The sequence below is a fragment of the Colias croceus genome, chromosome 21 (assembly GCF_905220415.1).
Source record: "Colias croceus chromosome 21, ilColCroc2.1".
Classification (NCBI taxonomy): Eukaryota; Metazoa; Arthropoda; class Insecta; order Lepidoptera; family Pieridae; genus Colias; species Colias croceus.
The window spans coordinates 190,058-325,631 of record NC_059557.1 but is presented as its reverse complement, the minus strand read 5'-3'; the positions used below and the strand labels follow the sequence as shown (position 1 = coordinate 325,631).

General features: G+C 32.3%; 6 protein-coding genes and 1 long non-coding RNA gene across 9 annotated transcripts; 4 read left to right on the top strand and 3 right to left on the bottom strand.

Annotated features, from left to right (window-relative positions):
* The first annotated feature begins 2,837 nt into the window (after positions 1 to 2,837).
* Positions 2,838 to 4,725, top strand: LOC123701523. The gene is made up of 2 exons (XM_045649028.1): positions 2,838 to 3,170; positions 3,455 to 4,725. The coding sequence occupies exons 1-2, from the start codon at positions 2,948 to 2,950 to the stop codon at positions 4,723 to 4,725; spliced, it is 1,494 nt and encodes a 497-aa protein (XP_045504984.1). The 5' UTR covers positions 2,838 to 2,947.
* Positions 4,726 to 5,886: 1,161 nt separating this feature from the next.
* On the top strand, positions 5,887 to 6,736 carry LOC123701458. The gene is made up of 2 exons (XM_045648948.1): positions 5,887 to 6,098; positions 6,183 to 6,736. The coding sequence occupies exons 1-2, from the start codon at positions 5,889 to 5,891 to the stop codon at positions 6,474 to 6,476; spliced, it is 504 nt and encodes a 167-aa protein (XP_045504904.1). The 5' UTR covers positions 5,887 to 5,888; the 3' UTR covers positions 6,477 to 6,736.
* Positions 6,737 to 28,574: 21,838 nt separating this feature from the next.
* LOC123701465 lies at positions 28,575 to 29,380 on the bottom strand. The gene is made up of 2 exons (XR_006752739.1): positions 29,276 to 29,380; positions 28,575 to 28,776 (listed from the first exon to the last, which is right to left on the bottom strand). It is a non-coding gene; the product is annotated as an uncharacterized LOC123701465 (long non-coding RNA).
* A 2,203-nt stretch (positions 29,381 to 31,583) lies between these two features.
* On the top strand, positions 31,584 to 36,002 carry LOC123701439 (host cell factor 1-like). Its single transcript, XM_045648920.1, has one exon. The coding sequence runs from the start codon at positions 31,775 to 31,777 to the stop codon at positions 34,265 to 34,267; it is 2,493 nt and encodes an 830-aa protein (XP_045504876.1). The 5' UTR covers positions 31,584 to 31,774; the 3' UTR covers positions 34,268 to 36,002.
* A 6,296-nt stretch (positions 36,003 to 42,298) lies between these two features.
* LOC123701460 (cytochrome b5-like) lies at positions 42,299 to 49,377 on the bottom strand. The gene is made up of 4 exons (XM_045648951.1): positions 49,088 to 49,377; positions 47,825 to 47,948; positions 46,241 to 46,369; positions 42,299 to 42,526 (listed from the first exon to the last, which is right to left on the bottom strand). The coding sequence occupies exons 2-4, from the start codon at positions 47,942 to 47,944 to the stop codon at positions 42,413 to 42,415; spliced, it is 363 nt and encodes a 120-aa protein (XP_045504907.1). The 5' UTR covers positions 47,945 to 47,948; positions 49,088 to 49,377; the 3' UTR covers positions 42,299 to 42,412.
* A 2,174-nt stretch (positions 49,378 to 51,551) lies between these two features.
* On the bottom strand, positions 51,552 to 95,607 carry LOC123701459. 2 transcript variants are annotated; one of them, XM_045648949.1, is made up of 6 exons: positions 95,573 to 95,607; positions 89,961 to 90,020; positions 54,942 to 55,054; positions 53,858 to 53,971; positions 52,187 to 52,291; positions 51,552 to 51,676 (listed from the first exon to the last, which is right to left on the bottom strand). In XM_045648949.1, exons 2-6 carry the CDS (start codon positions 90,001 to 90,003, stop codon positions 51,668 to 51,670), a joined length of 384 nt encoding a protein of 127 aa, XP_045504905.1. In that variant the 5' UTR covers positions 90,004 to 90,020; positions 95,573 to 95,607; the 3' UTR covers positions 51,552 to 51,667. The 2 variants fall into 2 exon arrangements, with proteins under 2 accessions (XP_045504905.1, XP_045504906.1); XM_045648950.1 differs by lacking the exon at positions 95,573 to 95,607 and adding an exon at positions 90,101 to 90,288.
* LOC123701452 (prothoracicostatic peptides) lies at positions 60,072 to 115,939 on the top strand. 2 transcript variants are annotated; one of them, XM_045648937.1, is made up of 7 exons: positions 60,072 to 60,125; positions 101,694 to 101,783; positions 106,574 to 107,023; positions 107,231 to 107,332; positions 107,584 to 107,689; positions 109,118 to 109,204; positions 115,607 to 115,939. In XM_045648937.1, the coding sequence occupies exons 2-7, from the start codon at positions 101,694 to 101,696 to the stop codon at positions 115,630 to 115,632; spliced, it is 861 nt and encodes a 286-aa protein (XP_045504893.1). In that variant the 5' UTR covers positions 60,072 to 60,125; the 3' UTR covers positions 115,633 to 115,939. The 2 variants fall into 2 exon arrangements, with proteins under 2 accessions (XP_045504893.1, XP_045504894.1); XM_045648938.1 differs by lacking the exon at positions 109,118 to 109,204.
* Positions 115,940 to 135,574: the final 19,635 nt, after the last annotated feature.

Below are 135,574 nucleotides of genomic sequence, written 5' to 3'. Positions count from 1 at the left end.
TCCTGTAGTCATTAATTTTTATTACATATCTACCTATCTATCTTATACTTTCATTAACAAATGATTAGGTTAGGATTATTAATTATATTTATTTCCTAACTTCTTTAACTAATATTAAGTTGACTGGTATCAAAATATAATCTAGAACATTAACATGGCCTACCCAAAATCAGAGTGGGTTTATTTATCAATGTCACGGAAAATTAGCGCCAAAACTAACTCGCCACAGATTATATAAAGGTTAAAAGCATGTCGATAATATGTCAATGTCATAAATTCCTGATTGGCCCACATCAAACTAAAGTACCTAGTTCTTTTTTTTAAGAAAATGTGAATATTAAAATGTTGACCATTATAGGAATAAAAATAAAAAGTAGCCTAGGTATCTAATTTTTATTTATTCCTATATTGGTGTTTTAATTATTATTTTAACGATCTAAGATGCATTAATCCTTTAACGAAACTGTATATATTTTATTGTTGTACCTATTTATATCATTTATTAATATTAAATTAAGCAAAATGTGTATTTTAGGATAAACCGAATTCACCGATTTCAGCTGAGTCAGAAGGAGTGGTTGATAGTAAGTACTTATTAACGTTTTGTTTTGCTCCAGCTCCCACGACACACGTTCTCTATAGTGCGGTACTTATATCCGTGTAAGTACAGCCACAGTGTACAGCCACAGTGTACAGCCAATTCTCATAATATTAAATTTGTATTGCTATTGTGTTTTTGCTAAAATAAATATTTTTTCATTTTTTTCTTTGGAGAAATAAGAACTATAACACTTTATAAATATCTCTATTTTCATCAAGTCACGGAAATAACTAACCATGATTCTATAGAGAAATTAAAACGTCCCTCCTAACTGCTGGGGATACGAAATCTGTCAAATACTGAAAAAGGAAAGCCCACAGGGATTTTTGTGACGTCACTTTGTGGTTGAATGAAAAAACCTTTGTTTTTTTTTATCTCATTTTCTTCTTGGGTAAGTATATTGTAATAGATATATAAGGTTGAACCGTTGAGTAGTAATAGATATTTAGAAACAAACAATTGGCATCAGATAATTTTAATACTATCGAAAGCAGACAAAACTTAAACAAAACTTAAATAATATTAATATTATAAATGCGAAAGTTTGTGAGGATGTGTGTGTGTGTGTGTTTGTTACTCTTTCACGCAAATACTAGGTACTGAACCAATGAACCGATTACAATGAAATTTAGCACACATATAGCGGGTAACTTGGATTAACACATAGGGGTTATCCCGGAAATCCCACGGGAACGGGAACTATGCGGGTTTTCCTTTTAAAACGCGGGCGAAGCCGCGGGAATCTAGTAGATAATAAAAGTCAATCAAATATTTACCAAAATAGAACACAATTATTAGAACTATGAATATAAACTTATTGGAGATACTATAATTTGTATTATAGGTATATACTATTCATTCTTCTTTAATCTGGGGTTAAATAATTGTATACATCCCTTGTAATCAACAAGTTTGTAATTACCCACCGATTAACTCTATCTATCTATCTAATTATTAAACCAATAAGATTTCTTAAGAAGCGACGCACTATAATATTAATTCCTGGTAAAGTCTTAAATTACTTTACGAGTTTATACTAGAAATCAAAATTTTCTTCATTCATTCCTTTTCACATATCGTCAGTGAAAATCCAAAACTACTAAAGCGCCACTTTGGCCAAAATGAGTTATATATATCGATGGATTGGATTTTTTATTCCGCGTCTAATGGTCTAGGTTTCATGGCGATCTGAGGACTTTTGTGGCGTTTTAGCACCTCAAATGTCGGACGTTTTTCATAACTTTGCTTTTTTGAGAAATGCTTACATAAGTAATACAATTTATCTTTGAATTTTAAAATTTGTCGTTTAAGTATTTATATTACCGGACATTAGCCACACTGAGCTCGTTCAGCAACTCAAAATACGCTATTTTATTCATTGATGTCGCTTTAGCACTTTACAATACAAATCGTTACGGTGGTTAAGTAAATTTGCTTTACGTAGAAACAGATGTGGTGGCGCGTTAGTATATTTTGTTTACACAGTTTTTTAATAGATAATAGTGTAAGTATATTTGCTTTACTTAAATATTTGTTTGAGTCTTTAGTCTTTAGTAGTTTAGTCTTTAGTAAGAATATTTGCAATCAGTGAAATTGAAGAGAATTGTACTTTTAGTATGGATTATTTTACAAAAAAAAAAATTACATTAGTCGTTTAGTATTAAGAAGTTCGTAAACTTATCATAAAGATTAACCTTAGTCTTTTGAAATTCAAATAAGTTCTGGTTACATCTTTTAAGTATTTAGAATACCTACATTGCGCGGGATTTGACGGCGGTTCAGTTGACCGTTGTTAGTCGGTTTCGAGCAGCGGTGACTGAGTGACGCATTTTTGCTTGTTCCGCCTACGCGGCGGCCGAGTTAGTTGTTCGTATAATTAAAACTAGGTAAGTAAATATTATTCCTGCATTTTACAAAACTATTTCTGTATGGTTATTGATCTATTATTCGCATATTATTATCTGGCTTTGTTTGCGTTGTCGTAATTGTCGTTACCTATCTATCTAAGAATAAGTAGGTATTCATTGGTATTATTGCCCATTTATATTTTTGGGAAAGGTAATTAATTAAAGAGATTATTCTTGCAAGACAAGATAGGTAACGAGAATGTGTGTACAAATTACGGAAGTTTAATAATATTGATAACATACTAGTAACCTACACAAATAATACATAGATATGTATAGGTACAATGTTTTCTGTTATTTCTATTTCATCATTCTTGAAATAGTGCGTATTCTACCTATACTAGTTATCGTCAGATATTTGTATTAGGTATTCATAATTATTGTATTATTATTATTAGGCACTTACAATCTAAATTTTCAGAATCATAGAAAACGGAGCATGGACAGTCGACGATCCTCATTTTTTAGAAAATTTACAAACATGCGTACTGTAAACGCAAATTCAAAAGAATCATCGCCTAAGCCAAATGTTGTTCGTAGACTATTTGCCAAAGACGAAAGCGATATTGGGTCAGACTCCGAACAGGATAGTTTCGTCACAAATTTACGGCATCCACGCAATGAAGAATATAAAATTTTGGAGATACTCCCAACAAAAGACGGTGAAGTTTCAGTTACTTATTTTAACTTTAAATTTTAACTAGCACTAAGCTATCAATACTATTCTTTTAGCTAAGATAACTCTGCCTGTCTGACGATGTGGGTGAATGTCATGTCGTGTGTATAAATGTGTGAATAAACAACATTTAATAATTATACTTATTTACAAGAAATATAATTATAATATTTTTTTCTACAATATTAAAAAATATAAATATGGAAAAGTAAAAACAAAAAAAAAATGGGGCATTAAATCACTTATTAATAATACTTGTCGTTTAAACAGGTATGATGAAAGAAGCTGGTTTTTCACAACAAGGATTGGATTTATCGCAATTTATACATCCGAATTCATCAGAAATAGAAGACTGTACTTTTCAAGAAGGGGTATCCTTAGTCCAAAAAAACTATCCCACTCAAATAACGAACTCACAAACAAGGGATTTAGAACGGGCAGAAATATTCAATCATAAAGATTATCCTCTTGAAACAGGAGAACACGCTCAGAAAGGAAGATCCTTCACCCAAGACATACATTCTACACAGCCATTATTCTCACAAACAGGCGATTTAGCACAGGCAGAAATATGCATCGATCCGAATAATCCACTAGAAGACCACACTCATAAAGAAACATTTTTTGCTCAAGACATACATTCAACACAGGCATCAATCTCACAAACTGGCGATTTGATACAGGCAGAAACATACTTACATCAAGATAATCTAATACCGATACAAGTACATGCTCAGGAAGAAATATCCTTCGTCCATAACATACATTTTACACAGGCATCAATCTCACAAACATGCGATTTGATACAGGCAGAAACATACATACATCAAGATAATCTACTACCAATAGAAGATCATGCTCAGGAAGGAACATCCTTCGTCAATAACATACATTCTAAACAGGCACCAATCCCATTCAAAAGTCATTTCATACAGTCAAACACGTTCATAGAGCCGACCATAAATCATTCATTAACAGTAATTTCGCGATTCGACGACAATTTGGAAGAAGAAGAAGCTGGTAAAAGAAAAGTATATGAAGATAATCAACAAGCAAGCACATCTTTTGGATCTCCATCTTCTGAACTATGTTTGAAGCAACCATATAAAAAACGAAGATTATACGAGCATCTTAAGGAAATGGACATTTGTATACAGCAAATTAGGGATGAAACTGCTTCTACTGAAAACTTAAACAACGCAACTATAGTTATTAATATTGAACCAGAAGAAAACAAAAATGAGTATGAAGAAGAGATTGAAAATATTAATACAACAATAAACAAAGAAAATGTAAAGAATAATCGAATTTATAAGCATATTGATTTCTTGTCAGACAGTGACGAATTTGTTTATAGTTCGAGCACTGGACAGGATTCAACAGAATCAAATGATACAGACCGTGTTAATGAAAAAAAGAAGCGTTTAAAGAAGAAACGTAAAACAAAGAAGTTGAATAATTTTGACGATACAAAAGAAAATTCAGAGCCGAAAAAAAAAGAGCGAAAGATTAATAAAAACGTAAAGTTAGAAAACAATTAAGAAATAGTGGAAAGCAGTATGTATCTCTAACTGGCAAAGTTGTTGCAGAGAAGAGTATGAAGGATAACTTATGTACACCTGAAAATTGCCATAATGAATGCTATAAGATTGGTTCCGAAAAAAGACAAGCTATTTTTAATTATTATTGGAGTCTAAGCACTGAAAGACGAAGAGATTGGTTAGTGGGAAATGCCAAGAGGACGACGATTAAGAGGAAGCGTATCAAAGAAGACCAAAGTCGTAGACAATACACTTTTGATTATTTTATTAATGAAGGCGAAGGAAAAAGAAAAGTTTGTTTGAAGTTTTTATTGAACACATTAGATATAAAACAAAAATATTTATATAACATTATTACAGAAGCTGCATACGGCTCATCTAAAGACGATTTACGGGGAAAGCATGTTCCAGCAAATAAAACACCAGAGATCATTGTAGAGGAAACAAGGAATTACATTAAAAGTTTACCATATTTACCGTCTCATTATTGCCGCAAAAACTCAAAACGATTTTATCTGCCTCAAGAATTTCGAAATATGAGTAATTTGTATAAAATTTACAAAGAATCTATGATACGCGAAGATAAAAGATTAATAGGAGAAAGAGTTTTTCAGAAGATATTTCAAGAATATAATATTGGTTTTCATATACCTCGTAAAGACAAATGTGCTAAGTGTGTGCGTTTCGAAAAAGAAAAAGGAGAAAAAGAAGAAGAGAAATTGGCTCATCTGAAAGACAAAGAGGAGACTTATGAAAGATTTCAAGCGCATCAGAAAATTCAAAATGGAAACATACTTTGCGTATCTTTTGATTTACAGAAAGTTCTGAATACGCCGTATGGCCAAAGTATGTTACTGTATTACAGTCGCAAATTGGCTGTATATAATCTAACTTTTTACGAATCTGGAACTAGAGAAGGCTACTGTTACACTTGGACGGAAACAGAAGGAAAACGCGGAGCTAACGAAGTGTGCACTGTCTTAGAAAAATACATCAAGATGGTGGACGGTCGTGGCTCTATCAAACATCTTCTGTTTTACAGTGATGCCTGCCCCGGACAAAATAAAAACAAAATCGTCCTTGCTTGTATCCATATTTGTCTACAAAAATGCAAGAATATAACTAGCATCCAAATGAATTATCTCTTGCCCGGATACACTTATATGCCAGTGGACTCAATGCATTCTGTTATAGAAAAAAGTGTTACAAACACAATTGTTTGGGCACCATCTCAATGGCCGACAGTGTTTAATTTAGCCCGAAAGAATCCTAAGCCCTATCATGTGAATGTCTTAACATTTAAGGATTTTTGCGGCTGGGATATTGTCGCAGATAAATACTTTAAGGGAAATCTGACGGGAAAAATATCGAAAGTAGGTAACTCAATCGTTGTCTTTTCATAATTACACTTAGGAGACTATTTTGATATAAATATTCTAACTTTAAAAATATTACAGGTGCGTACAGCGACATTTAAAAAAGCTGAACCACAGAAGATGACAGTTAAATATACAATGGCGACGGATGAAGCAAAGGAAAACATTGAAATAATTAATAAAAACAAAAATCTACAACCGAAAAATATTTACAAGAGTCGCCTACCTATATCAAAAAAGAAATACGAAGATTTATGGAAACTTTGTACAACAAAAATAATTCCTGAAAACTACCATCAAGAATATGCAAATTTTCCAAATGCCATGAATATCCAGGACAGCCTTCAAGAAACGGATGTCGAAGACAACGTTTAATTACAAAAAATGGCAACAAATTAAAATTCTAATTATTATTAAGTTAAATAATATTTTTTATACCTAAAATTTTATAACTATGATTATTTCAAAATACTACATAAATACATATTCTTCATACGGGTATGAAGGATCTAATTATGCATCCTAATTGATTGATCTTTTCGTAAATGATACCAAATAAAGCTAACATTTGTGATTATTATATTTTACTTTAAATGACATTGTTTAAGTTTTTTTTTTATCAAGTAATAATTATTTAATAAGAAGTTTAAGACAAGACTGATTAAAATAACGTTTTTTTTTTCAATAAAGATTATTACAAAACTGTGTACATTTTGTTTTAAAACCATTATATTTTTTTGCGATATTATGTGATTAACCTATTATGGTTTTTTTAGCGTAGATATACCTAGAACTACCTGGATGAGACCTCGCGCGACTGCTAATAAACAGGATTGAGTTATTTTGTTGCCACTTGTCTAATTTACTTAATGTCAACTGCGCCATAAGTAAAATAGATTTAAATTTAAATCATATTTTCATACATCAGTTTTTTTTTATGACACAATAGTACTAACTTACTATAATATAAATCGTTTTAACGTACGGTATAAGTGACATATTAGAACGTTCAGTAATAATACCCTCAGACATTATTAATCCGCAATGCACGTTAGTAATATTTGCGTTAGTACAATTTAACAAACCTGCGCTGTTAGTATTTTTTGACACCGCACCCCAAATATATTTCACAGATTAAGTACTTTCTGTTTACTAACTTCATAAAGTAAAAGTACTAAAGCGACAGCTATTTCCTGAATTAAAATAAGTATGCAGAAGGTTTTATTTTTATTAGATGCGTAATAATGTCACAAAACTTTTTCTCCTTAAGCATTTTTCGATGCATAAATCAGAAAAAAAGTTATGTCTGGTTTTGTGGAAAAAAAAACTTTGAATTGATCTACTGTAAAAAGGCCTTTTGGCGCTTCAGTAGTATTGGCTTTCCAGTGACGATATAATCTTTACCTAATTTAATTATTTGATATTTACTGGAAAATACCGGGAATCGAACCCACTGCACCGAGAGTCAAATGATTGAAGGCGGAATACATTTATTTGTAACAAAATTGATTTTATTCAACATGTATTTATGTATGTATGCTACATACACTTAACTGCTCAACACGGGAAGGGCGGCCTCATGGCGTCACACACAAACAACTAAAACTAACACTTTATGTTCATGCGTGTTCATGGTTTTATACTTTTAACATAATGAAAATATATTGTGTCCGTTAAACAAGTCCATATAATTGTCAATAATATATAGTTACATAATATTATGTAATTATTAAAAAATAAAAAAATGTGCGCGTGTATTAGTGTTCACACGGAAGAAATGAAACTTCTTTATGACCTTATTTTTCAAAAAATAATTTACTATATTTGCAACTTTACAGAAATACGTCGAATCACGCGTAGTAGGGATAAGAAAATGACACGCGTAACGAAAAAATATTACACTAAATTTTTTTCCAACCCCGATAAAGAAGTTTCACTTCAAAAACCGCGTAAAAATGTTCACAATTTTTTATAGTAATAACCTTGTAACAACAAAATAAAGGCATCAAACTGTTAAAGCTACATAACGAGCCTAATAAATAGGCATTCCATACAAAAATACTCGTAAAAAACAGAGATCACTAAAGATAATACCTATTTTTTCTTTTTATGTTCTTTCTATGTTCCTATACTTTGCACGTAAGTAATAAAGTATTCTCTACATTTTAAAACAAGTATCCTTGCGTTATCGGTTAAATATTTCAAACTCAAAATCAAGCATTTTCAATTTCGTTATTCTATATTCGAATTGTCATAATATAACGTTTACCTCCATTTCTATTTTATGCCAAATAATGAATTTGTGAACACTTTAATAAAAACTGAATATAAGGGAAAAAAGACCCACGCAAAAGCTTTTAATGTACCATATCGGATTTCGTTCCAGGCTAACCGACATGTACACAAACACGGTCGTGGTTTACTTGCATATTTTACGAGATATACGAGAACTGTATACACTGGTATATTAACTAGCTTTGCCCTGCGGTTTCAGCCAGTAATTAACGATACGTGAATCCGGTGCATATAATATCATCTTCTATTTTATTTTCAAGGTCTTCAAGATCTATTGTATATATCAGATCGATTCAGTATTCTGTTTTATTTTTTATCAAAAAAATATACTGCCTCTAAATTCTCGGAATAAAATCAACTTTAAATAGAACCACATGGGAGCTTTCAAAAAAGAAATATCTAATTGTGTTCATCCTTTTTTTGTACATAGCCTATATAGTATACACCCTTCCCAAAGTAATAAAAATATAAACTAGGTACATATCATTGTGCTAAATTGTATTAAAATCAATTCGAAGGTTCAAGTTGTAAAAACATAACAAAACGAATGAAATACAAAGTTTCTTTCTGATTTATAGCATTAGCACACCCCGGACACTCCATACAAAATTATCGTTTTGACAGTCACACTGTAGAGACTGTAAATGTGTGTGTTAACGCTTTATGGTTGGCACATTTGTGACTAGCGTAAAAAAAATTTCGCGTTTTTCTGATGAAATACATCCGTAAACAGCACAATATCTAACCATTTTCTACGAAAAACGATAATCACAAATCCAAAATAATAAAATTACTTTAAGTCAATTTGATTAATGTTGTCAATCTTCGTTGCGTATCGTCCTTGCAGAAAAATACGGACCATTTTTAGGCTGATCGTGCGGGGTGAGGTAAGTGTTTAATTTTGGCGGGAGGCGGAGAGTGTCCGTTCTGTAGCGTTTAGCTACTATGTGCTACTATTATGTATTCTGTGGCATTAGTAGAGTTTTATATAGGGTAAGAGGTACAATGATTGGCACCTAAAGCAATTTACTGACTTTTAACGCTTGTGTAAAATCAACCGTTTATACTAGTGACCTACACTTTATGGCATTTGATTGTAAAATATATTAGGAACCATTTCGAATCAAAATTTAGCTGTATTAATAAGACTTTACATGATAAAATTAAACAAATATTGAAAAAGTCCCCAAAAAAAATAGAACTTTTAATGCACGTCATAAAAAGTCCAAAATCTAACATGGATAATTGTTAAACCGTTATCTATTCATTGGCCCCCGTGCCAAAAAACTGTACTCTCATACAAAACATGGCTCATAGTCATTGGCACCCCAAGAACTCAATAATCAACTGATTTTTATGACAAATTTTGCTTTAAAACTGTAATATAATAACTCATTAACAAGTACAAACAACACACCAATCATTTATTAATCTAGTAACAAAGAAAAACAACTTACAAACTTACCCAGTATTAGCAAAATTTGTTAAAAAATCACGATAACGTTGTTGCGCTCGGAACCATGACAGAAAATATTTTTTTTCTCCGTGTTACGAGTTATTAAAATTCATAACTACCATTTAGTGTTGCCCATAAATAATGGGGGCATTATTTGGTAAATTTTATTTTTGGTAATTAGTCAGCGAACCATAATAATTGCATGTTAAACCTCAAAGTGCCAATCACTGGGGGGGTGCCAAGGTTAGTACCCGTTACCCTAACTGCTATAAATTACCAAATCGCCAAACGGTTTTACGTCACAAATATCATTATATTCGCATTAATAATATAAGCCATGAGTCATTGTCACGGCTGTATAACTTTTACAATAGCCAGGTGGTTCCAGAAAACTTTACGAGTTCTTCAGTTACTTCTAAGGTTCTTTTTAGAAGTTTTTTCTCTCTTTAGTGAATAAGGTTTCGCGTTAATAAAGTTGTATTAAATCAAGGTTTTTCTCTAATGAAATTGTATTAAGACGATGATTTATCCCTTGTTTCATCATCTACATTATTTGGATAGTGACATTATTTATACCCAACATAATATAGAAATAATTGTATTTAGAAATTTAAACGCGATTTATTCATTATATTATTTACTTTACAGCGAGCGTGGTCACGGGGAGACTCAGACCACGCTCGCTGTAAAGTGTTCGAAACGTCGGGAAAATAATATTATAATGAATAAATCGCGTTTAAAATCCGTTAAAAAGTCTTTAATTTCTAAATGTATAATACTCGCGTTAAACCAAACCCCAGAAATAATTGTGTTTATAAGTGATAATTAGAACTACCTCGCGATTAATCAAATGACTCTACCTTCAATCTATATGTATCTGGATGAATCCCAATCGATGGGTAGAATGTATTAGACACATAATATTGTAATTAAAAAATCTATAATTTGTAACTACATTCTTGCAAGTAAATATAATTTGAATTTAAAAATATATAGACAAAATGTAACTGTAGTAAATTCTTCTTATAACTAAAACACGTGTTAAATAGTTATAACAGCTACTTAAATCACTACATAGTATAAAACAAAGTCGCTTTCTCTGTCCATATGTATGCTTAAATCTTTAAAACTACACAACGGATTTTTATGCAGTTTTTTTTAATAGATAGAGTGATTCAAGAGGAAGGTTTTGGTATATAATTTATTATGTTTTAGACAAAGCGGGCGAAACCGCGGGCGGAAAGCTAGTAATAATATATACCTATGTGGGAATAGGATAAATAATTAAGATTGTATTTCATAACCACTTTTATTTTTAGTCTGTGCTTTTCTATTATTTAATCTGTGGATATGTTATCTGTAGACTGTAGAACGATCTATGTTGTCTATGACTTGACGGTGTGTTTTTTTGGTACGATGTTATTGTAATGGAGGATTGTTGAAATGTATTTTTGATATGTAACCGGTGTCTGGGAAATAAATCGATTGGGCGATTTTGGCTTTTTATTTACACCATCCCCACATATAACTAATATGTTGCAAATGTATCATCCAATCATGGGTATATAATAGTTATAGGATAGTATAATAAATTGAAACATTCGTATATACATATAATATTAAAGAAATAGGGCTTTTACATCCCAAGCAATTGGATTCGCTTCTTGATTATTGGATTTTGACGAAAGCTTTGTAGCATAACATGTCAAAATTCAATATTCAGGAAGCAAAACGAATTATTCATTGATATGCATAAACTCCAATTCACTTATTGTATACTATATGTATACAATATGTGAAAAATAGAATCGGCTTTATTCATCTTGTCTATATAGACAAGACGAATAAAGCCGATTAGATTTTTTCTGAATATTATTTTATTCGAATGTTGCTGTCTGATATCAAATAATAATCTGTCTATCTATACCAACATTTTTCGAGTATTAAATCATAAAAATGGCACATTTATATATATTTTTACTCGCACATTACAAACTTTGCCACCCACGTAAATTAGGCATCCAAAGTTTACATTAGTACCCAAGATACGGCTAGAGTCTAGGCTTTCATATCTTAATTAGCATAATCCTTTTGACGTTATTGCGATTTTACGACTTCGTTCTCATAAATATTAACTTGATAAGCCACTAAATCATATTCCAGACTTCATGTCAACCATTTAATGTTCAGTTATATAACACATAGGTACTTAGTAGCAACTTGCCAAAATTCCGCATAAATCGCTTAGAATAAACAAATAAGCCTGTAGCCTTAGGAATAGGGCATGCACCCGGGTTTACCCGGTTCCGAAAAACCCGGGTAAACCCGGGTTTTTTGATGATCTTGAGAACCGGGTCTGAATAGTATGAAACCCTGTTCTCCCGGTTCCGACCAAAATATTAAAATATAAAGTATTATTTATATTTTGCTGCATTATTTTAACAAATTTATTCTATCTGGCAACGTCAGACTAACATGCATCGCGAATTTTCGGTCCACGCCTCAAGCGTGGCTCTGATTGGTTATTTAACCTTAAATGCTATAAGTTTCCTACGGGTGTATTACCAAAAAAAAAATTGGCTTCGAAAATGTCAAAAATTAGGCTACTGAAATATTTTTATTAGATTTGTCGTGAATTTGAAAAGCTGTTGATTTTACTGTTTCATATAATGATCCAGTCATGTTTTTGTTTTTGGTATCATGCTGAAATTTATATCGAATATTCAAGTCTTCGGTCCCTTGATGCTGTGAAAAAGTCAAACTCACAAGCCAACGCATCAAAAGATACAGCCGTAAATGCTGAAAATTTTCGCAAATTTCGACATTCGCAACGGACTCAAAACCTACAGGGTACTTCCATGAACACAGAGCCTTTAAATTTGGTAAAAGTAACGTTTTATAACACAGATAAAGGAAAAATTGCTAGAAACATAAATTTTAAAATTACAACATTATTAAAAATAGGTTTGTTCGGAGCCCTCGGAGCGCGAGTCCGACTCGCACTTGGCCGGTTTTTTGCTTTACAGTTTACAGTTAATGAATAAGGTTTAAGTTTATATGTGATATTACGATAACAAGGTACTTTTATAAGACTGATATTTATCAGTCTTATAAAAAAAAAGAGAAGTATTGAAATTTTGTTTCTTTATTAATTTAATAAAAAAAGACACAAGCCGCGTAAAATAAAAGGCCCATCAGGTACTTTTACAGTAACTTTTGTTTAATTTCGTTTTTTTTCCGAAGTATTATAAAAGAACCGGGTAACCCGGTTCTACCCGGTTCTGAGCTCGATTTGGAACCGGGTTTCAGAAACTTGGAACCGGACTCGGTTCTGCATGCCCTACTTAGGAATAATGTAGCTTAGAATTTTCAAAATCGATTTAGCACTTTCAGATCTTATTTCGTACAAATTATCAAATCTTCCTTTTTAATTTATTTGTATCTAGTTATTATATTTCGCTACAATTTTGTTCATTCGCTTCAAATTAGAATTTATAAGACATATTAAATAAAAATCACATTTATCACACTATACATGACATTTATTTTTCCCAGCTTCAAAAAAGGCTATATTTTTCGAATACTTGTAAATAACAGTCTATTTTAGCGCGCTCTATCATAGACGATTATTTGATACTAAACTATACCTATCTATAAATAACAGTAACAATGCTGGAAATAAACCCACGACTAGTTTACATTGTAGCACGTAATCTCGGACCCAATAGCTATGCAAATTGCCTACTCGAATCCTCTACTACTGTATTTAATTGACAATTACTCGACCATCCATTATATCTCTTGTTAAGCCTAAAGGGTCAATAAAATTTAGAATTGAATACTAGAGTATTCAATTCTAAATTTTATTAGATTTATTATATGAATTTGCTGACTGAAACTATGTAGGGAAACTCCAATTTTTGAAAAATTCTCATAAGTTCGTTGTACCGTTATGTTTTACAGCCTTCCTCAATATATGAATTACATATTTGACACAAAATCATCTTTGTAAAACGACTTCTGAAGTCAGCACGTACTTCCGAACATACAAAGTAATAAGGAATAATAATAAATATAGGGTTTTAAGATTATTAAAACATAATATTAGGACCAAATTACAGGAAAATATGTAATATACATACTTAAGCCACATATAGGATTCATTAACGATTATATTAAAAAAAAATCTACCACACATTTTGCAAAGATGCTGTGATGTTTTTTGTAAAGTCTTGTCCCCATCAATCGTGTTGAAGTCGTTTTATTTTAATAAGATTAATGAGTTCGTTCGAGAAACTTTTATACTACAAGCTGTGCTACAAGTACAGGATATGCTTGTCTTATGTATGAGATATTATTTCTTTGTCAAACCATTTAGTATAATCACCTAAGAACGTTCGTGTGGGACCCATTTTACAACAAGTACGCTGATATTATTGAAAAAGTTCAAAAAAGGTTTTTCAATACCATGAACTACAGATGTCATAAAAAATATATCCCATATTCAGACGTTTTGCATAAATACAAATTTTTGACTCTTAAAAATAGGCGTTTGCTCCTTCAGACCATGTTCTTGTACGGACTTTGTAATAACAAATTTGACTGTCAGTATCTTGTGAGTAAATTATTTTACACCGTGCCACGAACTGCATACCGGCGAAAGCTACGCACTTATCATCTATTCGCTACTGAGGCATGTCGTTCGAATGCTGGCTTGCGCTCGCCTTTACGTCATGTTGTTGACAATTTTAATAAAAATTTCTCTGACCTTGACATCTTTTCGAATTCAAAATTTAAGTTTCGAAGAAGTTTAGTTGATCTGCTCCTAAACATGCAATAACCTAGGTATCTTATTTTGCGTCCCTCTACCTTTATCTCTAATTTTTGATTTATTTTATTTTTGTTGCCATGGCTAAGTGCACATTTATATTTATTTTTTCTTATTCGCATTTGTTGCACGTATAAAAATGTATGTATCCAAACTGTGGATAATGTTGTTGGTTGGACAGTTATACCTGTATTTAGACTAAGTTTTATTGTACAATTAACCACTGTTCTGCTGTTTATTATCCCTAATAAAGAAAAATAAAATAAAAAAAAGAACAAAATTAACTCTAATTTTAACATATTGCACGCAGTTAAGCCGCTTGAAATTAGCATAAGTGCCTTTTACTAGAAGACTTGACGTAAATTATAACTCTATCTACCAATTATGACTCTATAACGTTATTTAGAGGGTAAGGTTGTATATTTAAAGTACCTAAGTATTAGGTAAGTGACGTTATGTTTTACAAATTATAATATTTCTAAGCCTAGTAACAACCATCGTGTTCAATTCCAAAATTCGGTCACTACTAGTGAGTGCCATAGTGATGGCAGTTCAAAAGAGGTCTAATTAAATAAAAAAATATCTATTTTGTTTTTATTTTCCATAGTCTTAGCTTACTATCATTAGTTTACGTCGAGAATCAAACCCAGAACCTACATACTAACATTATACAGAAAACATCACGAGCATCAGTACATTTCATTCCTTATTAAATAGGTTTTAACTAAACAAATTAACTCGAAACATAAACTAAACTACTGTTAAACTTTGAATGGCGTATAAAATTACCAAGATAATTTATTTTCACACCATGTGATTCTTGTGTCTGAAAACAGAAAACTCTAGAGTCTCAGGCTAATCCTAACTTTAACATTACTTAGCTGCGAACTTTGGTTGTACTTTGAAAGACTTTATCTCGGTGAATACACTATTAGTTCTAAATGTTTTAAGCCTATTCTAGTACCTAAATATAGTTAAAATTCTACTCGATAACGTAAAAACTTAAAAATTTCTGAACATTTTTTAATGAAATTATCGCTTAGAAATGTTCTCCTTCAAGAAGCCTTACTTTTAGTAGGTTTTCTTTTCGGTAAATGGTTCCGGTAAACCCAGATTGAGCTGGGTGAAGAAACTAGTATTACTACAATTTTAAAAATAAAAGTTAAAAACGAGCCTCAATAAGATAAAAACAGCTAATCAGATCTAAGTGAAATTAACCACATAAATAGATTGAAGTCCAAATTAGCAAATCGACGTGAATGCAGCCACGAGGCAAAGCTAGTTATAAATAACTGAAACGTACCGCAATAATAGCTCTACCACATTATTCATTACGAATGCGAAACTAAGAGGCATGTGAAACGGAATACAAAATCATTTGGTCATTTCAATCAAAGCATAAAACTGAGGATATTTATATATCTGTGAGTATATAGATTATTGCTAATGATTGATTGGTGAGGCTTTTTAATTTTGATAGAGTTTAAACTTTCAAAAAAATTATGCTGCAAAATGGCTGCAAATCGTGCTTTCGTGTCGCACATATTATTTAATTCCTACTACATTGAAAAGTATTTATGACGGAGAAAACAAATATAATAAAAAAATCTGGCTATTTTTTTGTTCTGTCGACAGTGCTAGACGGTCAAACAAAATGGCACGTGGCATTGTATTTGTTCATATGACCTGTTCAGAAGATAAACCTAGGTTAAGAAGTTTTACATATTCGTTTGCTTCAAATTTAAACATTAAAATGCCTACTAAAGTAAAAACAAATTACTGTCTACCATAGATGGACAATTTGATGACAAAAATAATAAGATCTTATTTACAAACAAGGCAAACAGACCCTTTCTAAAAAAAGTAAAATGTAACAGAATCCCTCATTATTCGATTAGACCCAAACTTTGTTCGGATTTATCTTTACATTGAATGGTAATAAACTAACGAACTATGAAGGCCGGTACACGTTCCTGGCTCAAACAAACCCTGGTATTTATTTCCTAAAAAATATTTGGACCCACTACAATAGCTCTTAATCTGCGGTATGATATATGTAGATAAAAAATTTATGTTGATGTGCCTTTTGTAGGAATTTATATAAGGTTTCATCCATTATTGTTTATTATCTATTGCTTTTATATTAATTATCTTATTTACTGCAATAAACTGTTTTTATTTCTGTTATTTAAGTACACAATACATTTGGGTACATTATAATCAATACCGAACCCGTAAAGTGGAAATGACACTTATATTTTTAGTAAGAGGAAATCAGTGTTCAATTACACAGTACTTATATGAGTATACCTACGTCTATTGCAACTTATGAGAGCAAACACAAGAGCACTCAGCCCTCACACTCCGTACAGACGAGATGACCTGAGAGATTAGAACAAAGCTATGACAAGCCATGAAATGGCTTTGCAAACTTCAGGAGTAAAGCACAAAATATTCGCAATGGACTGTTTTCAAAAGATATTGGCTTGATTGAAACTGAACCAAAACTGCAGCAATTGAATTCTAAATAAAAGTTACATTTATATTAAAAAAATATATAGCTAAATATTTCAATAGTAAATTTTTATATAGAACTTTTAAAAATATAATATTAATCTGACCAATGTTATTTCCTGTTAAAAAGTCAACATTACACCAGCAATATACCAGTCTGGAGATCATACTCGAAACCGTAGAGACACGAAAAAAAATAATGCACACAAATTAATTTCTTACTGATACCTACATAACAGACGCAGTCGAGCAAATATATCATAGGGTTCCGTTTCTCCTCCCTGCACCAATACGCAAGTTTGTATAAATTAGAAATAATAAAAATGTACCTAAGTTCAGTCGAATTCAGTGAACTTGTATTTACATTTAACGTTGCAGTTCACTTTGCTGTTTTATTTTAGCTTGCTTTTTATGCAAATCCAACTTGTTGAAATAAACTGTTTAGGTTGGTTACACACTTGCGACTAACTTTATTTTCCCAGAATCGTTTGTGCATAATAATACTTGTATTACATACATGTAGAGCAGAATCACAAGTCTTAACAAATGTTTTTATTTCTAGAATATAATTGAATAGCCTCCATAGCCGTTAAATTAGGTACATAGAAGTGGCTATGTACCTAATTTAAAAGCTATGGCTATGAATCTAATTCTTCCTCACACATATTATATTGCCTGTGCTTATGAATAATTATTGAGATTTTACTTTGGTAAAAATAGCCTGTATCCCTTATATTTTCCAGTCTATCTCCTTAAAATTGATGCCATTAGATTGTCGATTGATTCGCTGTGTTGCAACTTGAAATAGGACAAATAAAAAACATTGAGAGAATAAGGATAAACAGTTTAATAAAATAAAAAAATAAATCGGACGTTTTAATCGGACGACGTAAAAAAAACGATTTTCACTTCGAGAAAGTTTCTTGGTTATTAAACCCGACAAAATAACTGTTTTGTGGAATAAAGCGTTTGTTTAGTGTAAAGGTAAATGGAGCTGAAAAGTGTTTACGTCTCTCGCAATGTCAAGGTGTACTTAGCGATTTTGTTTTCTCTGAAATATCCTTCAGTAAATAACTCTTTAATAATTATGAAATATTTTACTGAGCTTTAAAATAGATAACATTTTTAATAGACAATATTTTTCATGCTAACTTTAAATTCTACATTATTCACTTTATTTCACTCTCATTAAGTTATTAAGTTGTCTAAATTTCTACTTAACAACCTGCTTATTTTTATTGCTGATTTTTCAATCAGTAATAGGTTCAGACGGTGAAAGTCCTATCAAAATTTGTACATTAGGTGGGTATCGTTATAATCTATACTAATATTGTAAAGCTGAAGCGTTTGTTTGTTTGAACGCGCTAATCTCAGGAACTTCTCAGGAACTACGGGTCCGATTGGAAAAATTCTTTCGGTGTTAGATAGCCCATTCATCAAGGAAGGCTATAGGCTATATATCATCACGCGAAGACAAACAGGAGCGGAGACACGCGAGTGAAACCGTGAAGCGTAGCTAGTACATAATAATATGAACATATTATAATGTTAACCATACTTGTCCTTGTATTCCTATTACAATACAGTTTTAGGTGGAATGTATCTATCATCGATACCTGCCGGTTGCCATGGAATGCAGGTGAGAGGCGTTAGAATGAGATTGAATTTCAACTAGCAGCTGATTTATAATCGATTGATAGGAATTAGGCTCATTTGGATCAGCTATTACTTAAAAAAAGCATCCTAGATATCTTAAATAAAAAGTCTTAGGTACTCTATTAACACAAGCTAAGTAATCGAAATTCATAAAAAACAAACATGAAAATTAAAATGCATTTCTTGTTGTTACTTGTTTTTTAGACTTGTCACTTTTATCTGAATGAAATGCTTGTGCAGAATATATCTATACTAATATTTTAAATGCGAAAGTAACTCTGTCTGTCTGTCTGTTACTCAATCACGCGTAAACTACTGAACCAATTTGCATGAAATTTGGTATGGAGATATTTTGATACGAAAAGTACCTACTACTTTTTATTGCGAAATATGTACCACAGGCGAAGCCGGGGCGGACCGCTAGTATTATAATATGTGAATAATATAGAAAGTTCCGATTTGTTTCAATTTTCACAAATAACAATGTTTATAAATACTTTTAACTGACGATAAACAAAGTGAAAAAAGTAAATACAACTCAATTGAAATGAAATTAATAACTTTCTATTTTATTAAAATATTCCACTTGCATCACGCATTTATAAATATGAAACAAAATCCCAATAAAGCGTCATAGTCTAAATAAATATTTCATCACAAAATATGAAAACGATAATATTATTTTGGGTGCGCATCGCTTAGATTTTTTTCATGCGCCTACAACAAAAGAGTTTTGTCATGGTCGAGTGCAGTTGTTTCGTTTGTACGGAGATAAAACAAAAAAATGCCGAATACAGGAGCGTTTGTCGCGAGGTTTAAATACTTGCGATTTTTCGACATATTCTCAAAAAGTGGGACTTTTCTATAAAATAATAGCTTATAGTTTGATCTATTGTTTCTGAATAATTTTTCATTTTCGTAAAGAATTTATTTAAATTATCAGAATGGTTTCAAATGTCATTCTATTGTAGTAGGTAGGTACTATATAAAATTTAGAAACGCCTTGACCGATTTTTATGACTTTTTACGTGTTTAATAGGTCGTAAACAGATTTTATACCTTTGAGTGATAAGGCAGAACAATGTTTGCCAAGTCAGCAAGTTAGTATTTAATAAAAGTCTGTTTTGTATAAGAATTATTTCAAAAAGCATATAAAATGAACATAATTAAGGCAGTTATAACATACCTAAGTATATGTTAAGACTTGAAGTTAATAAGTCATAATTATGGCAACACTGTGCTGTGACATTAGCAGCTTGCAAGTGGCAGGCATTAAGTAATATCTCACAGTAATCTCAACTTAAGTGTAGCATAAGTCACTTGAAGCACTGTAGTATTGTAATGCTTGTTACAGTATACTAAGTTAAGACTTATAAATAGTCTAATATAATAGATCTTTATTTCAGACACAATATCCATATTACATAATTACAATTTGGTACACATCCTATGTACTACGTTGTTTAGGAGATTTAACAATGACTGTATGCCTAGGCATGATCATGTACCTACATGTTTATATATACGAATTAATTCATTATATATTTATTTCAGAAAATTCATCATCGTCATCATCATCATGAGCCTACTGCTGGAACACAGACCTCCAATGAAGATTCAGGCCATAATCCGCCAAGCTGGCCAACTTGTATATATTTTTTCTGTTAAATATATTACATAAACATCAGATAGACAGAAACCATATCACTCGAAAGAAAACTCAAAAACACTTCTCAGCTTAGCATCAAGCTAAAAATGGAAGCTGAAGTATGAAGTCAAAACTGTAATAAAAAACAAACAAAAAGTTATTAAATTGAAGTTTGGACTTAATTTTATCAAAGCCAAATGCGTATAATGTACTTATTTAAATTATTGTATTACAAAAAAAAGCCCACATATTGTACATTTAGCTGATAAAATAATTGAATGCCTTTTATAGTAATAAAAACCCGAAGCATAAAAATTTTTGTTCGTTTTAATATCAGAAAATTAACATAGAATATTTCTGAAAGGTACCTATAGAGAAAGTGTTCATTTTTATTAGCGTTAATGTTTGATACGGGTAAAATATGCGCAATACTAACGTTGGATAAAATTTTTCCATTTAATTTTAAAGTGTATGCTATGAATTTTCTCATAATAGAAAATGTGTTATGCCTGCTGAATATGTAAAGATGATTAAAATATAAAAATGTAATATCAATGGAAAAGCCTGTGGATTAAATATAAAACACAAACTTTTAAATTTTAAAGGCTGTAAAAACACTTACATCTAAAATTCAGTTTAACATGTGATATAGAGCCGAATTATAACTTTATTAGTAGGTAGATAGATACCTAATATTTTACTATTTTTCTATGTTCGACTGTGATAACATCTACACTAATATTATAAAGAGGAAAACTTTTTTTGTTTGTTTGTATGATTGTAACGAATAGGCTCATAAACTACTGGACCGATTTTGATGAAATTTGGCACAGACAATCTTTAGACCCTGAGAAAGAACATAGGCTACTTTTTATTGCGAAATATGTACCACGGGCGAAGCCGGGGCGGACCGCTAGTATTATATACAGAGTTTTAATACTGATTTGATTAACATAAAATAATAGCACAACCTCTATGCCTAAATAAAGTAGAGTCAATCAAGGTTGCTTCAACATTTTATAGATTTATTGGAAGTTGTTTCCAATCACCCCTGCTCACAATAAACCTGATTGACAATAATATCGTCATATAAATTAATATAACCTCACTATTTCAAATATTAATAAAACTAAACTTAAGACTCTATATCTCTATACTTACACACACCCAGACACACACACACACACACACACAATCACTCACATTCATCTAGATACACCGTAGATACACAAATGCGCTTACGTAATAATTTAACTTACCTCTTCATTAATTTTGTTATTTTAGAGCTTTTAGTTTAGTTTATAGACATAATATTATGATCAATATTGGGAGAAGCCTCTGGCTCTTGAGACACACTTTAAAACTAGTTCGGGAGCCAAAGGATTCATTATTTAGACCTGTGTAATTATGTCAATAAAGAATTTTATTATTTTTTTTTTTTCTATAATATCTAAAGTTATTGCCGATTTTAGCGTAATGAAGCAATTTACCAGGAAATTGCTTTAAACAAAAGCGTTTTGATACCAGATAGTGTCCAGTAACATAATAGACCTTATGGTCCCTCCCTCGTCAACGTCCATCGCTGCTTTTGAAGTCCTTATAAATCATTGGCAAATACGTTGATGTGAGATATTGAACACAACGCGAATGAGAATGTGTCTTGGTATTATAATCTTATGGATTATCCAGAAAGAGTATGCCGAGTGCAGGTAGGTCAGTATTGACGTGGATTTTTATTAAAATAGATATATAGTGGGATAACGAAATAAGGTGATAACAAAAAATATAGTCACGCAAACAATCATTTAACAAAAGTTTGAATGGCCAAATAATAAAACCTTATACACTCGCTAGCTTTCGGGCCGCAGCTTCGCCCGCTTTATCTAAAATTATAATAAACTAAAACCTCCCTGTAGAACCACTCTATCTATTAAAATAAACCGCATCAAAATCCGTTGCGTAGTTTTAAAGATTTAAGCACATATATGGACAGAGAAAGCGACTTTATTATATACTATGTATGTAGTGAAATGTTTACACATTTTATCGCGTGTCCAACCCCATCGAATGAAAGTGGCTAGTGTTTAAATTTAAAACACATTAGAACTACCACAAGTATTACGAATAATATGTTCATTGTTATATTTGAAAAAGCTAAAAGGCTCGTAGAATTCATTACTTATTTGGGCAAAGGTAATGGTTATGTACCTTTAACAATAAACTTCTTCAAACACGTTACTTTTGTAACCTTTTCTCAAATTAAAAGTTTTATGATAGCAATTCCTGAAAAAATACCTATGGATACAAATCACATAATAATATACATTCACAAATACTAAGTATACATACCTACACTTCAATTTTCGTTTTCATTGCTATCAAGTGCTTTAGTCACATGATTACATTTATACAAATAGGGGAAATTGAAATGTATGTTTGTTATGCCTAAATATTTGAACTCATACTTACTCGTTTATAAATAATAATTTATTTGCAGAAAATTGTTACATATTATTATATAGATAATATTAGCACAATAATCTCGTAAATGCATGTATTATAATAAATTTAAATAAACAAAATTTATCAAAACTTTTTTTGTGATTAGTAACTTGCTCCATTTTATCTCAAAAATGAGCATTATTCTGGCTCTACATACTATATTAAATTCTTATGGAATAGTTTTAACTACATATTAGGTATGTACTTGTAATCCTCATAATATTAATATCATAAAATATTATATGGGAATTTAAATTGAACATGATGATTATAATTTATAGGTTCTTTTATAATACTCATAATTTAAGATCACAATGCTAGGTATTATTTTTAATCTCGCCAATCATTAACTAACGTTAAAGATATATTATTACACATCATCATCACTACATAGTATAAAACAAAGTCGCTTTCTCTGTCCCTATTTCCCTTTGTATATCTTAAATATGCTTAAACTACGCAACGGATTTTGATGCGGTTTTTAAAGTGAAACTTTTATTACATCGTCTCAAACTTTTTGGTCTGTGTAGCGCATGTCGCGTGACGCATGATACGTACGATAATTATCGTAGATACAAATACGATAATTTTTGGTTAAATGTCTATAGAGTGAAAAAAAGTTTCACTTTTACCGTGGTTTCATAAAACCACACAATTTTTTTTTTTAATAGATAGAGTGATATCTACAAGAGGAAGGTTTTAGTTTATAATTTATTGGGTTTTTGTCAAAGCGGGCGGTAAGCTAGTATTGTATAATACGAATTGGAGACACTTTTATTAGAATTCAAAATAGTCGAAATGCAAAAATTTAAAGTTGATGTGTTAAATTCACGAAGTACTTACCTACTTAGGTAACTGAAAGACAGATTAAAAAAAATACAGCATGTCAACCAGGCCAAGGCCTTTCATAATCTAGTTGTAACTTCATAATAAACAACTTTTATATGTAGGTATGTTCGGCATTGTAAGTTTTGGTGTGTACCCTAGTAGCTAGGTATTAATTAAAAGTTAGTTCGCTGCAAAACAAGTCCTAATTTAACAAGTCGCACTGTACTGCTTTACTGCAGGTTTTAGCTTCCTTGTTTTATTATGTTAATACGAGAAATTAATGAGGAGACTTTTAAATTAGGTGACTGTGAGCAATATCTGCATTTTTAACAAAAATATAATTAAATTTTGCATATTGTTTCAGATGATTTTAATTTTCTTCCTTTGATTGATTAGGTATTAAATGATGGTATACATATAACCCATTGAGCCCCGAGCGGTCCGATCGGTCGACGACACAATAGATTTTCTATTGTGTCTGTGATTCCGTGGCCTGAGTTATTAAATACTAGATTTCCGCCCGCGGCTTCGCCCGCGTTTGCAAAGGAAAACCCGCATAGTTCCCGTTCGCGTGGGATTTCCGGGATAAAAACTATCCTATGTGTTAATCCAAGTTACCCTCTATATGTGTGCTAAATTTCATTGTTATCGGTTCAGTAGTTTTTACGTGAAAGAGTAACAAACATCCATACATCCATACAAACTTTCGCCTTTATAATATATATTAGATAGATACTTGCGTGCAAAAAAGCGACCCATATCAGCATGTTAGGTTTGAACCGCTATATTTATAAAAAAATATAAATTAAACAAGGCTTCACGAGCTTTAACGGCTGTGGCTTTAACGAGGAAACGAGAATAACATTTTTCAGCGCGATAAAGTAGCCTATATCCATCCTGCAGGCTGAAGCCTTCCGGCTTCCTATCATATTATATCATACCTAGGTACACCAATATCATAACATAAAACCGCTCCGTTACGACTTAATAAATCAAATACCTTCACTTTCGTTACTTTATAAATGTAAATTGTAACGCCTATTTTACGTGAGGAAAGGTTCTATTATCTCCCTCTCCATCAAACATTCTACACTAAATAAAAACTCTATACCAACCTGATTATTTTAATATACAGCTCTTTAAATACATATATGTATAGGTCTTAAAAGCTTTTAGGTCATATATTTAACGTGTTATTTTTTATAAAAAAGATTTATGTCCTAACACAAGGATACATCCATCAAACTTAATGAGTAGGTACCTACCTAAGCACTGAAAGGATAACCTACTTTTAAAAACATAAACCTATATTTTAAATAAAAATTCATGACTTGGATATATATTTTTTCATCTTTGAACCTCCAGTGAATTACCTACATAATGGAGCAGTTAATTTCACATCTTTTCTGCTGATCTTTTGAAGAAATATAAAATACTAGCTGTGCTCCGCGGTTTTACCCGCAGTGCTCTACTCCTGTTGGTCTTAGCGTATGATGATAATTATATAGCCTATCTCTAGCCTAGTCTCCTCGATAAATGGGCTATCTAACACCGAATGAATTTTTCAACTCGGACCAGTAGTTCCCGAGAGTAGCCCGTTCAAAGAAACAAACTCTTCAGCTTTGTAATATTAGTATAGATATAAGTGTTCATTAAATACATTTCATGTTAATTAAAAAAAAACAGGTTGAACCTAAAAAATAAAAACAACCCACACATTGTTACCTACACACAAACTATCACATTCTGATGCACTCACTTTAATTATATATTAAAACAAATCAAAGTTCACGATACTGCGGGGAATCACTTACAAGTTGGCAACATTGTTGCCGCGTAAATACTAACTTTGCCAACTTATAATTAGGTCTATTTTTAGCTTAGGTTCTGTGTAACCGAGAAAGGTCGTGAGTTCACTTGCAGAAGACACTGTATTTCCTAATGATGTTTTACAATAAATTACCTAAAATCGGCGTAGTTCTACCGCCATATAAAATAAAAAAGACGTGTAGGTATTGCTAGTTAAAACTATATTTTTAGGTATATAGACAGCGTTAACTACTATTAAGTATTCTGATTCTATACTAATATTATAAAGCTGAAGAGTTTGTTTGTTTGTTTGTTTGTTTGAACGCGCTAATCTCGGGAACTACTGGTCCGATTTGAAAAATTCTTTCGGTGTTAGATAGCTCATTTATCGAGGAAGGTTATAGGCTATAATATGTCATCACGCTACGACCAACAGGAGTGGACCCACGGGGGTGAAACCGCGCGCAGCAGCTAGTTCTGTGATATAGAGAGAGCAAAATTGAAATTGATTTATTTTCCGCCTACGAGCAGGACAGGACACCGCTCGCTTCTCAGGTCTATAACTTAATTTTTTATCAGCGTTATTCAGTGTTCTCTTTGTTATCCTTGAAAACTAGTAAGTATATGAAAGTAGCTTCCTGTCGGAGTCAAAGGAAATTTCCATGAGAATGCGATGTTTCACCGCCTATTTGCTTTTCATAATCATATCACAAAATGCTATGCGATGTGAAAGAAAGACAAACAACCAAACAAACACATTTTCGCAATTAGAATATTAGTAAGGCTAACCGCAGTCACGCTAAGCTAACGACACGCAAAATTTTAACCACCTTTTGGTGCCTATAGGTATGAAAGCTTTGGCTGGGACAGTAACGATACCTATATACTGTCTAATGTATTTAGATAGAAGTAATAATAGTGACGTATTTCAAGCTTAATTCACCGAAACTGTTGTAAATTACAACCACAGAATAGACCCTATTTTGTGTAAAAGCTCTGTTTCTGAACATAGTGAATTTCAAAATAAAGGGGATTATGAAGTACCTACCCAAGTTTGTTTTCCGAACGTTCCTCAGACCTCAGTCGGTTATTGCTCTAATGTAGCTTGATAAAAATATAGGTACGCTTAATTTCTAGGAATAAATAATTTACTTAGAGTCGGTTTAACATCTAATGCACATCATAATTTAATACAAGAATGAATTCCGAGATGATTAATGAACACTAATTTGTTTACCTTCACTCGAGAAATGAAATGCAAATAAAAGTTATTCAATGTCGGCTGAAGGCTGGAACAATCCGCTTACAAACTCCATTAATTAACACTGTCATCGTTAACACAAGACACTGTAATTACAATGTTTTTCTTGTAACTTTCTTTGATATAATAGTGATATTTCATGAAAAAACATAGCGACTATAATCTCGATATAGTTCTGTGCTATTGTGTGCTATAATCGTTTGCTCCGACTTATGAAACTTAATATTTAATAATATTTTATTGTATGTAACTAAGTAGGTACTTAATACCTAAATGTTATTTAATTTTTATTTCAAAACCAACATTTTTATAGTGATATTATATAGGTGAGAGCATCCAGCAAGAGTTTTCTGTACCTAATTGATTATTACTCTTCTTTTTGAGTAGAATAATCTGTATTTTGTTATGTGTGCGTCTGTTATGTTTATGCTATTGATTGATTTACTTGGAAAATTCTATACTTAGAACTATTAAAGTGTCTTATTGAATCTGGCGTAATGATGGATGTATGAATTAAAATAAGACAAAGTTTATATTTAAAAAAATGATTTTCAAACACTGGTTTACATTTAAATTGTGAAATCTAATCTTTAAAATCTTCAAGTCCAAAGGATTTACAGAATCAGGGATTATCTCTATTTCTGATATCGTAGAATGATCAGAACTTTCATTATGCTCTTATTAATTTTCACTTTCCCCACTGCTATCTGCTACCTGTGTAAATAATCATTTTACCGGAAAATTCAACTTTGAAACAAAACTGAAGGGTATGTAACAGCAGCTCTATATAATTCCATACAGAGATAATACGTGCGTGCGGTCACCACCAATATATAAAGACGACTGACTGATTTTTGAATTTTTTGACTGACAGGCTACCGTCACCTATCGCCCGAATTGTTTTCGATTGTGTATGACCCTATTTCTTTCAAACAAGGTGCAAGATGCAAGTGCATTGTTTAGGCACTTACGATTCAATGATTCGGGTGTTTCTGGAAATACGATAATTAGCGAAGATCTGCATGCGCATTATTAATTTTGCATTACCAAACTGTCTCTACATCCTCATTAAAAAATGTAATACACTGCCATCTAGTATTAGACCTTGAAACTACAATTTATGAGCAAACTAAAAACTTTGTATTAGTTCCATCATTTACCATAGCGTACAGTGTTTCCTTTTCTTTCTTTTTTCTGCTTACAGACCCATTGGGTCATTTATTGGAATCCTGTGAAAATCCTATATTAGCCAACTTCCAAGAAAATCATTATGTATTCTCTGGCCTCTGCTGTATGTTTGTTTGTAAGATTTATCATTTTTCAAATCATCAAAAGGTCAGAATTGGTTTCAACATTATAAGATATTATTTATGATTGATCTCTCTATTGGTCTACAAAGTCTATAACTTACTAGAATACCAGGCAATATTTGATCTACACAAACACATTAATCTATGCTAATATTTTAAAGCTGAAGAGTTTGTTTGTTTGAACACGCTAATCTCAGGAACTACTAAAAAATTCCAACGGTGCTAGATAGCCCATTTATCAAGGAAGGCTATAGTGTATAATATATCATTACGCTAAGACCAACAGGAGCAAAGCAACACGGGTGAAACCGCTAAGGGCATTTATTAACATATTCATTGCTCTGACTTAAAATAAAAAGGCATACAGGCATTAAATCTTTATAATATGTATTCCTCTTCCTACTCAAGATTCCATTAGAACAATATTGATAATAATTTATTATTTATTCACATACTCAACAACAACTCTTTGAATATCTCAATATATATACAACACAATTTAATTGTAGTTACATGGAATACATAAAATCAACATTAATTTTACATCCATTATCTTCATCAAAGGAATCTGAAAACAATTTTTTAAGTGACATTAGTACCTATTTCATGATAATACAAAATGTAATACCTACTGCTTAAATTAACATTAGAAACAAAACATATATTGTTTTTTAATTTTGAGTTTCTCTTACCTATATATTTTTATTAAATAAGTACAACTTGATGTTTCAAATGATGGTTATTATATGTACATTAGAGTAATGATTTCATAAACACCAGTTTGGCAAATTTATTCAAATTCCATTAATCTAATTGTAACAAGCATAATATTATGTATATTTTGAAACGTATTAAGTATTTGATTGATAAAGTTGGATTATATCGCTGTAAAGTGCTTGACAATGAGCACTAGAGTGTTATCGTTTCACTAATTGGACATAGGTCATTGAACATATTTTCTTAAATAAACAATAATTTATAACTATCTATTGTGGAATAATTGAACCTTCAATTTAGATTGGACTCTTTTAGAGGACAAACCAGGATAAATATAAATATACACTTACTTCTGCTTTTCTAATTCGTTTTTCTAAATACAATTTAAAGTTATTAAATTATTTCAATTTTCCTGAGCAATTTTCACTTATCACTATTGACATCAGACATGTCAGTTTTGACAATCTGTGACCTAAACTCAGTGCCACAGATACCTAACTATATATTATTAGGCTCAGTGCTACGCTCCTACACAAGCTCCTACAACACGCTCTAGTGTAAAAAATATATTTTTTGTGTGGACCACATGTGGATCTTTGCGTGGACCACTTAAAATTTAAATAAATACATATCATTACTTAACTTAGTCTTTTAAAACATAGTGAAGAGCATAAAGATTAGTAAATAATTGCAACAAATACTAAATTAATATATAAAATTGGGCTATTATAAGAAGTATGTATGTGATTTAAGTTAGTACCAAGGTGGTACCAAGGTTACTACATGCGATTGCACTATTGATTGCACCTTCTAATTAAGTTTATGATTCAGTCAGTCAGAAACCATCCTGTCTTTTGAATTAAGGATGCTAACTTTCTAAATACGATGATGACGACTAAATCTATACATTGTAGTGTGAAGCCCATTCCCATAGGTCAAAAGTCATCAATTCATATATTAGTATAAAAAATTTACTCATATTTTTTACCATAATAAATATTATTATATTCCTAGTCCAAACGGTGACAAATCCAACAAACCTTTATCTTCCCTAACATAATAATATCTAAACCTCATCATCCATTCATCTTAGATCATCAATAATTGAAATAAAGTTAAGTTAAAGAAGTTATTATTACCTGTTAGTTTATTTTGTAAAATTTGATCACAAAATTAGGAATCCGCCTTGATTGCGACGTGATTGCGACACTTAAAAGTAAAAATATGATAAATTTAATAATTGATACGTAAGTACATTGTATTAAAAATTAATTGATAAAAGTATCTAGAGAGTCTTACTTAGATCACCTAAAAAAGGTAAAGACTCATGAAACCTATTTATTAAACTATACTCTCGATTCCAATCGTGAAATTTCATCCTATCATAAATTTATAAAATAAGTGTGGTAGATTTGTATAGTTTGACTTCTCATCCCATATTTTCACCTGGAAAAGATTTCCGTAAAATTTTAAATTTTTTTGCTAAGTATAAAATATAATCCATACTAATATTATAAATGCGAAAGTAACTCTGTCTGTCTGTTACTCAATCACGCCTAAACTACTGAACCAATTTGCATGTAATTTGGTATGGAGATATTTTGATGCCCGAGAAAGGACATAGGCTACTTTTTATTGCGAAATACCACGGGCGAAGCCGGGGCGGACCTCTAGTAGGTTATAATTTTACGCGATCAATCTCCTTCAAATTCACTTGTTTATAGGTCTTTAAACACACACTATTGTAATCGCGTCTTTGATTATTTTATTATTAATATAATAAATTGTATTTTATACCGTACCTATCAAGCTTAAAGTATATATTACAGTAGTAGATATTAAGTATATACATATATTATATATAATATTTTATCCTTGATTTTATCAATATTCTTAGGTACCCACCGTACTAGCTAATTTGATTTAGAGTGAAAACTGAAAAATTTAAATCATACATTTATGATTCTGTGTTGCCTTTGTCTTATATAATCTGTTGTGATATAAAAATAAATAAACAAAAATTAAAGAGGTTATACGAATGCCCTAATCTTACATATTTTAGAATTATGTACATTTCGATTCTAGTAAATCTTAATATATTTCATCATTAGGATAAATTGTTACTGTTATAAATATTCTATGTAAATAATCGTCATATTTTTAGAATTTAGTTTTACCGCGCTTTGCGTAATATCAATTCTACCAACATTGACCAAAATAATGATGTGTTTATAGCAGCAAAAATAGGAATATCATAGACTATATACAAAATGTACTTTAATTTTAAATAATTTATATACGAAATATAAACGTGTATTTAATTAAAAAAATAGTTTTATTAATATAAATAATACATAATAATACATTTATACCGTGCTCTAGCTATAAAAGACTTTCTTCTTGACGGAAACTTTAAAAGTTACTTTGAATAAAATAAAATGTAAAATAAAAAATGTTTAAATGCTAACTATAAATAAATTATTATTTTAAGAAATTACATTATTACGAAAAATTTAGTACCTGGCTGATAAATTTATTATCTATATTAAATCATAGACAAGATCTTGACGTCCGACGCCGTTCTTTCTCCTTTTGTAAAGTTGCTATTGCTGTTGCTAACGCCATTTTTGTTAAACACTCGAAGCTGCATAAGGTGATTTTTTGTTACTCATAGGGAAGACGCGTGAGTGTGAAAGAGAGAGTTGAATTGGATTGCCGTACGTAGCTTCAACTTAGCCGAATATTTTCTACAAAGCTTATTTACGACGTTTCTCATTGTCTATGCTATAGATACGCATCCCGAGCGATACATACGGTATTAAGCATTTACTGACAAATGTATAGTAAAAATGAAGGAAAACGCTGTACTTAAGTGGCAAAAAGTGTACAATCCTAGTGGCCCCCAACCACGACCTCGACATGGCCATCGCGCGGTCGCCATAAAGGATTTGATGATAGTTTTCGGCGGCGGAAATGAAGGGATAGTTCACGAGCTTCACGTCTTCAATACCACCACAAACCAATGGTTCGTACCCGTCACCAAAGGCGAAGTACCTCCAGGATGCGCAGCCTACGGTTTCGTTGTCGACGGAACGCGTCTTCTAGTTTTTGGCGGCATGGTAGAGTACGGCAAGTATTCGAACGACCTCTATGAACTACAGGCTTCCCGTTGGGAATGGAAGCATTTGAAGCCCTTGCCTCCAAAGCAGGGCCTCCCTCCTTGTCCTAGACTCGGTCACAGCTTCACTCTCCTCAATGGTAAGGTATACCTATTTGGCGGTCTGGCCAATAAGAGCGATGACCCAAAGAACAATATACCGAGTTATCTTAATGATTTGTATACTCTCGAACTGTATCCCAATTCATCTATGACAGTATGGGACATCCCATTGACGTATGGTCAATCGCCACCCCCCCGCGAATCCCACAGTGGAGTTGCTTATACAGACAAAAATACTGGAAAATCTTCACTGATCATTTATGGAGGTATGAGTGGTTCACGCTTGGGTGACCTTTGGGTTCTAGACGTTGATAGCATGTCATGGTCTAAACCAGAACTGGGTGGTGCTCCACCACTGCCCCGCTCTCTTCACACTGCTACTGTCATAGGCCACCACATGTATGTTTATGGTGGCTGGGTACCTCTTGTACCAGATGAATCAAAATTAGCAACCCATGAGAAGGAATGGAAATGTACTAATACACTTGCTTCACTTAACTTGGAAACTATGACTTGGGATGACATATCCCTAGATAACTTCGTAGAGAGTGTACCAAGAGCTCGGGCTGGTCACAGTGCAGTCGCTATACAAACCAGACTGTACATTTGGTCAGGCCGTGATGGCTACAGAAAAACATGGAACAACCAGATTTGTTGTAAAGATTTGTGGTATTTGGAGGTGGGAGTGCCCCCACAAGCTGGTCGTGTGGCCCTGGTTCGCGCTGGAACAACTTCATTAGAGCTATGCTGGCCGGCTATGAATACAATAACTACTTATCTACTGCAAGTTCAGAAATGTGGTAAGGTGACTCCAGCTCGATTCCCAACTGCAGCTGAACCGGTTGCTGCTCCACCCCCACAATCTCCTGTTGCTTCCCAACCAGATGCAGCTAAGGCTTTTGGTCTTTCTTCTCCAATTGCAAGTCTACCACCGCCTCCAGCCGAAGTGCCTGCTCGAGCCACGGTGGCAGTTGCATCAGCCGCTCCTACGACAAGCACACCTCAAAAAGTTGTTGCAGGTCCTATAAAAGTACCAGGACAAGCTGCAGTCAAGATTTCGCCGAGCACACCTACCATTAAGCAAGCATACCCTGGCAAAACTGTAGTTAAATCTCCTGCAGCTGGCTCATCACAGCAAATAAAGGTAGCAGCTGTGACTCCACAGGGTGTTACAAGGATAGTGAGCGGTGTAGGCACTCCTGCAACAGTTCGCGTTTCAACACCACAATCGAATGCACAGATAGTTCTAGGTTCACCCGCAGGATCCAGCACACCTAGATTTGTGCAAGTCAAAACTGGTACTAGTGGAGGAGTGCCCGTGAAACTTGGAGCAGGCAATGCAGTGAAGTTAGCTGGCAACGCTGTACCTCTCAAGATTGGCGCGGCAAACATTCAAGGAAAGTTGGCCAACAGCGTACAAAAAGTCGGAACCGCAAATATGCCGTTGAAATTAAGCGCCGGAAATGTGAAAATCGGTACTAGCAATGTTTTGGTTAAAACAGCAGGTGGAGTTCCAATACAAGCTGGTGTTCAGACGAAAGTAGCGGCGGGCGTGCCCGTAAAGCTTGGGGCTGGTAATTTGCCCGTTATTGGTAGCAGTGGAGGAACGATACAGATAGCTAGTGGAGCTCTATCTGGCCAACAAGTGAAAGCCCCAGTATACAAAATTGTGACAGCTAAATCGGGCGAAGCGACAGTCGTCACGTCATCAGCAGCTGGGACGGCCACGGCGACGGGCGCTACGGTGTTGAGACAAGCTGGAGGCAACGCTGGCATTCCAGTCATCATCAAAAAGACGCCGGGTTCCAATGCTCAATCTGGCTCAGCACCTCAATATGTAACGCTGGTTAAAACCTCCACTGGTATGACTGTAGCCACAGTACCCAAGATGGCAATGGTACAGAACAGAGCAGCGGTCGCCTCGAGCGGCGGACAAGCACAAGGAATGCCCCCTGGGGCGACAATTGTTAAGCTAGTGTCGGCCAACACAGTAGGTGGTAATAAGATTATCACTCTTCCATCGAATGTTTTGCAGTTAGGCAAAGCTGGAGCAGGGAATAAGCAGACGATAGTGATTACGAAGTCGGCGAATCAGACGACGCAACCTGGTCAACAACAGTGAGGGCCCTTCCGTGCTGAGCCTCCATGTGAAGTGTTTCCGAGTGTCTTATCCGGCCGTCGCGCCGAGTGAATGTTGTGGTCACGTCTGCTCTTTAGTAATGTAAATTTTACAAAACTATAGTGAATCATTTGAACTAATAGTTTTAAATCATATGAGTTTTGTATGTTATGAAGGTTGTAGAGATGTCCTCGTATAGTTGTATCTGAAATATTTTATTTACTTTTAATGTTATTTTTTAAATTTCTATTTGTGCTTTGTAATGGACTTGTGATGATCTGGACGCTGCTGTTGCATTATCACTGGAAATGTTTGGTTTCATGCTCTGTCACAACTGACTGCTTTGTGACCTACATTTGGTAGACGTAAAAGTGCCTACAAAGCAGCTCATTTCAAACTACTTTAAAAACAAAATTGGCCAATTAATAAGTGTATTTAGATCTTGTAACATGAAAAAGTATGAAAACTTAAATTTTAAAACATGACTGCAAATATTTAAATGATCATATCAACTGAAAATTTTAATTGTATTGATTATATTTACAATTATATGAAGTAACTGTGGACGCAGGCACTGCTTAACTCAACAATTTGATTTAAAATTTTTAGTCTTCATTGCAGTGTTGTATTGGAAACATATTTTTGCATAATTTTTAAACAAGAATATTGTATTGTACTTGTCATAGATACAATGGTCATATTTTAATTACTAATAGTTCACAAAGTGCTCTATTTTCATAAGTAGCGATGGTTAGTTTCAATCACAATATGATAATAATAATAATATATAATGCACTATTTAAGTTTTATATGACAAGCCATTGTTAATGTTGTGGTGTTTTGTTTAAATTTATTTTGGGTCCGTGGTGAGTCTCGTGTGTGATCTTGCAGATGTTAATCACTTCAGTCTGAGGCTATTTTATGTTGACACTCCACTGATCTGAATATATAGCATATTCTAGTTACTGACTATGATGGGTTGTAAAGTCTGCATCCCTATTGATATCCCTTACATATACATTCAAAATCTTAATGAAATTATAGCAAAATTATGCTATTCATGCCAAATTGAATTTGTAATTGTGTAACAAAATCATTGTTCTTGACTCTATATATTTTACTTTACTTCTCATCATAGTCATAAACCTATATTTTATAGGTGCAATGATTTCTGTGTGCACATAATATTTCTGTATTAAATTATAGAGGGTGCCTATTTGGCGAGGGGCACTTCAAATTTGTATCATGCATGTACTCCTTAAAGTCTTAACTGCAATAAAACAAATGTAATTTTAAAAACCTAACTTCATTTGCATATTGTTGGAGCAAAGCGCCCTTACGTATAAATAATTGAAGTATTTAATTATGTTTGTTCTTTTTGCAGTAACCCGAGACTTGTGGGGAACTTCCAAATGGTTTGATATAATTTATCAATTATTTTTTATTATGTAAGATAAGCAATTGACATAATATATAAAGAGATGCAGAGTATATTTTCATAATTACAAAATCTCAATTATGTAAGGTAGATGGCAGTGTGTCAAATTAATTGGATTTTTTATTTTTCTATTTGAAGCAAATGAAAACATATTCTGCATAGGATTAGGATAAGTGTTTAGTTGTATGTTAGTTTAGCGTTGAGTTAAGTGAGGAATGGAATGTAAATATCATTAAGTAGGTAATGTTATAGTTTGTTCATAATATTATGTTCATTTGCTTGAATAAACGATTTGGATAAGTGTGAATTTCATTTTCCCTGATATACTTATCCTTAAAAATAATTAGAATATAAAATTAGTACTAAGTGCTCGTAAGTTGCTACAAATGTATGTACTTTTACTTTTTTTATTATGAAATTGATGCATAGCTGCAGCACAAACCTTAATTCAAAGAATAATAATATTTATTTTATCATATATCAAAGTCCAGTTATAAATAGTAATAGCCCATTCATTAATTTAAATAAATCATTCATGTTATGTTCAGACACGAGTAGTAACAATTTTTGGTATATAGATCGTTCAACTTATATTTTCTAGGTAGATAGCATAGACCGTATGTAAGTTGACTAAACCTATTGAAGTTAATTTTAGCGCCATCTATATACCGTAGTTCGAACTAAGATGTGTACAGATATTACCGTTGCTACTCTAACTGTGTAGGGTTCCACTAGATGTCGTTTTTCGCAAAAAGTTTTGATTTATATTATAAAACGATAGTCTAGTATACAGGGTGTAATCGTTAAGTGTGCACAGGCGATTATTCCGTAACTATTACAGATATCAAAAAACTTTAAACTGATATCGAAAGTACTTAACCTAATGAGTAAAATGGCCATAATAAATTTTTAAAAATAAAACGAGAAATATCTAAAAAATTAACTTGAAACCCTCCCATACATTTAGTATGAGATACGAATATCCCATGTACACGGGTTGATCCAAAAGTAATGATAATCAATATTAAACAAGGTCATTACAGTTATAATAATTATGTAGTTCTCTAGATAGTCTTCTAACTAGAAAATATACTTCAATATTTTTTTCCTAAACTTAATAAAAAAAACTTTGACGTCTTCATCCACAAAAACCCCTCCACGCGGCCATCACTTCGCTGTTGTCTTAAAATAATTTATTGCTAAGAAAGTGTTTCTTGTGCCGAGGAAAGAGATAAAAGTAAATAAGAGCTAGATCAAAAAATAGGATAGGTGTTCAAGCATTTGGAATGCCGATTTTTGAATGGCAGCCATCGCAATTGACGCTTTGTGATCTGGTGCGTTGTCTTGGTGAAACAGCGTTCAGGTCCGCAGTTTGCCATGTCTCTTTTCCTTACTAACCTACCGCAATCTTTTAATTTGGTCTGTTTAGTAAGAGCCCAATAAAGTGGCTACCTTTTTAAAATATTCCACCATAATTATTCCTTCAGCGTCCCAAAAAACTACCGCTTTAATCTAACCTACTGATTTTCACTTTGAATTTCTTCATCGTCACTTTGGAAGCTCGCATCCAGGACATTGATTGTTTTTTGGTTTCACCATAAACATGGTGAACTCGGGTAACGTCCATGATCACAAAACGTGACAAAAAATTATCCTGATATCATTAAAAATTTAGAAATTTACCCTCTACATGTCGAATCGTTGTTTCTTCTTTTCGTCGGGAAACATTCTGGCACGCACTGTTCACATTCAAATTAATGTAAATAATTGGAAACGTGGCCTGTTGATATAATTTTTTTGTGATTACTTAGTGAATACATGAGCAAGCAAAAAACATTTATTTTATATTTTTATGTGCACATGAAATACCCAATTATCATTACTTTTGGATCAACCTAGAACATTTAATATGAAATATTTTAGCTTTTTCTTTCTTTTTTTTGTTTTCTGCTTTAATTACTTCGCAAATTTGAAGGGAAGTTCATTTAGAAACTGTAAATAGAGCTCCTCATTGTATTGCACAATGAGGACATAACTTCGAAAATCTGCTATGAATACAAAATGTATGGGAAATAAAATGTATGGGAGCGTTTAATGTAACATTTTTGGATATTTCTCGTTTTATTTTTAAAAATTTATTATGGCCATTTTACTCATTAGGTTAAGTACTTTCGATATCAGTTTAAAGTTTTTTGGTATCTGCAATACTTACGGAATAATCGCTTGTGCACACTTAACGATTACACCCTGTATATATATTGCTGTTGTACAATGCACAAGTTACTTTATTTCTTCATTAATTTATATGTACATTATTTAAATACTATGCACAGGCACGAAATAAAATATATAGTTAATATAAAATATTGGGATCATCATTCATTGCTCTTTTAATGCGTGCTTTGAAGCATTTTAAAGTATCATCACTATCGTTTTATGCATTTTCATTAATTTATAAATTCATTCGGTAGGTATAGACCTATTTATAAAATAGCGTAGTTGGTCCGGGCATAATATACAATAAATAAAAAACCGGGTATAATACAGTACAGGTCATAATTAATTATATTAACTTATATTAACGAAAAATAAAAAGATTCTATTGATTATTATATTTTAAAAGCGAAATAAAATATGTAGATATAATAGCTTAGGAACTAATCTCAGAAGGTCGAATTCAGTGCTGGTAACAAATAGGTAGATATAATATTATATTCAAAATCATTTAATTTATTTTATTAAAATAGTCATAATAGAACATATTGTTATATCTAATTAAACGCTACCTTATAACCTTCAACAAGATTATTTTGAAAATAAAAATAGGGTTATATTTAAAATAATTTATTACAAAATAATACAAAAAAAAGGTTATATTCATTTTTTAAAAATTCCAAATACCACCAACAATATTATATAGATTACAAAAACAAAATAGGTACTGGTTTTTAATAATTTAAACTTACACCTATTACACGATAATTTATCATTTAAAACTACAAACATGTACAGTGTTACATAATCTAATCTTTTACCTGTATTGAGTATAACAGTAAATAACATAATTAATTGCAATTAATAATTGAATATTAAAAAAATACAGGTACACAATTCTGTCTGGATACACTCATGGGCGTAGCTAGCCATGGGCTCAGGGTGGGGCAACAATAATAAAAAAAATTTAACTAGCAACTTTATCCGAGGTATAATCCCGTTTAATTTTTAGGGCTTCGAGCCTCTAAAAGAAAAAAAACGAAGCTCATATTGGATCACTTTGTTGTCCGTCTGTCTGTCTATCTAAAAATATTTTTTTCTCAGGAACGCGTCGCGGTATCAAGCTGAAATTAATATTGAACACTAAAATCTACCGTCTCTTGAAGCTGTAAAAAAAATCAAACTTATATACCAACGCAATCAAAAAGATACAGCCGTTTATGTTGCAAATTTTCACATATTTTGACATTTGCAAGGGAATCAAAACCTAAACGGTTCGCACTTCGTCCTTTATCTGCGCTATAAGCAGTGCCGGATTAGCCACGTAGCAAGAGTAGCAAATGCTACGGGCCCCGCGACTCGGGGGGCCCCGCGGTCTAATACCTCTGACCGTAAAAAAATATTAATTTATAATACACGTACCGTAAAAAAAATACACGTACCTACCACGAGAAACGTTGGTATCAAAATCTACAACAATAATTTAAAATTTTACCACGTTTCTACAATTGAGCGCTGGCTACACCAAAAGTTGTGTTGTACTGCTTGCACTGCGCTACACGCAAGTTGGTAGCACGGCAAAACTAACAGGGGAATCCCCTGATATTGTCATCGAACGAGCTAGTCGTAACAACCCGATCAAATAAAATAGGATTCTATCGACTATCAAACCTTAGATTACAAAATAAAAGGCAGATGGAGCATGACAATCATCCATCGCCCTTGTCAAAGAAAATACGAAATCAAAAACGAATACGAACCTTTTTTTTTTTTATAGTGGGGAAATCTTCCAAAGATACCCACGGCCCCCGGGGAAGGAGCCGTGGGTTATGTCGGATTCTTACCGACTAAAACCCCACTGTGTTCCGTCGAACCGCTTTAATGAGGGGGCCGCGGGTATTTGTTAGAATTCTTCCACAACCCCCTCGGCGGAACGAATACGAACCTCCGCCAGTGCTATAGCGATTATAGTGTCATGCAATACGTCAAAAGGGGTTTGCTATTTTAGTAAAAAAATGCTGTCTTGTGATATTAAAACGCTGAAAAATTTGTTCCCGAAAACAAACAAAAAGATAAAACATCGTTTTACAGGTTCTCTGTAGATTATTTGGCTTATTTAATTTTGTATACAAATAATAATTTTACATATACGAATAACGAAGGAATACAAAAAAAACTTCAAAGTTCAACGTATGCTGCCAGTATTTTGAAAATGAATTTGCCATTTTTATGGGTAAAACGGTAAAATTAGATTGCAATGTCACCTCATAAATCAAAATCGGTTCATACTGCAGGGCGTGCCAAAGAAATATTATACATAGATACACTCGAAAAACAACCCTCTTTCTTCCGTCGTCGGGGAAAAATTTGGGAAAATTTTCAATATCTGGTAACATAACAGTTAACACCCACACAGAAGCACCGTGTACGTACAGTTTTATTTAATACCCTTTAACTTGAGAAACTATAGCAAACGAAGGGCCTCTTGACAGAATTTGCTACAGGCCCCGCGCTGGCTTAATCCGGCACTGGCTATAAGACGTTATTTCATTGAAAATTTCAAAATTCTGGGTACCTACACGAAGAAACCTGTTCCTTGCGATCCTTGCGGATGTCGAAAATTTTCAGCAAAAACGGCTGTATCTTTTTGATTGGGTTGACTAGTAGTTTGATTTTTTCATAATTTCAGCATGATACCTCCATGCGTTTCAGAGAAAAATGGTCTTGACAGACAGACGGACAACAAAGTGATCCTATAAGGGATCCGGTTTTTCTTTTTGTGGTTTGGAACCCTAAAAATATGGTTTGGCTACTATATTATATAGTTTATCTTTCTATAGATACATTAATGTGATGTATTAATTTCTTTTTACCATGAAATAAATAAACATGTCTATATAAATGGTAAATTAAACCATTTTAAATGGTAAACATATCCCAGTAATTAAATCATATTTTAACCTCGCACTAAATTTCCGATGCAATTTCGTTTTTGTTTTAAAGTTTAGGGTCACTTACTGACCATAAAAACACAAATTGCTGATAGATCCAGGTGGTGCTTCGCTCGCAATCTTAAAGAAAAATTTTTGGGCGATATTTCGGAGACTATCCACTTTAGAGCCAAAGTTATTTTGCCTTTTTTATAGGAAGTAAAATTTCGCATCTTTTATACCCTGTAAACTTTTTTGTAAAACTTACCGTGTACGATTTATGGCCCATTTAATGAACCGGTTTATCGTTTTGGCTAATAACTTTTAAAATATTGGATTAATCAATAAAATGCATTTATCAATTTTTTAAGATCACTTCATTCTCTACAACTTTTGTTCAACTACTAAATACTTAAACTTTTCTAGTGCCCATACTTTTTGAGTTTGTCGGCGGCCGGCGCTCGGCGGGTGACGCGGCCTAAAAATTTTTTTTTTACGGATGTAATGAAGACGAAAAAGAGATATCCAATGCAAGTGGATTTTTGATAAAATTTTGATTTTTTTTTATAGAAAAATTAATTTATAACACATTTTTCTAAATATCCTCCTTTCGTTTACTTTTATTTTATTCTTGCATCCGAATATAAAATAATATAAATTATAATATGTGTACTCAATATTATTCAGTTTTACGAAATACAATACCTAACATAAAATATTTAAAAAGTCCATTAGGTACTATTGCAGGTGAGGAAATTAACTATTAATTTTGAAGAACTACCAGTACATAATTTTTAATTAGTTTCTTGAATTTGTAGCATTATATGGTATGCAATATGCATAGGTAATCCAAAACTTTAAAATTGTAGGCATTAGAAAAAAAACTTTTTAACAAAAGTTGTAGAGAATAAAGTGATCTTAAAAAATGGATAGATGTATTTTATTGATTAATCCAATATTTTAAGAGCCAAAAACGATAAACCAATTCATTTAATGGGCGATAAATAGTAAACGGTGAGTTTTCCAAAAAGAGTTTACAGGATATAAAAGATGCAAAATTTTACTTTCTACAAAAAGCCATAATACAACCTAAGACAATAACTTTTGCCCTAAAGTGGATAGTTTCCGTTAAGATTGCGATCGTGGCTATATGGATCTGCTTAGGCGCTGGGCGTATGACAATTTGTTAATCAGTAAAATTAGAGGTAAATAATTGCACATAGGAATAGTGACTCACACAGACAAACGAAAAACAAAAGGATTACGTTTGTTTACGCATCGGGTCAATCTTGCGCAAACTTTCGAAAGTGAGTTTTCTTGCGGATATTAAGTTTTGTAGTCAGTAGTTAGATAATTTAATTTTTTAGATTTGGTTAGGTACCTTCCAGGACAGAGCCAGGGTGGGGCAAGCGCCCCACCCTGCCCCACCGTGGCTACGCCCATGGATACACTAAAAATGTAAATGTACAAAAAGTGTAGCATATTTCGATTTCCTAGTCTAATGTGTGTGTTTTTTTTTTCATTCGTGTCCACACATTTTTAAAATGAGTTTATAAAAAATGATTTTTAGCCTAGCAACCCACAAGTAACTCTGCTAAGACAGCCTCTACTTTCACCCTCTGGTTGTGCAGCCACCACCCGTTTCTTTTTCTTCCCGTTGGCGTCGTAATGTTTCTCTTCCTGAAATAAGTATTATTGTTTTTGATTTTGTCACAGCGCCATCTAGTTTCAAAATTCGAAAACATATTTGTATGAAAGAAAGCATGGACCATTTTGTGTAAATAATATACTAGCCATAGCTGACCGGGGTCAAGCCATTTCTAAGGAGTTTGGATAAAAAATGAATAAAAATAAAGATTTCTTTTTTCTGCGGAATAAAATTGTTATTTACAAGTTTATAAAAAAAATCGAATTCATAATATTATTATGATTATGATTTGCTAGAAATATAAAGTTGTTTTTGTACCTAACCATTTTATAGCACAGTAACGTTACGTATACGTTTGTTTCCTAATAAGTAGGAATATAATGAAGCTGTTACACATTTGCAGTATTTGCCATCAATAGAACAATATTATAGCGAAATGCTCTGGGTCCAATGGCCAGATATACTTTAACTCCAGATGGGTATAGGCCATTCTTAATGTAAGAGCTCTTCACACAAATTATGAAGAAACGCTATTTGGCTTTTTTAAGCTATTGCATAGCTTCTATCGCGGGCCTTGAGCGCGGGGACCGAATCCAGAAATTCCGTAACGAAAAAACCTCATGCTCCCCACTCCGACGAGCACGGAGCTGAGGTGTGGCTTGAAGGCATGCTATGCAATAGCTTTACCGCGGCAGTCCCCGAGTGTTTGTATATTTATTTTCTTTTTGTTTTACCTCTGTTATAATATTCCGAATAGATAAAAATCGAAGTAGGTACGCTAGATATCAAATAATGTTTCACTTTTTGTTGTAACTATAATTTTAACTTTTATGAACAACTTTTATGAGTTAAAAAGATATCTTTTAGCCTTTTTCATTGGTGACTACAGAATATCTAAGCATATTCATCGCAGAAATGTTTTTAAGCTTCCTCTAAAACTCGCCGTTACGACGCGCGACGTCGTATGTGTGAAGAGCCGTTAGAGGAATTACCACTTATTCGAATTAATCAATTACATCATTACTAGCTTAGCGCAGTGCCATTCTATTGCCAAATGTTTTTCGAGTAGAGCGAGTTATTTATATATATGTATATATCGTTTATTTCTTATTCTTTCATAGACATAGACATGGACATATTCAATATAGTTTTGTTCACAAGTAAAAAGTATAAGTGGCACCCGTTTTAGGCTTAGTTCGAAGAACTAGCCTGTATCATGGGCGTAGCTAGCCATGGGCTCAAGGTGGGGCAACAATAAAAAATAATATGTAACTAGCAACTGTATGTACCAAGTATGTACCCAAAGTTATATCCAGGTCTTCAAATACCCTATAACCTTCCTCAGTGTTTCACTTTTGATTCGCGATGGCATTCGTGAAGGCATTCGCGAAGGCATTTGCATTTTTTCTAGTGTAGGCACTAGAAAAAAAAAGTGTAAAGTAAAAAGTGAGTTGTATCAGTGAGTTGTAGAACGTGTAACACAACAAAAGTGAAATTGGATAAGTTAGTGGGGCAACTAATTGGGGTACTATACTCATTTTTCTTACAGTTCATGTAACATAGAAGCCTCAGCTATTTTCTTTTTTCGTGTGTAATTCGTTATTCGAATTAGGTATAATTATTCAAAACACCTTATTGTTCACCTACCACACCACGAAATAGATCCAAAAATCTTCAGCCGTTTGGTCGCTGGGCGTATGATACTTGTTAGTTGTTATAGTCAGTCAATTTAGAGGTAAATAATACTAATTATAAAGGTCTAATTTTCTGTGTCGCCTGTCGACTTTCGAGAATCGAGTGTGAATTTTCTTACGGATATTAAGCTTAGTAGTTAGTAGGTACTTCAATTTTTAGATTTGGTTAGGTATCTACCTACCTTCCAGGTCAAAGCTAGAGTGGGGCAAGCGCCCCACCCTGCCCCACCGTGGCTACGCCCATGGCCTGTATATACAGGCACCAGCTTCTCCCTAAGTAATTTGAACTTTTATAAAGCAAAAAACTTGAAAAGTGAGCTAGTTATATTAGATAATTGTATGTGCAAGCATATTATACAAATATGATTATTAAATAATAAGTTGATGGAATAGTTCTTATTATTTGGAAGAAAATACAAATGAAAACTGATGTGAATTGATTTGAAATAAATATTATTGAAACGAAATTTCAGTTATTTCTCATAAAGTTTTTTATCCATAATTACAGCATTAAAATAAAGCCTAAAACTTATACAGTGCATACTCCATTAAATGGAGCTTCTAGTTAAAGAGATCTTTATATTATTACTATCATGAAGTAGATAATGGCGATGTCAAATGACTGTGTTTTATGCACATTATACTATAGACTTTGTAGGTATGCACCTAATATAATATGTGTAATGTCGTATTATATTTCAAAATTACTAACACTTTACTATGGACAATCGTATGTACGTATAAATGTGACAAAAAAATTGGGAATTAAAGTAATCGTAAATCGCTGAATCACCTATGTTTAGACGCGCGTTTTTTTAATAATCATAAGTCGTATTAAAAAAAAATTGCATAGCTATTTTTTAATGTTAGGTTGAACATATTTTAATGTTAGCATAAAATCCGTATTGAAAACATAAAGAATTAGGTACTTGAATTATTCAAAGCAGTTGAACATTCGAACCATGAACTCTTGGCATTTTATTTGGTTCGAAATATTGAATTTTATTGGCACTTTATTCATTATTTATACAGGGTTACTTGTAAAACACCAGCAACCTCGCAGGACTAGATACATAGCTAACATCATAAGTAACAACATTAATAATTGTTCTACAACTTTTGGCATAATTACGCAATTAATTATTTTTAAATGATTTTTTAAACTTTTATTTTTTACTCTCCTAATATTTGTCTATGTTCATTTGTGTATGTTCTATGCATTATCGGATGGACGACGCGACGTTCCCTTGACTCTCTCGTTCGCTTCTTGTTTACGTAATTTTTGGGAGGCGTAGAGTTTATAATATTCGAACGGAAAATTAAATGAATATTTACTTTTGTATGAAAATAAAATCTAACAAATTATCAAAAGTCGTAGAACAAATGTTGTTGCTTATGATGTTAGCTATCTTGTCCTGCGAGGTTGCCGGTGTTTTACAACTAACCCTGTATAAGCCGCCGGCAATTATGTAAAATGTCACACTCGTGGCTACCTAGCTAGCTAGCTACTAGTTATTATTCTGTGGCCTACCTAAAAGTTTTCTGGAATTTTTTTCTAATTCTACTACGCAGGAATAACTAAAAATACCTTTATAATTATAGGTATTCTACGTAATATAGGTAATATGTTATTAATCCGATTCGATTCATATATTGAATAGTAACGTAAACTAATAGCAATTTTTAACCTTTTGTCTAGAGTCTAGACTCTCTACTCTACTCCAACTGCTTCTCAGTATTAATTATTAGTAGTCGTCTGTCGGTATATTAAAATAACCGTTTTATTAACTTCAATACAGATTTCTATTGAAATAAATGCTCTTGTGTTCGCGATACCTTATAATTATTCTATACAAATGTCAAATTTCATGTGGGTGCTATTGTCTTCACGCGTGCATTTATCTGTCTATAGTAGACACTATAGGTACCTACTTGCTTATTTGTTAAAAAAAATAACATAAAACAAAATCATCTTAGATCTTGATCTAAGCAAGATTTCGTATGTGGGTACAGGAAGAGAGGTACGATTACGTATTCTTTTGTCACACTTACTTCCACCAACTCTCCAATCTTGTATTTGGCGAGGATGGTGTACGCGTCTGCAGTGTGGCCAGCCTCCTCGAAGGTTTTGCTGACATCCTTGCCGCCTTCATCTAGCAAGATGTCTGGACCAGCTGGATGCTGGAATAGAAACAATTTTATTCAATTTATTTTGTTATTTTTAACGCTTTCCATATCAAGAGAAAAATATGGCTATTAAAAATAATTTCATTTAAAGAATGATAAACATCCGCCCTCTGTTTACTCTTAATTTCGTTTCGACGTGTTTGTTTTTAAAATGAAAATAAATGTGTATTTAAACCTAAAAATAATAACAATTATTTTCTTAATTGACTACAGATCTAATATTTGTAGTTGTGTTTCGAGTATTTCGAGTTATTTAGCAACATAGCAATTTATTCTATATGTAACTTATACTATAATATATATTATATAGAATAGAATATCGGTACAGTTTACTTTAAAATTATATAATAATAACTTTAAAATTATATTTGAAGTGCCAAAAACATAATGACTATCTATAAAAACTGCAAACATTCCGAGATAAATTTTGCGATTGCTTATAGATATTCTCTTACTATGTAAACAAACACTTGAAGGTAAAGTCCCGTGTGTATTTCTGAAATACTTTGCAACTTTTGTTGTTTCATTATAAACTAAACTAGCTGTGCCCCGCGGTTTAACTCGCATTGCTCCGCTCCTTTTAGTCTTAGCGTGATGATATAATATTATAGCCCATAGAGCCTTTCTCGATAAATGGGCTATCTAACACTGAAATAATTTTTCAAATTGCACCAGTAATTTCTGAGATTAGCGCGTTCAAACAAACAAACTCTTCCGCTTTATAATATTAGTAGGTATAGATTAGCAGGCTAAATAAAAAGAAGAAAAGAAATCTGCAATTGCTCGTCTTCACTATAGAAACAATATATAATTAACTTTATGTCTGCAATTACAACTGATAGTGATTATAAATCCGAATGATTCATATATCAAGCATATATCTATTATCATCAAATCTATGCAGCTGAGCGGATTTTATCAAAATAGATAAAACAATATTATGTAGCGTAATTGTTCGTCACGAAAATATTACTGTAGAGCCTAGAGTGAAATAGATTGCGAATATTTGTAGTGATCTTGACATGTTTGAGCGTAGCTACGATAGAAGTAGGAACTTGTAATGCAAAGCATGACAGCTGTGCACTGTATTATTTTATTATTTACCAAAAAAGAATACCCTTAGTACTTCTAACGAAATTTTCACTTCTTAAAAAAAATAAACAGAAAAAGGTATATTTGACTTTATAGCCCCGCAGTCCGCCGCCGAAGACGTCCTCATAACATCGCACATACAATTTTTATCAAATTAAAGAACTAGGTATGTAAAACATAGATCATCTATCAAATCTGCAATTTTTCTTCATCTTATTTTATTACTAAAATGATACAGAATCCTTATGTATAGATTCAAAAACATCTCAAGCACATGTTTTCAAGCTTATCACACTACATACATCTCATCATACATACATTATCTACCTTCTTATTAGAAATTACAGGATATCTTACCTCATCAACATATTTGGTACAATCATAAACGGAGTCCTTATATATAATCCAGATGGGAGCGCCGTTCTTGCCAGTCTTGGTTGCTACCTCAGCCCGCGTGTACCTTTGGAGCTCGGCCATTTTGCTGAAATTTCAATTACATATTATACAATTACTTTACAGCGAATATACCAAAAAGTAAGAAAAAACTGCGCTCAAAGCACAAGAAATGGTTTCAAGAAAACTAGTTCGCGCGCGCTCTAAGCTAATAATAATTCGTGTTAGGATTTAATGCCTCTATATGTATGATCTATGTTTGGTTGAAAATTGAAAATTACAATCACCCTCTGCAATAATCTGCGCATCTTTCCGCAAAGATAAACGTACTCACTATTGAATAAAATCTACATCTCATTTATCTTAGATAACTGCGTGTTGCCAAGTTAGTCATTGCATAAAACGTATTTAGCAATGGTAGTTTATTTTGACCAACGAGACAAGGGAAGCAAAACAGATTTTCCACTCTTAGTATAATGCTTATCGTTAATTTTAAGTTGCACTCCAAATTCCAAATTAAAACATAGTGACGTAGAGCAAAACGCCACTTCGCTTTATATATGTTGTAAATATCTGTCGCAATCCTAAAAAAAAATACGCTTAAGTATTTTCACAGGCAGAAGGAGTCGCAGGAGGGATAAGACCAACAGGTAATTCATAGTGGGATATAGAAATTTGCAAATTCTTGGTTTTTATTTGTATTTGTACCGTGATACATGGAGGTGTCTTGCCCTACGAGTACATTGGGACATGGGAACACATCTCGGGGGAAAAGCATAATTTCTTGATATAGCAATTAGTTTAGTAGTACTTTCTATCGAACTAATTGATCAATAAATTAACTATTCAAACGAACATTTCATCCACACAACTCTACATTCATTTTCAGAGTGTCTATTACATCGACAACTACTGAAATACTAAAACTTTGTCACATATATATTATGGTAATAACACTTTCAACAACAACCAGCATTTCGTATTTATAACACACTAATTATGCTTTTATAAGTATCTACACTCATATAATAATAATTAAATTATTGATATAACTCTGACGTTTTCAATTAAGCCGATGAAATCACCCGGAAGTGAAATCGTTAATTTTACATAAACCATTTAATGATTAAACAAACCGTTTCAATTGAAATCCCGCTTAATTCCTTGTATTTTAACATTAAAATAAATTTTAGGATTAAAAATAAATTAAATAAATAATCCACTTACGTATTGTGAGGCGGACGGCAAATACGGGTGAGTATCTCCGGTACTGTATCGACGCTGATAAGCGATCACGCACAGTTTATCCAAAACATTATCTTTGCCATTATTGATAATGTTCAATCGTCATTTTTGGAATTGTCCCCGCCCTTTTGGGTATTTCTAACGTAGAGACGGTTTAACATCTCAATCTAAAACACTTTGTTTTGAACGATATTTTTTCCTGTTCATATATAATTTATGTTGCAAAATAAAATGAAAACCACGTAGAACTAATGAAATGAAACCCATCTATATTAGCCATTCGATTTTCAAGCTGATTCCTATCAGTTTATATTTTAAGAAACTCAATGAATAATTAGAGCAGGTAGTTATACATATTATATTATCCTTTGTAAGTAAGTAGGTACTTGACATTTTAGTATGATAAACAAAACTAATTGTATACATATTCTCAGAAGTGCGAAGTTATTGCTCACTTGCTCAGTGATTGAAGCCTACACTTGAAATGATTATTTAGTGACAAAACAAGCGGTAAAATTAAATTGATTTTGAATTTATCCACATTACCACAACTCGAATAGGTGAAGGAAAACATGGTGAGGCAAAAGGCATGTCCACGAACCAAAAATATAACCCTATGGCATTTACTATACTAATCAATACTTGAATTATGGTCAGAAAGCTTAATGGAACAGCCTATATTTTGCCCAAATATATAATGACCATAAATATATGTATATAAGGCATCTGCATCTGCTTACAATGATTGTAGTTATGTACTTGATTTTTGGCATAATCAAATAAAGATATGATACTAATTTATATCTATCAACTTGCATATTTATAGAACACTAGCTGTGGCGCGGTTTCACCCGCTTGATCGTAATAATAATATTGTTTATTTTATAGTATTTAGGTATATGCATATATTATATGTACACAATATGCAGACGTATTTATAAATTTTTACTTTTAGTGATAGGAACAGTTATAGATGTAATTTTATTATTAGTATTTATATAAATGTAGGACCTCGGAAAATACGCGGGCAGACTGAAAATCAGCGCTGTTCGGGTTCTAGCCCACAGCATGGCTGAGTCTGTTCCGATTGCCTAATATATTATGTTTACTTTTTAAGTTAAGTTAATCTAAGTTTTTGTTGGCAATAAAGCTTTTTTTCTTTCTTTCTTTCTTCATTCGTCGATCTTAGCTTATGCTAAGCGTCGTTGATCTTAGCGTGATGATATATAGCCTATAGCCCTCCTATCTAATACCGAAAGAATTTTTCAAATCGGACCAGTAGTTCCCGAGATTAGCACGTTCAAACAAACAAACATACAAACAAACAAACTCTTCAGCTTTATAATATTATTATAGATTTATAATGTTATTTTAATATTTAATCATGTTATATCACACGTCTACTACGGTCTATTTCAGGGTTGTCTGCTAGAGATAGCTCATCGCGATAAGACCTTTTGTTCCCTTGTACTTGAACTTGTATTTCCTGTGTTTCATAACACTGTACATGTAATACTTTTGTGTATTATTTCTATAACTAAATCACTACTCATATATAACTGAATCTTTGTTATATATTAACTGTTAGATATTAACCCTGATAATAACTGAATCTTGGAATTGCCTGAATTTCACATATTTTCTAGGTTTTTTCTTGGTATTTCTAACATATTTGCAAATACGTTTATACACACTTATTATGTAATAAATCGTAGGAACGGTTAATTATTTTTTTATCCATATCGATGTAGGTAATAAATCGTAAATAATTATAAAATTGATAAGATATCTGGAAATACCTGGTGATAATAATTTTACTCATTACTTGCATTGTTACGTGAGATAGTGCGATGACAAATCGTATTATTATTTACTAGCTGCGCCCCGCGGTTCCACCCGCGTGACTCCACTCCTGTTGGTCTTAGCGAGATGATATAATATAGCCTAAAGCCTTCCTCAATGTATGGGCTACCGGCTATCTAACACCGAAAGAATTTTTAAAATCGGACCAGTCGTTCCCGAGATTAGCGCATTCAAACAAACAAACTATTCCGCTTTATAGTATTAGTATAGATTGCTGTTTATAACAAATTATATAAAAGATTATTATATTTAATCACACTAAAACTACTCCATATTATGCAACTAAAGTGTAAATTATTTAAAGGGGTGTGTTGGAATCCTGTATTGTGGGTTTTTGTTAAGGATAAAATTTTATTGTATTATTATTTGTTCTACGTGTAGGTAATTTTAGTTTTATAGATAAAACAAGTATGTATTGCTGATAAGTATGGATTATTTCAATTTCATTGGAATTACATTTAAGTGTGTTATTTTTGAAGAAAATTGTATTATAAATATACCTCGGTGAAACTTAAAATTTATTATTTCATTTAATTTAATTTCAACATAAGTTATTACTTATAGGTCAATAATAAAAACACGGTTTGAATAAAACATATTTTATTATTTTGCATCTGAAGTGAACAAAAGAAGTGCTAATTTTAAACAACATTTAACAGCGGGCATAAATTTTCAATTTTTTGAAATCCACCACGTTTTTCAGGCCACCTGAAACAATAAAGAAAATTATTAATTAATTACACAAGTTTATTACTTAGCTTCATAATACATGTATTATAAATAAAGCATGTTAAATATAACTGTTTATACTTTATTATAAAAACCTAAAAAGTAAGTCTTGGTTAACTAGGTAGTTATTAGATTATATTATTAAAGTTATTAGTTATGGCAATTGCATAGAAGAATTTTTTATTTCAGGCCAAATATGATTTCTCTAATCTGCTCATATTTTTATAACTTCAGTATCTTCAATTATATTAGGATTTTATAATTTAGGTGGCAACACTGACCGCTCTTGACTCGAGCAGTGTCTTTCATCATCATCATCAGCCTTTCGATGTCCACTGCTGGACGTAGGCCTCTCCTAATGCAACTGAGCCCGGTCGTTGGCTCTTTGCCGCCAGTTGTGGCCAGCAACCTTGCGGAGGTCGTCACTCCACCGACTCGTGTCTTTGTTTTATATAAATTACAAAAAAAAAAAACAAAACAAATACTTACAATTACGCCAACTTTATACGGCTGTAAGGTATCTTCCGAAATGTAGGGAGGTAAACCAGAGGAACGCACTGCTAATGTATCTCCGCCTGCACTATTTGGTGAATACTGTAAAATATTAAGAAATACTTTAATGTCTTTTTACTTTATTTTATGAGCAACATATATGTGTGTTCTATATGTATTGTAAAATACTGATAGGCATAGATTTGTGTGTGTGACTTCACAAAATATTTTACAAAAACTATAGTTAAGTTATTTATAAAAACATAGGCGAAACAAAATAGTGACAGAGGTAACTGTATAGTCAAATGTTTAATTTCTTAACCTATTAGGATTTCAAACAATCGATCTTGTCAATGTACTATTACTATACGGTCAGTTTACGATAAAATGAACTCTATTCTTAAAAACTTTCTCAAAAACAATTTAATTCAATAATTTTCTTATGGCGCTATCAAAATTGACTCTACATGAGAAACGAGTGTCGCCTGAACTGCATTGTATACGCGAATATCGTTTCAAAAATCTATTTTAAATTTTTATTGAACGGCGTTAGTTCTACACAAAGAAAATTGTTCTAAAGTTAACGTTTAAAGCCCGTATCGTCCCGTGACTGTCTATAAATAAACAGAAACAAAACAAACATGCCAGATACACGCTTTTAGAAATTTGGCTGAAAATTGTTTTATATAGCTCTTCCTTTTCTGTGTGGTTAATCACTTAAATGAGTGAAGAAGCTTCTATAAACGATGGAACTTTTTCATAACCAATAATATCCCTAACTTGTTGCGAGACTTTAGTTTCATTTTAAGGCCTTTTAAACACGGTTTTTTAATCACACGCACGGGGCACAAGCCCAGCTTTGAGATTTCAACTTGATAAAACAGAAAATACTTGTCATAAATACACATATAGGTCTATGCAGATTTGATTGTATTTAAGTTAATAAGCCAATAATTTGAAGCATTATTCATTATTGGCACTCAAATCTCAATTGAGACCGAATAATAAATACATAAAAAAGAGTGCACTTTCCTTATAGTTTTATAATTTATTATTATTACTTCATAACAGTTTGAAATATATTTTTCATATACATACCAAAATAAAATTTTCAAGCGCATTATGTAGTAGTAGATAAACTAAACAACAACAGGGCCAACGCGAACGGTTCAGTTATTCGCAAAAGCTTTTACTTAACATAGTTAAGAGTTAATTATCGCATAGCACATTATTTTATATGCCGCATTAACCCTAAATATTATTATTATGTAGCTGTTACAGTATGTATTCATTATATTTGAGAAAACTAGTGCATAACTACTCTTGCAACTACACAAAATTAGTTATTTGTAAAAAGGATTGGGTTGGATAAAAATTTCATAAAATTACGCTACGTGTTTTCCGATACGAGTTTTTTCGCTTGTAAATAACATGATATAAGTACATGGATATTTTTACATAATAGATTTAGCTAACGCTTAAATTATTTGAAGTAAATAGGAGTTGGTACCTACAGATCTTTTTGTGAGTTTTCAAATTTTTAACACAATTCCAAGCAGATACCTACAAATCCTACAAATCCAAAATCATATAAAACAGTTCAGTGTTCAGTTATAATTTATACTTTTTTGGACTTTCTTACACACATTATATTATATTCATACTTACATATGCATTAAGCTCGGTGACGTCATACACGATGTTATCAACGACAATGTAGAGCGGGCGGCCGTCGCGGCCATCGTATAGAGACATCTCCGACCATTTGAACGACGACTGCGTCTGTAATATGGATAAAAAAGAGGGTATAGCGGTAACTTGGTATGGGTAAAATCTTGTGCTTTAGGTATTGAATATAAAAGTACAGTATATAATAGGAAGCCTTTTGAATTTCACTATTTGTTACAACTGTACTCTCGTAGTCCGATTGCCTATAATTATGTTTATGATTTTATTCCGTGAATGGAAGATCTTTCTCTATTTTTCCTAAATAATAATAACAGAATTTATTTTCTTATATGGCATAGGTAGGTAGGTTATTTTTAATTAAATCATTCGCATACACTCTAAATATCTTCAATTATGTACCGAATGAAAATGGCAAGTTACGGCTATCACCCAAATAAACGAAACTTATGAAATGAATATAATATGCTCTTGAAATAAGCCATTAGGTATACATAAACACTAAATGGTACTGATACCAAATATTGATGTCATTCGATCTGCTTTCAATTTCGCGCCTTGTACCAAATAGTTTGTATTTGAACAGTTTTCTATATCATGACATTACTAAAGACTATCTATATATAAGTATACTTGATATTTTTTATATTATGCTAGTAGAGGATATGAAAGATTGCTACTACTCTTGCCAAAAACTATATTACTTATTACTTTTAAATAATTCTACCTTCATATTGTGTCCCCATACAAAGCAAATTACACATGAATTTAAGTAACTAATCTATGCTTATACTAATATTATAAAGCTGAAGAGTTTGTTTGTTTGTTTTAACGCGCAAATATCAGGAACTACTGGTCTGATTTGAAAAATTCTTCCAGTGTTAGATAGCCTATTTATCAAGGAAGTCTATAGGCTATAGGTATATCACCACGCTATAACCAACAGGAGCGGAGTCACGCGGGTGAAACCGCGAAGTGCAACTAGTATTACATTAAAGAACGCTACATATTAATATTATAATTTCATAAGTATCAAATTCAGGCCATGAACACAAATATTACATACCAGCTTAGCCTTTTGCGCCTGTCCCTTCTCACCAGTGGCCCGCACGGAGGTCTGTGAACGGGACACTGAAGCGCTGCTGACCTTAACTGATTCTGGATCTGGACGTGCTAATACTGCGAATAATTTAATACATCTTAATTTACAATCTTCACCTATCTTATAATTATTACTTCATATTATAAAATTCGTCTGAAACGTCTGTTCGCGATAAACTCCAAAACTGCGCCACCAATTTTCTGTTTTTCTAAGTGGATTATAGCGCGGAATCATACGTCTCATATGTTAGGTCCCTTTACTTTTACAACTAACAAATGAATTTAAGTAATAATTTAATAAAAGAACGCTACTTATTAATTCAATTAGGTAAATTATTATCGAATTACTTAATGATCTAAGTCGAATTCAGATGATTTTATTACAAAAATACTAAATTACGGTATCTACTTAGAGATTTCAATCGCACTTAGCGTTTGAAATCTTGCATCACGAAATTTTATTCTCTTTCGGAGTTTATTTATCCATACTAATATTATAAATGCGAAAGTAACTCTGTCTGTCTGTTACTAAATCACGCCTTAACCACTGAACCAATTTGCATGAAATTTGGTATAGAGATACAGATATTTTGATACCCGAGAAAGGATAGGATAGGTTATCCCAGAAATCCTACGGGAACGGGTTTTTCTTTGAAAACGAGGGCGAAGCCGCGGGCGGAAAGCTATAGTTATAAATAACTTGAGTTGTATCTATTGTTCGTTCATTGATTTTTACTGATATAGGTACCTATATAAGATCATGACGCTACATATAGCATGATATATTATAAAGAGCAGTATATATTTTCCTTTGTTAATCAATCAGTTAATTATTGTATACCAAATGAACGCACATAATGGCGGATAAAATTACAGCTTTGAATTATTTGCCTCGTATTTCACCTCTATTGTTATTAATATTAATTATAAGAGAAAATGCAAATAGAGCTATTATTTACCTCGTTAAAAGAAAAACGTTTCGATTCGAAGAGGGTCTTAATGTATGCAATTTATAGAGATCTTTATTAAAATGCAAAACGCGGTGAAAATGGGTCAACCAAGAACTTATAAGCTCGAAGCTTTGACTGGGAATATTGTAAAAAGATACATTTTGTATGTCGATATCTTCCGTTGAAACTAAATGCTCGTAAAATATAAGAAAAATTTTAGTTAAAAAAATATCTAATTATATTGTTTATTTTTATCCTTAGATTGCAAAAGGCATTTCTTTTCTTTTATGTCTTAATCGCGGATCGAACCTAGAAAGTATTTTAAGCAGTAACTTTATTCAAAATGTAGTTAATCATTGAAGCGTGTATTTTTAGATCATTTAATAAATTAAATATACTGTACAAAGACACGTTACATTATTAGATACTCAAAGAGAGCATATAGAACACCTACGTCAGTTATTTGTCCATATGTGTGGGCAGAGCTACACAACGGCTGCAGCTATTTGCGATTGTAATTAATTAGATGAAGTATTTACCTGAAAGCTCTGTAATTAATTAAATTGATGTACTGAGAGATGATTTAAGATTAATATTATTGTTTATTTCAATGCACATAATTGCATAGGAAAAACTTTTTAACGAACGTTTAATTAGGTTAAGGTTGGGATTTATATTTATTATATATATTTTTTAGATTCCTGTCTTTCAAAGAGGCAAAATAATTAATCACTTGTTTCGAATCTAGATGAAGAAAATACTCACTCAAATATCAATAAATAGGCAAAATTAATAAATACCTATACAAGAAAAATTAAAAAATAATTTAAAATTATACAATTGACTGATAAGAATACCAGACTTGAAAAAGTGAACGTAGATACAAGACATTGAAATATGTACTTCTAAGGTAGAGTCAAATTCAGTCAACGAAGAACTGCTCATGCAACATAATATGTCCTATTCCAGTCAATCCATACTAATATTATAAATGCGAAAGTAACTATGTCTGTTTGTCTGTTACTCTGCAATCACGCCTAAACTACTGAACCAATTTTCATGAAATTTGGTATGGTGATATTTTGATACCCGAGAAAGGATAGGCTACTTTTTTATCCTGGAAAAATGACGCAATCCCGGAAATCCCACGTGAACGGGAACTATGCGGGTTTTTCTTTGACTGCGCGGGCGAAGCCGTGGGCGGAAACCTAGTCGAAAATAAATTTCAAGAGCGTTTTCATATTGAAACATTTCTTACCACATAACACTAGGTAAAACAATAAACACGTGATCACAAACAAAACAGTAAAATAAACCATATCATCGGTAATCTGTGTGAGTAAATATAGATAATATTAGGACATCAATTTATTACCGACCAATCTGCAGACAAACAACGCATGTGTGCCCAGTGCTACGTGCTCGCCGCCCTCCAACTTATTTGCGCAAACTTATTTGCACAAGCTTGTTAATCGCATATATGTGAGATCTGCACTTAATATGATCCTATTTATTCACTATTTGTTTTATTAAACAGATGTATACAGGCTATAATTGTGATGCTAATATGATGGCTGATTATCTAGGCCACGTTTATGAGAATATCAAACTATTTGTTTATGCATTTGTATGTACATCTGTATTTACAATTTTCCATATAAATATTCAAATATTATTATTTTTAATGTATTCAATATTATGTGTAATTAAAAAAACTTTAAGTACCAAAAGATAATCTCAAAATACAACAGATTCCGAACCTCTATTGCATTAAGTTTTATTTTACTTTTGAAAACATGTAACCTAACGCACGTGTATTTCCTTACTTTTTTTAAAGATTATTAAGATTAACATGTAGGTACCTTAGTTTAAGTACTCTTTCTTAACTTTAATCAGATGAGCAAACCCATTTGGTACTGTATCTATTTAGTTGAATCAGACGAGTAAAGCCACTTCGTATAACTAGTATAGTATAAACCACAAAGTTATACATCGCGTCGCGCCAATGAATGTAAAACGCGAATAAAAACGGCAATAACTTTAACTACGAGTACTAATTGATAGCTCCGGTTTACGCACACAAATAATTGTTCATCGAAGTTATGCTCCCGACGAATGCCACTCCCAGTACGAAATTAATCGTTAAACTATTATGATGTTAATTATGAAATAGAGTTACTATTTGAGTTTGTGACTGGTAATTCTTAAGAATCTCCGCTGGTTATGTCAACCGCATACCACCGCCCACAAGATGAACATAAGTATAACTAGGCTATTTGCTTTCATGGTTAGTGCAAATGAATAGTTAGTTCGTGATTTGTGTATTGATTGATTTAGTTATGTACTCCAACTATCACTTCATAGTATAAAACAGAGTCGATTCCCGCTTTCTGTCCCGTTGATATTTGAATGAGTAATTAATTCCTACGTAAAGTAAAATTAAAAAGCTATTTCGAATAAACTACCTATATAGGTAAGTGAACAAATTCTCAAAAAATACACAGGTTACAAATGGCTGTTTCGTCTCAATACTTAGGGGGATTATGGTATTTGGAGCTTTTACACAGAAGAAAAGTTTAATGAATAAATATTTAAGTATAGATTGTCAATCCTAACGTTTGTCATTTTGTTATAAAGATTTTACGCTATTTGGGTGTAGCAGTAACAATAAGCTATATCTACTAAGTGCCACTTTCGTAGTGTAGCAGATATCGTAGAAATACAGTGCTTTAGGTTCGAGCCCCGCGCCCCGGTAGCAAGAGTCCCTTGATCTGATAACTATTCATCTTCTTGCTCTAAAAAATGTGATAAACATCTGGTAAACTATCCACTAATTTACCTAACATGCTGTACTTTACTTAAAATGAATAAAGATATAAAGAATGTATTTGCAACAAAGTTTTGGCCGTGAATATACCGTTACGTCCTGTCACTTTTTCAACACACGATAAACAGAATGTTTACAAGTTGATGGATTTATTCTTAACTTTGCAGCAAAAAAAGAAGAACAGCAAAATGGTTAAAAATCGCTTACAGACTGCTCTAAATTAAGATATTTGGGTTGCATGTATCCAAACATACTGTAAGCGACATTTAGTCCAAAATAAAGTTGTCTTTATTAATCGCTGTTAATTAATAGACGGACAGTATTTAGAGCACAAGGGAAACTGTAGGAAGTTTTTACGACTGCCAGTTCAACTAAGTTTACGAGCCTACATTCGCGTTAACAGTTTGCCAACAATTGCTCTTTATGGCACATGACATTAAATTGTTATTATTACTTTATTTCTTCGGCACAGCGGAAAATTCGATACAGATATTGAAGAACTTTTGAATGTGACAATAATTTGTGACTGGAATTAGCACAGGTAAATGTATTCATTTTAACTGAGAAGGCTTTCTGATACTTATTTCATGCCTGTAAATATTTTTCCAATATAATTTTATAAGAATATTTACTTACTTACTTAATTGCAAAGGTCTTGGCATGTGGGTTAAAATATTGATTTTAATTTGAAACGTAAAAACAATGGTATGGATTATTGTTACTGCTATCTAAGTATTGTAATCGTTACAGCCCAGCTGTAGAGCACAATTAAGAAATAGATCAGTCTTATGATATTTCTTATCTCCAAGTATATTTTTTTGACATAGGTATAGCTTTTAAATTGTGCTGCGAATATTTTTTTTTTATAAAACAAGCCCACAGCCTGTTTGATAACGTAAATGTTTGGTAGACTTGGACGACCACTAATAATACAATGAGTAACGTACTAAAAACACGAAATAGATTACAGTTCAAACACAAGTAACTTATTATTAAAACGAATACACAGCACCTTCTACGCGTCGCATATTTTTAGGTTGAATCGTTACCAAATGAATTTATAATTATCATTTAAATTCATTATTGCAAAGAACAAAAGACCTACCAGACTTAACAGGACCCCAATTGATATCCTTAAAGGATTCTAGGCTTCAATAGTTTCAGTCATCATCAAGACGTCATCAATGACGTCATGAGAATATTCAAAATGGGCGGAGCTTTAACAGCCATGCGCTAGATGGCTCCGCCCATCACCCTCAACTCAACCAACTGGTATATAAGGCTTCGGAGGCTTAAAGGACATTAGTCGTGATCGAGATACAGGCTAGAAGCTTACTGTCCGTTCCCGAAAACTTTACGACGAAGTATAACGGTAAGTTCTTTTTTGAAATTATATTTCAGTTCGTGAAATATGAATGAGGAAAATGCAAGAAAATTGCGTTTTAGGGCCAGATGGAAGTAGAATTTTTTACATAATTAATTTATATTTACGAGCACACTTTAAACACTGTTTTCAAGTAATTTTCCCATGGGAAAATATTTCTGCTTATATAAAATTTTTAGTTGTTAATCAAAAACCTAATAAATAATAACAATATTTTCCAACAACAATCTCAATAAGTAAAATTTGAAGCAGAAACTTTACGATTATTTAAAATTATCGATTATATAAAAAAAATTGAGTAAATACTTAGGTATTAGAAATAAAGAAGATTGTACAGATACAGATAAGTTACTATTGAGAATGCCTTGAAAATTGCAATCATATGACATTTTGTATTTAAGAAAGTAGAAAACAGGCAGCTGCTGAAAACTTAATACATGTAGGTTATTCTTATTTGTAAAATAAAAATCTCTTCTGTCAAAAAAAGCATCACAACTAATCAATGATTAACTGGTATATATTAATCATTAAAAAATGGAATTATTAGAAATAAAATCGATAAGTTTATAAAGTATTGATAAATATGATACAGAATATAACATAAAAAATTGAGTAATTTTTACGGATAAAAGCCAAGAAATGAATCGTTCGTTTTATCATATTCATTACAAACAGAAGTCCGAATGAATTAAAAACATTAAAAAACAGTAAAATACATACGATGTACCTACACTTTATATCATGGAATGTCTACTTTGACTTCGTTTTTCGTTTGGCACCATAGAAAACAAAAGCTCTTTGCGCTACAACTTATCCGAGTAGGCTCTCGTATTTTGTTGACTCGCAAAAACCTATTTCTTGCGATACGTGTATTTTTCTATCAACTTTATGTGGTGTTTTCCACCACTAAGGGAATATTATAATACAATTTATATTAAAACAGAGCTATTTTTATCATATTGAATATAAGGAGTATATTGTTATAGACGTTATAAACCCTCCTACCAAATAGCTGATTACTTATAAGTCTAGTAACTAATCAGGCCTTTTTATTTATTTATATAAATTGAATACATTTCAAATACTTAAGCCTTTATTTATAAGTCTTCATATTAACCAATAAATCATCTCGATCGACTACTAGGCATTTATCAAATCAACAACTTTAAGCTCATTAAGTCCATCTATTTCAATAAAAGTCAAATTTTCTTATAATTCTGTTTAAAAGCAAACAAATTTCATACAAAATTATATTGATGAGATTACTGGGGGCATTAATTTGTTCCATTCAAGGGAAAATTCTATTCTATATGTCATTTGGGACCCAATTTTAAATTATCTTAATAGTAAAATAATTAAGTCTTTTTATCTCGCACATACATTGAAGTTTATGTTAATTGCATATTTCAACTTATTTAGTTTTGAAAATGAATAGAATGATATAAACGAAATAAATCGGTTTGATAAATTTTTTATACTATAACTAATAAATACCAATGTAATTGTAATAAATACTAAATAATTGTAATAAATACTAAATACTACAATGTAATTGTATAAATGTGTAATAAATACTCGAACTATATTTATTCTTATTATTAAACAATCATATCCCGTTATTAAATGATTCACCTAAAAATAAAACACGATATAAAAATAAATTCCTACGTCAACAAGCACCTCTAAATTTAGTGTCAAAGTATAAATAGACATAATTAACAAGACCCATTAACTATCTTTTTGTCACTATTAACAAAGAGCTAGAATTCATCCAGATAAATATTTAAATACAAAAATAGAAATGTTTTCCCCATTGTATCGGCGATAAATGGTAAGCGCTTAGCGAAATGTAGACCCCTTTGTTTGGCAGTAAGGTCGGGGGTTCGTCTCAATACTGCTCAATTATAGAGGGACTCATTTATATCTTAGCTCACTGTTTGACTTGAAAGAGATATATTTGTGCGTTCTGTTACACTGAGATCAGCCTTTGGGTCAACAATTTGAACGGCTTTAAAAAGAGATTAAACTTGGAACGTTTTAAAGCCAAAAAATATATATTTGTTTGTTAATATCGGAGATTATAGACTCATCACTATTGATATTATAGTTCAATCATGATAAATCTTAATAACCGTATAAATTGCTTGGAAGTTATTTATACAAATAAGTAAGGTATTCGTATATTAAATCAATTGCGTATGTTAGTTATATTACGTAACTTAACGAAGTTTAGCAATAAGTAATTAAGTTATATTAAAAGTTAATAAAACTATATTTGGCACAATGTTTAAAATAATAAATACTAACATATGACACAAAAACACAAAGGTAAGCCGTGTGTGTCAAGATTTGAAGCAAGCACATTAATAACGTTATATTATATTCTAATGAATAAACTAAAGACTTCAACAATCCGTATTTATCAGTAATTTGTAGCGAAATAATTAATTCAGTGAACTGAACTAATAGTTGCGATGTAGAGTTATTCAAATGGAGCCGTCACCTGCTTCGAGAGTTAACTCGATAACTTATTGGAATTATTTCATTGCTTTTATTGTTATATATAATTTAATATGCTAAAATATTTTTTCATGAAGTGGTATTTAATTTAATATTTTATTAATTTGTACTACATAATATGTTACAATATTACCATTCGCTCGCAACTTCACGTTTTCGCATGATACCTATAATAGTCATACATATTTCCATGCCTTTCCGAGTTATGTTGAGAAAAAGTAGCCTAAGTTGGAGTTTACTTGTATTGCAAATTTCATCAATATCTATCCAGTAGTTTATGCATATATGTACGATAGACATGTAGACGAACATACATATAAACAGAGTGACTTTCAAATTTATAACATTAAGTTACAAATGCGTTCAGATGAGACGAAAGTCTTAATATTCCAAGTGACATTAATTAGTTATTCACAGTAGTATAGGGATTAATAAGCTTAATAGTATAGATAATAATATCATTGACTACGACTTAACGCTAAATTAACTAAGCAATTGTCAACGTCTGTATTTAGCATATTATAGTCTGCTAGTTGAATGGCCTACTCAACTTTTAACTTCTAAGCATCTCACACACAAGACTTTATGAATAGAAATGTTTCATAAATACACTAGATATCGGAGTTTTTATTGAGCGGAGTTAATAATAAAGAGGATAAGTAGGTTATTTTTGTTTAGCGATCGAAATCACAAAGTATAGCAGCCGCGATGCTGGATCAAATCCTGAGTATTACTATGAGCAAACGTAATTAAATTGTCTTTACTTTACTATTTTTGCGTTTCAAAGTGGACTTCCCTGCTGTCATGCTTATTTGATGAGGAGTTACGATGATATATCATTGTTTATATGTTGGTAATAAATACGAAAACGAACCTAATAAATACTAATCTATAATATAAAAATGAATCCCAAAATGTGTTGGTAAGCGCGTAACTATAGATCAGCTGAACCGATTTCTTTAATTCTTTTTTTAATTATATTCCTTGTAGTACGAGGATGGTTCTTATGTAGAGAAAACGTGAATATGTACCACGGGCGAAGCCGGGGCGGACCGCTAGTATGTAATAAAAAAAACATATGACAAATACAAAATTAATGTGAGAAGTTTGTTTTTTATTTACATTTATTTAACATTCAGAAAATAATGAATCTTTTGGAATAATAAGACACTTTCTAGTTGTGAATATTTAGTGATAATACCCTAGTGAGATATCTTTTGTTCACAAGGTAGGTTATTTCAAATTAGGCTTAGTTATATTATTTTAGGATGTAATGTAATTGGCATAATTTCATACAACATGACTAATATATGCTTGGATTAATTTTAATTTGAATAACAATAGTATTAATATAATAAATTGGTTGCTACTACGTTCTTCAAGTAAGTAAATCATTTCTATTTTTTCAATTAAACTTATCTCTATACGAATATAATATAAGAGTATTGGAGATTCCTCAAGAAAACTGTTCCCTGGCCTTTGGTTTATTACAAGAGCAATATAAGAGGCTTTGTTTGACCGAGCCTCTTCATGTAAATAGACTCACTTTGTTATCAGTCATGTAATATTACTTTTTGCCCATTTTCAGACTCGTTTTATGAAAAGTGTGGACTGGCTTTTATGATGTAATAGGCTAAAATTTAATTAATAATTGAATATTCAACGATTTTTTTTATGGATGAAATCATTTCGAATGAGCATGCACGAATATTAATCACTTTATACATTGTACTATTCTTTTTGTTTTAAAATATTTTTGATCAGTAATAAAATTAAAACATAATGAAATTGGGAAAAGCATTTACCGAGAACCTACCTTCACGTTAAATATATATTCGAGGGTAATAAAAAAGAAGTTACCTCTGTTACAAAATAAAAAACGAGTGTAATTTTCCAAAGGACAATATAAGCTCATGAAACATTTAAAGCCTCAATTACATTAAGCCTTCAAGCTGGGTTGTATCCATATACCAACATTTGTTATTTGAGAATATACCTAATTCGACATTTCATTCCATTGTACTTAAAACAATGGCTTATAAAATAATTACAGTAAAAATCCATCCTAATGTTATGAATTTAAAGGTCTTTTGAAATTCATTTTTTATTGCCATTGTTAAAAAGTAGAGATGATTTTTCATTTTCATTATTTTTCAAAAATGTAAAAAGACAACGAATCAAACATAATTTTAAGACGATATATTTACTAGTTAAGTGTGTAGGGTATGATCCAAAGCGTTACATAAAACAAAATATAAAATTAAACTACGATGCAAAAAGCTAATGCTTCGTGAACAACAACAAACAAACTAACTGGAGCACAGACGCAAAAACACTGGCATTGTGGTGCACAGATAAAAAAGCAGAAAGTAAACAAGAAAAGGTTCGATTTAATTCAGCAAACGGAAACTAATAAAACCTAACGCTCGCCAGTAATTGCCGCCATGTTAAAAAATATAAAAACCGCCATTAGGGCGAATAATAAAAATCAGCTGTAGGTAAATAAAGTTAAACAATGGCTTAGTAATCAATTTACAATAAAAATTTAAAAAAGCGATTTCCATACAAATTGCGCGCCAGTTGAGTGCGGTTTCAATTACGTGAGGTTTTAATTAATAAACTTTTTAGAGTTCTTGCAATTTTTCTTTTTGGATACCATTTATTTTGATAATTAATGTGGTAAAATGTCACGGAACGGTCCATACAAAGGTGCCTTATTCACTATTATATTTTAAAATTAGTTAAACCAAGACATGAATAGATGTAATATAACAAGAATGTTTAACGCGATAATTTAAGTATTTAACATTTTGCCAACACACGTCGTTATACATCATTCGTCAATACAATAATATTAAAAGATATGTATTAATAATAAACATTATAAAACTATTAACTAGCCAATGTAAACAATGATCCCAACACTATTAAAAATGTTACATTGTTTTATCAGTGATTGCTTACACAGTCTTTTTAAGCGTCATTCCAGAAAATCAAGATTTAACAATAAAATGCGTGACGTTCAATTTAATTTTGTCCTGCAAGCGTTACCCACATCAGAAGCTGAGCGTATCTGACCTCACCTTACATAAATAAGGCTCTTTTGGCCCTGCCCTGGAACTTGGGACCTCAAGTGTCTCTCGATACCTTGAATATTTTATGACTCCGCAGTATATAATAATCGCTGATAAGTGAATGAATTATGATTTTCGTTCTCAAAATTGAATAGTAACTTAATAGAGACGTTTATTAAGGTATTTTTGAAATTTGCATAAGTTTTAGTTTACTTATGAAAATTACACTTCGTCTTTATTTATAAACAAAAGTCGGTATGCATGTATAATGAAAAAGAAAGCGAAACAAATATACAAATAGTATAATACAAAATTTACTGTGTTTTATAATATAGTTCGTTTTAAACAATAAATTAATTTCAATAAATTTTCATAAAAATACAGAATATTTTCTACAAGGTTTATAACTTGTGAGAAACAGATAATAGGAATAAATAATTAGATTCCCGCGATGCGGCGAGCAACAGTTGGTTCTCTTGGTAAAATAATCATTCTTTGTGGCAAATCAAATATTAAATAAGCCCTGATTCGCCGTAATTTTGAAAATTTGTTTTGATAAAAAAATCGATTGTAAAAATAAATTCTACTATATAGTATATTACGAGACTAAGATCATATACAATATAATTAATAACCTACATTACTGACTACAGGTAATAGTCTCAAAATCAGTTCAATAGGTAGGTACTATTTAATTAAGTACCTAAAGTATAAACAGACATATCTACATTTATCCAAACTTTCTCATTAAAAATAATATATCATAATAAGCAATAAATATCTAATACGTCAATTATAACTGAATTTATATTGATTTCGAATAAATAAAGTCGGCAAGAAAATAGTAATTTCAGTACCGTAAAATATTGTTCTCGCGCTATCATAGCTACCCTCGTTTCGGATAAAAATAATAAATCACGCGTAAAATATGCCTTTGTGGAATGAAATATCTTTTATCTCATTTTTGAACCGACTCAGAAGCTTTAATTTTTTAAGTGTCAGCGTTAAATACATTGAGTATTATGCTATGTAACTATGGTTATATAATCTCTCCATCCAAGTATAGAAATACTAAGATAATTTGTGTGTCGTCCTCTTATTCATATAAATAATGTGTAGATAGACAAATACAACAATCGTGAAGAAATATATACCTTACATAGGTACATACAATTTTAATTTATGTAAGTTACATGATTTTTTTATAACAAAAACGTAGAGATGTCACATTGAATGGATGCATGGATGCAGTCAGAAGCTGTATTTTAAAATAGAACCTCGAAAGCATAAAACTCCTTTTGTTGAAATAAAATGTAGATCATAACAATTCCGGTATTAAGCTAAAATTCCTCGAGCGAACGACAAAACTACACTTACAAAATATGGTAAAAATATTTTTAAAATAGTAATTTATTTAATAATCCCTTTCTGCGCTGACATTTACAAATTTTAATAACTTAGCACTTCAAAGCATTCCTTTGCTTTAAGATTCTATGTAATATTAAAAAATCTTTTAATATTCATGTTGGCGCCTGACAAATTTTATAATGAATAAGGTGCGTTCAGATTCACTGCACTACTACAACACACAATGAAAATTTATATTCTTGTAAAAGATTTATGCAAAAGGTTTTTTTTTTTACTCTACCGATACTGTGATCACGCATAAATTGCGTTTTATATCAGTTACGAAACTATTCATTCTGAATCCACTTTTTTGAATAATTAAAAGCGTTTATATTGTCCCGATAAAATCAACAATCACTTTACCCATCAAATAATATCGATGAGAAGCACCCAATAGGCAATATTGTACAACAACAGGATGTATCCTGACCTTTTCCTTTATAAAAAGATACTTTACCTTTCTTAAAATCCAGTAAGTGGAAGTTATTAAGTGAGATTACGATAAACACGATTCAGATGTATTGTGAATTTGTGAAGGAAATTTTTAATATTTGAATCGATATCTTTTAACGTCTGTCAGTATCGTACAATACTACTTAATTAAAAGTTTAATCGAGTGTTAAAATTGAGATCGAGACGGGAGTTGTAAATAAAGGTATGATAATATGTTTTGAACAAATCGAAATTTATAGAAAATTTACGATGTTTTCTCATATTGTTGGTACCACAGAACATATAAAGAGAAGGAAGAGACCTTTTTATATGTTCTGTGGTTGGTACAATATTTAAGTCTTTACGTAATATTATGATTGACACGTAATATTACTAATTGATTACTGGTACTAATTGATTACCTCTCTAAGCGTATTTATATGTGAGTTGTATATGTATTACTTTGTTTTATTATATTTTTTTTACAAACGTTCTCAAAAGCGACGGTGCCTCTCCATCGGTGGTATTTTTTACATGTTTGGGTAAATGTGCGAGTTAAAATATATCTACCGTCCGATTAATCTAATCGTTTTTGTATTTAAAGCAATAAGCCGGAGCATTTAACAATACATATTATAAAAAAATATTGGAAATTTCTTAAAGTTAAAAACCAGACCAAAATATGAATACAATATAGTTCCTGGTAGGACGTTATTTATAATCGGAAATACATATAAAACTAAAAATAGGTTCGCTATAGTGCAATACAAGCGTTGAAAACGGAAGCTGCCCCATACAGTGCTCATTTTATTGCCTCGGCTCTACACTCGATAATTTTGCAACTTAATGTTTGGGAAGTGACAAAGCACCCAACTTTTACAAAGTTTGTAATTGCTGCGTTTTTTTTAAGTTTTTATTAATACGGTTTTAGAGGACGTATTATATTTATTATACGCATCTATTATTAATTAATAAATAATTAGGTACGTCGCCGCTTGTATATTCTCTTAGATTAATAAATGCTCATATTTAACCACAGGTATTATTATCCGGTTTTATTTTATGTTCTTTCTGTTTTTTCTTTCTTTTGTGTTTGCAATAAAGTTATTATTAAAAAATACTATTGATAATACTAATTAATTAAATTTTTGACCCAGAAAAAGGTATTGGCTACTTTTTATATTGGAAATCCCACAGGAAAGGGAACTATGCGGGGTTTTCTTTGAAAGCGCGGGCCAAGTCGCGGTCGGAAATCTAGTCACCAATAAATGAAGTTTCACGGTCAATCCATATTCATAGTTTTTATTAGTACTATAATTCTATCAAACAAGCGACACTGGCCAGAAATATGAATATTAAATAATCCTGGTGGCTGGTCGCAAATCACGTATGTTTGCACCTGCCCAGTGCCCACCTACGTACACGATCGACGCGTAAACATGCGGCTGAATATGAAACTAACGGCTATGTTCTAGTGCAGTATACATTAGAATATTCATTCTTTGTTGAACGTTAACTAAATCTAAATCTATAATTAATATTATAAAGCTGAGGAGTTTTTTTGTTTGTTTGAACGCGCTAATCTTGGGAACGACTGGTCCGATTTAAAAAAAAATTCTTTTGGTAGATAGGCCATTTATCGAGGAAGGCTAACATGCTATATATTATTATCTCGCCAAGAGGAACAGGAGTGGAGCACTGCGGGTAAAACCGCGGAGCACAGCTAGTAATATATAAGTTTGCTTGTGTGTTGCGCGATATATAGGTTGTATAAAAATAAATTCAAATCAATAACTTTATTGATACATATGCTATTCTCATACCTACCTTCGTCCAAGGACGCGTTTACGAATCTGACAAAAATAAGCAGTTTTTCGATGCATTTTGCGGCAAAATAATACAAAACCAAATTTGACTAATAATTACCATAGATAGATTACTCCTTAATCTTTAAATGGTAGGAATTATTTAATCGAAAATTTTGGTTTATAATATTGTAAAAAATAATTTCCGTTGCCTCTTCACACAAAATTGACAATATCGTGATGAATATAGAAACATTTTTCTATTATTTAATAAAATAAATTTACTTAGGGCCGATTTTTCAATGCCCAGATAAAGAGCTAGATAGACTTTATTCTTCAGTTAACAAAATATTCAATTTTTCAATAGACGAATAGGACTTATCTATCGAATAACTACGTTATTTGAGGAATAAATCTATCTGCTGCTCCAACGGCCAGATAGCGTGCTATTCGACGATTAGACGTTTGAGTTGACAACTGACGCGTCAAATTTGGGATATTTTCGTATGTAATAACATAGAGCGTAGAATTTTTACAATAAAGCCTCTTTCTATAAAATAATTATCAATTAAAATCATATTGAAATTGATGTTTTTGATAGTACCTACTGATGATCATGCCATTGAAAATTTGCCGGACGCTGCCTTTATGTCGTTTCCATCGTAAAATATATAAATTTTAACACAAATTTAATCAAAACTCTTTACTCGAATCAAAACAATAATCAACAATCTTAGAACACAAGATAAACTTAAAATGCTCTCCTGACGTGAGTCATAATGACGGTTGTTGACATATTGCAAGTTGACTCTATCCCGCTCTAACCTGACTAATTTAATATGTTTGTTTCGCCACTCCAAGAGCAGAGCTGCCAATATGGAAATATTTGGTCAGATAGTTATTCATCAAATAAATCACGATTGAAAAATAGGCGAGCCGTTATGAGTTAGTTATGCAATTGAATAAATCTATTCGAGGGTTAGTTATTAGACTGTTTATCTGGGCATTGAAAAATCGGCCCTTATTTAAAAATATTTTAAGTAAGCAGACATGTCCAACTCAAAAAGGTAGGAACTAAAACTATCAAAATGTTACAAATAAGCTGAGAAAAAAATTAAAATCAAATCTTATTTTTTCACATATTTAACTGTAACGCGTGATACTTATTGCATGGAAATAAGGGTTATTTTATTTGACACTATCTTGATTTATTGTACAAAAATTTGTAATGAAATATTTTAGTAATTTAGTCGGCGCTCGGACGCCTTTGTGAGTAGACGCTGTGACGCTTGTAGGCAGCTCCTCGTTTACGAAAAGATCGCTGTACGTATACAAAATATTTGACCTAATAAACTTGATCATTGACGCATTCTGCACCGACAACCAAGGCACACCAAGGAAAGATTTTATTTATAGTTTTTCATACTTATGGGATTATAAATTTCATATTTAGTTTCTGACTTGATGGAGTGACCTGCATGTGTACTTCGAAGACTGCTACTGGAACTAATAGACGAGTAGAGCTAGGTGTGCCGAGTTTGGGCTCGTTTTGTTAGTTATGTTGAGACCTTACCTCCGGACTTGATGGAGTGACCTGCAGGTGTACTTCGAAGACTGCTACTGGAACTAAAAGACGAGTAGAGCTAGGTGTGCCGAGTTTGGGCTCGTTTTATTAGTTATGTTGAGACCTTACCTCCGGACTTGATGGAATGACCTGCAGGTGTACTTCGAAGACTGCTACTGGAACTAAAAGATGGTTAGAGCTAGGTGTGCCGAGTTTGGGCTCATTTTGTTAGTTATGTTGAGACCTTACCTCCGGACTTGATGGAGTGACCTGCAGGTGCATTTACAAAATATGTTTTATTAAACCCTCGTCTGTCGGAACACAGATCTGTGCCAAAAATTTTGTACCCGTAGTCTGTCGGGGCACAGATCTGTGCCAAATCACCGCCGGTTGGAAATTGGCTCATTGTAACGCAAATATAGTTCAAATCTGCATAAACGACTATTTAGTTGATAGCTTATGAATTACTGAATATTTAAAGTCCATCCAATAATAATTTGACCGATAAATATTCGAAATATAACAGTAATTATGTCATACTTTAGTCGAGTAACTTTTAACTTTTAAAGTTTTACAAAATGTAAAATTTTGCGGAAAGTTGAAAAACGGTAATTATTTATTGGTCTTTTTATTATTATTGACTATATAACCTAATGTTTATGTGCCGAAATAATGAAAATTACCAACAATTATACCATAAATAATGGTTTCAAAAATGTATCTATCACTTAACTGTACGTTGCTTAGTTTTTGACCCCTGGTAAATCATATTTTTTTTTACATATTGTATTTGTTCTTTACATCATTTTACGAGAAATTTTATGAAGATTTTAATGATATAATTCAAAATTTGATACTGTGTTCCATTTTAGAGATATTTCGTTTTCAAATCAAAACCGACAATAATTTCCCCGTAAAATCCGCATACAGGATGTTCACAAATTCAACGTCACTATTTTTTAAATTTCGTCTTCAATTAAATTTTTCATTTTCATACAAAATAAAATGTACATGATAATATGTTTTGTTTATATTGAAAGGTATCGTTTTTGTGGTATTTATAATTGTCCTCAGGTTAAAAACGATATACATAATCAACTACAAAAATTATAGTCCGTAACCTGCTTAGGAAAAAATTCCAGAGACACATTTTCTTTCTTAATTCTTTTAGTTTTAGTATATTACTAGCTAACCGCCCGCGGCTTCGCCCGCTTTCTCTAAAACGATTTGAGCTTTAAACTATCCTATCTCTCAAGTTGGATCGAACTGCACATGGTGTGCAAATTTTATTATAATCGGTTACGTGGTTTAGGAGTCCATTGAGGACAAACATTGTGACACGAGATTTATATATATTAGATGGTTAAAAGTGTATACAATGCTGGAAAAATAGTAAAAAAACCTACAAACAACAATGAACAAGGGAACAATGGTTTTCACTATGACCTATATATAGGACAAAGTGATACTATGTAATTTGTGTAGGACAAACTCAAAAAGAAATTTAACACTTTAATTGTACAACATATTCTTACCTTCATACAAATACAACATATTATTATTTATTGGGGAACCTTAAGTTTCAGAAAAAATAAAAAGCCGGCCAAGTGCGAGTCGGACTCGCGCACCGAGGGCTTCGTACAAACTTATTTTTTTTATTATGCTGTAGGTATCTTTTAAATTGTAAATCTGAGTTTTAAATGTGAATATCAAGTTAATACACGTAGGCGTTCATATTAGTTGAAAGTTGAAATTATTAAGTACTTTTTTTATTTGTAAATGGCAATTACAGATTTTATGTACTTGGGAAGTACCCTGTCGGTTTTGATTGCCTTGCAAATGTCAAAATTTGCTAAAAATTGCAGTATTAACGGCTGCATCCCAAAGGGTTTGGTTTTTAAGGGTCCAGAACCCTAATAAGATTACGTCTGTCCATCCCATCTGCCCATCTGTCTGTCTGTCTGTCAAGACCCATTTTATAAGGAGCGCGTAATGTGACATTTAACTGAAATTTATATTGATTACTTGAGTCGATTGAAGCTGCGAAAAAATCAAACTTATAAACCAACGCAATCAAAAGATACAGCCGTTTATGCTGCAAATTTTCGCAAATTTCGACATTAGCAAGGGAATCGACACCTACAGGGTACTTCCCGTGTACGTAGAGTTTTGAAATTGGGGTAAAATAAGCTCTTATAGCGCAGATTGAGGAATAATTTCGAAAATCATAAAATTTAAGAGTTACAACATAATAAAAAATTGGTTTGTTCGGAGCCCTCGGTGTGCGAGTTTTTTATTCATATGTACTATATGTAGTACATTCGTAGGCAGAACGTTATAGATGTAGATCGCTGTCTGAAGACGATTATTTTTTTGCATTCATGACTTTAAATAGCCTTGGAACATTACAAATTTAATAAAACGAATTAAATGCATCATTTGCAGTACGCCTGAAAATATAAATCTATCCTCTCATTTTGTAAATGACTAGCGATAACAATTATTGTATTTTTGGTGTCAAAACTGCTTCTATTACACAGAAGAAGAATGCAATTTTTTTATTTGAAGATATCACATTGCTGTCTAAAACTACATAATCAATAATTACTTATTTGTTAGGTAACCCTAAATAAACTTCCACCTTGATATTTTAAATGGAACAACGATCCTTGTGGCAATGGAAGACAAGACACTCCAAGGCTTACTTTAACAATAGGACGTAACAGTATTTGAAATCAAGAAAATATAACTCTGTATACTTTGTCAAATGAACAGATAATAATACTTACACGATCAGTGTCTGGGAATTTGCAGCTTTTAATTCCTGATACCAGGATTCTTCATGAAATTCTACACATTACGTTTTATTTTATTCCAATCAAAATATTTTTAAGTTCCATGCCGTTTGTGTACTACGGACTTAGTAGTTAGGACTAAACTACTGAACCGATTTTAATACAATTTTACCGATTAGTTTATATCTTAATTACAATATGCTTGGAAATACTGCATGTATTGAAGTAAAATAAAAACTAGATTGGATAGCTTTCATCACTTTCCTGATCAAATTCAAGTGGAACCTCGTGGTAATAAATCGTCGTCTCAAGGCGGTCGTTGTGTTCGATATATTACAAGAAATAATGAACAAGTTCGTTCTGTTCGACGTTATTTGTGCTAAGTTGCAAATATTCCTATTAATTGGCCAATGTTGGCGTCAACATCACACATTACAACCACATGAGTATATAAATATTACAGACACAAAGCTTCATAACAATTTTTTATAGTGCTATCAGTTAAATAAAATTTATTTAAGTACTTACCTATTATTTCAACCCGTTAGATGATTGATATTTTTTTAAGAATCTCTGTACTATTTATTTACTCATAAGCTAATTTAGCCCACGGACAAAATTATTTGAGTAACGCGTGGCTAAGTTATATATGCATAAATAGGATTGGGAGCGTTAATTTTATTAAGGCATAACGTTCATTTTTTTAATAAAACAATAATATGATACGATTCTTTCTTCTATACAACTAGGGACATAATATAATGATTTTCATTTAGTATGTTTTCTGATTCCTATTATTTGTTGATTTTTAGAATGATAAGTATAACATTTAGATGTATAATATCATTTATATGTAATTGTTTATTTATTCTGAATCTTTAAGTTTATTGATTTTTATCCTTTACATAAGCTGTATTTTATAAAAAATGTTTCAAACTCAAATTTCCGTAAATTTTTGATTTATAAATTAAATGTAACGGTTTATAATTAAGTTATGGTATAATTAAATGTAGATTTCACATTTGTACAGCTTAGACATTTTTCTGAATGGATACAGTGCCTTTCGATTTGTAGTTGGACAACATTTCATATTATACGATTACTAGCTTCCGCCCGCGACTCCGTCCGCACGGAAAAAATTAAGATTTTTTTTCTACGTATTTTTCCGGGATAAAAAGTATCCTATTTTACGCCCAGGATAATAAGGTATAATTATACCAAGTTTCATCGAAACCGAAACCTTAGTTTTCACGTGATGCCTTCACATACAGACAGACAGACAGACAATAATTTTTTTAATCACATATTTGGGCTTGGTATCGATCCAGTAACATAGCACCCCTGCTATTAATATTTTCAATATTTTCAATGTACAGAATTGACCCTTCTACAGATTTACTATATGTATAGATAATAATTAAGAGCATGAAAGAAAAAAAAAGCATTTCTTCATAATGCTATTGTTACCACAAAAAATATTTTCTTAAATGCAAATTTTAAGAGAAAATAAATTAGACATGTGCAGACGTTATACATACAGACGTTAGAACAAAGCTCACTATAAGAATAACGTCATTTAGGAATAAGACGATTTTTAAACATTAATAAAAACCTAAATATTTCCAAAAAGTAAAAATTACTGTTAGTTTTTATCTAGTTTTGATTAAAATAAAAATAAAAACAAGTAGCAAAAAATTTTGAAATGTTGTCATTTTGGAGCACCCTGTAAAGTCTGTATTTGTATGAACATGATTGGAGATCGCGCCCGCTTATGCTCATGCGTAAACGATGATATTCATAATCAACTTTCTCGAATTTTTATTAAATAAACCTATGTTTTTGTTATATTCACTCAAAAGATTGTCTATTCTAGTATGAAAATACAAAAATAAAAATCTAAAATACCTTGATATTATTTTTTTATGAGTATTTTTCTTTACAGTGTAACATTTATTCAAAATGTGTGGGAAAAAATGCTTCTAATAAGTAAAATAAGCATGCCAGGGAGTAAGTAAGGTAACTAATATAAAGTTTGGTTATCTAGTTAGCATCAAAATTTACAAGAGTCTCACAGGTTAAAGTTTATATCACAAATTTTAATATCGAAAAAAATCGGCAAATCAGCGCCGTAAGCTCGAATTTGCCCGACAGACAGCACCTTTTTGAGGCGGCGCGCCGCGACAGCTGAGGGGTTAATTAATGTAATAATATAGTGTCGACTCATAAAAATACTACAGGTTTGCCGGCAGCTTCGCCTGCATCATTTTTAAATTTAACCCAAATTCGGCGCCATTTTGAAATTCTTTGTTAATTGACCGATTTCGTTCAAAATCGATATCTGAGGATCCTTAGGATCACAAAACAGGAAACTGTTACAAAAATTTGAAAAAGTCAACGCCATTTTGAAATTTTCTGTTATTGTACCGATTTCGTTCAAAATCGATATCTGAGGCTCCCTGGGATCGCAAAACAGGAAACTGGTACCAAAATTTTAAAAAGTCAGCGCCATTTTGAAATTCTTTGTTATTATACCGATTTCGTTCAAAATCGATATCTGAGGATCCTTAGGATCACAAAACAGGAAACTGTTACCAAAATTGAAAAAAAAGTCAACGCCATTTTGAAATTTTCTGTTATTGTACCGATTTCGTTCAAAATCGATATCTGAGGCTCCCTGGGATCGCAAAACAGGAAACTGGTACCAAAATTTTTAAAAGTCAGCGCCATTTTGAAATTCTTTGTTATTGTACCGATTTCGTTCAAAATCAATATCTAAGGATCCCTAGGATCGCAAAACAGGTAACTGGTACCAATATTTAAAAAGCCAGCGCCATTTTGAAATTCGTTGTTATTGTACCGATTTCGCTCAAAATCGATATCTGAGACTCCCTGGGATCGCAAAACAGGAAACTGGTACCAAAATTTTAAAAAGTCAGCGCCATTATGAATTTTTTTGTTATTGTAGCGATTTCGTTCCAAATCGATATCTGAGGATCCTTAGGATCACAAAACAGGAAACTGTTACCAAAATTGAAAAAAAGTCAACGCCATTTTGAAATTTTCTGTTATTGTACCGATTTCGTTCAAAATCGATATCTGAGGCTCCCTGGGATCACAAAACAGGAAAATGGTACCGAAATTTAAAAAAGTCAACGCCATTTTGATTTTTTTGTTATTGTACCGATTTCGTTCAAAATCGATATCTGAGGATCCTTAGGATCACAAAACAGGAAACTGTTACCAAAATTGAAAAAAAGTCAACGCCATTTTGAAATTTTTGTTATTGTACTGATTTCGTTCAAAATCGATATCTAAAGATCTCTAGGATCACAAAACCGGAAACTGGTACCAAAATTTTAAAAAATCAGCGCCATTTTGAAATTCTTTGTTGTACCGATTTCCTTCAAAATCGATATCTGAGGATCTACGATCGCAAAATAGGAAACTGGTACCAAAATTTAATAAATTCAGCTGGTAAAGAAGCAAAATATACAATTCTTGCAGTTTCTATGTCAGTTAACTGTCGAATCTTTCTGCCAGCGTAACCAGCAGAGCTGAGTTTGATCCTAAGGATCCTCAGGTATCGATTTTGAACGAAATATGTCAATTAACAAAGAATTTCAAAATGGCGCCGAATTTTTTAAATTTCGGTACAATTTTCCTATTTTGTGATCCCAGGGAGTCTCAGATATCGATTTTGAACGAAATCGGTACAATAACAGAAAATTTCAAAATGACGTTGTCTTTTTTTCAATTTTGGTAACAGTTTCCTGTTTTGTGATCCTAAGGATCCTCAGATATCGATTTTGAACGAAATCGGTACAATAACAAAGAATTTCAAAATGGCGCTGACTTTTTAAAATTTTGGTACCAGTTTCCTGTTTTGCGATCCCAGGGAGCCTCAGATATCGATTTTGAACGAAATCTTTTTTTTTTTTTTTTTTTTTTTATTGGTAATAGGGAAGCGCTTGACCACAATCTCGCCTGATGTTAAGCTGAGATGCGGTCTAAGATGGAACGCGCTTCCCTAGAAGGTACCTGTTCACTCTACGCTTGAAGACCCCCATATTGTACTCGTCGGGGAACACAGACTCAGGAAGCATGTTCCAGTCCCTCGCGGTTCGGATAAAGAATGTGGAACCGAACCGCTTAGTCCGGGTACATGGAACGTCCACCATATGGCGATGCCTAGAATCTGTGCGCCTCGACGATCGATGGAAGAACGGGGATGGCGGAACGAGATCGTGCAGTTCCGCAGCGCACTCTCCAAAGTGTATCCGATAGAAGACCGATAAGCTGGCCACTCTGCGGCGGTGACCGAGGCTCTGGAGCTTTTTGCCTACTAGGTCATTGTCGTTTATGAGCCTCTTGGCACGCCTCTCTATCGCCTCAAGCGCCTCCAGCTGGTACTTGGCGGAACCGTCCCAGAGGTGAGAACAGTATTCCATGCACGATCGGACTTGTGCTTGATAAAGGTTGAGCAACTGTCCCGGGCTGAAATACTGTCTCACCTTCGCCAGAATTCCAAGCTTTTTTGAGGCAACTTGGGCTTTAGATTCAATGAAGGAACCAAAGTTCAGAGTAGGCGTTAAGGTGATACCAAGAAGCTCGAGGTGGTTAGTTATCGGCACGGACACACCTTGGAAATTCGGAGTCAGGTGGAATGGACTCCGTTTAGCGGAGAACAGACACGCCTGGGTCTTAGACGCATTGAACTTGACCAGATTGGCATCGCCCCAGTCGGAGACCGCCTGTAAGGACAAGTTCATGCGATCGACCATCGCCTCCCGTAGAGACTGAATTTGTGCCGTACTGGCTCGCGCGCTGGATACATATCTCTCCACAACAGTGCTATCGTCTGCGTACCCATAGATACCGGGTTTCAGCAGATCGTTGATGTGTAGCAGGAAGAGTGTTGCGGAGAGAACTGATCCCTGAGGGACTCCGGCATTTATAGCCATTTGGTCGGACGAGCAGCCGTCGACGACTACCCGAAGCGACCGGTCTCTCAGAAAATCTGAGATCCAGGCGCAGAGACCAGCAGGCAATCGGTACAATAACAGAAAATTTCAAAATGGCGTTGACTTTTTTTCAATTTTGGTAACAGTTTCCTGTTTTGTGATCCTAAGGATCCTCAGATATCGATTTTGAACGAAATCGGTACAATAACAGAAAATTTCAAAATGACGTTGTCTTTTTTTCAATTTTGGTAACAGTTTCCTGTTTTGTGATCCTAAGGATCCTCAGATATCGATTTTGAACGAAATCGGTACAATAACAAAGAATTTCAAAATGGCGCTGACTTTTTAAAATTTTGGTACCAGTTTCCTGTTTTGCGATCCCAGGGAGCCTCAGATATCGATTTTGAACGAAATCTTTTTTTTTTTTTTTTTTTTTTATTGGTAATAGGGAAGCGCTTGACCACAATCTCGCCTGATGTTAAGCTGAGATGCGGTCTAAGATGGAACGCGCTTCCCTAGAAGGTACCTGTTCACTCTACGCTTGAAGACCCCCATATTGTACTCGTCGGGGAACACAGACTCAGGAAGCATGTTCCAGTCCCTCGCGGTTCGGATAAAGAATGTGGAACCGAACCGCTTAGTCCGGGTACATGGAACGTCCACCATATGGCGATGCCTAGAATCTGTGCGCCTCGACGATCGATGGAAGAACGGGGATGGCGGAACGAGATCGTGCAGTTCCGCAGCGCACTCTCCAAAGTGTATCCGATAGAAGACCGATAAGCTGGCCACTCTGCGGCGGTGACCGAGGCTCTGGAGCTTTTTGCCTACTAGGTCATTGTCGTTTATGAGCCTCTTGGCACGCCTCTCTATCGCCTCAAGCGCCTCCAGCTGGTACTTGGCGGAACCGTCCCAGAGGTGAGAACAGTATTCCATGCACGATCGGACTTGTGCTTGATAAAGGTTGAGCAACTGTCCCGGGCTGAAATACTGTCTCACCTTCGCCAGAATTCCAAGCTTTTTTGAGGCAACTTGGGCTTTAGATTCAATGAAGGAACCAAAGTTCAGAGTAGGCGTTAAGGTGATACCAAGAAGCTCGAGGTGGTTAGTTATCTGCACGGACACACCTTGGAAATTCGGAGTCAGGTGGAATGGACTCCGTTTAGCGGAGAACAGACACGCCTGGGTCTTAGACGCATTGAACTTGACCAGATTGGCATCGCCCCAGTCGGAGACCGCCTGTAAGGACAAGTTCATGCGATCGACCATCGCCTCCCGTAGAGACTGAATTTGTGCCGTACTGGCTCGCGCGCTGGATACATATCTCTCCACAACAGTGCTATCGTCTGCGTACCCATAGATACCGGGTTTCAGCAGATCGTTGATGTATAGCAGGAAGAGTGTTGCGGAGAGAACTGATCCCTGAGGGACTCCGGCATTTATAGCCATTTGGTCGGACGAGCAGCCGTCGACGACTACCCGAAGCGACCGGTCTCTCAGAAAATCTGAGATCCAGGCGCAGAGACCAGCAGGCAATCGGTACAATAACAGAAAATTTCAAAATGGCGTTGACTTTTTTTCAATTTTGGTAACAGTTTCCTGTTTTGTGATCCTAAGGATCCTCAGATATCGATTTGGAACGAAATCGCTACAATAACAAAAAAATTCAAAATGGCGCTGACTTTTAAAAATTTTGGTACCAGTTTCCTGTTTTGCGATCCCAGGGAGCCTCAGATATCGATTTTGAACGAAATCGGTACAATAACAAAGAATTTCAAAATGGCGCTGACTTTTAAAAATTTTGGTACCAGTTTCCTGTTTTGCGATCCCAGGGAGCCTCAGATATCGATTTTGAACGAAATCGGTACAATAACAGAAAATTTCAAAATGGCGTTGACTTTTTTTCAATTTTGGTAACAGTTTCCTGTTTTGTGATCCTAAGGATCCTCAGATATCGATTTTGAACGAAATCGGTACAATAACAAAGAATTTCAAAATGGCGCTGACTTTTTAAAATTTTGGTACCAGTTTCCTGTTTTGCGATCCCAGGGAGCCTCAGATATCGATTTTGAACGAAATCGGTACAATAACAGAAAATTTCAAAATGGCGTTGACTTTTTCAAATTTTTGTAACAGTTTCCTGTTTTGTGATCCTAAGGATCCTCAGATATCGATTTTGAACGAAATCGGTCAATTAACAAAGAATTTCAAAATGGCGCCGAATTTGGGTTAAATTTAAAAATGATGCAGGCGAAGCTGCCGGCAAACCTGTAGTATTTTTATAAGTCGACACTATATTATTACATTAATTAATAAAACATATTTTGTAAATGCACCTGCAGGTCACTCCATCAAGTCCGGAGGTAAGGTCTCAACATAACTAACAAAATGAGCCCAAACTCGGCACACCTAGCTCTAACCAGTAACCATCTTTTAGTTCTAGTAGCAGTCTTCGAAGTACACCTGCAGGTCATTCCATCAAGTCCGGAGGTAAGGTCTCAACATAACTAATAAAACGAGCCCAAACTCGGCACACCTAGCTCTACTCGTCTTTTAGTTCCAGTAGCAGTCTTCGAAGTACACCTGCAGGTCACTCCATCAAGTCCGGAGGTAAGGTCTCAACATAACTAACAAAACGAGCCCAAACTCGGCACACCTAGCTCTACTCGTCTATTAGTTCCAGTAGCAGTCTTCGAAGTACACCTGCAGGTCATTCCATCAAGTCTGGAGGTAAGGTCTCAACATTACTAACAAAACGAGCCCAAACTCGGCACACCTAGCTCCACTCGTCTATGAGTTCCAGTACCAGTCTTCGAAGTACACTTCGGCAAGTACTTGTTTACCAAACAATCACTGTCCAATGAAATTAGATAAATGGTATCTACTTTTGTGACCATTCAACGTTACAAACTTTACAAATCAAAGTAAAGTTAAAAAAAAACATAGCAATAAAAATAAGCTCAATTATCAAGTCGTGTCAGTTTACTCATAATTTCGCCGCTTCGCGCATTTCGATGTGTGTGTGAGCCGTGCACGTGTAGTAGTAAGACTCAATACCTAAAATTGATGCGCGTCAATTTGTAAATACGTCCTTAATCCATAGGCCGTTATGCTATAACATTTTTAAGGGTGTAAATCTTAAAATTTTTATACAGGAACGCGCTACATTTAATATAGATAAATACCTACTGTATTATGTATATTTAAAATAGAACTAAATAATGTACATTTCAACGCAAATGATAAAACCACAATAATATCGTAATACTGTGATAAAACTATAATTAATATAAACTTGAAACTTTACACGATTGCTACAAATAACGATATCATTGCGATAGAAAACATCTCCTTTTACGGTTTATAAGTTTTTGTTTTGCCACTATAGATAATTATTATCAGTGAAGTATTGTGAATAATTGAACTTCAAAAACACGTGTTTGGGATTAAATGCACGCGTTTGTTCTCGTAATTCAAACTATACGAAATCACGTGTATCAAATCTGCGAAGATATTTCTGGAAATATGGCACAGAATATGGGTTTATTACCAAGTTATTACCTTTATAATTATTCTTTTATTGTATTATAATGGTGTTTAAGCTTCTTATTATAGTGATGACCATCAATGTAAAAAAGTCATATTTCAGATAATGAAATCTAATAATAAATATAATCCTAAATCTGCAACTAATCTCTATCAAAACTATAAAGTCCTGTTCGTTACACTACATTAATATTTTTTTATTTCTGGGCTTTATGTTCGCTTTGATAATGATAATAATTAATAACTAATGCGATGTGATTTTTAAAAAAATAGAAACATCTACCTAGGCGGAGCTGGGGCGAACAGCTAGTCTATTACAAAAGATGAAATATCACACAGGTTGAAAGTTTAGCATAAAGAATGAGGTTTCATTAATATTGCCATATAATATCACCTCAAGAAGTTCTCGCCTTGAATAAATAAGGCTCATTAATTATTCTTGTGATTATTTCAAATATTATGTAAAACATTTTTCATAAGGTTAATATATTTTGGTCCCTTAGGTCGAAAGGAAAATTTATAAAAAAACGACGTGTGGCACTCGGGGACTGCCGCGGTAAAGCTATTGCATGCTATGCCTTCAAGCCACACCTCCGCCCGTCGGAGTGGGGAGCGTGAGGTTTTTTCGTTACGGAATTTCTCGATTCGGTCCCCGCGCTCAAGGCCCGCGATAGAAGCTATGCAATACCGCCCGCCCGCCCAATAGCTTAAAAATATATTATTTTCAATTTTTTTTTTTTTTTTAATCATATATTTCTGGGCTTTTGAACAAATGTTCATGGCAGCCCCATTGCAACAAACAACTTACAAACTAGACACATAACAATTAACATTTCTAAATAAAACAATGAGAACTCCTAGGAGCTAGCGCTATAAGTTGCAAGAAAATCTCCCACCATGCCATACACCAACCCTGCCTCCTCCGAGGAAGGGTTGGATAAAAAACCACAGAAAATTCCCATATTATTATTTTCAAATTATGAGGCAATCAAATATCTACGAAAAAATGAAAACAATATAGATATAAGTATTCATTCCTACGTAATGGTATTGTGTAATACAGTGTAATATATTTTTGTATTTGATATGTGTAATTAAAAATTCCCTGTAAGTGTAAAGTAAAGAATCTACAATTTCACACGATAAACAAAAACACGTAAAATTACAAGTGAACAAACTTTTTCAACAACACGTTTTCTATTTAACACACTCAGGTCAGCGGGTTTCAGTAAATCAAATTTAAACTCGATATATCAGCGTTTTGCGTAAATTGAAAAAACAAGGTCCAAATTATCGCGGACCCGCGCGGCCTGTAAAACATTAACTAACTCTCGAGTCTCGACAATTATTCATTGGCTGACGTTTTTTCAAGTTTATTTAGTGCTGTGCCGAGCGACGCGCCATTTCGGATTCCATTTTTAAACGAATGGACAATGGCTTGAAAATAGACCTAACTAAACTTAGCATTTTCGCGTACGTGCAAAATTTATACTAAGTATCTTACTATTTATCGCATTGTAAACGGTATTAGATTAAGTAGGTATGTACTTAAAAATAATTAGGTAAAAAATATAAGAATTAGGTATTACTCACATGGATTTCGGCAAAAACCACAGTTCAACCAGTCAGGAATAAAATAAAAAAACACGAACCTTTCTAACATTGAAACCATTTAGTATTTGAATTTTTAAATATTAATTTAGTCTTTAAAATAAATATGTCTTATACAGTTGTTTCTCAAGTGGCATATACAATAATAATAAAAATACACTTTTCCTAACAACACAGAAACTTTTAAATAGCAACTGTTCTTAATTAGCATACGTATAGAAGTCTCCAGAATTTTCCACAAACTTAAATCGTTTAAAATACTTAAGTGTGTAGTAATGAAGCGTCACAGAATGCCGCGGGGAACTGAGTTGGGGATAGTTCCCGCCAAACTTTCGCAAACGTTTTAAACTACATTTGCCACAGATTAACACAATAGCGCTGTTTGTTGCCAGTTCTGAAATTCTATTATATTTTACCTGGTGCTTTGATATAACTTTTATAAAAAAAAATAATTTTGTATTTTTATTTTACATATTAATATAAAGTAATTTTTAACCCAATATAAATTAATTTATTATTGAACATCTCTGATTTCGAATTTTTATTTTAATTTAATTTTTAAATCTAAGCTAGGTAATCTTTTAAATCTACGGTATGGTTTAGATTAAAAAAATTGATTTATGAATGATCCCTTAAATGATCCTTATCTATGAAATTTTATTACTTTTTTTAATATTATACCTAAATAATACCTTATTTTATTGCTTAGTAAGCTGTTTTTATTTTGACCCCGTTTTTTTGAATATAATTTTTTGTGACTTATCTTATTCAAATCAATAATTAGTCGTTACGATATTATCGAATTGAAATTAATACTAATTACCCTTTGGAACCCTTCAAATTATCTTCGTTTCCATATTAAATCAATACATCCCAAAACAGAAACGGGTGGAAGTTTTTTTATAAAAAGTTCCAATTTAGCTTTTATGGTTCGTCGAGCGAATGCGGTAAAACGGTGAAAGGTAACGACTGCCTAATGAGGGCCGGAATACTTCACTTTTGTTTATCTTCTGCAAAGTGAAAGTGACTTATAAGCTGCTTATAAGTTGTGGGTTGAAGCCTTTCGGATTCTTTTCAAAAGCGCTATGAAAGTTTGACGGGTTGAACTTTCGTGGGAATTATGAGAAATGGACGTGAATTTTTATTTATGTAAAATGTTATTTTATTATACACGTCCTGTATTCAACATTTGATTTTTTTACATTTTTTTGCGATGTTACACATTTGACATTTTGTTCTGAACATTTTTCATACAAAGATTAAAATCATGAATATGTTGTCCAAAATGAATTCAAATTTACTAACCAGCTATTTATGTATTAGGTATTAGAGAATTATCCCAAAATTACTTAATTAATGATCTAAGCAAAATTCTATTAATATGTTTCAATATTACCTAAGTTGGATTATTAATTCCACATTACATAAACATTTGTTGTTATCCAAATCATCGAAGTCTATATTTGGGCTGCACAATGTTAACAATACGCGATGAAACGGCTAGTTTTGTTTAAAATGAAACAAATAACAACCTAATGGGTTATGCGATTGTGATTGATGCGTACGGAGCGCGAATACAAAGCGTTTAAACTTTAAACTTTTGTTCCACCGCACATTCTAGCAACCCACACACATCAAGCGAAATTCCCAAACTTTTTAGTTACCGTATTTATTGTAACTTACGCGTGTATTTAATAAAAATACTTTATGTAAAATACTTTCGTCAGTTTTATATCATGCTTGCGAGATGATCTAAGCTTGCGAGGGCAATTTTAGATGCTTCACATACTTTTGGATTTTCAACTATGATGTAACCATGATGTAACTAATACTTTTAAACAAATAGTGGCATATTCAAGTGTAACTTATTCAGCGTTTGTGGAAAAATGAAGATAGAGTACGTATAACGTATTTTTATAGTGCATGCAGTGCTCATTTTTTATTGGTTGTCCATCATGTTGTATATTTTTGTGTATTTTTTATGTAATTTTATCGATATTCAGCTGCTAATGAGCTTTAATAAATAAATAAATAGAGGGATGTATTACAATAAATTCGGTCAGACAACATTGAACGAGTTTTCCATTCAAATATTTTGGCAATTAAACTGGCAAATAACAATAATTTTTGTTACTCACCACAAGTGATCGATTCCATAAACAATAGATCAGAAAAGTATAATAATTGCAGCTTTCTTTCCTAAAGATATCTTTGTAAAATGTGATCGATTTGCACAGGTAGGTATATAGCACGTAGTTGTCACGTCACACGCTCCAAAGCGCTTGGTAACGAGAAAACTTGACAATCGCAAACAAGCTCAATGCATTCACGCTTTTATTATAGCTATTATATACTATTTATACCTGTATACTAGTAGGTATACATATACACTACTTTTACAGTACCTAGGTATACCACAAATATCGATCAGTCTTATTTATTATACACTACTTCATTAGACTTCTTTTAGAAGTAGTAGTAGATACTACTTCTAAAAGAAGTCTAATTGAATACATAAATGTTAGAGTTTAAGTTTGAGTTTGAGTTTAATTATTGAAAAAAGCATCATTAATAATTTTTCGAACAGACGACAAAGTTACAGTAAATTGTTAAAAATACAAAGTTATAAATAATCTCCAGAACTATAAAACTCACATTTTCCTAAAAACAAGTGAAAACAACCGACTTCAAACTTGCACTTGCAACATTTACAAATACAGACAAAAATGCTCATAAAATAAAAACTACTGGGCCTATCCGAATGAAATTTTTATTGGACCAATTCGACACCATCCCGCGTCGAACAAAAAAAGAATCACGTAAATCGGTTCAGAAACCTCGGAGTAATCGGTGTACATACATAAAAAAAACATACCGGCCGAATTGATAACCTCCTCCTTTTTTTGAAGTCGGTTAAAAAAACAATAAAAATTTCCCGCTCACTAATGATGCAAGTACATCGTTTAGATGGTGCTATGATTAATGACGTGACACGTCTGCGATGTTCCCAACATTAACAAGTTTTAAATTAGAAAAACGTCCATTGTCATATTATCGTCTAGAGAATACGGTGGACTATGTATTTAGGTATAAGTGATGTTATTAAATAAACTGCACTTGAGAATATTTAATACATTTGTGTATGGAAAAAAGTCGTTATAATATTTAAAATTAATCAAGTCAATTTAATTTATTAATTGTCACTCTAATAAAAAATTACCTAAATTAAGTTTAAATATGTTCCAATTTTCGTATTCATTCAATCTTATGTATTAATTATTTAAGAAGTCGGTTAAAAATTACACATTAATATTATAATGTTTTAGCAATATTTTTTATTAACTTTTTCAAGATTTAACCACTTTGTCATACAGCTAGGTATTTTCAATTCCGTTTTTACGCGGGCGTGTTACAAATGGGAGATAATATTCTTTATTAGGTGAATCTATTCCTACAGGCAACGCTTTTACGCAAAAAATACAAACTGTAGATGTCTATTTCTTATTTCCTTTAGAGATAAAAGTGTACACAAAATATGAAAACACTTAAAGAGGTATACGTTCAGTATACACAAGCAACACAGAATAAATGAATATTTACGAACAAAAAGACGGCATTTCAGTAAAAAATATTCTTTCAAAATTTAGGCAATCATTGTCTCTAAGATGAAAAATGGTTGTAGGAAGAGTTTTTAATGAAAGATCGTCGATACCTTGACGACAGCGACAGTTTAATAACGTCGGCCGATAAGTTGTTAGGTCGCGGTCGTATATCCGCGGAAGCGATTATAGCTTGGCTATAGCGATAAGTGGTAAAAAGTTGAAAGGCGTACAACCAGAAATATACACATTGACTTAATTCGGAATGAAAATGATACGACGTTTAATTATTTTTTCTCAATAGAACCAAAAATATATACTGATAGGATTATGCCATTCTCGTATAACATACTTTTAATGTACTGTAGTTATATGTATGTAATGTAGTTATAATAACAAAAATAACGGAAATAATAAGAACTACTTAGTGTACTTAGGTACATTGTCAACACATTCTTCGCCATTACAATAGCTTTTAGTTTACGAATAATTCGTAGCTACGTAGCTTCAAGCTACGAAATGTTCGTAGCTACAATTTAATATTTTTTTTAGTTTATAAAACAATGTAAACTCAACCTTACATACAGCGGCGATTGACAGATTAAGAGATTATACGCTTTAAATATTATAACACCAGCATTTCTGTAATTAACAGTCAAGGCACTTCAATGTTTGACATGTTTGATTATTATATTTTGAGAAATAAACGATTTACACGTGAACAAATGAAATGTTTTTCGTTAAACACTTCAATTTGAAAAAACATTTAAAATTATTAATAACGAAATAACGATTAACCGGTTTAATTATATTTTAGTAAATTACCCTCTCATAAAAAATTAAGCGACGCTTTAAATATAGCCTTACTGAATGTCTTAAGTACCGTATTTGAGAATTTGGTATTAAATAGTTGCGATTAAGCAGACAAAAGCTTTTAAATTGACCTGAAACGAAATTAATAAACATCCTATTATTAAGAACGTTTATTGTGTATTCTTAAATGAACCTTAGCTCAATTAATACAATCCTATTAAGATGATATTATCAGCCAAGATAGTCCCTTGTCAAGTGACGCCATCGCAAACTGTCAGCTTGACAGCTCATTGACAAACTGTTTATAGATAATAATTAAAACGACTATATTTAACATAGATAATAAATTTTAAATAACAAAGACGGGAGAATAATTAAAAAGATGACCTTTGAAAATGAATTTGGATAACATTAAGTAGATGGGACATTTTAAACAATCTTTCAGCTCTTTGTTGTTTAAGAGAGGATTCCCTTTTTTTAAATGAACAACTCCAGACAAAACTTTTTCATTTAAGAAAAATACCTTTTAAACTGAGCTTTAAATGTTAAAATAGCAAAATTGTTTAAAAACTGCTTCAGATAGGTATAATATAAACTAGGTACCTACATACTCGCAGAATATTTTTCAACAGGGGCTGCACTAAAGCCAGTAAAGGACCCGGAATTTGGCCTCCATAAAGTATTTGTTTAACTGTTTTATTTACACGCGTGTTTGTCAACTGGCCGTGATAAAATAAAGCGTGTGCCTGCATGTGTACTGTGTGTGTACACCCTTGGAAATTCACGGTCAAATAAACCCGATTTTATTTAAAACTTCAACAAAACGGTTGAACTTTTGGTTTAAACCTCGTTGTACATTTTTTGGAATTTAATTAATAAGGATCGATTTTGGACTAGGACGTTTTGGTTTTCATTATAATATTAATAACCTACTTTATTTCGATGATTAATCAAATATTAATTTCCTTTTGTCAAGTTGAACGAAGAACATTGATTATGAAAGCAAAATGATTTTTGTTTGAGTTAATTAGCTCATAAATAACATTAAATCACGCTCAATAATATCCAATAAATATTGATCAGCGCATGTTTATTCATAAAATCTAAAACAAACTGATTTAATAGAGCAGGCAATTACTACACACGGCATAATCCGGTGCGTGCGACGAAACCGCTCAGCGCGCTTACCGGTGTTTGCCGTGTGTCACGTATTTCTTTATTAGGCATACACACAGGGCATACACAATACATTTATTAGGTTGGCAACACTCGATTTATTCAGTTGGTAACACTGGATATTTTTAAAATAAAAATAAAATATTACTGGCTGATGCGTTTGAATTTAGAATGTACAAAAATATGAAGGTTAAAATAATATTGAATTTTGTTAATATGTGATAATATTATAATCTAATTGGAGGTAAAATTTCGGAACCATCAGAAGTTGACGGTAGGTAAACATTCTTTATGTCGTTAATTTAAGTTCACTCAATTGACATGCAGGCGGATTTATTCATTTTTGTATTAAAATGTAACAGAAACTTCAAACTGACGATTTTTTATTAACTAGGCTTTTCATTAATTTCCTCGTATGAGTTATTATATTGTTATGTGTTTTTATAGCGGAAAATATGCAAAACAAGTCTGACTATAGACGCTTAAGAAATACTTTCGAATATTTAAAATAATAACTTACCGATAGCTACAATTCCCAACATGATGAAAAACTTCAGCGCCATTTTGTGTACGGTTCAATCTGAAAAAATTAAGTTACGATTTAGAAAAAAGACATCTATACCTACCCTGTGTTGTGTTTTTATTTTTTTGACTATTTACCAACAGATTACGAAATGTGTAGGTATATGAAAATTTAAAAGCGTTATATTTCTTGATATCCTTCCTGTCTACATTACAAGAGAGAATCGTTATTTTTACATTTTTAGACCAAAACTAAACTAAACTGTGTTGAATTTGTGAGAAATGAGCAGAAATCTGATTCCAACGTTGGTAATAAGTTGGAATACAATCGCATTACCGCGGCGGCTCGTAATCTCGCTTATTACCGCTCACTCCGACGTATAAATACTTTCATTTCTATAACTTGTAGATATAAATGAAGTATTAGAATAATTTATTAATTCACTGTTTTAATTTCTTAAATTATAGGATTATTGAATAAAATGTCTAGTTAGTCTGAATCGAATGAATGCTAGGTACATTTAACTCGATATTTAAATAAACCATATGTATTATTTTTTCAAATTAATATAATATTCTTGGGCGTTAAAAAATAAAATTAAGGCCAGACCAAAATTATCGACTAGTTAATGTTTTTAAAGTTGACATATGACCTTATTGTATTAAAAAAAAAGAAAAATAATATATCACCTGTTTTCCAACACCGTACAATATTCTGCACAGATAACTGACAGACGCAACAATATTCCCGCGCTTTATAAAGTCACATTAATGTCATTTGACAACAAACGGGTTGTTCCCGCGCATATCTACATTGCATTTTTCATTTCAGTGATAAATGTAATAAAACGAGTTTTCCGTGTGTTTATCATTTTACTTATAAAAGTAATTGTATTTATTGACTTGTTTATTAATTGGGATATCCAGATTCACATAAAAATATGTGAAATGATTAAAATTTCATCACGTGAGTTGTCCACATATTCTAAAAGAAAATGAATTCCATAATAATAAATTTCATGAAATTAAAAACATAAACTTTTAACACATTTTATCATCGCACAAAATCTGTGCCCTAAAGATAATTAGTTCTTATAAACCAAATGAAATATCGGCTGTAAATATTTTATTAAAATTGTCTGCGGCTTCATCTTAACACAACATAATAAACTATCAACTGGCACGAACATGATCTTAAAAGAAACATAAAAATCTCTACAAAATAGACCTTCAGCATAAAAGCTTAATAACCCATTCGGTTCTATACTGCAAATTATTTTCCTTTACGAACGGTGCAATTTTGATATAACTTTTCAAAGTGTTAAAACCTTCATTTAGGTACGTACACAGACGTTAGACAAAAATGTAAGGAAAATTATTTTCTCTTTAACATACATAAAAAAGCAAATTAAGTACTGGGTATATAACCTATAAAATCGTGATACGGATACCGTATTTTTTTCGTTCCCTTTTTTTTTAAATTAAAAGCTCCAATACATTCATAATACTAACTACACACCGATAACTAATTAGCCTTTAGAAAAACAAAACATGGTCCTAGATTAAAATTTAAAATGCTGAGATTAAAATCGAGCGGTAAACTCCCAAAGTATCACGAGAAGGGTAATTTTCGGCCGCGGCAACTCAAACATTCCAGAATTGTGAGCCTTTCTGCCCGACTCATAATCACCCCTAAGCTGAGCCCCAACGGAGATCTCAACTATTAACTGTACAATATTGCTAAACTGCTATAAGTCGAATGTTTACCCGACTTCGTGGCAATGAGGATTATGTTAAATTTTAATAAAAAAAAGTTCGTGGATGTGAATATTTAAGTTTTTGAGTTTTGAGTTTGATTGTTGGAACCTTTAGAACTTTTAGCACTTTCAGTCTTCATACATGAGTTATTTATAACTTATAGTTTAATATTTTGTTGGATGAGTTGGTCATTTGGAATACTTACAGATGTCACATTCGCAGCGATTAGCAATCATATGCTTTACCAAGGTAGTACAAATGTACGATTGTGTATATGTGCTCGCTTTTTTCAATCTGCGACATAAATACTTTCACTTGTTAATTGTCTTTGTACCTGGTTTTGATTTCTTATCAAGTTAATACATTAATTAGGCAGAGGTACATTCAAAATACGTTCAAATTAAAATTCAAACTACAACACGTTTGATATATTATATTCATACAACGTCAACAAATTTTAGCGTTTAAACGTAACATTTCTTATGCGACAAAATTTTCGCATTGTGAGTGTAACTTTGTTCAATGTAAATGACTTGTTATCTTTTAAAAATTCCTGAAGAATTTCTTATGTAAACGAATTGTATAGAAATCAATAAGTTTAACTAATTCAAAGATATCGATTCACTCCTTAGAACTTGGCCTAGGTTAGTGTAACAGCGGTGCTTTCTCACGATATTAACATACTATTACTTCCCATATGCCTTATATAAAGCCACAAATATCAAAAATGTATTTTATTGATTTATTATGTTATGTCATTTTTTATTTTTTCACGAAATAATTAATATTAATTATAAGAGTATTTAACTATTTAGGTCACAATTGATACTTACGAACTCGTAAATGTTGATGTAGATGACTGAGTCTAATAAAAATCATCTTTATAGTTTACAGATCAGCTATTGAATTTCAATTGCAATTAAATATTATAATTTTAAATAGAACATTTTAATTTTATGAAGACTTGGCGCACCTCATTAATCTATTACATAGTCGAATTTTAAAGTAGACCTATTACTAAGTATCTTAAATTATGTAAATGTTTTCATAATAGCTATCGAATTTATTATTTTAAGGACTTCATTTGAAAAATTTATATAAAATTTTCCAACAAAAGCATCTCATTCTTACTGTATTGCAAACTAATGTGTAGAGAAACGTGTAATTCAGATGATATTAATAATTTTTTTTTGTGTTTCTTTTCAGGTAAGTCGCACTCTACTCGATATTTCATCACGCTTCGACCACACCTGTGTGTTGGTATGAAAACATATTAAATTATTTAAAAAAGCTACCAAATAATATTAGAAATCGTCACTCACACTCTTTTTATAATTATTCCTAAGTTCACAGTAAACCACACTGAAACTATGTATTAAGTACCTTACAGGACATACATTATTATCATATTCTATTCGAACGTAAGATATTCGCTCGTTCGACGAAACTTTGTCAACAGCATAATCTGTCCAAAACTCATTATAATACATAATGACGTCGTGTCGTTTCAAATGAAATTCGCATTATTCGATGGTTTCCCATTCTATCTGTTTAATTAATACTCCTTTTGATCGATGAGCCCGGAGCCGTCAAACTTTGCGATGAATCTAAAAGTCGTAGACTTTCGAAATTAATGCCTTCAGGTGTTAACATGCACTATATATATCCGTTGTCTTTCTCATATCAAACTAATTTAATTTCATATGCAGGATATACGATTCTTTATACATTTCTGCATGAATCGAATCATGATAAATAGGTACATAATCATGTAACCTACACAGATTTTTAAATGTCTTGGAGAACCTGGTACATACCTACTTGCCGCGTTCCACTGCACTTCATCTCAATTCAACATAATAATGATGACCTTAGAATATTCATAATAATTCATAATACAATCGGTGATCTGCCTTGATGGATATGCTCATAATAGTAATAGTCTTGTGACGTCACGTTTTCGAAAAGTCTTGGTCAGAGCGTCATATTTTGTAAACAGATCATGATCGATTTAATACCAGTCATTTGTACAATATGTGACCAGATCCTTTTCTGATGGCATTTATATTAAAATATACCTATATAAGAGTAGATAAACATAGATTATGACAAAATAAAAGGAGGCATAAAAGTTTTTGAAATAGTAATATAACAAAAACTAAACTTAAACATTTTTAATTTAATATAAACCCTTTCGTTTATCGAAAGCTTGTATAAAATACAGCCCTAGCTAAACTCATAAAATTTGGTAGCTTGCTTTTAATTTCGTTTTATTGGAATTAATTCTTAGTTTATTAAATGGATTTGTTGGCAAAATGTATAAGTGAATTATTTTTAAGTATTTACAAAAGGTAACTGTGTGATGTGTCACGATAAACATCTATTGGCGTTATAAAGCTCTGGCAAAAAAGTACTCTATAATATATAAGCCACTATACCTAGTCTATACTTGAGAATTGATAAACATAATATTTTGCAACCAGCTTGCAACCAAGAAGATTTTAGCAATAGTTCAAATAATAATTAGGATGTTAGAATATATTAACATAAGATCACATACAAATTACAAACATAACAGTCTAAAATCACACCCAATCCAAGAATCTGTCTAAAAATAACTTTTGAAGCGCTCAAATCATACTAATATTAAAATGGGAGATTTGGAATGAAAATAAAAATTCTTTACTGACAAAAGATTTTACATGTTGATATATTGAAGTCTCTGACTCCCAAACTAGGTAAAAACCTGTATGTCAGGAGGCAGCGCGCCTCTTCCAAAAGAGTAGAATGAAAAGAATGTGCCCGCGGGTCTGTCCGCGAAACCGTGCGAAACCTAGTTATCATTAATTGTATTTTGTTGTTGTATTTTGTTTGTGCCATTGAATGATTAATTCATCAATTGAGTATCGGCCATTAACAGGCCATTAGCCTGTCCGAGATTTGTCCAAACGCGCTTCCAGCTGCTGCAGGATTAGATGTGATTAATTGTTACTTATACATCAACTTTGTATGAAGTAAATGGCACACGTAGATTTACCCATACTGGAATATCGTAATATTAACTTGATAATGGAAACATTAGTCTGCATTTCGGTTGGTTAGGTTTTAGCATGTTTTATGCATTTTTATTTATTTTATGCATTGTCATATAGAGATGGAAATTTGCAGGCCTGATAAATATTATAAATTTGAAAGTATCAGTGTCTGTCTTATATGCTAATAAAGTAACACACTCCTTATTAACTGAGCATAACATCAAAATACATCAACTTAACTATCAAACAAAAATATTTATAGGCAGTTTTTACGTAATAAAACACCATGAAAATTGTCACGCGTTCACCACTTCCCACTGAACTATTCACTGATGAGGTCAGTTATAAGGAATACGGCACGGGGTCACTAGAGGTCATTTATATTTATACGACACATGAGCAAGGATCTGCTCCCCTTATTCCGCTGAAAGAGACTAAAAAGAGCAAACACTATCTAAGAGAGTAGGTTCTGATGTCGAGTCTTTCATTAAGTTTATTAATTAGACACTAAATACAATAGATTTTCTAGCATTTAGCGTTAGTAAATAAAAAAAAGTATTGAAATAGAATATAATTTTATTTTGATATATTATTATGAAATCAGAAGGTAGACAAAATCATTAAAAAAAGGTAGTTTTAGGAGCAACTGTACTTTTTATCAAATTAATATTTTTTGCCTTAATATTTCAGAGATATCGCTTACTTTCCCATATTATTGTATACGTTCTGTTCTGTAGGCATCGATACATGCAAAATGAGTAATTCAAGATGGAATCAATAAGTTTGTTTGCTCAAGTAATGTACGTGAAAGCCAAACCTGGTAACAAGTCACACAAACACTCCACTTTCGGCTGTTCTCTCTCTTTAAATATGACTATCATATTGAGTTTTATAGCAAGGTGTTTTATCCTTAAGGTATCTAAAGAAGCTGTTTGTCTTTCAAGCTTTCAATGAATTATCTTTCTTTTTTCTAAATTAATAAATAGGTAAAGAAAAAAGAAGTTGCTATACTATGATATGCAAATGAAATTGCTGTTCGAAACCAATAATTAAGAACCTAAGTTTATTCATTCATTCAAAATATTTTAATGTAATGGATTCATTTTGTATGCTCCTATAATGTAATATCAATAGTTAAAAAATACTAATATTATGTAATAAACAGCAGGCTTAATGCGTCGTATTTCATAATCAAATTTCAGTTTAAACCGCGTTTAGTCTCGTAATTAATTTCTTATCTCTATTGGAAGTAATATTAAATTTATTCAAGTTACATATTAGTTGCGTATTCCTGCTAATTAAGGCGCAGAGATCGCTTTGTCTGTGTCTCTTTTTCTTGCGCTGTAATCTATCCTACAGCTACGTAAATGCTAGAGAAATGCTTTGTGAACATGTTTACTGGCGTATGTTAATGAATACAAAAATAGCTTCAAACAAATGAGAAAAGATTTCTCTAAATCAGTGAAAAACAGAAACTATGGCTCTTTTTTGTGTTAGATTTTTTCTTTTTCTTCATCTTTTAGCAAAGTATATTGTTAAGTGTAATTTTCTTTAAACTATAAGGAGCGCACTTATACATGTGATTAGTTTATTTATTTGATAGAATATGTTTTTAAAATAATTAATACTTAGTATTTACTTTTGCTCTACCAAATGGGCTTTGAGATTTGCACATTATTCTTAAAAAGTAAATAACATGATAATATTTTTCACAACAACAAAATTGAAGTCATTTGTACTCTCGTGCCTTTACATTTCGTTAGATAAAAGCAATAAAGTGTTTTGCAGAATAAAGCATACAAACAGCTAAAAAAGTGCGGTTTGAGAAGAGTTCCACTTTTATTTCATTTCTTATTTATAAAGAATGCTTTGTAACGCTGCCTTTGTTTGTTCTATTGAAAACAAGCGATGTTAAACGTTTGTTAAAAGGGAATAAAAATACTGAACCTTCACTGCAATGAACGCAGGCTCTAGAACTGTATACCTAATATTTAATTACACTTGTGATTCACCCCGATATTTGTGCTATTTTCCTGCTCTATAAGATTTTAAGACATATCTACCAGAGATTTACGCCATGATTATAATATTAAATAGATTTTTGAGAAAGCGTTAGTTCTAAAACAAATCCAACATGTAAACTGAATAGTTAACTAAATGAAGTTAATTCCAAAAGCCATCCAAGCAGAGATCAAATACCATGAAACTGCGATAAAATACTAAAACAAGATTACATCTAGACATCAAACAGTGATCGGTTACTTAATAAGTTGGTTAAGTAGACCAAGTAACACGACCCTTACGCTAAGTTTTACTAAGTATACTGTCAAAGAGACGGCACTTAACAAACATCTTGTGGATCTAATTTAATTAAATAAATACGTTATACAAGAGAAAGTGAAATACAATTAAAATATCATATTAGGAAAAATAAAATTAACCTTTTTTCACATAACCTTAGAATTTTTAGATTCTAGACTTTAGGTACCTAAGTTTTGCTTTGCATGAGAAAAAATATACAAAAATTCATGAACCAATAAGGTTTAAAACGTAATAATAATCACTGCTTATGATTTAATGTTATTATTTCCTCCATTTACATAAACAACACAGCTGAAACGTAATTAACATTCAAAGTGTGTTTGTTAGGAACTCATAATATATCTATTTCTAAATTCATTATATTTTGTATACTAATTCCTAATACACACGACAACATAAAAAATATTCATTTCATGTTTAATTTTCTAAAGTTTTAACATTAATTAATGATAATTATTTCTTGTAAGTTTGATAAAAATGTTAATGTAACGATATTGTGAGGTAGGTAACATACATAAAAACAGGCCGTAAAGCAAAAACTCTTTTTTGAAGTCGTAGGTATGATTGGAACTAATTGATTTTAATGGTAACAGAGTTGAATTTATATTTTAGGTTTTATGGCATTCAAATGCTTTATAAATATAAATTTACAAAGAATAGAAAAAATTCGATCACCCGCCGCCTCGTGATCGAATTTTTTCTATTCTTTGTAAATTTATATTGGTAACAGAGTTTCTTTCTGGATTTAGAGACAAAGCCTTAAAGGTGAACGCACATCTAGACTATATTTACATGAAATTTGTGTATGCTGTTGTGTATATGTAATACCAATTTTACATGCATGTTCACTTGATTCATCTTTATGCGTTGAATCATCTCGGTCTGAGCACAGATACCTACATCCTGTTCCAAAATTGAATATATTCATAATTTACTACTAAAAATAGGTCCACGAAAATATTAACTAATATTTAAACTAAAACGTACTTATGTACAAGACGTACAAGTAGGTAAACCTTTAAAAAAGCCCAATCCTTTTTGTAATGTCGCAATATAAATATTTTAGTCAATTATTTTTATTTTATTTGATAACATTAAATATTTTAAAAAGTTGATCTCTACCAAACAATACTATTAAAACATAAAAAAACCCAGTTCTGCATGTAACAGCACCTTTATTCAGAGCATTATACTAAACACTAATTAGCCAGACAATTCAGCACACAGGTGTTGTGCCATTCATCACATCTAGACAATATGCTAATTGTCAGCCCTAATTCAGCTTGATATTGTTCTGTTTACGACTTCATCGATTCAACACGTAGGTATATGACGAATATGAGAACTTCAATTATTTGTACTTAGTCATAAATTCAAGGATTACAATACTTATACCTATCAGCATTTATTTCAGAATAAGAATGTTCAAAGAAACGGCTAAACTATAGGGCTGATTTGGATAAAATTTTAATTCATACAAAGATTTGAACAAGCGAATCAAACAATTTTTTTTCAAAACATAGTTATCTCCCGTTTGATTATTCAATTAGAATTATCTAGAAGCACTTTTGAGTCGTCATAACATAGTTTTACTATTTATCACTAGTTCGGAAAGCGTTTTTTTCCGGCTGAAACCGCGTGATAGAGTTAGTTCTAAATTAATTAATCAAGAAGCATTTCATTACCTATCGTAGATTGACACAGGATCGCAAATTTTTATAAATATAAATATAAATATAAATATTATAGGACATTATTACACAAATCGACCTAGTCCCACAGTAAGCTCAATTAAGGCTTGTGTTGTGGGGTACTAGGCGACGATAAATATAATATTTAATAAATACATATGTAGATAATGACACCCAGACCCAAGAACAAATAATTGAGTTCATCACACAAATATTTGCCCTGACCGGGGATCGAACCCGGGACCGTCGGCTCAGTAGGCAGTTACTTTACCACTGCGCCAACCGCGTCGTCAATTGTATTTATATTTAGTCTGCAATGTGCTGGAGTGGGAAAGCCAACACTTGTTGCAAACACAGTGATATAGATAATAGAGTGCCTTCATACGAACTTAATGTCGCTACGTTTTATGTTTTAGATTTTTGGATATATTAAATTGTATGTCATTGTTAAAAGTGGTTCTCCCACCGCAGACTGCAGAGTATAAGTTCAAACATTATTTAGTAATTTGGACCAATTCTAAAATTATCCTGTATTTTTTTAAGGAAGAAGTTTATAATTATAAAACTATTTAGATTATGTTAGTAGGTACCTAGACTTAACGGAACACACCAATATAGAATCTTATAGCAAAGAGTACTGTTAATGTAACATCATCTGTGCATATTTTTCTACTGCAGAAACGCAAGCCTTCTGCCAAATTTAAACTACCTAATAGTCCAGCCCCCCTAGCCAAGTGGCTTTCTGTTAGCGTAGCGTAGATACGTTTATCTACAGCTTACGTCAATCTCATACATTCGTAGTCTATTCTATTGAACGCTAAACCACAGACCTAAACCAATTCAAATTTTAATAAAAAAAATGCAGATACATAAACCGCTGCAATGTTACCAGTGTGAAAGTTTCAACAACAAATGCTCTTTCATTTTAATTGTGTGTTTTAGCTGTTTGTGATCGCCCGTAGCCGCCACCAGCTGGAGCAAATTCAATTAAATGCGAGATTTGCTATCGCAGCATAAACAGTTTTATTCAAACTATGTTTATAATTAACTTCCAGTTTCATCAGCTTCTGTGAATTTTTAAAAAATAACATCGCTATCATAACACGCTATCTTGAATACTGTGGTATGAGATAAATAAAATATTGAGATGAATTTGTTATATAAGAAATTTGGATAAGAAAGTTATTATATTAGATGTAGACCAGCAGTTGAGTCATCATGGCCTAATTAATATAATAAACAATTAAACAAAGAGACCATAATATTGTGTGTGTATGTTTGTGTTTAATCATTTCGATTCAGCCTAAATAATCTACATCGTAGATGAACTTTTTCAGCTTAAGTTCCATCAAGGCATTGTTTTGTCTGTCCATTACATCAGAACTCGATACCAAAATAAAAGCATCGCATCGATGTATCCGCTCATTAATAGTCCATACGTCACGGATTACGTAAAGCTGTCCCCGATAAAAAGTCCAGCTAATCCGACCAGTGAAGCAAGAGCTCCTGCACTTCAATGAGATGAATGCAGCTCGTTGTGCGCGTCAAACGGCCGCGTCGTGCGAGGGCTCAGCGCACGCTGGTCGGGGACAACGGGTCACCGCCTAACTATTTATGCCGATCTATCTTAGGTAATGCGTCACGTAAATATAGATATTTATGGTGGCTTTTAATATATTGATCCAATATATTATGATACATTATTTGAAGATATTCGGATTTTATTATATAGATAGATATACAGACTTACAGGAAAATTCAAGGTATAGATAAGCGTTAAGTGTAAATTGAATTATTAAATTAGACATTTAACAATTTTCTAGTTTGTAAACAAACCACAAATTAATTTAAAATGTCAATATACCGTTTAAAATAGTTGTTTCACTAATTGTAAACATCATTAGGAATGTTTATAAACATATCTTTTATTGCACTGTATATAATAAAAATGTATAAACTTAATATTTACATAATCTGAAGATAAATACGAAGGAATATACCTTTAAATATATATTTAAATCGTACTTAAATACAGAATTATTACACGGTTTCCAAAAGGCTTCCAAAGTTGCGTGACGAAAAAGCAACGAAAAACAAGCAAAAAACTTTAAGCCTGTGGTTTGCATCCCTTCCGTAGCTGACGAGTTCTTTTGATCATAAACATGAGAATCCGTCGACAGTGAGATTAGTGCCAAAAACAACATTCATCCAATAATAATAATTAAATGACGTAGTATAGATACATGATACTCTAATAAACATAATGACTGAATATTTTTCAAAATATTGAAACAAATATTCAATGCTAGCGACACGTGTTACCAATAAAACAATGAAAAGATACGAATAATGAATATATCCGGTCCATATCCTGGGAAATAAAGGTTTAATTCTACGAATTGTTATTATAGATCCTTTTATTAGAAATCCTTTCTTAGGGGACGCCTACGTTATGACATCTACCTGCATGCCAAATTTCAGCCCGATACGTCCAGTGGTTTGGGCTGTGCGTTGATAGATCACTATATCAGTCACCTTTGAGTTTTATATATACAGATTTTAGCTTTGATTCGCATTACTTATTGAAAACTTGCTGTGCTCCGCGGTTTCACCCGCATTGCTCCGCTCCTGTTGGTCTTAGCGTGGTGATATACCTTTAGTCTATAGGTTTCCTCGGTAAATGGGCTATCTAACACCGAAAGATTTTTTCAAATCGGACCAGCAGTTCCTGAGATAAACGCGATCAAACAAACAAACTCTTCATAATCATAATATTAGTATAGATTCGAACCGTTCGTTTGAAGGAGACGAATTGCAAAGAAACTGCGAATACTATAAGTAACGAATTATTCAGCTTAATAGTATTAGTAAAGACATTTAATAAAAACGATGTAATAAGCAATAAATGTCTTTGTGCAATTACAGATGCGTTGCTGTGTGGCCGCGCTGTGGGTGTCAGCCCTCGCGACACTCGCTGTAGCCAGCGCCGATCCCGCGCACGATACTCCACCACAGGTAATTTACTTGTAGTAGTAGTGTAGTAGTAACATATACGTGAAGGTAAACAAGAGTTGTGTTTAGATAGGCAGAAAAGAAGAGAAACACTTAAAAAATATAACGCTACAAATTAAGAAACTCCGTCGCTTTAAGGTCTGTTAAAAAGGCCAGATAAAAATGTTATTTGTAACAAAGTTCACCTCAAATAGTGTGATAAATATAATACTAGATATTAAACATAGTACTCTACCTACGTAAAAGTTTTAATGAAAAAAAGTTTGGTATTTAAGTACCTATTATGAAAGTTAGTTACAGATTCAAAACATTAGTTAGTCAAATAGCCACGAAACTAAGTTCATCTATAATTCATCTACAACTTAGGATATAAATACACATGTTGAATGTAGGACGCTACCCAAAACCGTCAACAAACCAAAATAGCATGTTACATCACCACAAACAAAAAGACAACAGTTCTGTCCTCACCGTATTTCACGTCATCTTCACACATTTCAATGTCTGAGATTTATTTCGTATATATTAGTTTAGATTTGGTTTAGATAAAACAATCGAGCTGTCACCGAAACTCGGGCCATTCATCGCAAGCAAATCATTTGTTGTGAAATCGTTACAGCCTTGCTTTGTTAACGAAATTACATTTAGCTAAACATGATACGGGTAAAGAAGTACCTAGTATTAATAATAAATTAACATACCTAATTATATTTCTAGATTATGTAATTTATAATGTAATGTTTACAAATAATTTATGAGCATTCCATTAAAATTTTAAATCGATATATGTATTAAAATCTTTTTAAATATATTAAAAAATAACAAATAAAATGTTTCATCGCAGCCGAGGACTTATTGAATTCGTAGAAATGTCAGGGAAATGCGTTTTGCTTTAAAATACAAAGGCACATTGCATGGGAGAATAATCGGATAGTCTGTCTATTAGATTCGTTTTTCTCTCTCTTTGTTGTGTTTGTAGGTATCAAAAATTCACAAAGCTACGATACACTAAGTCAATGTAAGATTTAAAGAAAGCAAAGAAGTATCATTAGAAATGTATATTGTGTAAAACATAGTAATGTAACTTTGCAGTAAAAGAGAATGCAATTTTCTCTTTAATATTTGTGTTGACTTAAAACTACCCTACTTATATTAATTTTCATAAAATTCCCGTTACATGTTAAGAGTTAAATGTAAAATGCAGTTTTGTATATAAATTTCTAAATATTTTTCAAAATATCATAAGAGTAAATAATGAAACTTATGTTTGAGTTGTTGACCTTTCACTTTTTGTGTATTTACACATAAGTCGATTAAATAGCAACTCTACCATTATTTTTTCAAGTCCTATAAATAACTGAAAAAGCAACACATCTATATCGTCGTAAACCTTAAAACCATCCACAAATCTGTAATACAGCAGCTTACAATATTTTCGTTCTAAAATCCCCGAGTCCACTTTAACACATTTACACGTTTTGAAACCGAAACGCCGCATAAATCAGTGTCGTTAAACAGTTTTCCTTCGGGGTGCTTTCTGAGATCTTCTCTTATGATATTAGCCCTCTCCCCCCCTCCCACACCCTCCCGCCATCCCTTGCTGTAATAACACTTCATGGACTGTTAATTTCAGCTTCTCTCGAGATTACTTCTATGCAAGATATTTTTGTAACACATTTTGAAATGTTTGAAATGTACCATGCACATCTCTAAAAATAAATCTTCAACAATTAACGCAATCTCTGTCTGTCCTTTTGGTTATAACACAACAACCAAACAGCAACACACATTAATTTTATATTTTAATTAAAATGCACTAACCCAACATTGTAAGAGTGCATACTGCATTCCAATTAGGTACGAATTCATTAAAAGTAAGTTTGAATATAAAATGCAGATGGAGTCTTAAATTGAATAAAAAAGTCGCAACGAAATTTTGCCATTGTTTCAATTTCAATCCTTTTATTATCCTTTGCACATTTCACAAATCATAAGCTATTTCTTAAATCTATATTTCTTAATAAACAGGCGTATACTTAAAATTTTAATATACATTAAAAATTAAACGCGAAATCCTCAAACATAAAATATTCGATACTTTTGCTGTAATAAACTGTTCTAACCCATCACCAAAGAACCCAGATTGAAGTAAAATAATAATAACGATCCCTATTAAGGGTGCTATTGTCTTATTTGATATTTAAGCCTAACTTTTGTAAACCATTAATAGTTGAAATGTTTCTCTCATTAACCGGAGCTAGGGTTGCGATGCAAATTATCTGAAAAATATAAAATTCTAAAAAAAATTGTTTTTTGAAACCATAATTATCTCTTTTTATGATAAAAAATAGCTTTTTTATAATCTTGTCATAGTGTATTTGCAAATACGGTCAACTTTAAAATAATATTTTTGTAAATATTTGAGTAAACATAACATTTATATCTATAAAATCTCTAGATTTTTGTAAAAAAAAACTGCTTAAATACTATTCCAATCCTTCGACCTTCTTCAGTGGCACAGATTTCAACTCAAACTCAATTTATGCAAACCTTTTTATCCATCGGGTACTCTAGACTTCTATTATTTTTTCCACATTTAGATTTATCTATAAAATTATTTATGAAAACCAATTACAATAACATTGATTAAATAATTGATTTAATTTATTGCAAACTACAACAAATTTAAAATTAGGAGAAAAAAATTCGATTTACTTTGAGCATGCTATTAAGAACAGAAAATATTACTAAAATAAATTGACAACCCTTACAAAAGCATCCAATTTCTCAAGACAGGCAGGTGAATATGTTTGTATAGATGTCGTAACATAGACGGGATCAGACATTCAATATTTGCGTGATGTCAGACGTCGTTAATTATTGTTTGGTTTCTAAATAACCCGCCTCAGCCTCTCCGCTCCACACATTTTATGATACACATAAAATTGTTTTGATGGAACATGCCGGATGTGTAAGTTGATAAAATATTTTGAAAATGTATCACCGTAATAAGTCACAAAATTATTGAAATACTTTAATTTCAAATTGCTAAATATATTGGGTATATTGAAGTGTAATTTTGTATAACGATAAATGTTTTGAAATCAGTAGCTTAGATTTAAATATTGTTGTTCACTGTTAAAAATCTTTACGGTGGGAAAAATGCAATAAAAGAAAGCTTGTTAGATTATTTTTCTACAGACACTTACTTACCTACCTACTTATTACTTCTCTAAAATCATCGTTTTTGACATACCTTCAATTTGTCTTCTCTCCTCAATCTCTCTCATTAAAATTCCTTGCCAAATCAATCAATACTCAGGCATAACTTAAAAACCGCTACAAAGTAAACTGATTAACATTCTTGGTACACTTTGGTTGGATATAATCTTGTGATTTCGCTCACGCCCGCGCCGCGCGCCGCCACGCATCGCTGCCCCGCATTTTTGTAACTATTCCGAGATTTCAATCCGAGCTAACTAATTTCATACTAATGGCAAAATAATCTCTATCCAATCAAAACCACTTTGGGAATATGGAACTTATAGGCTCGTGGTCGTGATGGAATACAGATGAGCGTTTGCAATATTAGAAGAGGAATGTTAAAATTTTTTGAACGAAAATTTATGGTATTGGGAAAATCTTTTTTATAGATTTCAATTTTTTATACCATCGAAAAAGTTTAATTATTCTTCATTAGAACACCCGTTAGTATATAGAAATACCGTTGTACCGGTGTAGTAGGTACCGTTGCTACTAGCAACGGTGCCGCATCTCCCTTCGACTTTGCAATACAAAAATATGACGCTGTACAAAGCTCCTGTTGAAGGTTACCCAATCGCTTTATAGCCGCTGTAACTGCATTATTTAGTGCTGTGCAACGGTAGTTAAATGCATTTCCCTCACCCTCGATACTAAAGTTTTATATCCCACTACACTTGTATTTGCCGCCGTAACGTCAAACACACCGACCGAACGACTTCGCATTTTCTTATTTAACATCCACGCTACCTAGTTTGTATTTCAAGGGAATCAATTTTAAATACATACATTTTATGCTTTAATGTGTACAAAAACATTTCAATTTCAATTTACTTTTTATTTCTAAAGGCATAGCAAATGTATTTTCTACTTATAATTGTTTATTCTCAACTTAAAATACCAACAAATAAATAAATACGAGTGTAATTATGTGACAGACATAAAAATAACATCATGTACAATATATTATTTATCTCAAAAAATATTTTCTGTTATATCGATGTACAGAATAATAGGAATATAATAATTATTAAGACTTATACCTTCGTACAAGGACTAGTCACGAAAAAGAATTTGACCGAAATCATAATATTCATCCATGAATTTTGAAATGACACATGGGTGTAGAACATTAGAGTATATTTTTATTTATTTTATTTACACGTTCTCATTAATTAATCACCAGATTTATTGATACATTAGAGACCACACAGTTTAATGGTTATTGGTTATTTATATAATTAATTTCGTGATCGATTAATTTCTTGATTTGTTACTATAAAACGTTGGCGTACTTATAATAATTATAAGTTGATTTTCCGAGTGTTGTTGGTGCTCTTTTTATTGAAAAAAAAATATATATTTATTAATGCTGATTAATTTGATGTAATTGAAATTGGAAAAAGATTTTCTTGTTGTTACGAATTATAGGTACTATACATTAAATTTTTGTGAATTTTTTTATCAAATCACTTAACTCCGACATTTTCCTTTCACAAAAAAGGTTAATATATCGTTTTGGGTTTACACAGGCTGACAATGACGTACAACTATCAGAAGAGGACAAAAGGGCATGGGCCAGCTTACACGGGGGCGGCGGTTGGGGCAAACGGGGCTGGCAAGATCTGAACTCGGCGTGGGGCAAACGCGCTTGGCAGGACCTCAACTCGCCATGGGGCAAGCGTGCATGGCAAGACTTAAATACAGCTTGGGGCAAACGAGCGTGGCAAGATTTGAACACAGCGTGGGGCAAACGCGGCTGGCAGGACCTTAACTCCGCTTGGGGCAAAAGGGGATGGCAAGACTTGAACGGTGCGTGGGGAAAGCGCGCGTGGAGAGATATGTCGCAGATCCCTTGGGGCAAACGGGCATGGCAGGATCTTAACACCGCGTGGGGCAAACGGGGCTGGCAGGACATGAGCTCGGCTTGGGGCAAGCGAGGCTGGCAAGACATGAGTTCCGCGTGGGGCAAGAGGACACCTGTAAGTGATATAGTCATTTAAAAAACCATATATGTATTTTAAAACACGGTTACTATATTATGATAAGTACGAAAAAATATAAAATGCCTATCAATTCATAAGTTGTGCCCAAAATCAACAACATGTTTCATTTTTTCCAAAGCCAATACATATAGAATATTGAAAACATTCGATATTTCGTATAACAGAGTGTATGGGTGTGTTTAGGACAACTGGGCCAATCTGCACGGCGCGTGGGGCAAGCGCTCGGCGGAGCCTGATTACGAGGATTACGAGCTTTACGCTGACCGACTCGCGCCACTACCACAAGTAAATATACGCTCTGACTTACAACATTACACAAAACTCTAACGTCAACAGAACTTATCTAACTTGACGACTTCTCTAAAACTAATTATTCACAGAAAACAAGTTTAAAAAATACATTTTAAATAAATAATTCTGTAGACAATACGTAACGACAAACAAAATAGGAATTATCACATTACTGCATGCGTAGCTTTGCTCAAAAATATGATGGTATATTAAGAATTAATTCTTATTATCTTAATAATTCACAGGTTGACTCCGATCACGTTCTAGTAGAAGCCCCCGAAAAGAAAGCGTGGTCTTCACTACACGGGGCATGGGGCAAACGGCCGATCAAGCAGGCACAATACAATAGTGGTATGATACACTTTTTAACAAATTAACTTTATATGTTTCCCTTTTAAAAGAAACCTAAAAGAATAAAATATATAAGGTTTGTTGGCATTTTAAATTTTTAAACTCATATTTTCCCTTTAAAACCTAAAAGGATATATTGTAGAAACAGTTTTCAATTTAAAGATTCCATATGCAGATAGCACAATCGAAAGCTTTATCTAAATTAATTAAATGGTACACTGCACTCATTTTGCTTTTATCTTTGATACAAAAATAGAATTTTTATCACAAACGATGTATCTGTAATCATATTAATCTAACCGCATTAAATAGATTGTATCGAAAATAATTGCGGTATAAATATTCATTGGAATTCTATTCTTATTTCCCGGATTACGGTTTATTTGTATCCGCTATCGATATTTAAGTGTCCAACAAAAATAGATCCAATATTGTTCCGCAAATTGACAAAAGTGATCTGTTTGCTTTGTTAAGATACTTATTTATCACTGAGGTAACGTAGACTTAACTTTGGTTTTAGAAATATCAACCGTGATGTTTTTTATGAATAAAATTTAATTGGCTTTGATATTACAACAAATTGAAGCATTTATTTTATTCTATAGGTTGATTTGAAAGCATTGGTTTTCATGAACACAACATTCATTTCGATAGTTAAGTTCATTAAATTCCTAAGTTAAATATAGTTCCATAGCCTGATATGAATATTGAATGGGAGTAAGTATTATCAGTGACTCCATTTTAATAATATGCTGAAATTATTGATGAATAGTTAAATTCAACAATGATGAGACTAATCTTCAAATAGTTATTACCCACTGCAATATTTTCATTTTTCACTTCTAATATAACGGATTGCGAAAGAAAACTAAGAGTAATATTAAAGTAATCCGTTAGAAAGTGCAATAATCCTCGGTGGAAATAAATTAGCGCCATGAAAGCTCAGATTTATTCGCTAAAGCTGCGATCCGGGATTAATTGCCAAGTTATTCTTGAGCGGGCGGTTTAAAATTGAAATCGGTACGTTTTTAACAAAGCGTTATAATTAGTGAGAACTTCATTAAGGATATAAAGCTGCCATTTTGGTGAATATTTCGTAAATTAGTCGAATTGATGACTGAATACGTTGATTATAGCTGTAATGAGTCTATGGAATATATTTATGTAGAATAACAGGTGCAAGTCAAAATTGTATTTAAAATACATAGATAGTTATAATTGCAATAAAGAGTTTCATTGAAGATAATAGTAATATTGCTGAGACCTTCCATTGTCTTGATTTTGGTCTGATTTAGGCACCTAGTATGTAAAAAAAGTATTAATTAATTATTAAATATAAACAAATTTACAAAAAAGAAGCAATTTGCGATGTTATTACAACACATGAAAACCAACTGGTATACAACCAGCACTTTAAATGACAAACAGGAGCATATTACTGGAAGCGCGAGCCTGGCTGGACCAACCTGCGCGGGATGTGGGGCAAGCGCTCTGCCCCCGGGGCAGACGACGATGGTAACCGCTCGAACTAGATCGATTGCTTCTCTTCTCTTTTGTACAGCACTCGAGCACTTCTTTTATGAATAGAGGGTTTAGCACTGGTAGTGGCAATTCTAGATTGCCTATCACTTCTATTGTCTTAGTGGATGGTTACTTAGCACTGTTAGTAGCAATAGATTAAATGGCGCATTTTTTCAATAGATGGTCCCTTAGCAATGTCAGTAGTAATACTAGATTGAATACCTAACACACTTTTGTAAATAGATTCTTACATAGCACTCTTAGAAGCAATTGTTATAAATAAAAAGCAATAGATTGTGAACTTTTTCTAAATAGATATTTACGTACTTTTTTTTTGTCATTCACTTTAGTAGCTATTCTCTGCACTTAAATTTCCATTGTTTTGTCTCATTGAATCTAATCTGTCGTCTCCCACTGCACTAGTTTCTGTAATGTGTATCGTCATCATTTTAGTTTCTTCATTCAGCCACCCTTATAAGACTTCCCTTCCTTTCTGTATATATATATTATGTAGTCTATAGATTAGCGAAGTATTAGCACAGATTAATAAGTAGTAACTTTTTATAAGAATGTTTTATCATTTGTACGTTTATTCCAGTTAAAAGTAGTACTTCGCCGTTCTCACATGTAAGATATTTTTGGACTGAACACAACACAACAAAAACTGCTTAGTTTTATAATGAGCCAACATACCTGCATCCAGACGACCACATTATTTTATAAAATGTAGATCTCCATTTTATTTCTCACTACTTTTGCCGCACCTTTTCACCGACACTTCCTTTTTTGTCTGATTAATGTACAAGTGTATGTATATTATGTAGTTAAATGTAATTGTAGAAGTATTTTAAGATAATTTTAAATAGTTACAAGTAATGTACGTAGTATATACATAGGCGCAGCATAATAATTATATTGGCGAATGTTAAATTATTTTTTGTATTATTGTTCCAATCAAGCACTCAACAGTTTTATTTGCCCAGACTAATTTCTCTTTTACTAATATACAATAATGTTTTAATACTTTTTTTTTCTGTTCCACTTTTTACTCAATCCTTGATTACGACTAGTTCCAGTTCAATGGAGACATTCAGGCACTTATTGAAACCATTTATTATTTTTAGCGCGACGATTCAGTTCTTATGTTTCTATTTTGTGCTACGATTTTGCATAAAGTGCTTCGTGAGGAGCCTAAGCTTTGAATTCATGAAAAAACGTATCAAATTATGGATACTATTTTTGTTCAATATCCTTGTACATTAAATAAAAATCAGAAACAGCCGGCTGCTATTTTTTCGCAGAAATATGGCAGCCCATCAATAAAATTGGCATCAATGGTACCAACATTTGTAACAAAGTTGCGTAATATGAATTACATTCTATAGTTCGTCACTTATTAACAGGCATTTAATTTAACGTAAAATAATTCTACAAAATGTCTAAATAAAGTCTAAATGAATTCTGAAAGTCTGACATATTTTCGTTTATAGAATGTTATTGTATCGGTAATCCGTAAAACGCTTTTTCGTTCACATCAATTAATAAATCGCGTTAAACCTTCATCAAAGCAAATTGCAACATTTAATTCAAAATTGACACAAAAGGGCCCGTCGCGTAGGTATATTTCATAAAATCATTTAACTTGAAAGGTCGTTAATGACACACGACATCAAATGGTCCCAAAATAAATACAAACTTGTTAAACGTCGAATATATTTACTTGAGCCTACACCAGTGACCGGCCAACAGGCTGCAAACAGAATTGTCAACAGCGATAGGTCCCTAATCTGTAACGAAAATACCGACTGCTGTTAACTTATACGACAAAACCCCTATGAAGGCTTCCAGCTCACGATGCGACAAAAAATTATTTAAATAGAGAGTTAATTCACAGTGCTCTGGATAGTATGCCTTATTTCTTTTAAATATAAAAACAATAAAGAAAACCATTCGAAATCGATACGAATAGCAGAAGCACAATTGAATAAATAAATATTTCCATAAACTTCGATATAGCAAATTTATTTTTTTACGTATTACAATATTTAATTCTCTAGAATATTTCTTCAACTATTACTAACGTAATGTGAGTAGGTAGTGCGACTTTCTTGTCGTACCTTTTGTGTATCGCGCGCGACGCTAAATCGGAAATGGACACATTGTAACCCAGCAGACCCGCTGTATACTTACTGGCCGAAATAAACTTAAGCTGAGGACACATTAGGACCTTCTCGACTTGTAACCCAGTTTTACGTAACTATATAGTAATACTATGTTCTTAGTAAAGTACCGACTATAATAAAACCGTTTATATTTTAATAAATTAAAACTAATTCATGAAAATAAATTTTATAGAACCTAAACAGCTCTAAACATTTCCTTTTTGTGAAAACTCTGCCGTTCCCACTCTCCGAAAGGCAGAGTTTTCACAAAAGCACCAACAAACCAAATAGCTGTGGGGCAATTTGCCAAAGATCCTCACAAAGCAATGGGGCAAGTAAATCAGGCGACACAACAATGGGGTCGCTAACGTCACCAACCTGTCGCCTACATACGTGTTTGCTCAATCCATTTGCTGGAATGGAAGTGTGGACCCACTTATGTATATTGTATTTTAATATCTTACATATTTGGGTGAAGGCGTGAAGCAGCAGAACAGTTTGTCCGCAGTAACCAATACTTGTAATGCCACTTTCACATATCTCTATATTATAATCCATACTAATATTATAAATGCGAAAGTAACTCTGTCTGTCTGTCTGTCTGTTACTCAATCACGCCTTAACTACTGAACCAATTTGCATGAAATTTGGTATAGAGATATTTTGATACCCGAGAAAGGACATAGGATAGGTTTTATCCCGGAAATCTTACGGGAACGGGTTTTTCTTTGAAAACGCGGGCGAAGCCGCGGGCGGAAAGCTAGTATAATGTATATATCTTCAGAGAAGTAACAATTGAGTGTAATAACTAATATTCAAACTTAAACTTTAATCTCAATGTGTGCTTTTTATATTCGTTTTGAAATGTACCAATTTTCTCTTTCTGGATTTTATATATTTCATGGAATCCCTTTTTGGTGGTATTTTAATCTCATTATAACGAGCTTATGTCCAAGTTTCGAGTGTTTAACATCAAGAGCGGTTGTACATTAATGAATCAATTAACGTGTTTATATAAGGGTCCATACTTCTGGTTAATCATCTAAAAATATCAGTTTGATGAAAGGGTTGACTCCCTAATAAAGCGTTGCGTGAATACCTACAAAGTTCCATTACTGTTCCAAATTGTTAATTGTTGTTGGGATGTCTGTATTGTTCCTCGAGCCCGACTTCGCAGCTGAAAAACAAAAAGTGTGTATAATTTTAATAAAAAATTGAGCCATTAAAGTCGTTCCCATCCGTCACGCGCGCCGACCCGAATTCTAAACATTTGTGCGAATGACGTTAATTGTAATTAAAATAAAGCGGCATTAAATCAAAAGCCCTATTCAGTGTAATGAGGGGAACGTGTTGATTAGCACAATAAAAGTTAATTGTAGCGGGGGGTAGACGTACAGTTTCACTCGCGGAATGAAAAACTAGTTCCCTTATTGGATAAGTTTCAGTATTGTTGGAGTTGTGCTCGCAAGCGGGGCTCTTGTTTTTATGCTCTCGTGGTGCTTGAGCAGTATCGCTTTGTGCAAACTAAGCTTTTATAAAAAACGTTCAATGAAACATTGTGAGTTGTACCCGGCGCTCGTGTTCTGTCGTTTTGCGAAGCGTTTGTAAATTTGTGAGCCAAGTTGGAAGGGAAGTCGAAAAAGTTTGGGAGTCGGCTAAAAACATTTTATTTATGAGAATCTTAATTTATAGAATTGGTTATTTAATTTCCTTATTTGATTCTCGCGTCAAGATATAAAGTTTTATACGCGTAGCGTCTAAGCGTAGCGTATAGCCTAAAGAAATACAATGCATTTTTTCGGGTTAATTATCCTGTTTACGTTCCGATTCTACAAACATCTTTACTTGAGACATTAAGAGCCAAATGAATTCTGAAACATATCCTCGCTTTTCATTAACTATATTTTCACATTGTCTAGCGCAGACTACATGACTTTGCCTGCATAAGGTTTTCCAAAATATTTAGGTAATTGGTTTAGTAATATGTTGGTACCATCTTTATTGACAAAGCGCCTAGAGCCTCTACAGTCTGCATATAAGTGAAAGTATTTCTAACGGAATATTTATATGAATTATTACTTATTAAAAAAAATCCATTAACGAATATAGATGAACTGTAACAACTAATCGCATAATGTGACAGCACATTATTTCTACATCAGTCGTCACTTTCAGCAGTAGATTTGCAAACAATCGCGGATTAACACGCGCCCCCTCCCCTTTCCTCCTCCCTCTTCCCTTCCCCTCACAGCTCAACAATTAATCTCATTACATTATCCATGTTACAATGCATCGAATCCTTATAAGTTTTACAATTAGACGTAATGCTATGTATAATGCTATGTATATATGCTTTGTAACCACAATTCAAACAAATAAATTTTCATTTCATTTCATTTCATTTCATTTCATTTATGGAAGCACTAGTTAGAAATTACAATTTAGTTTCATATGTATTTAACAAATCTTAAGAAAGATTTTACGATACAATGTTAGATATAGAGTAATACTGTTTAAATATGGAAACAGCAAAAATAATTCGTAGTTGCAACATCGTCTAAAGGCAAAAAAAACAATTTATTTCAACTTTTGTGAAGAAATATCAATTTGTAGACACAAATTTCAAAAATATTTTTGACAGTAATAAAAAAATAACCAGCCAATATAATGTTTACTATAGCGACAAGTTTTAAACTTAAATATTTAAATACCAACTCTCCAAGCTCTATTTTGTCTTAACAATATATTATATAATTACAACAAAACAATTTGATGTGCGTACATTTGGGCGGATCATGCATATTTATAAGTGTACATTGTATTACGCTCATGTCGGAATTACGCGCCAAACGGGATTCCAAGCGAATGGTCTGTCACGAGAGGTTATTAAGGCTGACATCGCTTGATAATATTTTACTGCTTCATGTTTTGGGCGACAGATACTTTTAATAGACTTGCAGGAGAATTTTTATCAGATGAATTAATAACACTACGTATTGGAATCTACCATCGATATAATATAAGGTTATTGTAGTAGTGTAATTTATTATCTGTGATAGGGTGAAATTCGGTTAATATTTTGCGACGATCGAGATAACACGGAACTACTGAGTACATATTATGCAATTCGGTAAACATAAAAGTACATTTTTATGGAACGATGATATATTTAGTCAATACATTACTAAGCCAAAAAATACCTATAAAATCCTAGGTACAGAACATCCACCGTCCTTAAAAATTTATGATAACTCGCTCAAATTCTTCCTCTTTCATTTCTTTCTCTACAAATCTGCATACAAAGACATAAAATCAATTAAACTAAATAGGAAGATCCAGCGCAAACCCAAGATCCTGCCTATCAGAATACATTACTTGGACGCGTGCGAATTAATTTCTCCCACGGTAAATGCGCTTTCGAGTTGAGATTGTACAACTTATATAAACGTCAAAGTGACAGAGGTTAAGATAAACACGTTCAACTGATACATGCGAAGTTATAGCCAATTAGTTATCTCAAATATATTGGCCAAGTTCTAATATCTAACTATACGAGGTATAACTACATAATATTTCTATTAAGCGCTACATGATGGTAAAAATGTCTTCTTTTTTAAATTATTCCATCAGTTTTTAGTTAAATACCTAACAATCGTTTGTTAATCAAACACATGAGGCAAGAACAACATAAACAAACAAAACAAATCTAATATTTCCTATACCTATATAATATTACTTTAGTTAAGTTAAAAAAACTATTGTTAACAGATAATTCAAAGTGCATTAGTATTTTTCGTAGAATAAAAAACTAAGATATTACTAATACCTACTATATATTATATGTATCGAACCGTAACAGATTAGGGGAAACTATTACCAACGTATTAGATTCGGCTGGATTACGGATGTCCCGGTTTGATTCGATTTGTTCACCATGAAGCAATCCTTTCGCATCAATAATGTGCTATTGTAAACTTGATAACGTATTTGTTTCACATATTGTAACATTTTAAGAGCATTAATGCAAAATAATTACTATCGCACATTTTGTATATAAACATCCATATGTCATAGTAATATTTCACATTCTATCATAAATTGTATGTAAAAAGATGTCTATTCAGCGCACGTGTAGACTTGTTAGCAAATGTTTTTTTTTTTTTTTTGTAAATTGTACAGAAGTGCAAGGACATGATATTGTTTTGATTTTACTAACACAAGTTTTGTTTTACAGAGAACACAACTGGAGAGGAGGCCTAGATCTGGACATAGTATACGATAATCCAATCATATCGCAGCATTATGTAACTCATACTTCTAGAAGATTCTCAACACATTGGCGGTATCAGTTCCTATTTGTTTTGTTCGTCTCATCTCATGTTATCCGTACAAATGTCACCTTCTAGAGATATAAGATTATTTTTATGATATTATATGCTTAGTTGTAAGGTTGAGCCGGTGTTACTATACGTTAGATAATTAATATTGTAATTAATAATTGTATTTTATTAGTAATGTTGATGTATTAAATGGCTTCATGACTTTAATGTTGTCCAATAAAAATTTATTCGGAGCCGAAACTTGTTTTATTTTGATAACCCTTTATCTATACGTACCAATATAAAAAACAGTTAAATGCATAAACGCAATAAATGAGGTAATCATTTACGATAACACTTCATTTCAAGTAAAAACCTTTATAATATAGCGAAACGTAGGTTCGAATCCTACATGACTATTTTTATAATTTTTGAGAAAAAATAATTAAGACACTGATCAATTTATCATCTCTCTACCAAACATTTTCTTGCTATCCCTCCATTATTAGATATATTTATTGTTATATTTTCGCTTATAATACGAGGAGGTGTAACAAAGGAGACAGTCGAAATTAAAAGTAATACAGTATGCTATATTATACATGAATTATGAAAAAAGTATGAATCCAATAAAATCTATACATATAATAAATCTGTAGAAGGGTCAATTCTGTACATTGAAAATATTGAAAAAATAACAAGCAGGGGGTGTTACTGGATCGATACCAAACCCAAATATGTGATTAAAAAAATTTTTGTCTGTCTGTCTGTCTGTCTGTCTGTCTGTCTGTCTGTCTGTCTGTCTGTCTGTCTGTATGTGAAGACATCACGTGAAAACTACCGGTTCGATTTCGATGAAACTTGGTATAATTATACCTTATTATCCTGGGCGTAAAATAGGATACTTTTTATCCTGGAAAAATACGTAGAAAAAAAATTAATCTCAATTTTTCAGTTATCCATAGACGTTGTTCTGTAGTAGGTACCGCGAACACACGTTGCGTATTATTATAGACCTAGCCGTATTTGGGTCCAATAGATATTTATAAGATGTCATTGTCCGAGTTACTCAAAATGGAGAAATAAACCATCCACGCAAAGACCGACATCCGCGCGGACGGAGTCGCGGGCGGAAGCTAGTATATTATAAATGACGATACAATATACAAAGTGAAAAAGCAGCCTTCGTTTCCAATGAATGTCACATCCAAAGCTTATTACGAAGTCCATTGACGATTTTCCATTTGTTAAAATTAAATAAAACCAACGAATTGTGGTGGCAACAGATTTATTAACATAATACAAACAGTGATAATATTAGATTTATCCATTTCTATTGAATTACTATATAGAGACAAAACAATACGAATATAATATAAATTATCACTCATAATGACAGTATTCAAATTAACTCCCTAACAAACTGGAGTCCTAGTACTTAGTAGCATGTCTAATAAACTTCTTTCTTTCCTATCCACATGTTTCATGGAGATCCACATGTTTCAACCTAGGAAGAAAGAGAAGAGCGAAAAGGTGAATTGAGACATGAATATCTTTCTCCATGATTATTACTTTATATTGTGTGAAAATCTGTTTCTAATAAATTATATATATAATATGTTATATAATGTGTGGTAAATTGTAATCATAAGAAGTATTAATAATTAATATTCATAACAATCATCCGTTACTCGAGCCTAAATAATTTGCAAGTTGATCAGAGATGAGTCGAGCGGGCTGAGCGGTAGATACACATCACCAAAATAATTATCATTAAAACCCCATTTCTCATTAAGACGTCACCGCGGGCTGCTTGCTTCGCAGATTCTTCAAATAACCGTTTAAATTTACTGGATTTGCTCTTGTATTGGCGCAAATCTTTTTGTGCTATGAATTAAAGGACAGTTAAAAATATGTAATATTTCGATGATTTTCTCAAAAGTAATCAATCGATTGTCACTCAATGTAGCACAAAGAAATCAGGAAAAATCTTAATTCAAAGTTTTAATACAATGCAAAAAAAACACATAGACTTCATACGCCAAAAGGCCAAAGGCCAAAAGGCTCTACTGTAAAGTTTCTACCATATTGAAAATTAAAAAAACACCCAAAATCTTTAGAATCTATTTAAGTATAACTAACCTATCTATAATAACATGGAAGTTAATTCTCTTGTAGACAATCACTAGACAATAATCCACAGCTAACAAAAGCTGAGTGACACGTGAGATATGAACCATTCCGTGACAAATAGACATAAGTACTTCAATCATACTCATTGTCAAAAGAACTGAGAAAAAATGGTATAATAAAGGAGGTAACAAACTAGTTACTACAATTAAAATTCAATATCAAAGTAATCTTCTATGTAAACTCAATATGTTGTTGAGTTTACATAGAAGATTACTGATGTTTTAATATCAAATTGTGCTCCAATATGTTTTCTATTTTATTGCTTAAACAATTGAGCAAAACGATTAGATATATCTATTATTTCAAAATTAAGCAGACACGTCCTAATATAAAATCTATCTGTATGGGTTATTTCTTGGATGCATTTCACACACGTTTGACCGATCGATTTTACGAAGAGCTTTTCATGGTCACCAGACTGAAGCTTTTTTGACTGAAATCCGCAAACTTACTAACTATTAAGCAAATAATAAATTGAAGTATTAAATAAACGTTATTTTATGGTAGTATTTCTATATAAAACGTTTTTCGGTATGACAAAATAATCTACTGGCCCTAATGCGAAAGTTTATGAGGATGGATGAACTCGTAAGTCGTATATGTATGTGTGTACTTTCACGAAAACGAAAAAACTACTGGACGTATTTGGATGAAACTTTATTAATGTTTGGGGGACTAATGACTAAACATTGTGAAGAGGTTTTTAATACTTTGTTTTTTTAACATCCACGAAACTTCATTGCTATTTGCGGTTACAAAAAAACTAACCTTTGAATATGCATGCAAGAATATCACACCCAACTAGCCGATACGACAAATCTATTCAAACGCACAAATTACATCATTTAACTACAATACGAATCATAGTGAAATAGCCTAAAATAATTCAACTCCAGTACATTAAGATTAAGATAGTCTACACATAGGTACAGAATACACATAAAGAGACTAGACAAAAATTCGCAAAAGTAAATTAAAATGTCTGAAAATAACAATGGAAAAGCTGTAAAACTTCGAGCTAACGGAGCAGCAACGCGCCTTCCATCCAATCTGCTGCTGACACCATGCCTTTGAGACTTCGGAGACCTTTTGTTTATATATTTGGCTATAAAGCGTCTTTTGAGACACAATTCACGTACATTTCAATATGAAGAAGCTTTTATATTCCTTGATAATTGTTGGCTAATAAATTATTATGGTTCTTATTAATTAAATATGATTCTGTTAGTCAGTTTAGTCTATAATTAGTGCTTCTCCACCTACCTAATCAGGTTTTCTAGAAGAAATCGCTGCCATGGCGATAAAATCGTTATGCTCTGCTGTGTGTGTATTATATTAATTTTACTTTTGAGGTATAAATAACTATAAACCATCAGATATAATCATAGGTCATCATCAATACGCAATTACAAATTTGTTATAAGCGCAAAATTTAACAAAAACGTATACCAGTTTAAAGGCACTCCCAGAAAATTGAATCCCATGGCTATCTGTGCCCTTAAAAATAGTGTTGAATAAAAATTTTACTTAGGTACACTAAGATTCGCAATTTACCTGATTGTATGCGCTACAAATACACACGTGTCTATCTGTTTTTTTAATAATAATCAATTAGAAGTACAAAAATATAAAACCATAGGTTGCTTTTGTCACGTAAACATAAGGAAATGAAGGGTTACTTGGAAGCAAAATTTGTATGGAGAACGGTTATCGCTAATATGAAGTGACATGACAGAGGGCGGGAAGCTGTGGCGGGAAGTAAGTATTTATTATAAGGAAAGTTATTGACTGGCGAGTACGACGTACTGCAGTGCAAAAACATGCAACTTTCAAAAAAGCTGAACTATGCTTGCATTTTATTTGGGATTTAGTGAACTTGGATAGAGTTTTGTATATATGTTACAGGAAATGTATATAATCCGTCATTGTATACAATTCCTAGGAAATGTATACAATTCCTAGGAAATGTATACAATTCCTAAAATCGTACGGAAATGTGTGAAATAAATTATTTTATACACATTTCCTAGGAAATCTATACATTTCCTAAATAGCTATCGGAAATGTAAAACATTTAAGATATTGATATGTCGCAGGCAAGGGTTGGACTAAAGCAAAGGGGGAGCAGGACTTAAAAAATTTTTGATGGAGTTGGTGTCATTATAACACCGATTTATTATTGTTTTATCGTAAAGATTACGCTTATATAAGCATGTTTTATAGGAACAACTTTTCTCTAAAATCAAAAATAGCCGAGATATTCGCCCTCAAAGTTAGGTTAGGTTTAGGTTAGGTTAGCCGTTAGGTTAGGTTAGGTTAGGTTTGTTAAAAAAAACTACACAGAAATAGGAGCCCCGCGAAGCGGGGCTCCGTCGACGAAGATCGAACGATCGAAGATAATAATATGAACATAATATTATTACAATTTTACGGTATGACTGTTACCCGATTGTATCAATAAGAGCTATAATAAAAAAAATAACAACGTGTTTTATTACAGAAAGCATTTACTTTACACATTTCCTAATACGATATAGGAATTGTATACAATTCCTAGGAAGATTATACATTTCCTAGGATATGCATGCATTAAATAGTTTTTTAAACAATATTTTATACATTTCCTAAATGGTATCGGAATTGTATACATTTCCTAGGAATTGTATACAATTCCTTGATTTCATACATTTCCGGTAACATATATATTATATAACTGTGTTCATTTTGTGTAGGTAGCTAGGTATTTATTCTTTTGAGACCATTACAATAAAATAGAGACGCCTTGGTAATGTCTATGCGCTTTGCATCAACACACAATAGTTAAGAGTTATACGAATCATATTAAATATTAATTAATTAAAATAGAATTTAATGATTAAGTATAAATTAATTTAAACGGCAATAAAAGACGGTAGAGAAAGGAATCATCTAGATTCTAGACCACTAGAAGTAGTAAAAATAGCGATTTATCTCCTAAATACTAATAATAATTTACGCAAAAAAAATACGCACAAACCACATCAAAGGAGAAAATGCATCCAATTTGTTGAGCTTATAGTCTCATTAATGTGATGAGTATTAATCCTCTTTTATCTGAAGTATTGCTTCTACATTTCACTCAAAATAATTAATTATTCTTTTCACTGATAAATGCAATGGGATTGGTTTCACTAATAATTAATAAAACATAGGTAAGTTAATATGGAATTAAATAGATCTTTGAACGAGCTTACCCTTCGCATCAATCAAGGTTTAATTTATATAAATATACAAATTTACTCAAATATTTAAGACTTATGCTGAAACTAAGTAGTAACTAGTAAAACTACAAGAGACAAGTACAAGCCCGCAACTAGTAATTATTGCCAGCCCCCGCTTCCTGAAAAACCACCAAGTTGCCATCCCTAATTAGTTTAGCTGCAACTTTGCACACAGTGTTTGCAGGAAGTCAGCGAGAATCTGCGTTAGTTATATTGACATTTAAATTTAATGAGGGCAACACATTCGCTACTGATTTAACCGCAGTTTAACTTTATACTAGTCACCGAAATAGAAGTGACGATAAGTTTAAACTATTTGAATCTGTCAAAGGTCAGGTCAGGTCAGTCTCTACGTAAAAAGAAAATCGATGTATAATTTACTCTATTAATATAAATAAATTCTATGCAATTATTATAGGTAAATATCATTCATCATCAATTGTTAAATTGATAAATTAACAAGTCAAACGATCCAGTGGTTGATCTCAATTAGCAATAAATATTTTCATAAAAAATTGTTTCATGACAGAATGAGGGCAAGATATACTAACGAAATCTTACCTTCAAGTAACCAATCACATTGCAACGATTCCTTCCAATTAACAAAGAAAATAGCGTTAAGTACTAAATAATATCTTTTGTTCTTCCCTGGCTATCAGTTGCTCACACACAACACTCAGCCACTCGCCGTCTCCTAACCTTCTAGACATTTCATTAGTTCTTTTAATTTAATTTGGCATCAGAGAGAGCACGGTCAAAGAATTTCAAAAGTAATGAAGCAAGAATGTTCATTTCATACTTCCATATTGCAATATACACATTACATTGCACAAAGGTTAAAAATAATTACTAATACGAATTTTTAAAAGGGCATTGAAAAAAGCTAGTTAAGAACTTTTATAGTGGACAAAAGAATACCTATCTTTTTTTAGTTTCTTCCACATACTTATATCATAATTTATAATTAATTCGTTATACAAAGAAGCTGCGTACAATGCAAGTTTGTATGCATAACTGGTCATACAGGTTAAGGTAGCAAGAAAGCATACAGTTCTTAAACAGCAACTAGAATAATCTTTAATCTCTTTCGTCAATGTTTCACTAAGCTAATCCCTACAATCTTTTCAAAAGCAAGGTTAGGATAATCGCCGGTCTACCATTCATATTGTTCCTAACCTAATCCTAAACGCGGTCAATAGTAACAGAGAAGTGCACTCAGTCCCTGCAGGCTGCAGCATTAGCCGCGCATTACATTGCGGCGCTGACATGAACTGTAAAACCGTTTTAGTGTAATGGCCCGGCGATAGAACGCTACATTTGTGGAGCGAGTTCAATCTGTCAAGGAAACTGCATGTGTCGGAAATATTAGATGGATAAATGATTTTTAAAATCCAACTTTCCGCGTAAAGTGTACGAGTAGGAAATATACAGGTGGCCCGTTTACAGTGGTCCAAAAATTTTTTTCAGCTTGAGAGCATCATGAGTAATCATTTAAAACAAACTTTAGTTAAGCGAAAACTTATGGTTTAGAAATTATGATTTTTTTTTTAATAATCCGAAGTTTCAATGTTTTTGACACAAAACTACTCTGTTATGAAAACTACTGGATCGAATTGAATGAAATTTGGTATAGGTATAGCGCAGTAACCTACCTATCGCGCTATAGGCTCATATTGTGTAAATAATTACACTGCATTTTTTTATTTTAGGTAACTTTTTCTGTAGTTTTTTTAATTTCTCGGCAAAATGTCGATTTTTCGAAAAAATCCTGTGAAAAAAAAATGTACCACCAAGGTTTTGCTGGTACTGCTAAAAACTTCCTTAACATATGGTTATTCCTTACACAAAAAATCATAGTTGTCCTTCGATTGTAACATCTTCAAAAACAATATCATGTGCATTAACACATGAAAATCGAAAAATTACGAAATTTACCATAATTCAATTTTAATCATTTGGAACGGCCAATTTTTGGTTAAAGAACCATTTATTGCCATAAAAGTCGTTACAAATCAGTAGGTATTCACATGGCTATAAAAGTTAAAATGAATGAAATAAAATTTTAACCTGCTAGCCAAGATAACTTTACTTTATTCTAATGTCAATTTATAGAGTTTTTTTTGTTATTTAGTTTTTAGGTTTAAATCTTAATAAAAGGTTTGGAGAATCAATAAAACAACATAAATATTAATTAACATATTGTTTATTTTTAACAAAAGGTTTTCGAAATGCCGTCCGTCTTTCGCTAAACATAATCTGCATCTGCGTAAGAAAATTTATTCGCAGCCTATTAAATGGCTGCCGGTTTTCTTTAATGGCTGTTATAGCCACTTGAATTTTCCTCCAATTCTTGCTCCGATGTGCTCTCCCGTACGTACACAATCTCCTTAATGTATCCCCAAATGAAAAAATCAACGGGGTTCAAGTCGGGTGAACAGGCTGGCCAGTGGATGGTGCCACCGCGACCGATCCTCCTCTCCGGATAGGTATGGTATTATATACTACCTATGGTATTAAATGGTATAATACCAAAAACTGGTATACAAATGTACCTATGTATAATAAATTTATGGTTATTTATAGGCATAAATTCAAATGGCTATAACAGCCATTAAAGAAAGCCGGCAGCCATTTAATAGGCTGCGAAGAAATTTCTTACGCAGATGCAGATTATGTTTAGCGAAAGGCGGACGGCATTTCGAAAACCTTTTGTAAAAAATAAACAATATATTAGTTAATTAATATTTATGTTGTTTTATTGATTCTTCAAACCTTTTATAAAGATTTAAACCTAAAAACTAAATAACAAAAAAAAAACTCTATAAATTGACATTAGAATAAAGTAAAGTTATCTTGGCTAGCAGGTTAAAATTTTATTTCATTCATTTTAACTTTTATAGCCATGTGAATACTGATTTGTAACGACTTTTATGGCAATAAATGGTTCTTTAACCAAAAATTGGCCGTTCCAAATGATTAAAATTGAATTATGGTAAATTTCGTAATTTTTCGATTTTCATGTGTGCATGATATTGTTTTTGAAGATGTTACAATCGAAGGACAACTATGATTTTTTGTGTAAAGAATAACCTTATGTTAAGGAAGTTTTTAACAGTACCAGCAAAACCTTGGTGGTACTTTTTTTTTTTCACAGGATTTTTTCGAAAAATCGACATTTTGCCGAGAAATTCAAAAAACTACAGAAAAAGTTAAAATAAAAAAATGCAGTGTAATTATTTACACAAGATGAGCCTATAGCGCGATAGGTAGGTTATTGCGCTATACCTATACCAAATTTCATTCAATTCGGTCAAGTAGTTTTCATAACAGAGTAGTTTTGTGTCAAAAACATTGAAACTTCGGATTATTTAAAAAAAAATCATAATTTCTAAACCATATGTTTTCGCTTAACTAAAGTTTGTTTTAAATGATTACTCATGATGCTCTCAAGCTGAAAAAAATTTTTGGACCACTGAAAACGGGCCACCCTGTATAATAAGAAAACATTTTTCAGTCATCTTTCAAACACGTCTGAAATTGCATACTATAATATAGGTATAAATTATAATTATTTCGTAGTTCATCAGTTTAAAATATAAAAATTCCTTCTTAAAATACATTTTTCATCTTTGTTTACACCTCTGTTAACTAAAACATCGGTGACATTTCATTTTCCCACGCCGAATCAGATCACAGTTCACAGAGCCTCTTCACGCCGCATACTTTCATAATTACTTTTGCATCATTGTCTATTTTCCGTTTGCAGTGTTTGTTCCATCTGTGTGCTTAGCTGTTTGTTTTTGTGATTGCAGCGATGCTAAACTGGCCGCTGCTTTCCGACTAATAAACGCACAACACATGTTTACCTTTTATTAGTGCTAAGCCAATTATGGGTAATATGAAGGTAAAATTTAATTCGAGTAAAAATGATCCTTTTTAATATGAAGATTTAAAGGCAACTGTTGGGTTTGGCTCCTATGTTGTGTCTGTTGGATTTAATCCTTACTAAGATAACAATAACTACAAATATATGTTCCGATTCCACAATCTGACTAAACCTATTTCATTTTGCGTAGAGATCCTTTATTTTCAATAACATTTTGATAAAATTGGTAGATATAACATTTTACAGAAATTTTACCTATCTAAAACATCTTATTATTATAACTTGGAATTAATAACTACTTAGTAACAATGAGACAATATTTTGTATGTATATACATTTAGAAATTATGTTTTATTATAAGAGGACAACAGCTGATTATTTAGATGAATTCATTCAAAAGAGGGTAACTCCGGGTTATTTAAATTGCTAAACTGAGGACAGGATTTCCAGGATTATGGGAATTAGCGCGCAAATAAATATATTACTGCGTTTATATAATTAATTCGAAAAGGGCTGCCATTTATGAATACAGTTAAACGGATCTGTTTTGACATGATATTCAGTGGATCTCAACCTAAGCCTGCGATCACAAACCCTCTCATTTAAAATATCCGCCTTGTCCAGTAATTTGCTTTTAAAAGCCTTGCATTATCGAGTACCTATACAGTTCCAGTACCTCCACTTCCTTATATAAGTTATTCGAGTACCATATTTCTAAAATAATTAAATAACTATAAATCCTTTTAAGGCGAGTAACACTTATTCCTTGGAAACTTAAAAATATTCTGCAATGCTAGGTAATAAAAATGTTGTATATTTTCAAAGAAACCTGAAAGACGCTCATCAATATGGCGGCACTGTCACAACTCAAAATGAAGTTTTTTTGCGTCCATTAGAGCTGTCAACCCTCCATTTGCACCTCACTGATATAAATAAATTTACAATCATTAATTATGGCTGCGATTATGTTGGACGAAATTAGCATTGTATTTTAAAGAACAAAATTTTGAATAACATTGTAAGATAAACCTAAAAGTAGGCAGTATTCTGTAGAAAATATTAATACAAACATTTATCACCTATTTCATATTTCCTCTGCTTCTACAAATGTTCTCATTTTTTATGACAGTTAGCTGATAAACAGATTAAATAAAGAGATTTTTACGTGTACTCTACTCTCTACCTCTGGCCTAATTCTCTTACAGAACGCATTACACACACGTACAAGCACGTAACGTACTACAATACGTCTTACGATTTTACCTTATTTAAGTAGTACACTATTTCATAATTACTAAGTATTATAGTGACCGTTACAAATACTAATCAAGAACCGGTAAGGAGTCCTTCAAAAGATATTTTTATAAATAAACACACCGTGAATAGTTAAAAAGGTTTGTAAAGGAAACAATGGCTACCGGGAATTCACAGATCGTTTATACGACACGATTTTATCGATTACGATATAACGATACGATTATATAAAGAGTTTTAAATTATTTTATTTATTGTTTTTATTTTAAGTATTAATATTAACTTATTATCTTACTTACACTCATATAATAATCAGATAACTTTAGACTCTATTCATGATTTGAGCACTACGAAAATGTCTCAATCTTCACCTTAACGACATTCCTAGAGACTTCCATACAAATGTTTCACCCACAATGCAATATTCTAATAATGCACGAACAGGATCGGCTTTACATAAAATATTAAAATAATTAAAGCTCCACAGCTCATTCCTAGCATGATTTAAAAAATATTTTATAACATCGTTCAAATGTTCTGTAAACCGTCTGTTCCGCGATGGTCTGTGATGCGAAATACATTAGGACATATTTTACATTTTGTAATTCATGAGCGCGACCTCCTCTCCCCTCCCCTCCTCCCCCCTCTCACCCTGACAACCTCCCTTCGCCTCTAAACGATTCATAATATTCACTCATTATACAATTTGAATGTACCAAAATCTTATGATTTATTAAATCTTTTATTACGCGTAATATACCACATAATATTAATATATCGATATCATTATCAATAATGGCAGTATATTGTGTAAGTTATAATATATTCCTATGATACAACTATCCCAAGAATAATTTCACTTCCGGGCATGGAAGCGAAAGTTAAAAGTACATTTGCATACAAACTATAAGAGTTTTTAAAGTTTTGAACGTGTGTGATAATGTAATGCGATAACAATGTGATAAGATTTGTGTTCAACGATGTCATGGAAATTGAAACGGTTACTGTACTAACACTCATTTAACCTACCACGCAAGCTATCTGTAATAGTCTACAAACACATCTCTGTTTCTAATTTTCTCCAGTAATTCGAGCAAACTTCATGTCCTCGATAGAAAATTATACAAACTGGTTTTTAATAGGAAAAAACTTCAAGTATAGATGATTCTCGCCACACAATCCCATACAAACCATTCGCTATATCCACAACTTATGCAAATGGGTTGGCTAGCGATAATTCAGTCGTTTGAATCTACACTCTATTCCCCAGTTTTACGGTTTAAAATTCACCAAACTGCACCTTTATCTGAATTCCCAGAATATCTTTAGGAATGCAATGCGAATTTGAACAAAAACTCCAGGGGATAGAGTTGATATTTCCTTGTCGATTTTAGCAAATGGACGGCCCAATATGTCGCACTCGTGTTTCGGATTGAGATAAACGTATTTGTTTCAATAAACGAAAACCAAAAATTTCAGCGTATATTTTCTTGTGCTATGGGAATTGTGCAGGAATGACAATTTTAAGATTAGTTTTGTGTTTATTATTGTAGAATTAATCTATGTGGGCATAGCAAAACTTTAAGATATATAATATTATAAGATTTGCAGTTATCAAAACCAAAAAATATTTTTTATTATTGCATATAACTTAATTTATAACAAACAATATTTCTGTGGTCATAAATGACCTATATAGTGTGAACATAGGTTATGGACACATTATTGATTATAAATGTTGAAGTAACAAATGACTAAACACACATCTTTAAAATAGTTTCTCTAGCTACGAGCTACGGAAACTACATGCTACGCCGCTACGAGATTGCGTAGCGGCGAGCTCAATGCTTTAACTTTTAAAATAGACGCTTTTGCATTTATACCACACTTTTAAGTTTGTTTTAAAACTTTTTATCTATGTCTAACGATCTAATCTACCTGTGAACCGACTATTTCTTCATTTAAAATAAAAAAAGCTTATACTTTAAACTCCTTTTTTTCACTTACGTTAATCAGATATTATTTTATTATATTTACTCATAAAGAGATTTTATCCTAATTCAATGCATTTTTGGTCGAATTCGAAGGCTGAATAACATTGACTTAAAACGAAAACTACAATTACTGTCATATAAAAATCATACTATATTATAAACATGAAAGTTTGTTAGTCTTTCACGCAAAAACAGGTCATCGGATCTTTGTGAAATTTGGTTAACAGATAGGTTATAATCCACATTAACCTTGCATTAACACATACTTTTTACTTTAAAGCTAGTAATTTTTCATTATATTACCACCAAAATGCACTCTGACATTTAATAGTGAGTAACGTTATACACACTTGTATCAGCTCGCACCTATAACCTATATAAAGCCAGCAGATTGAATTGTTTCGTGGCGAGTGCACTTGTATTCTTTAAAACCACCGTGAGATCGTATTTCGCGCATCGCGCCGCTGCACCTGGCACTAAACTAGCGAGTGACAGAAGCGTATTCGATTATATTATAATATTATTTATTATTTTAGTATTTAGTGATCAGTATGTATACATCGTTTTTTGTTCGAGGAAATTCGTTATCAGTTTTTTTGATATAACGTTTGACGAACCTTTACATATGGTTTTATTCAGTTATTTTTTTACATCGGACAATTTATGACAGGTTGTATAAATACTACATAGTTTTTACTTTACTAAATTAAATTCTTCTTTATAAACTTTTCCATCCGCTCCTGTGATGGCCTACAAGAAATATATTTCCCTCGACGCTCGGCCGGCAAGCGGCACAAAGAGCTTTCTATAATCAATTACTTAACAATACATTGTTTCTTTAATTGAAACACCACATTTACACCACTTTACAATCCGATGCTTTGCGATACTGTTAGCCGTGCGACACTAAAATAGCTTACGATAATCACCAGTTAATTGAATTTGGTCCGAAATACTTACTTTTAGAATATGTAAATTATGTGTGCTACTTGTTATGTTAGGCATGTCAAAATACTTTGCGTATCTGTCTAAATGCTTGCAAAATGCTAAACAGTCGACCGTATTTTATTTATTTATTTAATACCCATTCTTGAAACAAATTGAGTACTCATAATAACATATTAACGACTTTATTTTCAATGGATGTGAATACAACGTATAGGTAAAGTAAATTGAAATAAGTTGAAAACAAATTTTCTTCTATTCTTTCGAATCTGATGATATCTTTAATTCCTTTCACTAATTAAATTACCTCTTTCAAAGGACGATGAAAGAAAACATTTAAAATAAATTAAACTGCAAACATTTTAAACTGTTATACAGCTTTTGTGAATTATCTTTCAGTTCTTCTACATTTGAAAGTTGAATCGAGATTCTAATCACAAACAGTTAAGGGTAAAATGGAAGTAATTTAATTTGAAAAACAGAGTTCTAGCTAAAAACTATTAAACTTAGTAACATATCAATACAGTTATATTTACGAAACTACATATTATTATTTTTTGTTTTTGGCTTAAAAAATACAAAATCTATTCACGGTCATTCCGCGATCATCACATTATATCACATCACATTATATTTCGCGTTTTACTTTGGTCATGTGACGAACATTATAAAAATTAAAATTTAAAAACTTTTTTATTAAATAAATTGTTTAATTATAATAACTACACATTATGCGTCTCGTCTCATCTGTATCAAGAAGGGCGTCAAGAGCTTGATACATTCATTTGTAAAAAATCATTTATATTTACGTGAAAAGGTTGCATAAATCAATCAGGAAACAAAGAGTGATTTTATTTCCACACTAATAAAGACGCAAACGGCGAGTATCCGTTATAAATGGATGCCGGCAAAAATGGCCGACAGTGAAGCGAGGTGGAACAGTCACAAAGTCGCACAAGCTGTCTTGCGCTTGCCTTTAGGTATAAAAGTTTTCCCAGGGGCGTACTGCACTTTCTAGGGCTTTATAAAATGTATTGCTATCGATTTATTAGAAAGTCGCAGCAAAAAATAGTGAGCTGAATTTTTTTAAGATTTATTTGTATGTTTTAGAATACAATAAAAATAATTACGTTAAAACAACCGACTTCAAAAATCAAAAAGTAAAAAATAAAAAAGATTTCATATTATTAATTATTACATATTATTTAGATGCGCTATTTACTAAAAAGGTTTACTGTTGTGCACGGGCTTAATACTAAATGCTTAGTGCTATTATATTATATTATTTTAAAATTACCATAAGTCCTTCACAACACAAGATGCTTATAAATCGTGTAATCAACGGTTGGGCTCGATGCGGGGCCCCAAAGTGTACTCATAGATATAAAACTTTATCTGGATATAAGAGTTAATCGCGTTCAATGATAAACTCTCGAGAATACTTTATTAAATTCTTTTGAAAACTATATTCTTTAGTGTTAAAAGATAAAATTGAAATCTCCGACAGATTGAATTGGTTGAAGCGATCGTAAAAAGAAGAAAAATTCGAAGCTTGTAGCTGTGTATGCAATATATTTTATTTTTTCAATCTTCATCGTCATTTTTTGATGTAATATTTGCGAAAGATAAAAATTTATAATAACTAATAATTCTTCCAAAAAGTGTGTTTCTTAGTTTTTCAAACTTTATTTATTTATTATTTTTTAGGTGTTTTGTTCCTGATTAATAGACATATCAATTATAACGTGAAAAAAAGGTTTGTAGTTAAGAATTAACGCTCTTGACGAGCTTGCGCCCCTTAAAATAATTAAGGGGCGCAAGCTCATCATTAAATAATATTCGATATTGCATTTATCCAGCAATAGTTACTATGCAAAAAACAGATTGAAAAATATTCCTTCATATGGAATCACAGCACCAAAAAGAGTGATAACCACTTTTACATCATTTGTGTCGATTTGAAGAATAAAATAACAAATTTTAAGATCGTTCGATTCCCGGTCGAAGCAAGTGAATTATCGAAAATCTCTTAATGCAGTTTATTTATTTTAAAAAATATCGGCATAATTTGCTATCTCCAGTATATAAATTTATTTTATTATTTATTCTATCTCCAGTATTTCTAATACTTTCCCTCCAGGGCCCATTGAAAATGTCCACACTGTATACCTTTTTTTTTTTATAGTGGGGAAATCTTCCAAAGATACCCACTGCCCCCGGGGAAGGAGCCGTGGGTTATGTCGGATTCCTACCGACTAAAACCCCACTGTGTTCCGTCGAGCCGCTTTAATGATAAGGGGCCGCGGGTATTGGTTGGAATTCTTCCGCGACCTGATCTTATCACTACACTCAAAACGCTCTGCTTAACAACAACAACATAATTACTAAAAATTTTATAATTTTCATTCCTCATTAAGTGTTCATTGTGTAAAGTCGTAGTTTGCACAGGCCAATTCAATTCCACCTAAAAGAGACTAAGAGCTGGATTATAAAGCAATATCACTTATTGTGATAGCGCTAACACGCCGTTAAACATTTTACTGTCCCGATAACTGCCGCCAGTTTACGAGCGAGCGATACCTCCCACGTTATATATTGTGTTGGATGCACTTTAATATTTTAGAGTAAGAGTATCTTGATCTAACTTATCAATTGAGACCTTGAAATTTTACTTTGATTTAGCTTTAAATCTGAATATAGATCTGTATGCTATGTAAATATAAATATAGAAATCTATATGCTAATCCAGATGGAATAAAGAAAATAAATATATCTAGGTAATCGTTTAGTATTCGGACAATTGGAAATTATATACTATGAGAATAATGTAGCGAAGTTATCGTGTCATGATTTAAACTAACAAAATCTATTAAACTATTTCCTCCGAGAGATATAATTAATTGGTGAAAGCAACAACTATCGTCTTATCTGGCTGAGCGTACACGATGTTACAAACATCTCAACACACATAGACATTAAGTACCTACAAGTTAAAGGCCGAGCTAGATCACACTCACACACGGACGAAGTCCCTCGGGAAGGCAATCAGTGTCCGCAGATACGTGATCTTAAAGTGGGACAAGCAATGAAACGTCTTTATAACTTTGGGACTTGAAGAAATCTCTGGTGTCTCCACACCTACGTTGCATCAGATCTAAACAACTTCTTTACAAACTTATAAACTTTCAAACTGATGACATACAATATTTTTTATTCTACATAAAGTATTTACGCTTTGAATATAAATGTTTTTACAATAGGCGGATTTCGCAATCTATTAGATGATCTATGTCGATTTTGACTTATACATAATAATGTATGTACCTATGTATTTTATTAATCGTGTAATAGGTATTTGTACATGAAAAGCCATTTATTACAGAATCCAAAAGGAATACATCAACCAATGCAAATTTAACTAATGACAGACATTAGACGTCGAATAAGTCACACTTCTGTAAGCGTACTTGATGACGGAGCGTCGACACAAATCTGTTGCATCGTCTCCACTCTACTCTATCGTCTAGGGATTATTGCTAATGGAAACGCTCAAACGAATCACGCTTCAATACATTCTTATTAGTATTTTAGAGTTTACCTTCAATAATAATGTTTCTTTGGCAGAAATAACTTAAATCCTTCAGACGCGGTAGCAAGCGTCATAAAATTCACACACATCGTAAATTAATTTCAAGGATTAATTCTATTTTTATTTGCTATTTGAATTATTATTATCCAGCTCGTAAGATTCAAATTCGTACAATGCTTTATGCAATAAGCATTAACATTAAAATAGAATTGATGCAATAACACACGCTCTGGGTAGGTAGGTACTTAAAATCTGTAACTTTTCTGTTTGTATGATAACGAGAAGTGAGAACCAAGATGTACAAATAACAAATAAGGAAATGAAAGAAACCAATTTTATTATGTACTTGTATTGTGTAGTTCATAGAAAGTTGTTTTAGTTTTCAGTAATCATGAGAGGTAACACGAGTAAATAAGTAATTTTAAAATAGTGATCGTGCGATCAGTGAAGCGAATATTTTAATATCGAAGGATCAGCCGGCGACCTTAATATCAGCCTGATGCGCACACAACTTGCCTTTCTAAGCTCTAGGCGAAATAGAGTCATTTTATGTTAATACAATTTGTTTCTTGTTATCTTACAGAGAAGCATGTTCTTGAATTATTTCATTTAAATGGTTGTGTTGTGTGTTTTTGCAAGGATAACTCATTTTATTGGGAGCCTTTAAGCAAATTATATTAATAGTTAGTATAAATTAGTTAGTATATTAATAGTAATCGTGGACACTATTTTGATATTTTCGTAAAAGAAAATTAGTTACGTGATTTAGCAATTAGCCATGTTGTCTAAACAGCAATGGATTTACGACTTTCTCGCGAATATAGAGCACCGAGCATGTACCAAAGTTTTTAATTTAAAAATTAAAGACTTTGATACATAATAATTTATATGTATTAAGTTGGAAGTTTATTACATTACGAACTGCTGAGTCCAAACGGCAAACCCTTTTCGTTATAAGCAAATTTTCGTAAGTTTTTGCATTGTAATGTAGGTACATGTATAAATCATTTTTTAATACCAACTAGCTTCCGCCCGCGACTACGTCCGCGCGGATGTCGGTCTTCGCGTGGATGGTTTATTTCTCCATTTTGAGTAACTCTGACAATGTCATCTTATAAATTTATTTATTTATTTATTTATTTATCATTACATCAAATTACCATTACAGGCTTAACCTAATGCGGTATTAACTTACACTAAAAACTTTACACAGAAACTAAACTAATAATAAAACAACTTAAACTAACAAACTAGATAGTAATTAATCTAAGGGATAAATTAACACGATAATAATTATACAATTAATAGCTAATAATATACAGAAGAACCTTTGCTAATTCACCCAACGGGCACGTAAAAATGTCCACTTTGTCAATATCTATTGGACCCTTGATTGGACCCAAATACGGCTAGGCCTCAATGACCTATTATACTAGGCTAGCTCTTTTATATATCATAGGCTAGGCCTATAATAATACGCAACGTGTGTTCGCGGTTCTACAGAACAACGTCTATGGATAAAACTGAAAAATTAAGATTAATTTTTTTTCTACGTATTTTTCCAGGATAAAAAGTATCCTATTTTACGCCCAGGATAATAAGGTATAATTATACCAAGTTTCATCGAAATCGAACCGGTAGTTTTCACGTGATGTCTTCACATACAGGCAGACAGACAGACAGACAGACAGACAGACAAACATTTTTTTAATCACATATTTGGGTTTGGTATCGATCCAGTAACACCCCCTGCTATTTATTTTTTCAATATTTTCAATGTACAGAATTGACCCTTCTACAGATTTATTATAATATGTATAGATTGTTAATGTTTTCTTTTTCTCTTTTACTATGATTAGAATATAATTTTAATAACCAACTTAGTAACTTTATTTACTTGGTTACTTGTATTGTAAATGCCTTCGAAATTGTATTTAGAACATTTTATCGATACAAAATCTTTAAGTTAATATATTGTTTCAGTCTGTTGGGTGGCAATCATTTAATTTAATGATGTATAGGAATCTGTTGAGGGGGTCAAATGAAAACACTCAATTAATTTCTATTTACAATTTTATTAATGAGAACAAATAAATTACACAAAATAAACAAATCAAATATTTTATTGCTACCAACTTTGTGGTTCCATTTGAATACAATTAATTGCTCTTTGCTGCATTTTTTTTAGTTAAATTACAATTTATTATTTTTTCTTCATCGTTTTGATGTAAATCTATACAGTTTTTTCACTAAATTCGTCGTACAAAATAATGTCGATGTTTCACATCTGCCAGGCATCCCGTGACGTCCAACATTTCGACATAAAATCAGTACTTTATAAAACAAGTTATTGAAGGATACTTTTTGTACTTTAAAGTAAGTCTACATAAGTGTAGTAAAAATATTTGCTAACATTTTTATTTTCGCTATACATACGTATTATTTCACGTGATAAGTCTGTATAACACGCGTCAAGTAAAAAGAACGCTGACGGATGGCTGCGCATTAGAGATTTATCGGTCTATTTGGTGTTATGAGGTGTTATAAGATTAACAAATAGGTAGTTGCGAAGCCACGATTCGCGAGCCTAGTTCAAAAATAAAATAATCGGCACATAGCTTTCGTGCAAAACTCGATCCATGTGCAAACACACCCCATCACTTTCATCCAGCGCTCTTTTTACGTGACGCGTACTATAACTACATATTTAAAATAAAAATAGTACTAACTTATAAATTCCTTTCATCAGTCATTGAGTTTAC

Excerpts from the sequence above, each read along its gene's own strand:
- LOC123701523 (XM_045649028.1), top strand. The coding sequence starts at position 2,948 with ATGGACAGTCGACGATCCTCATTTTTTAGAAAATTTACAAACATGCGT. Across the intron at positions 3,171-3,454 it reads GATACTCCCAACAAAAGACG|GTATGATGAAAGAAGCTGGT; the intron begins GTGAAGTTTCAG and ends TCGTTTAAACAG.
- LOC123701458 (XM_045648948.1), top strand. The coding sequence starts at position 5,889 with ATGCCAGTGGACTCAATGCATTCTGTTATAGAAAAAAGTGTTACAAAC. Across the intron at positions 6,099-6,182 it reads TGACGGGAAAAATATCGAAA|GTGCGTACAGCGACATTTAA; the intron begins GTAGGTAACTCA and ends AAAATATTACAG.
- LOC123701439 (XM_045648920.1), top strand. The coding sequence starts at position 31,775 with ATGAAGGAAAACGCTGTACTTAAGTGGCAAAAAGTGTACAATCCTAGT.
- LOC123701460 (XM_045648951.1), bottom strand. The coding sequence starts at position 47,944 with ATGGCCGAGCTCCAAAGGTACACGCGGGCTGAGGTAGCAACCAAGACT. Across the intron at positions 46,370-47,824 it reads GTACCAAATATGTTGATGAG|CATCCAGCTGGTCCAGACAT; the intron begins GTAAGATATCCT and ends TTTCTATTCCAG. Across the intron at positions 42,527-46,240 it reads AGATTGGAGAGTTGGTGGAA|GAAGAGAAACATTACGACGC; the intron begins GTAAGTGTGACA and ends TACTTATTTCAG.
- LOC123701459 (XM_045648949.1), bottom strand. The coding sequence starts at position 90,003 with ATGGCGCTGAAGTTTTTCATCATGTTGGGAATTGTAGCTATCG. Across the intron at positions 53,972-54,941 it reads AGGCGCAAAAGGCTAAGCTG|ACGCAGTCGTCGTTCAAATG; the intron begins GTATGTAATATT and ends TCCATATTACAG. Across the intron at positions 52,292-53,857 it reads TCACCGAGCTTAATGCATAT|TATTCACCAAATAGTGCAGG; the intron begins GTAAGTATGAAT and ends AATATTTTACAG.
- LOC123701452 (XM_045648937.1), top strand. The coding sequence starts at position 101,694 with ATGCGTTGCTGTGTGGCCGCGCTGTGGGTGTCAGCCCTCGCGACACTC. Across the intron at positions 107,024-107,230 it reads CGTGGGGCAAGAGGACACCT|GACAACTGGGCCAATCTGCA; the intron begins GTAAGTGATATA and ends GGGTGTGTTTAG. Across the intron at positions 107,690-109,117 it reads GCAGGCACAATACAATAGTG|GAGCATATTACTGGAAGCGC; the intron begins GTATGATACACT and ends AATGACAAACAG.